This window comes from Lycorma delicatula, chromosome 3 (genome assembly GCF_047948215.1).
Source record: "Lycorma delicatula isolate Av1 chromosome 3, ASM4794821v1, whole genome shotgun sequence".
In the NCBI taxonomy this organism is placed as follows: Eukaryota; Metazoa; Arthropoda; class Insecta; order Hemiptera; family Fulgoridae; genus Lycorma; species Lycorma delicatula.
In genome coordinates this window covers 183824031-183968209 of record NC_134457.1, presented here as the reverse complement: position 1 = coordinate 183968209, position 144179 = coordinate 183824031, and the positions used below count along the sequence as shown (strand labels likewise).

General features: G+C 29.8%; 1 protein-coding gene across 1 annotated transcript; it reads right to left on the bottom strand.

The window, feature by feature from the left end:
• Positions 1-35200: 35200 nt before the first annotated feature.
• LOC142321048 (glutamate receptor ionotropic, delta-2-like) lies at positions 35201-131287 on the bottom strand. The gene is made up of 8 exons (XM_075359056.1): positions 131111-131287; positions 83293-83504; positions 63143-63313; positions 60973-61239; positions 56403-56604; positions 54021-54232; positions 39373-39477; positions 35201-36377 (listed from the first exon to the last, which is right to left on the bottom strand). The coding sequence occupies exons 2-8, from the start codon at positions 83462-83464 to the stop codon at positions 36076-36078; spliced, it is 1431 nt and encodes a 476-aa protein (XP_075215171.1). The 5' UTR covers positions 83465-83504; positions 131111-131287; the 3' UTR covers positions 35201-36075.
• Positions 131288-144179: the final 12892 nt, after the last annotated feature.

The window sequence follows — 144179 nt, the reverse complement described above, 5'->3', positions numbered from 1 at the left end:
CTGTACTGGGGAGTACTGTGAAGATTAAAAAAAAAAAAAAGCCTGGAGGCTGGGGATGAATCGTGGCGACGATTAGGGCCCAGGGAGGTAGCCTTATTGCCTAGGGTGTTCTGGCTCCATGTGATGGAGTCGGGGCTCCCCGATGATGGCATTAAGAACCCTCAGGTATGAGAGGAACGCGTGGGGGTAGCGGTACGCGGAAGGCGTGCCGGCTACGTGTAGGATAGGGACGAGGAGGGTAGCCCCATCGCGGAGGGGGGAGTTAGCTGCCCCTGACTCGGAGTGAGGTGGTTGGCTCACCCCGAAGAGGCTTTGGGGACCCCGGCGGGAGATCCTCCGTAAGGAGGCAGTTAGGGTGGGCAGAGACTGCTGCCGCGGCACTGCAAGGCGACCATGCTAGGTCTTAACAGGCGGAGGCTGGTTTCCTTGGGGTGCTTAACAAGTTAAAAAAAAAAGCTATACTTAGCTAACACATAGTTTCCAGTAAACTATTCTTGTTTAGAACAAATCAAAACGAATGCTTTTTATTGGAAGGTGAGAAGGTGATCGAGACATATGTAATATGTTGATTTTTTTGTTGTTGTGGATTAAGTAAAATAGTGTGTGTATATATATATATATATATATATATATATATATATCTCCATGATTGATTGAACCTTAAGGGGATGAAAAAAAATATTAATCGATGCTAAGAATTTATTATCACTTTAAAATAAATACAACTAAATAATTTTACAGAAAACATTTTTTACAACGTATACATTTAATACTTTTGAAGGATTATTTATAGCGTATAAATTTTCCCTGAGGATAAAGAATAATTTAATTAATTATTTCAACATACGCCCAGTTAGATTTGTTTTAATACTTTTTTAGGAAAGGATTTTTTTCTCTTAAAATGAATAAATGATGATAATATGTCATAATTCCTACAGTATTTTTTCCATTTGGTTCTTAAACCAATTTAAAAAAAAAATCACTGACGTCAAATTGTATGGATTGCAAAAATCCTCTTTATTTCTATTGTTTAAGTTGGATGTTCTCTTATAATTTATTAAAATAAATACATTTACATGACAGAACAAACCCGATTTGTTTTAATTAGTTAATTTTTTATGTTTGTTAAATAAGTACTTTATGACAAGAGATAACGTCCCTCATATTAATTGTTTTCTTTTACAAAATTTTCTATCTACATTACTCGAAATCACTGAAATAATAATTAACTACCAAGACTTTCATCCTCCAAAAACTTTTTACTAGATTAATAACAATATAACTTTTACAATATTTTAGTACCAGAGGCAATACATAAGGGTTATCAAGATCATAATTATAAAGTGATTAAAAGGTTTTCCTCCTTATATGAACATCCACAATATGGGTGATAAAAATCAACTGTTTTTTCTTTTAGAAATCAAATGAAAACGGAAAGAATAACATTAATTCAGATTAGCACAACTCCCTTGTACGCAAATATAATTCAATTAAAATTGATTTAAAAATATTTGGACCACTATTTAGGGAAAATTTAAATTTTATATAATTTTATTTGGAAACATTTTCTTATTGTGAAATATTTTTAAATTAAAATATTAAATAAAGGGCTACAAGCACGTCTTCTAGTAAATATTAAGAAAAAAATTGTATCACTAATAAGAAAAATATTATTAAAAATTGCACGAGTATTTCCTTTTCAAAATTTTTGTTCAAAATTCAGTTAGACTAGGGAGCACGAAAAACACTACATCGTGTGAGGGAGCAAACTCTCCCCACACTGTACGTTAGCTATTGTATGGTAAATTCATTTGATTTTTTTTTGAGATTTATTTTAACTATAATTTATTTATAAATATTGTTTATTTAATTCTATTTTATGAGTTGAATACGAGAGAATTTCTTTATATATTATTTGCTGCTGAAATAAAAGTTAGCAAAAACCTACGCTAACCACATAATGCATAAGAATTAAATTAAAATTGGCCATTGTTGTTTTCTCCGACCAGCTTTGTAGCAACTGCCGGGTCTCTGCGCGTGTATATAAGTAAATGCAATTACTACTACCGCTGAGTTACTCAAGACAGTTAAAGAGACAGTTGCGACGGAGGAAGTAGGTAATGTGCTGTCGGTGAAACAGGAACCTGCAAGAGATTTGCGTATTCGGGTTGAGGGTGCTGATAAGGCGGTTGCGCTGAAGGCGGTTCTTCAGAATAAAGCTAAGAACCTGCATGTCGACATGATGACGAGGGGCGGTCGCAGGTCGGTGGTTCACCTACGGGATATAGAATGTACTACGACTGAAATGGAGATTACTGAGGCCATACGCCGAGTTGGCGAGTCAGCCGAGTTTCGAGTGTCTTCGGTTCGTCCAAATTATGGGGCAACGCAGAATGCCACCGTAGTGACTACGTAGCTGTTGGGAGGAAACTGATTGAACACCGGATTAGGTCGGCTGGGTGAATTGTCAGGCCTCCATTAGAGTTCCTGATGACAAATGTTATCGCTGCTGGGACTGGGACCACATATCCTCGACCTGTCGAATGACTGATCGCTCGACGTTGTATTATAATTGCGGGCAACCGGGTCATCAGCGGGCCACTTGTGGGAACTCTCGGATATGCATTATTTGTGGGAAGTCAGATCACTGGACGGACGAGTGTGCTGCTAGCGAGTGAGTTGATATCCCGGTGTTTACAGGTTTTACGGAAGGTGACTTGCCCGTTGTCTGGTTTTTCAGTTTCTCCTACGTGGGGGCATTCCGTTTATTGCAGTACCGTGAATGGTGGGGTAGCAATGGGGTACTGGTCAGCCCCTTGTGGAGTCGGCGTCTGTCCACGCTTTGATGATGGAACACGGGAACTCTGGTGCCCCGGAGCTGATAAGACCGAGTCCCGGAAGGTGCGACCTGTAGGTCGCGCTTGTAGAGGCAGAAGCTTGAAAGACCGAGTCCTGGTGAAGGTGAGGCTCCGTTTGAGGCAGGCAATGAAATACCGAACCCCGGCTTTCAGGGTGGAGTCACTGGACACGACTTTGTCGGACCTGGTGGCTTTGCACTGCGGTTAGAGGCAGAGCAAGGAAATTAAGATCCTACCGGCGGGCCTGCCTGTCATGCCGGACTTACAGCCGGTAGGCGGGTAGGCTCGTTAGAGTGATGGACACTCCCCCAGGCTGTGTTTATGCTTCACGTTGATTCAGCCTGGGGGAGGAAATGAAAAAAAAAATTACTGCTACCGGCTTGCTAAGTCTGAGATAGCTACAAATGTAGAGCAATGTAAAAATATAAATGTACCGGTAAAAATGTAGTCTGGAACCGACTCAGGTCGACCACTCCTGAGACGTATGATTAATTGAAACCCAAACACCGGAATCACAGTTTATTATTCAAATCCATGTAAAGTTAGAACTCTCCACTTCAAAAATCAGCTGATTTTGCGATGAGTTTTACCACTAGACTAACTCGGTGAGGTTAATAAAATCGGTCCATATTAATTAAATTTTTCGGATAGACGTAAATAGATCTATTTAACTGTCCTGTTTTATTTCTATTAATTACTTAATAAATCTATAATCGATCATAAAATAAAATTAATGCAGTTAAAAGTTTTAGAAATTGAAAATTATATATACTTTAATAAAACCATCACTGCTTCGTTGTGGTAAAAATATCTCATACTTTTTACAGAACCTTATATATAATCTTTTTCACTATTACTGTCAGTTAATATATGTATAAGCTGATGTTATGAAGGTTCCCATATTTTACAAGTAAAGAGTTGGCATTATAGGATACTATTTGTCAATGAAAAATGAAACATGTACACAATACTTTTACCAAGAGGAGAAATTGCTGCAATTTCGTAAAAAACATATTACAATGTTCATGAAGAGTTGTAGCTCTTAGTAACCTTCACTAAAAATATTAATATGTTAAACTCTATTCTAGTCAGTCCTGAATAATTTAAAAATTATCTTTCTTCATTTTTTAAAATTAATTAACTCATGCATGTAGACAGAATTTTAATTTTACTTAATAAATCTTTATATAGCCCAAGAAAATTTTGTATGGAAGAAAACTAAAGTCATTTATGTATACTGTACATATATATTTGTGCAGGTTGCAATAAAGAGAAATAATATACTAAATGAAGATTTATTATTTTAGTTTCGGAGAAATTGAATAAAATGAAAACAGAATTTCTTTGTAGGTTAAAGAAAGCTGATAAAGTTACTTTTAGAGAAACTAGATTGATGTTATAATTTTCATGAGCTTCTTTTAATCTCACAAATACTAAGTCAGAAATATAACATGAGCAGAGGCCGGAGGGTTGCATAAAGTATTATTACTGAGAGAGAATTTGTGAAGAAACTTATAAAGACGTAGACGATATGAATCCTAAAGCATATTTGATGAGTTGCTTGACGTGTTTTATACGCATTACCGATGCGGTTTAAGTATGTAAGTTTATCGGTTAAAATGAAAACTATTTTGATAACATTTAAAATAATATTTTTAAATTATTTAAGTATTACGGGAAGCGTCCCTAATAACGCATCCTTTTCAAATTATTGTTATAAAATACTGTTCTCGTAAAGTAAGAAATAATTAATGTTTAAGTACAAGCAACCTTTCATAAAAAATGTATTTTAAGCCCAAAGGAAGTTTTAAACTTTTTCATAATAAAAGAAAAGTTAAATTCATTTTAGAAAATGAAAACTTATCAAAAAGAAAGTGGTGCATTAGAAAAGCAGACATTCATATTAAAATAACATTCAAAAGACAAATAATAAGTTTTTGATATTATATTAGTTAGCTAAAACGCCGTAAAAAGTATAAATGAAATTTTTTTTATTAACTGAAAATAATAGTTAACAAATCAATATAAAATCCTCTGTCACTATCTCTGTGGCAGGTGGTAGCATATCTGCCTATTACATTGAAGGTCTCAGTTCGATTACCGGTTAGATTGTAAAAAAGGAAAAATGTACAAGCCAATTCTAAGAAAGTCATTCGTTATAATGACCTCCGTAATCAATGCAGTAAAAAGGTTAATTTCTGAAAATGTATTTGAAAGCTTAAAATAAAACAATTTATTAAATTAAATTACGAGTACTATTGGATTATTCAATTAAATTTGAGATTTAAAATACTTTTACAAAGAATTAATCATTACTCACGTTAATCAAATAAAATTGTTTAATTTAAATTTAAAAAAAAAACTATAATTTTTCCTTTTTTGAAATCCCTAATGGTTCAATATTCTGCAAAAAATTTCATCTAGTTTACTTACTTTTTCCTGTTGAGCTTCCGGGAATCACCGTCAGGTATTACTTCAGAGGATGATATATATGGGTGAGTGTAGTCTTGTTCAGTCACAGGTCAACCGTTTCTGAGATGTATGGTTAATTGAAACCCAACCACCAAAGAACACTGGTATCCACGATCTAGAATTCAAATCCGTATAAAACAAACTGCCTTTACTAGGATTTGAACGTTGGTACTCTCGACTTCGAAATCAACTGATTTTCGAAGACGCCTTCACCACTAGACCAATTTCATCTGGTTTACCGAAAAAAAATGTTCATTATATTCAGAATCCTGACTATAGATGTCTTCTATACATACTGCTGAGGAAAACTATTTTCTTAATATTTGAGAACATTTTTACATATTTTTTTCATACTTTCCTTTTAAAGACAATTGTTCCTTTGATTAATTAATTTAATATGCCTGCCCAATAATAATTGAGCGGAATGACTGTACGACCTTTCATTGGGTAATCGTCTGTAATTCTAATAAGTGCGGGTACTAGGGTTACCTTACCTGTTAACAAACCGTCGATGATGAGGGTTATTATAAATTTGTTGCAAAATAGATTGGTTCAGTTATAATTGTGGCTGTAAATAGCCACACTGTATAAGGCTTTATTAGAGTAAAATACGATCACTATAAAAATTATAAAAGCAATAAATAAGGCTTCTGAAATGTGGTGTTAAAAACTAGGTGAGTATAAAATTACGTAAATTAAGTTTGTGACAGAAAGTTTTTAAAGATGAACAAGGTTGGTAGATTATTTATTAACGCATTATAGGTTGAAATTGCTTGTAGATTGAAGCGTGTAGGATAAATCAATAGAAGAAAACCAAAGATTGGATTGTATATGAAATAACAAGAGAAGATTGTATGATGATATGAAAGAGATTCAATCTGTAGGACGTAGAATGTATGGTGAGACTAAAAGACTGGAAAGGTTACATTTAGAAAGGAACAGAAAGGTAAATCAATCAAAGCTAGCTACTTAAAAATAACTCAAAGAAAAAGAAAACTATTTCTAAAAATATTTCCTATAAACATAAATGATTTTGTATAAATTCAAGTTCCACTTGAATACATTTCCAAGTACTTTCGGAGCCGTTATTCCATTATCAGGGATTCCTTATAAGATATTAAATAAAAATTAAAATGTAGAATTATATTTAAATTAAAAATTGTTACGTTCATAACAGTCGGTCGTCAAGAAATAAAAATAATTTGTACGTCAATAAGACTGTAACGTCATGTCCGTAAGATGTTTACGACTATTATAATAGTTACAATCTCCCTGATGACGGAATAACGGCTCCGAAAGCACTTGGAAATACATTTTGAAAACTGTTGGTAAGCGGAACTTTAATTTATACAATTGTATTAATACCAACGGTACTAAATGCTTAGTAAATTAAATATAAATGATTTTAATATCGTACATAAAAGTGCAATACGGGTAGCCGACAGGCAAAGTAGTTGTACCAATTATGGCTTCTAATTACATTAATTGCACGTTTAGTTTTAGAAAATTCAATTTGTAAAAATTAATATGCTTATATGAAATTTTATAAAACATTAAGTGAAAATTACACACGATTTACTTGAAACTGACTATTAACAAGTTCTTTTAGAATTAATATAAATATGTTAGATACCAAAACCATAATGGTTAAAGATGATTGAAAATCACTTCTGGAAGTGACATAAACATCCCCAAGAATAACATGCATCCATTCCATGTTTATTAATAAAAGTGAGAAATGACGTTGTTTCCTATTTGCACTCATCAAGCTGAATAAAGCAAAGTATTGAATATAATACTACATTGCATAAAACACGATATGCAATAGCTTATTCAATCAGTCTACTGCATATCACTTGCATTTTAGTCTACAAAATAACTACACGATAAAAATAACTTATAATGAATATAATTTTTCTCAGAGAAAGTAATTATAAGTAGTGTCATTTATGCTTCAAAAGCTTTACAAATGTTACTGTTATAAGTAAGAATTTGACGGAGTATGAAATAAATAATATTCCTCTATCAACCTAAAGTGAAATAATTTTTATGACCTTAAATTAATATATATATTTAATTCCGTCACGGAGATAAAGTCTTAGTCTTTCATTCGAAAGGTTCCGGATTCAAATCTAAGTTAGGCGTACCATATTCATACGCTAAAAATGTCTATTCCACTGTCAAACCTAAAGCTTATGGAAGTAATTCGTTATCGAAAACGAAAACTCTTTTGGGTAAAAATATATAAATATTGTGTCTGCAGAGTACAGAAAGTATTTTAAGAACTGAGAAATTTTACACTTCCTAGAAACTATGTATATTGGAATACTCATTTGCGCTAACAGATTATTAATTAAACACATTGATTTATGTTATCAGTAACAGATAGGAGCATAATATTGTAAAAATATCAGAGTGTTAAAGATAAGAGAATATGTTAGGCACATTTCCCTACTTACCATAAATAATTTTAAAACTTCTTCATAAATGTGACAATACATAAATAATAGCCTTATGCATTATAATAATTCTATTAATTAGGTAATTTTCCAAAGGCCTTTCTAAAATCTATTAAAATAATAAAACTCATCTACTATCTAAAGAAAGAGCATATAGTTTTTTTTTTTTTAAAAACTATTGAAAAAGAACTTTTTTCCTTTTTTTCAATATTTTCTCTAAACAAAATATTACAGCATAGACGAAACTTCATTGTCCTCAGGGTAGTAGCATGCTATCTAAATGTTTTCTCGTATGACAGGCAGTGCACTATATATATATATATATATAGCTATAACAAGTGGTATATTATATACATCAGTAGCAAACGACCTGCGGCGCGTGTAACGCATGCTATTTCTGCTGTGAAAATGGGGGAAAAAATAATATGAGATGGAACCGTGGATATATATTTTTCAAAATATTAAGCTTACTACAATATCACATTTATTTTTTTATGTAAACTTAAATTACCCATTCAGTATTTTTTGTTTGAATTGATAAATTTTTTACACACAAATATTTTCTTATGTATTAACAAATTCTCATACTTAAGTATATTTTTGTTATCTAAACCGATTATTATTTTTCTTCATTTATAGTATGTTACCTAATTATTTTCCGCTTAATTAAAAAACGAAAAACATGCAACGAATGCAAAGAAATAAAATAAAACAGTGAGTCATACAATTGATTATTGAAATTAAGCCGCAGTAGAACGCTTAAGAACCGTTAAAAAATAAGAAAATCTAACATTGGATGTGAATTTTTATTCCTAATCTATCATCATACAGAGTGATTAGTAAAAGTAACTATTAACAACCCTGAACAAATTAATAATAAATAAAGAAAAAATTACTAATAATTATTATTATTAAAAATAATATTAATAAATTAAAAAATTATTATGAATAATAATATGCTAACATGTACAGGAACCAAACAGCAACAGTAATAATTGAAGAACATAAGAAAGAAGCCGTAATAAGAAAGAGAGTCCGACAAGGACTCCCAACAAAATCAACAATTTAGATTCGGAGTAACAGTACAAGGTGAAAAGATAAAGATGCTACGATTTGCTGATGATATAGTAATTCTAGCCGAAAGTAAAAAGGATTTAGAAGAAACAATGAACGGCATAGATGAAGTCCTACGCAAGAACTATCGCATGAAAATAAACAAGAACAAAACAAAAGTAACGAAATGTAGTAGAAATAACAAAGATGGACCACTGAATGTGAAAATAGGAGGAGAAAAGATTATGGAGGTAGAAGAATTTTGTTATTTGGGAAGTAGAATTACTAAAGATGAACAAAGCAGGAGCGATATAAAATGCCGAATAGCACAAGCGAAACGAGCCTCAGTCAGAAATATAATTTGTTTACATCAAAAATTAATTTAAATGTCAGGAAAAAATTTTTGAAAGTATATGTTTGGAGTGTCGCTTTATATGGAAGTGAAGCTTGGACAATCGGAGTATTTAAGAAAAAATTATTAGAAGCTTTTGAAATGTGGTGCTATAGGAGAATGTTAAAAATCAGATGGGTGGATAAAGTGACAAATGAAGAGGTATCGCGGCAAATAGATGAAAGAAGCATTTTGAAAAATATAGTTAAAAGAAGAGACAGACTTACAGGCCACATACTAAGGCATCCTGGAATAGTCGCTTTAATATTGGAAGAACAGGTAGAAGGAAAAAATTGTGTAGGCAGGCCACATTTGGAATATGTAAAACAAATGGGATGTAGGATGTAGGGGGTATACTGAAATGAAACGACTAGCACTAGATAGGGAATCTTGGAGAGCTGCATCAAACCAGTCAAATGACTGAAGACAAAAAAAAATGAATAATAATAAACAAAATAAACGTTAAAAATAAATATATATAAAATAAAAGAACAAATATTACTTCTAATGCGTTTGTAATAAACAAACAACTAAAAAGCAATAAACTATTCCTTTGAACAGTCCTAGTTGGGATTGAAAGATTAACTTATAATGCAGTACATACATACTATTTAAAATTCACCGTTCAGACTAGACACCACGTATTGACTCACTCCTTTCATTTGAATAGAAATAAGTTAAAATGTTTATCTATATAAATACATTAAATAGGTTTCATCAATTGTCGGAAAATGATCTTTTATATTAAACCAGATTCAACAAATTAAATATTTAATATATGAATAATAAACCTACCTTATCAGAGCTGTTTAATAATTCTAAAATCTAAAATTATATTAAATATTGTTATATTACAGATTTTATGGACAGAATATTCGCAACAAACAGCAGGAATATAATTGGAAAACTAATTTTAAGTGATAACTGAAAATAAAAGTGAGTAAACAAACTTTTTTGTTAAACACTGTTGCCGCAGTTTTTATTTTGATTATAATGCATATAAAAATATCTGAAGCAAATGGAACATCAATTAGGATTGCTTTCTCTCAGAGGAATGATGTTCTATATACAGATAGTAATATACAGAAAAATGTATCTCATATTCAAATGAATATTCTCTATTTTTGGTGAGTTTGACATATTGATAGGCAGCATAATATTAAACTCACTGAAGAAAATTTTGGAAAACTATTTCACTGTTCCCATAATGTAGATATTTGGAAAATTATCGGCATTATTTAAAATATATGATTTTAGAAATGATTTGCGACTCGTATTTTATTTTGTTGGTTTAGACGTGAAAAATTCGGTCAACCGCTACATTTCTCGTTGGCTTGAACAATAATTTAAATTTGTCAGTAAAAAATAAAATTCATTAATAGAAGAATAAGCTTTTAATTTACAGATTTTTTTTTTTTAAACTGGTCTAAAGTCATTAAAAACTGAGAACTACGTAATTGATCTACAATTGAGAATATAATTTTTTTTATTATAACGACACAACAATTTTACAGTCTGTTCATTAAGATAATTGAACAATAAGTAAATAAATCTATATTTGAACTAACATTGCGTATTCACAGACCCAGCGGCTGGTGTCTTAACGATAACAACAAAATGAAATAGAAGAGCACTCCGTACAGCCAGACCATAAAGTCACCTAATTGAAACGGTAAGGCAAACCAAGAATATTTCTCCTTAGCAATCTTAAAAAAAAATCACTGACCATGTTATCCAATAAATTGACCGCCAAGTAATTTGCGTGCCGATCAAAATGATTTTGATAACGTAGGCTGACCAGAGAGACTTGCTGCCGAACGGTTCGCAACTTAAGATTATTATACATAAGGCTATTGCTTATGTACCAACGTATGTGTAGCATTTTTCGCAGTGTTTTTGTTTGGTAGCGTTCAAGTATGTCAATACTAGAATTGCACGCCGTACCGCACAATTCAAACCCGTAAGTCGAAACAGGCTTCAAAACTGATTTATAAATCAATAATTTACTTTTCACTGAAACCCGAGATCTATGGCCTATCAGCACTACGTGTTTTTAAACTTCAGATGCAACTATTTCCGCTTAGATTTGATATGTTTTGCCCAAGTAAGTCATCAGTCAAGATGAAAACCCAAATATTTACACTCCTGAGATCTCAGAATCGGAACATCGAAGATAGAAATAGGACAGTGTTCCCTACGAAGAGTGAATGTGACGTGCTTTGATTTTGTTTCGTTTGTTTCTTTTTTTGGGGGGGGTTTGAGTTTTATTATATTTTTTTGTGACGTGCTTTGATTTTTATCTTCCAATAAGTAAGCTACGATCTGTAAAAATAATCTATAAAAATCTCTAAAATAAGGTTATATTTTTTATTCATCTAAAAGAAAAATTTATTTCGTTTTATTAGGTTGGATAGCCGAATCTCCTTTTTATAAAAATTTTTTTGTATACTTATGTTGTAAAATATTGTGTAAAATGAATCCTCTCTTTCAAAGAGAAAATCAATAAGTAAGACAAACATGTTAGTTCCTAATAAAAATTTCATATAAAATAGAATTCAAAAATTTAGTTCGTATTGAAGTCGGTCTACCTGTTTTTAAACTAAATAAAAATAAACCTTCAAAAATATATAGTATACGTAAAACTAATATTTATTACGTTTTTGTAATATTATCATAAAAAAATTAAAATTCTACAGGAATAATTAAATGATAAAAATTAAACGATGAGAAACTTGCATAAAAATTTATTTTATTATTTTTATTATAGGTGGGCGTTTTTCTTGATTAATATCCTAACCAGCGATAAGTCAAAATAAACTTAGTTACATTTTTTTATATTCTGTTTATAAAAGCTATTTTATAAGTTCGGGTGAAAAGCTAACTCTGGTTCGTGATGATGGTGCGTTAGTTTTAAATGAATCTGCTCAGTTGGTAAGACAACATTGAAACCGGCCATTGAATGAAGTAACTCGGCTTGCTACAGCGGTGGATCATCAATCTTCCTATTCAGGGCTTTTGCAGATAAAGAACTAAAGAAAGTAAGGTTAATTCTCTATCCATCTTTTTCCAGAGCAACATCAGAATATGGTACTATGATCTGACCCGAATACTAATTTTCTTTTTAAAATAAAACTTACTTCTTCTAAGCATATTATAGCAAAACAATAGACGATATATCTTATAAAAAAATACATTTTTTAAATTAATTTCATAAAGAAGTTTCGTATATTAAACGCATATGTTGACCAAATGCTAATATGAATAAAACAAATGAAAGTATTACATTAATTTAACAAATTAAAAATAATTTAATAAACATGATTATTTGATCCTTGACAATAATACATCATTTTCTTCCTAAAAACAATTAAATAAATTTTTTATAATTTTTATTTTATTAGAATAAAATTTATTAGAATTAAATTTATATATTTTTTTTTTTTAGAATGAACAAATAATTTTTATGCTGATCCTATATTAACATTAACTCAAAGAAAAAGGGATCCTTTCTGTCTCTTTAGTATAAGATTAAAAAATCTGATGTGGAGACCACATTACTTCCTTTTACACCTATTAAATTACACATACAACATTTTTTTTTTAATGAAAAGTACATAAAATTCTATTTCATTAAGAAATAAAATATTCCGTTATTTTTTTATTGCTATTATTGAATTATTTATTGTAAAACCTTTTTTACAATGAAAGGTTAATAATTATTAGTAAGTCCATTTTTTTAAATTAAAAAAAGTTAAAAAAGGAGATGAAATCGGATTATTTTATATACCTGAAATAAAAATTCTGATGTAGATATCGAATGAATTACATATACACATTTTGTTTACAATCAGAGGTTAATAATAATTAATAAATCAATATATTTAAGTTAAAAAAAAGGAAATGAAGTCGGATTCGAACCGATGTGCCTTCCCCTTGTAAGATCCAAATATTTCATTAATTAAAATCTTATTTAGCTATAACTCTGGAACCAATGAAAATAAGTACCACTTATTATATATCCTTGAAAATTTCTCAATGAGTGCTTATTACTGCAATTAAGAAAAAGTTCAAAATCCGAATTTTTGGGATTTTCGACTTTTTTGGACACTTTTGGTTCGGTCAATTGCAATCAAAAGAGGAGGTGCACAACTAGATGTTACAGCAGTCCTAAATCTAAAATTTCAACATCCTACGGCTAATCGTTTTTGAGTTATGTGAGATACATACGTACAGATTTCATGCCGAAAAGTCAAAATGGATATTTCGGTTAAAATCTGAAAACCGAAAATTTTCACCTTCACAATATTTCCTTTACTTCGTACAATGAAGTAAAAAAAAAGGTCAACAAAGAAAAAAGGAACAGAAAGGAGAATTCTTTCAATATCGTTCTCGACCTTTTTTAATTAAAATTAAATTACTTTCAAATGCAATTTTTCTCGCAATAATGAATTCATGTTATATTATATTATAAACGTTTTATATATTACTTATATATACTACATTACAGTTAAATTACTTAATGTATTACAGTTAATTCATTCCTAGTTCGCAATAACGAAACGAGTAATTTTGTGAATATTATACCCTTAACCATTCTAAAATCGAAAAAGGGTAAGTTGTTATGAGGTATTTAATAAAACTCATCAAAAAAAAGCTAACACAGTTTATTTAGCGGTGACGGTCGGCACTAACTAATGAAATTTCAAGACTTACATAGAACAAATTTCGCTGGTACAATCGGTCGATAGACTTGTGTAGCCGAGAAGCTTAACGTACCAGGTTCTTAGTCAACCGGGAGATCATGTTCCATACTGAATTACATTTTTACACTTTAAATATTATTAATTTATATAATTTATCGTTCACTTATGACATCACAACACAGCAGTAGGTAAGAGCATTTTTTGAGGTGGGGATGCAATTTTGCGAAAACGTTTTTTGCAAATATTTTAATTTTTGAGATACTTTTAAGGTGACCTTGCTCTACAACTCAACCCCTTGACCTTTTAAGTTGAAATTTTAATGGCATCAATGCCCCATGTATAGAAGTAATGTGACCAAGTTTGGCCAAAATCAGTCGAATAGTTCTGGAGATATAAGGTGATGTAGAGGCCAACACCGAACACACACGTACGTACATTATCAACTGGAAAATTTCCATCAGGTTTTTTTTTGGTTCCTTAGGTGTCAAAACGCTAATATCCGGTGAAAACCGCATACGCCCAAATTGGACCGATTGCAATAACTTCCTTTCTAGAGCTCTGCTACAGCGCTATCTAGACGGAAAATTAAAACCAGTTTATCACACATATTTTATTGACTTATATAGATTTTCCCTTTGTTGAACACTTAGTTAACGACACGTTTCTAAACTAATTAAATTACTGGTGTAACAAAATCAACACTGAAGATTTTCATTTTTATCAAAAATCAGCTACCGATTTTTTATCAAGTGATTAACAATATACGAGTATAGTTTTATGATAGTCAGATACTTAAAATATTTTCACGTGAAACCTCAAGAAAATTACGAGGAACATTTTGCATCAACCTGGCCTAAATGTAAAACGTATACTTAAAAACATTTGTTGTCTTTAATTTTTATGTAAACTTAAGAGTATAAACAAATGTTAACATTATATATAATTGAACGTTTCATAAGTCTTAGCTCATGCTCGTTACGTCGTTACTCTGCGTTAACTTACTTTTTTCATGACGTAGGTTTTAAGCCTTTTACCTAGTAAAAGGTTTTGATTCATTAGTTTTTTTGTAAACGTAACTCATATTACAAGCATAAATAAAGTGCTAAATAAAATAAAATCACAAATCTAGAATTTAAAAACAGACAAATTAAAAATTAAAAACAATATTTGTAAAATTCTTATTTTAATGATGGCATCAAATTAAAAATTTCTTAGTTTTATTTATTTTTGATTGATAATTTCAAAAATTCCATACTTAAAGGTGAATTAAAAATAAAGAAGATATACATACATATATAACACAAAGTTCATCATGAAGTTCTCTGGAACTACCATAACCTATTCTGCTCGTGAAAATAATGGAAAAAGTTGGTAATGAACATATGTCCTAAAATGCTTTGTTTTCCGATTACGGCTATTGAAAGATTTCGCTCGGATTTCAGCTACTCGATGAAATGAGGTCGTACTGGAATTTTTTAGGACGTTAATTAAGGAGCAAGATTTAAGCTTTCTTATGGTTTCTGACATGAAAATTAAATAAAATAGATCCCAGAACCAGTAATTTTTGAGAAATCTGGGGAAAACCAATAAACTGCAGTAAAAAACCCAATTTTTTAAGTTTGACATACAATAACTTTGTTATTGAAAACTTGTAACAAAAACTTTCAAACAAAACTTGTAGAGAATTTAAATCAGAACAAAATGGTGTATTTTTTTTCGGGCGAAAAATACCGTATCTTTGACGTGCCGAAGTTTATTATCCACTACAGCAGTACAGTTACTTTGCCACCTTCGCGAAAGTGTTTGTTTAATGGAATTAATAAAATCGGTAGTAGTAATACGAGTGGTGAAAAACGGTGGTTGGTTACATGCGTCTTCAGCAGTGGAATCCGCACGTTCCGTTACCCAATATTCCCATATAGTTAGGGATCCAACAGATATTAACTTGTATTGTGACGATTTATCTCAGCGATTGTTTTATGAATTTCGGTGACGATAGAATGTCTAGAATAAAATTCTTCTAAGGCTTGAAGCGCACTACTCGAATCGCTGCATGTAAGGATATGACGATGTTTTGACTTAATGATATTCAAAGCCATATTGATGGCGTACAGTTTAGCACTGAAGACACTTGTAATGCCAGGTAACCCAAACCCATAGGTTTTGTCATTTACAACAAAAGCGCATCCAATCATTCTGCTTCAACCCATCTTTGTATGCCACTGCGTCTGGATTTGTCTTGGATAGAAAATTGTAAAATGTTTGCTGAAACATGAGAGAAGTTGCTAATTTCTTATTATATAAGGTTAGGTCAAAATTAAAATTCATGGGGCTTGAGGCTCCACGAAGGATACGAACAGGGAAGGTAAACGGAATGCGTGTCAAAAATTAAAGGGTACAATAAACGCCAGGTACAGGTACTCTTTGGTGCTGTATTGCGTGGATGGTTCTCATATCGTTTGAAATGAGGGTTTGCTAGGACTGTTTCAATTTAGGTTTTATTTGGTTATCCTTTAAGAGGGCAGAGTAAGATGCTAGCATCTAGTCCTGTCTATCCCAAGATGATGGCTCACCACAATCAAGTATGTTTGCAAAAGGGCTTGACCTAAACACAAGCATAGAAATGTTCTAAACCAGTGACAAGACGAAGAAGTGGTGTAGAGCATTCAGCATCTTATGCACGGTATGATGCGCTGAAGACCAGGCGATACAACCGTAATCCAAATGGGACCAAACTAAGAAATAATAAAAACTACTCCGCTCATCACTGAAAATCACTTTAGTATCGATCCGTCTCTCAACTTTCTTACGTTCTTGAGGGAGTTGCTTGAACTTGTTACTACCTTATTAATCAAGAAGGCCGAGACCTTATAAGGGAGCCACCTTCCTGATTATTCTGTAGAACTATAAATCTGACATTAGGACATCGCAGGTTTGATTTGTCACCATTTAAACTGTAATTAACCTCGGGAAAATTATCGTCATCAGACAAAGCTGATCGAAGTGTTTTCAATTCAAATATTGGTAGCTTTTTCAGATGGACTACCAACATCATGGGGTTTTTCTGTGGAATACTAATTTTGGTTCCACGAGTATCGGGGAAAAATAAACTATCTGCAGAGCCCACGCATGCAGAGGCTAGAGCTAAATACAACTCGGAATAAACACTTACACCGACTGTAAGTATAAGAAGAAAAAGTGAAGGATGTTGTGTGAGTGAATTTGTTATAATTTGTGTAATGTTCTTGATGTAGTGTATACGTATAATATAAACTGTTCAGCAGCTCTGTGTGAATTGGGAAGAAAAGCTGCAGAGACTAGGGCCGTCGGGTCGCCAACCCCCAAAGTCTAAAGAGTAAGACTCCCCGTCGGGGAAAATGGAGTAAGATAAGTTGAATAAAACGAAGAAAAATTTTAGAAACAATACATTATGATATTTCTCAGAAAAATAACTTATTTAATGAGAACAAAAATCAAACTCTTTTTTGGTGAATTGAAAAAGTTGTAAAAAACAAAATTTACTGTTAAAAATTGCCGTAAAAAATATAAAAAAATAAAATTACGCAACAATTATAAAATAAAATTACTTAGATAATAAATAATCTTTTTATTACAGAAATAAAATAAATTAGCTAAAGAATTATTATTTCTAAGTTAGCAATAAAATAACAGCTGTGGATTATTACATTAGTGTAGATTTCATAAGGTATATTAATTGCGAACCGTGCTGTCATTAGCGGTTTTCTATGAATTTTAATTTGAATGTAATCGGCTTTGTGGTTGAAGAAATACAGTACTTATTTACAAGAGGAATATGCTGATATGGTATTCATTTTGAGTGTGTGTAATGGTAGTGCTACAGCTGCTGCAGTAGAATATGAAACACGTTTTCCGAATCGCAGGATTCCAGATCTCAAAACAATTAGCGCGTCTTTTCGTTCGGAAAACAGGTTTCTTACCCAATACTCGTACTAGCTACGATCTGTCCACCACGACGCTGTTCTGATGAAATTATTATCGATGCAGATCAGCGCAGTCCAGAGTACACGACAGCTTTCTAAGCGGATTGTAGTTTCGCATTCGATGGTTTGGAGAGCACTTAAACAAAACAAGTTTTATCCTTTTCATGAACAGCCAGTACAACATCTACACCCAGGAGACGGTCCGCGTCGCTTGGAGTTCTGCAACTGATGGAATACAAGTCGACAACTTTACAAGTATGTTTTGCTTTATGGCGACGCAAATTTCACTCGACATGGCGTCAACAATTTACGCAATAAGCATACGTGGGCAGAAGTAAATACTTATGAAACGGTGAAAGGCAATTTTCAGTACCGATTTAGTGCCAATGTTTGGTGCGGCCTTCTTCACAATCAGCTGTTTGGACCGTTCATTTTACCTGGGCGATTAAATGATGTCTACTTGCACTTTCTTCAAGAAGAATTGCCGCAGTTGCTTGAAGATCTTCCTCTAGCACGCAAAGTACATTTCTTGCACGATGGTGCGCCTCCCCACTTCTCTTATGCCGTTTCCACTCACTTAAATCATTTTCCTGAGAAATTTATCGATCGTAAAGGTTCATGTTTCTGGCCACAAAGATCGCGTGATCAAACACCTTTAGGTTTTGCATCTGGAGATGATTAAAAATATTGTATACAGAACAAAAATAAATTCTCGTGAGGAATTAATTGTCCGCATTATGGGTTCGGCTGAACAGCAGGAGGTCAGCCCTGAACTAAAAAGAGGAGCAAAAGCGGGCTACGAAAACATTTATTATAAACTGGTATAATTTTCTTGGAATTAAATTCTCTACAAAGTTAACTACTGATTTTTATTTATTTATTAACAAAATTATTTTATTTAAAACCTAAAACAGTGTATGTTCGACAAAACGTATTCGTGTTTTTCTTAAAACCTAAGTGAAATAAAGGTTTAGGACCACTTTTATTCAATTTCTTATATCAAAGACCATGAGAAAGAACTAAATGTATCTTTCCATTCGTACTCAAATAATTTTAGTACGGTTTAATTTCATTCAAGGAGCAGAAAGTAGGGCTAAATGTTTCGCGAATTTGAACTCGCTAACGAACCGTTTTCTGACCTATGTTTATATGAACTTTTTTCTTATTTTTGTCTGTAGAATTATATCCTGCAGGCCTGCTGTGTAATTTGGAATCACTCTGTATGTGAGGTTCGATGGGAAGAGGAAGGCGACTTTTGGTCAGGTGATTTTAGAGTAATTAACTCAGCGTCAAATAATGGGCAGGCAGGAGTAGGTTTCGTGATGAACATGAAGATAGGGAGGAGAGTGGAGTATTTCAAAATGCATAGCGATAGAATCATTGTAATAAGGATAAAATCAAAACCTAAACCGACAACGATTGTTAACGTTTATATGCCTACAAGCGCCCATGATGATGATGAGGTAAAGTGTGTATACGAAGAGATTGATGAAGCAATTAAACACGTAAAAGGAGATGAAAATTTAATAATAGTTAGAGATTGGAATGCAAGCATTGGAAAAGGCAAGGAAGGAAATATAGTGGGTGAATACGGGCTGGGCAAAAGGAATGAAAGAGGGGACCGACTTATAGAGTTTTGCACAAAGTATAATTTAGTAATTGCCAACACCCAATTTAAAAATCATAATAGAAGAATATACACTTGGAAAAAGCCAGGCGATACTGCAAGGTATCAGATAGATTATATCATGGTTAAGCAAAGATTTAGAAATCAACTCGTTGACTGCAAAACTTACCCTGGAGCAGACATTGATAGCGACCATAATTTGGTGATAATGAAATGTAGATTGGGGTTTAAAAACCTGAAGAAAAGTTGTCAGATGAATCGGTGGAATTTAGAGAAGCTTGAGGAAGAGGAGGTAAAGAAGATTTTCGAGGAGGACATCGCAAGAGGTCTGAGTAAAAAAGATAAGGTAGAAAATGTAGAAGAAGAATGGGAGAATGTTAAAAAGGAAATTCTTAAATCAGCAGAAGCAAACTTAGGCGGAATAAAGAAAACTGGTAGAAAACCTTGGGTTTCAGACGATATATTGCAGCTGATGGATGAACGTAGAAAATATAAGAATGCTAATGATGAAGAAAGTAAAAGGAACTATCGGCAATTAAGAAATGCTATAAATAGGAAGTGCAAACTGGCGAAAGAAGAGTGGATTAAAGAAAAGTGTTCAGAAGTGGAAAGAGAAATGAACATTGGTAAAATAGACGGAGCAGACAGGAAAGTTAAGGAAAATTTTGGGGTACATAAATTAAAATCTAATAATGTGTTAAACAAAGATGGTACACCAATATATAATACGAAAGGTAAAGTCGATAGATGGGTGGAATATATTGAAGAGTTATACGGAGGAAATGAATTAGAAAATGGTGTTATAGAGGAAGAAGAGGAAGTTGAGGAGGATGAAATGGGAGAAACAATACTGAGATCTGAATTTAAGAGAGCATTAAAAGATTTAAATGGCAGAAAGGCTCCTGGAATAGACGGAATACCTGTAGAATTACTGCGCAGTGCAGGTGAGGAAGCGATTGATAGATTATACAAACTGGTGTGTAATATTTATGAAAAAGGGGAATTTCCGTCAGACTTCAAAAAAAGTGTTATAGTTATGATACCAAAGAAAGCAGGGGCAGAAAAATGTGAAGAATATAGAACAATTAGTTTAACTAGTCATGCATCAAAAATCTTAACTAGAATTTTATACAGAAGAATTGAGAGGAGAGTGGAAGAAGTGTTAGGAGAAGACCAATTTGGTTTCAGGAAAAGTATAGGGGACAAGGGAAGCAATTTTAGGCCTCAGATTAATAGTAGAAGAAAGATTAAAGAAAAACAAACCAACATACTTGGCGTTTATAGACCTAGAAAAGGCTTTCGATAACATAGATTGGAATAAAATGTTCAGCATTTTAAAAAAATTAGGGTTCAAATACAGAGATAGAAGAACAATTGCTAACATGTACAGGAACCAAACAGCAACAATAACAATTGAAGAACATAAGAAAGAAGCCCTAATAAGAAAGGGAGTCCGACAAGGATGTTCCCTATCTCCGTTACTTTTTAATCTTTACATGGAACTAGCAGTTAATGATGTTAAAGAACAATTTAGATTCGGAGTAACAGTACAAGGTGAAAAGATAAAGATGCTACGATTTGCTGATGATATAGTAATTCTAGCCGAGAGTAAAAAGGATTTAGAAGAAACAATGAACGGCATAGATGAAGTCCTACGCAAGAACTATTGCATGAAAATAAACAAGAACAAAACAAAAGTAATGAAATGTAGTAGAAATAACAAAGATGGACCACTGAATGTGAAAATAGGAGGAGAAAAGATTATGGAGGTAGAAGAATTTTGTTATTTGGGAAGTAAAATTACTAAAGATGGACGAAGCAGGAGCGATATAAAATGCCGAATAGCACAAGCTAAACGAGCCTTCAGTAAGAAATATAATTTGTTTACATCAAAAATTAATTTAAATCTCAGGAAAAGATTTTTGAAAGTGTATGTTTGGAGTGTCGCTTTATATGGAAGTGAAACTTGGACAATCGGAGTATCCGAGAAGAAAAGATTAGAAGCTTTTGAAATGTGGTGCTATAGGAGAATGTTAAAAATCAGATGGGTGGATAAAGTGACAAATGAAGAGGTATTGCGGCAAATAGATGAAGAAAGAAGCATTTGGAAAAATATAGTTAAAAGAAGAGACAGACTTATAGGCCACATACTAAGGCATCCTGGAATAGTCGCTTTAATATTGGAAGGACAGGTAGAAGGGAAAAATTGTGTAGGCCGGCCACGCTTGGAGTATGTAAAACAAATTGTTAGGGATGTAGGATGTAGAGGGTATACTGAAATGAAACGACTAGCACTAGATAGGGAATCTTGGAGAGCTGCATCAAACCAGTCAAATGACTGAAGACAAAAAAAAAAAAAAAAACTGTATGTGTGAGTCTATACATATATACATTATTACATTTTACGAAGTTGGATTTATTATAAAATTTATTTATATACTAAAATTGTGGTTAGGAAGTCGATCTGACTTTATTTTATTTTTGCCTAATCCTATACTCAGTTCACAATCACCAAATAGTATTAAAAAAAAAAAAAAAAAAAGGTTTAGGAACAAGGAAAAAATTTTATGTACTGTACATCAGTTTCTTTGTTTTTATTCATAAGAGTTAAAAAAGAGAGATGTTGTCTGAATTAATGAATAGTTTAGAAAAGAACCTGTATGCACTTTGGATTTCCTACAATTATCTGATGAAGGCTTCTAAAAATGAGGTTTGAAAAGTTGATCTTATTCTGAGATGGAGATTTAAAGTGTTGACTTTCGAAGTTAAGAGGATGTGGAAGAACTTTACTTATTCAGATTACCAAAAAATAAGGAAAATAATTACAATTTATTAAACCATAAATATGAAGATATTTGTGAATTTATAATAGTTATTAAAAAAAAATTGATTAGTACTATTTTCTTTTTAGCCAAGTAAAAATTATTTTAACATACACATTTAAATATATAAACAATTTGTTAACATTTCATTTAATGTAGTGAAAATTTTAAAATTATACTGTAATATGAATAATTTTAGTTACTTATCTAATAGACAACTAATAGGAATCTACTGTTTTGTTGATTACAAGCTTTTTTTTTCTTTTATAGGTAGATCAATCATTTGGGTTATGGCAGTCAACAACAGGTTATGAACATTTTACAGCCCATCATTTTATTGATTTGGGTTATTTACTTTAGAATTTTGTTTTTTTATAATAATCCATCAAACACTACTGTTCAGAATAAAAAAATATTGAATTATACTATGAAGCACATTCAATTTAAAATTATCAGAGCTCTATACCTTTAAATATCACTACCTCATTCTGTACCAGCTGTACAACTTAATTTATATGGTTGATATAAGAACAAAAAATAATATAGCACTAAACTGATAAGTTTGCATAAAAGGAGGAATTATCAGTCAAAATTATGAAATGTACTCTCCCTAAAAACTATTTAAAATTTTTTAATTTTTATCCTTTTTTTAATTTTAATGAATACAAAATTATAAAAAATTCTCTTCATACTGAAAGAACATACTCGGCCTTATTCTGGAGCTCAGATACATCTGTTGCATCCATCTAAGAGCAAACACAGGTGTAAAAAAAAAGTCGAAGAAAATTCCTTTTTGTTTAAAAGGTTTCCCAGTTCAATAATTACAAGTAACATCTTATGAAAATGCAGTATTGTGACTGGTTAAAATACTCATCCAACTAAATGAATGAAGCAATGGATAATTTTTTTTATGGACAAGGCTATCTGTCTGGATATAAAAAACTCTTGTTTATGGAGAACTGAAAATTTTCACTCTATGAATAACCATTATTTTAGACAAAGCTGGTTTGTATAGTGTGATTTCAAAAAGTCAGTTTGGAATTTATCCTGAATTCTTTAAAACTATAAAAATTTCAAAATTATTCCTCAGAAATTCTGTATCATTAACCAGAAAAATTGAAATAACCAAAATATTGGGTGGCTATTTTCAACAAGATGACCATTTTCATAAGAACTCTTTAAACTTGTATGGCACTGCTTAACAATTTTTTTTTTTAGATGAATGTATATCTTCAGAGGGATTTTAGATTTCATAGTTACTGGATTTAACAACTATTGACCTTTCTTCTGGGAAGTAGTAAAGATGTTTGTAAAAACCAACCAAATTACATATATATATGATATAAACATCAACACAATCAAAAAACTGAATATTGCTATTTATATTATTCACAAAAAAAATTAAGATCCTTAATAGTAGTAGAAAACTATAATTATGACTAACAAAAAAAACATTTTCAACATTTAACATACAGGTAAATTTCATTTGAAGAGCATTTTCTTTTTTAATATCATTCCTGAACATTTAAAATATTTTTAATGAAAAATGACATCACATTCTTTCCATATGTGTTCGAGTAAAGTTATTAGTTATTGTAGAGAGAATATTTTAATGTGGTGTAGATCTTGATTGAAAAAATCATCAATACAAACTATTTTCCCAGAAGGGAAAACATTAAGAAATAGCAGATATTTCAGTCAGGATTAATAAAAATTCATTTAAATGTCAATAAATCAATTTTTAATGATACACAGATAAAGAAAAGGAAAAATCACCTATTTGCTTATTTTTGACTGAAATTCTTAGATATTATCAAATCATGTTAACTTTTCAAATATAAACTACATTCTTATATAAATGAAATAAAACTTGTACCTTATGATAAAATTGTGGTAAATATTATTCCATTACAAACAAACATCTCGTAACTCTTCTTTTTTCTACATATTTTTAAATTAAAATAATATTTTTGGAGAAGTATATTACCATTTTTTTTTCATTTTCTATATTTTTTTATTAATTTATCATTGTTCAGGTAAAAATTAAGAGTAAATTGTGTAGGTATATTCTCTCATCATTCTAGAGAAAAAAATGTCCATTACATAAATTTGTTATTATCTAGTTCACAAATAAAAATAATACTGATCTTTAAAAAAAATAACATTAAATTATAGTTATTAATAATTCTGTATTTAACAATACAGTCACAGAAACAGTCTAAAAGTACATTTGTTAATTATGGATAGAATTAAATGATAAAGTCCCTGAGGAACAAGAATATGCACTTCTGTAACAACACACACTGCTGCAATTGTAATATATTTCAGGTGGAAAATCGTGTTTGTAATTATACGAGTGTATAGGTACCACAATGAATATTGTATGAATAAATGGTTCTATTCCACATGTTCTTTTTTTATTCTACGAATAATTTAATTAACTTACACATTTTTTTATTTTAGTATTTCATTATAATTGCATCATTTACAGATAACTGTAGTAACTTCAAAAACAAAATCCTGTATGACACCAATATTAGTTTCACAATGTAACCAAACAGTATATTCAGTTGTTCAGTTGAATACCGTATTACATGTTCTCATAGTAGTAATAATAATTATTACTAACAAAAACAGTGCATGAAAATTATAAAAGATAATCTATAAGTTTATTTGACTAAATATGTCATATAACAATAAATTCGTAATAAATAGATAGCACTTACAAATTTATCATTAAAACACTGATGGGGGCTTTTGAAATTACAAGTATGTTACATTTATTGTTCCATAGTCTGTTCATCCAGTAACAGTCTGGTATTTTATCTTCTTAAACTAACCTTCAAAATTCATGATAAAATGCCAGTAATAAATAATTCCATTCAAAAAATATAGAAGGCATTCCATTTAATACAATTAATAATAAAAATTAAAATATAAAATAATTCTTCGATGAAAATCAGTTCAATCTCTGAAAATTAAGTATCTACTGAAACACATATATATTATTTTCTCTCACATGAAACTAGAAAAAAGAATAAATTAGTTATGTCATATTTCATCATTATATGCAAAGAACTTGATTCACATTATTGTCAAGGAGATTGCAAGAAAAATTACTATTTAAAATATATATATATATATATATATATATATATACTCAAATTGTAAGATGAACTAAGATCTACTTACTGATCCTTTTAGATGAATTTGATATCTAATTAATGTTTGTGACTTAATTTCTTAGAGAAATATTTTTTCCTTTTTAAAAACCCTTTCTAGTTATTCAAAAGAGAAAAATTATAACAAAAATGATCAAACAGTCTATTTCATAAAGAAAATTGCACTCTTCACAAACATATTTAACAACATTTTTTATTTGTCTGTATAATTTCCTGGTGAATAATGTTTACTAAATGTACTCTATACTAAACATAAAACTTTTTTTGTATAAAAAATTAAAACTGTATTTTTTCAATCAATGGATCATCATGAAGCTCCAGAGGCTTAGTTAAGAGACACATTAAGTGCTCAAATACTGAAAAGGTTTAAATTCAAGAATTAATCATGAGAATTCAAAAGAAGAAAAGTCATTTTCAGTTACATTACTTCTTAACCTTCCTATTTCTCATGTCTTACAACAGAAAATATCTTAAATATTCATTTTTTATACATTTTATATTTTGTTTTTATTTCTCTCTCCTGAACTCATTTTATTCTTTTTCTTTTAATCATACCTTTTGTCTGCTAAAATTTTTCCGCTGTAAAATAATATTTTATTATATTTTTCAAGTCTATTAATGTACCATACAGTTTCACTTTCAAAAAGAAAAATCAAGGCTCTTATTTTTCACTATTTCCAATTTTTTTATTAAATATAGATTTGAATATAAAAATATTAGGGTGCAAAAACTCTGAAACCTATTTTAAAAATGCACTGAAATACATCAAAACTGGTAAAATTAATCTTTTTTTCACTTCTCAACTGTACTCTTAACTATCACAAAGTGATCCAAAAGTAGCAATAGTATGTGGAAGAGAGTAGAATAATACACCTCACTTTAATATACTACCCAAGAAATTTTAACCAAATGAAATTAGAGGATAAAAAAGTATGAAGTATGTAAATATAACATCATTAAAATATGCAGAAATTTTACATCATTCTACCAGAACTCCCCACTGATAGGTAAAAAGGAAGAAAATTACCTATTTTTTTTTTTTTTTTTAATAATTTGTATGCTTTAAAACTTGGATCACTTTACTCATGCAAGAGAAGGCACAGACTACATTCAATTTAATGTAAAATCTTTACTTATCCCAGTTTAATCACTGTTTATCTGAAAAGATAAGGTCTATGGTTCCCCTTGCAAAGTGAATTTGAAATTATGATTCGTTTGGTGGATGAATTGTGTCACGTGCCATGAATAATTTTCTGAGAATAGAAATAATTTGACTGCAAGAAGGAAGTTTTTGATTTTAAAAGGGATGATTAATTTATTATCGGTCTCTAAAAGTAGGTGACTGATCTGCAGTATAAGTCACATACATCTCTGTTTGACAATTATCCAGCGAGTTTTTCTAAGATAAAGAGTCTTATAAATGCATATTCCTTGCTGGAAATTTAGATAAGGAATATCCAGGATGGTTTTTTCACAACATATTAGTTTTATTTTAAAATATGATTTCTTTTTATAATAATTTTAAGAAAAGGAGATTTACTCATGACTTTGCGGCTTTTATGTTGTTGAAGCATGTGAAGAATTTGTTTAAAAGGAATACAAGATAAAACATAAATTAGAAAATCTATTTAAATACATTAATTTATTACTAAAAAAATCAAAATCCTAATTCAGTTGTATTATGGAATGATAACCGACACAAAGGAATTATATTTGTTTCATTCTTCAATCAGTTTATCGATCTCAAGGATCTGATTTTAATTAGTCATGAGGAAGATCATACTGAGGGAATGTTGGAATGCTCATGGTGACACAAAATGATGTTTTGAAGGTGATTAGAATACTTAGATTTACGTCAGCATTCTAAGTAATTAAAGAGTTGATGTACTCGCTGGTCATGTTTTTGGTTGGCATTATAAGAAAGGTTTATGCTAGAGTGTCTTTGTGTTTTTTTTACATTCAGTAATGCCAGCTGCATCTATTGAGTGAAAACTTGCCCAATTTGGCATTAGTGTAATAATATTAAACTGCATAAGGTTTTACTTACGAATTTCATAAGGTTACTTAAGAAACTACTTAAGGTTTCACTCATTCTGAGTGAAAGTGGCTGATAAAACCTCTGAGGAATATATGCTGCTCCATCAGAAGTTTTGCCCAATTTGGACCCACAATTCTTCATATTAATAAATTATATCGATTCAAATATTTTGATATTTGCAAATTATGTTAAATGTACAGCACAGTGAATGAATGTAGAAAATACATTATTCTTAAAAATGTAAATTTATTCTATGATTAAGAACAGGATAGTGCAAACCAAACTAAAACTTTTGATTTTCTGAAAAACCAGATCTAAAGTTTATAGAAAAATGGTAATGGAACTTTTAGCAAAATATTTTTCAATTCTTTTATTGTACTGATACACATGCTGTTGGACTGTGCTCCAGTAAGTAAAATGATGAAATGAGCATTCTGTACATAGATACACCGAGTTACAAGTGTCCATGATTGTGTATAATAAATCTGTTTCATATTTTGTAATAGTTTTAAGTGTATAAGTCATAATAGTCTGAAAGTGATTATGACAATATTATAAATATGTTTCGGACCATTATTTAAATGAGAATTTGTCAATGATCATGTTAAATTTTTCTTGTGTCAAGGTTAAGTAGGGTTTTAGTGATAATAAATGTAGTCATTCACTAGTACAGTGATAATATAGATTTTGACAAGCATTGCAATACATTTCATGCAGTATCCAGTTTTATAACTAGAAAGGAAAATCAAACTACAGAAAAAAAAAATTGTTTTTATTTGTGTGCTAACTGTGATAAGTCTCTTAAATATCTAGGAATGATTAAATAAAGAAACGCTAAAGGGATTAAGAAAGAAACTAAATCTTAAAAAAATCCTAAAAAGTATAACATTGATAGGTCTTTCTCAGTGAAAAAATATTAAAAGAATTCCAAGAACAAAACAGGAGATCCAAAGAATATAATGATCTTGAATGTTGAAGAATCTAGAAGCATTAACAGAAGTGAAAGAATGAGTCAATGAAGATAATTTCAGAAAAAAAATTACATGAGAAACATTATAAGAAACAATCAAATACTAAAAACAAAATCTTTTGAATGCAAAGTAATATTGATAAAATTATAGTACATTACTTCTATAAAATGAGCAATTGAAAATTAGAAAACAGATGATAAGTAAGACTTTGTAATTAGGTATATAAATAGAATTTCAGGTATAATAAAACCAGTTAATAAAGTGTTAAGAATCTAGATTTATATTCAGTCTACTTCATAACCTAGACAATGTGATGATTACATCAAGATATTTAGAATGATATAACACAATGTTTCTGACAGAAACATACATTTTTATCCAGCTTGAAACAATGAACTTTTTATTAGCAATTCTAAGTTGTGTCTTCTTCTTAGATGTGACTTCAGATTCGCATATTGAAGGAATTATAGTATATTTAAGAGATTGTGTAAATTATAAAACAGTTTATTACTTTTCAACTGGTAAATGTTTATAATATGTTAATACTAAATTTAGTAAGGATAATGTAAATGTTACAAAAGCTGTAATCTATTTGTTCCCACAGTACAGGAAGAACAAGTCTTCTTATTAATAAAATATAATGAAATTTGATTCAGTGATTTTGGTTTTTCTTCAAACATTGTATTTATGGAAGGCTTTAGTGTTCATATGTTGACAAATAATAATACAAATACAAAAACGCTTTTCTTTACTTTTAGTTCATGTCAAAGTAAACAGGTAGTCAAGGACTCAACAAAATTTACAAGTACTAAATATTTTACTTGTCATATTGAATTAAAAATAAGCAATCACTAGAATTTCTTGTGTAAGTATCACTAGAGTTTATTGCATAATTTCTTTACATAAGTTTCTTATGTAGTGAGGGAGTTTATGCTTTTTGTTTATTAACTTTTTTGATAAAGAGTACCAGGCTATTTGATTGCTTATGCAAGATAAAACAGAAAAAGAAAAATCAACAAAGTGTATTGTCAAGAAATATTTACTGTATACCTTAATAATACAATTCTCTTTCATTACACAGACCAACAATGAGAAGACGTTTTGAATAAATTTACCTTATTTTTGTGGTTTTTTGTGTGTTGAATATGAATATGACAATAAAAAGCCACATGACCCATAATTTTTTCACATTTCAACCTCAATAATTAAACAAATATTTAAAATTTTAAAAAAATATATGAAATGAAACAAACAGCTGTTTGTTTTGTTATACTAACCTAACCCCACTTTTCTACCTTTTATGGACGTACAACAGCTAGTCGTGGTTGTAAAAACTTTCCTGACAGTGTTTGTTATATTTGTGGTAAAACATCAAAGTAATATTATGGAGTTCATTAAAATAAGTGTACTTCTCCTACTTTGGGTCTAAACTTGGTGATTAGGATAACTTGTGGACACCACACAAGGTAGGCTATGTACATGTTAAAGATTTTATAAAAATGTCAAAAAAGGAAAAACAAGCCTCTGATTTGCTATTCTAGTTATATGGAAGGAGCCAAGAAACCACTCCAATGATTGTTACTTTTTTAGCATTGATGCTACTGATTACAACTCAAAATATAAAAAAGTAATAAAATACCATAACCTTCCATCTGCCATTTGTCCAGTAAGCCATGATCCTTCCTATCCCGAAACTTCCAGAGGTTTTTGATGAAGTTATCCTGGATATGTCTAATGATTCCCAATCTGATGCAAATGAACAAGCTCCTGATGAGTTTCAATGTATTACAAAGGATTTAGTACCTAAATTGTTTATTCAAACCGAGCTAAATGATTTGGTAAGGGATTGGGCTTGATTGAAAGGTAAGGGATTGGGCTTGAAGGAGAAAGCTGAACTGGTTGGCTCCAAACTCAAAGAAAAGAATCTGTTACCAGCTGGAACAAATATTTATGGATTTAGGAGAAGAGACAAACATTTTCTCAATTTTTCAAACAAAAAAGTGATTTAGTGTACTGCTCAGGTATTACCAGTTTGATGAATGAATTTCATTATTGTATAAAAAGGAGGAATGCAGGGTGTTTATAGATTCTTCTAAAACTAGTTTAAAGGTTGTTCTGTTATACAATGGTAACACTTATGCATCATTAACTGTTGCTCATTTTGTGCATATGAAGAAAACTTATGAAAATGTGTTTATTATGATATAATTTTTAAAAAAAATACTCTTTTTATGGTTGGATGATATGTATCAATTTGAAAGTGTCATACACACTACTTGACCAGCAAAGTGGCTTGGTTATTATTTAAGCAGGTTGTTGCCAAGTTCTTGGGCAACAAAAAAGACCCACATTATACTTCTATTATAACCAACATGCTGGAAAAGTTCATAAAGCTAGGACGTTTGGTGAGCCTGAAGATTCACTTTTTGAACAGTTACTTTGATTTTTTCTCCAGACAATTTGGGTGATATCAGCAAGGAGCAAGGTTTTTCATCATTTGAGTGATGGAAAGACGGTATCAGGATGACTGGAATACTAATATGATGGGAGACTACTGTTGGTCACTTCTCTGAGAAGTTCAGCAAGTAAGTCACAGGATAAAAAGCTATATCATAAGCTTTAAGGGGAAGAGGGAAAGGAAATATAAGCCAATAGTTACATAAAGTCTATGCAACAAAGAGGTATTTTCAAGTTCATATTTAAGTAAAAGCTTTGTTGATATTGTAAATTAGTTTATTTTTCATTCCTATCATAAGTTCCACTAATTTTCTAGTTTATAATGAAGTTACAATGTTACAAAACTGTGGGTTACAGAAAAAAACTGAGGTCAAATATGGATTCAACACCAAAAACCCATAAGAATTCGCTATTAATGTTAAAAAATTTTTTTGATGGCCTGTGTTATGTTTTGACCACTTCAGAAACATTCCAGGTATGTTCAATAAGAATTTTGTTGTTATGTTACAGAAAAATTCTAGAAACAATCCAAGAATGATGTAGTAGTTTTTAGGTCATATTATTAGTAATTTACGTCATATTAAAAAAAAAAAATTAGCATTATATAAATAAACAAAAGGATTGTTTTAAATTTTGCAGATATACATCAATGTATCAATTTTTTCATCTGATTAATCAATAAAAACACACGGCAGTAAATCAGTGTGTTCACATTCTATTTCCAACAATCCTTCAGGTAATTTTGGTAATGTTTGATACCATGTATGAATTCACTACTATGTCAGGTTCTGAGATAACCTTATGCAATTTATAACTTATGTAGAATAAATTTTTTAACATATCTTCTAATATTTGAAACTGAATTATTGTTGAAAATATATTCATTCAATTAAGAACTGTAAATATTGTTTTAAATAAAAAGTATTAATTAATAACATAATTATAACAGTTACTTAAACAGGAACCCAAAATAAATTAATGTTATATAAATTTATTTTAATTCTGCTTTTTAATAAGAACAGTAATAGTGAGTATTAACAAAATTTAATTAATTTATATAAATAACAATAATAAAAATGTTTTAATTTGTATAAACATGTGTTTATATTGCAATATTTAGAACCTTAAATTTATTTTACTTCCCTATTTTAAAAGAAAATTGTATTTTTTTATAAACATTCTGTTCATAACTTATGACATAAAAGAAAATGTTGAATAATACAAACTGCTGACAAATGCTTACAGAATGAAGGTATCTCAAAAAAACAATTGCTTGTCATGAATCCAAAAAAAAAAAAATGATATACAAACTGAATACTATTTGCTACTCAAATTTTTCTAAAACAAAATTCTTTGCTTCACACGCAGAGAAAAGATATTTAATAAATAGTCATACAAAAACTTGAAAAAAATGATAAAAACTTACTTGCCAAAAGACCATTTTTTTTCTCTATTTTTATCTGTCAAGGACTATCCTTTCTTGTTAGGAATTCAGTCATTAAGAGCAACATCTTTACAGTAACACTATTTTGCTATTAATTATTTGTAATTGGAATTGCCCTGTGGAAGTGAATTTTTGTAATATTTTCCATTTTTTTTGTATGACTTAATCTACTAAATATTTCTTCTTTGTATTTAAAGCAAAGAATTTTGTTTTAGAGAACTTTTCTTATACCATTCTATTTTTGTTGGTATTCAGGTAAAATAATTGTACTTTAGTCTCTTTTCAAATAAAAATGTTTTTCTTTGGGGGGCAGTTTTTTTTATGTATGTAGTTATAGTGTATGTTGATTATTTCTTTTTCTCTAAGAAAAATATGTAGGTATCTCTCGAATTTCTTGGCCATCTTTATTTATGAATGCTTAAATCATCTACCGAAATCCAATATGTTTTCTCATTTGATATACAAGTGTAATGACCATTCTGCATACTCTGCCCATTATGAAATATTGCTGCAGTTTCTTGATCTAAATTTAAATCTGGATCTAAATTGTTATGTTAAAAGTATACAATGAAAATAATAATAAAAAGGAAAAACAATTAAAAATAATATTAATGAGGAGGTTTTAATTTATAAAAAAATAACGAAATAAAATTCGTATTTTGGGTTAAAAGTACAGACTGTATCATAAAGTTCTCCTGGGAATTTCATAATCGACCCACCGGGTTGGTCTAGTGGTGAACGCGTCTTCCCAAATCAGATGATTTGGAAGTCGAGAGTTCCAGCGTTCAAGTCCTAGTAAAGCCAGTTATTTTTACACGGATTTGAATACTAGATCGTGGATACCGGTGTTCTTTGGTGGTTGGGTTTCAATTAACCACACATCTCAGGAATGGTCAAACTGAGAATGTACAAGACTACACTTCATTTACACTCATACATATCATCCTCTGAAGAATTATCTAAACGGTAGTTACCGGAGGCTAAACAGGAAAAGAAAGAAAGGGAATTTCATAATTTATTCTACTCGTGAAAATAATGCAAAAAGTTCATATAAACATACGTCCTTACATGCTTAATTTGCGACTTACGGCCAATGAAAAACTTTGCTCAGATTTCAGCTACCCCAATGGAATGAAGTCATACTGAAATTTTTAGGACATTAATTAAGGAACAAAATTGGTAACTTTTTGTAGTTTTTGAGCTGAAAAATCGAATAAGATAGTTCCAGAATTATATCTGCAGTAGTTTTTGAGAAATCTGCAGTGAAATAAAATAAATTAGGGTAAAAACCCTGATTTTATGTTTGATGTACAATAACATTGTTAAATGGGTAATAAACACATAACACTTTTAAAGAAAACTTGTAGAGAATTTAATTCTGAAGAAAATGGTGTAAGATTAAGTTAAATAAAATGGAAAGAGTTACCAAAGTTTGAATTTTATATAGTTACTCTTACTTCGTAAGAGTTCTGTTAATATATTTATATTGAAATATGCTTCCATCTGCTTTGAATAAAATTTTTATGTTATATTTGATATTTTTGTATATAAGTCTTCCTTTCAATCAGATGACTTCCAAAAGTTGATTCTGATGTAGTGAATGTTTCTAGAATTTATGTCAGAATGTGGGTCTTGTCTGTCTAATGTAGTATTTAGTGCAATCACAATAGTTTTTTTTTGTGTATCCTTAGTTACAATATCAGTCAGTAAGTTTTGTAAAGATTCTAATGTAATCTAGTATATTTTGTTTGTAGTTTTAAAAGTGGCACTGAAAGCTAAAATGGCAGCTTTATACGACTGTTGGCTGATCTATGTTGTAGTTATGAATTTTCTGTTGTGTGGATAGCTTTTTCTTAATGCTACACTAAGATCTATAAAACCAATATCCAGCAGAGCTTAATAGCTGTTTGATTGTGTGTAATTCTTTAGTAGTTGTTGGCTGACAAAAGTGGTATGTATGTCAGTAAGAAAGTGATATAGTTGTGTTGTGTGGGTGATTAGATGTGTTGTAAATAAGGATGTCAATTGAAATGAGTTTTCTATACATCTTTAAAGTGTTTTTTATTATTTTTTTCTTAATTATTTTCTAATATTATTTTTTGTTTATAGTTCTCAATGAAAAGGAAAATTTGTTATGTTAATTGTGGATGTATATATGAAATATAATGCAGTATGGTCTTATGTTTCCTTTCTCTTGGGGGGTTTGATGTCATCAACATACCAATGAAAGTAAAACATTCTAATATTATGTTCCTCATTACCCACAGTGTTTCTGAAACACTGCAGCAATATTTTTACTGAAAAATAGAAATTGGGAAACCCATTCATAGATATAGCTGACTGTAACATTTGTTCTACGTAATGTAATCTTCTTCCATTATAGCTCATGTTAAGGTTATGATTTCAGGTGTTTATTCTACTGTATGTGTGTATGTGTTGTTTTTTTACTGTTTATGAGATATGTTGATGGTTTTTGCGCAAGTGTGTTAAAGTAGAGGTTAATAATATCAAAGAACACATAAATATGGATCTTTCTGATTTGTAAAAAGGCTTAATTTTTAGAATGTTTTTCTTATATATCAACCATGTTCTTTATATATGAATAATTTCAAAGTTTAAGTATGCTGTTAAACTAATATTCTATTTTTACACGCACCAAAAATATAATCATTTTTTTTAACATATTTTACATAAACTGTCTATAATATGACAATGTTAATAATTACTTATAAGTACATTTTAAAAAACACAGATATTGATTAATAAACAGCATTTATTTATTTTCATGATGAATATAAAAGGAACATTAAATTGATTGGACATTTTTTGCTTACCTGTGAAAAATAGTGATAAAGAATCCAATAAACATTCACAAAGTGACTTGTAAGGAACTCCTGGTTGAATTTGGATATTACAGTAGCACACATTGTTAAGGTCTACTGCACATTATTTTATAAACAAATAAAGCGTGACTAAAAACTCCTCAGTGATGAAAAAAGAGACAAAAATTCAATAGCTTGAATTTCTGTTTGCTGGGATGATTCATCCTATGCTGAAACAGTAAAAATTGGATTCCTTCATCATGACAGCAGCATTAGGCTTTTCAGCTGTCATCCTAAATCTTTTATTTGTTGAACTTTACTCTCTGAAATCTTTTTCTAAGTAACTGAATTGCTTTAGTGTAATGAAATCCCAGCCTACCAACAATTTTTTGAAATCCAACAACCAACAGTTTTTTGGCCAATAATGTGGCTGTTACCCTAAGGCTCTTCCCTGTTTAATTTGACTCCTTGACAGTTTTTCTCTTACCAAAAATGAGATGAAGTGAAAAGAATGTTATTTTGACCCAGCATAAATACCCAGAAGATGTAACTGTTTTCATCACCGTAGATCTCCAGATATTGCTCTGGAAATGCTTCAAGGGCTAATACAGTTAATAATTTACAGGCTAATAATACAGTTCAATTTTTTAAATTTTTATGAAGATTTTTTTGTACCTCACACACCTCTTTCTAAAATAAAATTTAAATTAGAGGAATGCCTAATTATTAGTCAAATTAGTTAAAACATATGTTATAAAACTAGTTTCTACATTCTAAAATAATGATATAAAAACCATTTTTCTTGGTGTAAAATTTAACACAAAGAGTGAACATTGTTTGAATGGTGAGCCTTTTTCCAAACCCAAAACCACTCCAAGAAAAGTGTTACAGCTGCAATGGTGTGCCCAATGGCAAGAAAAATGAGACTGCCCAAAATATGTTTTACTTGTAAACCAGTTGGTTCATGTTCAGTTTCTATTACATTACTTTGGTGTACACCATACTGAATATCAAGAGAAAGATAATGTCTAGCCATTTCTCGTTCCCATAACAACAGTAGACCTGCATTTTGTATCTGACTGATTAATTTATTAATTTTATTCAAGTATGGAGATCCTGGAAAATAAAGTAAAAAACATTTATAATAAATTGACAAAAAATTATAATTATCTTAAAAGTAAAATAATATATGACACCAAAATTATACAAACATAATATGATTTTGCCAAGCCAATAAATTATTTTTTCTATAATTAGTTTTTTTTATGATTTAAGTCATCAGATAAGTTTGAATTTTGTTTTAAGTAATCAAGCCTAACCAGGAGAGTTTAGATAAGATACAAACATAATTGAGAAATATAGGATTATTGAATAATAACTCATAATCAGTCATTTATTAGAACCATGTAACTTTTACTTAAGAAATTGCTTTTAAATACATTACTATTAGGTGTATATAATAATGTGCATATCTTCATATGTAAATATACTGTATACATTATATTAAGTATTATTATTGAATGATGTGAATGATTGAATGATGAATTATTGAATATTGTGAGGTTTTCTGGTCCATCTCATGTAAAATCATTGGATGTTAAAAATATTTCATCAAATTCTACTTGCCCAGTAATACTTTTATTCTTTACATGATAAAAGAACATCTGTGTATTTCATGTTTAGGCACCAATACAGGTCAGAACAACAATGTGATATATTTAAAGTTGTCATTTTTAAACCTTTGTTATAAAGCTACTATGACAGTATAGCGTATAAATATGTATTCCATTCACCAAAAGTACAAGGTTTTCAATATGTAAGTTACTTATAAGAAAAACCATACAAAAATATTTATTGACTCCAACTCTTAAAAATGATGTTATCAAAATAAATGCCGATATACAACAAACATTCCATGAAAATTGCTTGATTTAAGCAAATTATAATGATATATCACTTTTTCTAAGAATATAAGTTCAAAGTAAACTAAAATCAATAAGTTTTCTTTTTTTGTAAGAGATGAAGCAAACATTAGCAGGTACTGTTTCATGTATTCATTGAGATGTAAACTAAACTTGAATTATTTCAAGCTCTGGTAAGAAGGGCACTCAAAAGGTTATCTAACTCTCTTAGAGAGAGTAGAAGGGAGTAGTGTCATTTTTATTTTTCAATATAGGTCCCTTGCATTTTGATACACTTGCTCCATTTAACTTACACAGAGGTTAAGCTAGAGTAAAAAATTTTTATCCTGCTTCTCAAAATACCCTGAAACAGTTGCTTTCAATTCATCATTGTTAAGAAAACATCTGCTCCAAAGGTTTTTCTTGAGGTTTCTGAACAAGAAAAAATCACTGGAGGCCAGGTCTAGACTGTAGGGAGGATGAGAAAGTTCTTGAAATTCACACTTCCTCAAAGTTTGCTTTGCAACGTGTGTTGAGTTGACTGGAGCTTTGTCATTCAAAACCAAGAAACCTTTGGTTAGCTTTCCTCGTCGTTTTTTCTTTATTGCTGCCTATAGCTTCTGAAGATACTAAGTGTAGATATTACCAGTGATAGTCTGCTTGTGCTTCATGTATTCAATTAACAAAATTCCCTCACTATCCCAAAAAATTGTGGCCATGATCTTCCCAGCTGATGATGGCTGGATCTTGAATTTTTTGGGTGTTGGCGATCTTTTGTGTTTTCACTGTATGCACTCTTGTTTGGTCTCAGGATCCCAGTAATGAACCCATGTTTCATAAACAGTCACCAACTGTTAAAAAATCCATAGGATTCCTTTCATGCAGCTGTAAGTTCTCTCAGCACTCAACTGCGCACGACATTGCTTCTGATGTTGTGTTAGGTTTCATGGGACCCATCGGAAACTGGATTTTGTCATGTGTATTTTTATAATGGTTCCTTTGAACACCCCGCATTCTGTAGAAAATATTGCAATCCCAACACGCCTTCCTTCTATAACCAATCTGTCAACTTTCTGGCAGATGTCGGGTGTGGTTGCTTTCACACATTGCCTTCCACTGCAAGGATCATCTTCAATGGACTCCCTGCTCCACTTAAGTTATTTGGACCAAAATTTCACTTGGTACTGTGAAGGCGCATCATTACCATACACATTCACCATCACTCTATGGATGTCCTTTGGACATTTCCCTTTTTTAGTGAGAAACTTAATGACTGATCAATGTTCCAATTTCTGCAAATCCATTGCCATAACCAAGTTACTTACTTCAGAGGACTACTGCATCAACACTTGTAAAAGAACACCCCCCCAACTCTGATAAAGTTCATTTTAAAAAAATTTAGTACTAAAAAAAATCCTCATGAATTACAATAATATTCCGTGCCATCAACCGCATATTGCTGAACTGCACAACCACTGCAATGTTAACTATTAGAGTGGGAGGGGATTTTAAGCAGAAGATGCCATGAAAATAGAGATGAGAAGTAAGCTAGTAATTAGAGATGTAAAGAGATATAAAGTAAGTAGAGATGAGGTTAACATCATTATTTATTTGACGATCCCAATTCAGGCAGACTCAGTTCTAAAAGTAGTTTTGAGAATGAAGGTACTCCAAAATGTGTCAACTATAAATATTAATGACAATGCTAGGAAGGGTAGAAATAACATTAAGTAATTAGTATAATCCTAGCGGAAATGTAAATATTGAGAAAATTTTTAACAGAATATAGAAAATTAAAACAGAAAACAGATGGAAAATTACAGGAAATAACAAAAAGAAATAATCAGAATACACTGATCTCCACTTGTAAACAGAACTGTATCATACTTCACATATTTAACATAAATTATTGTAAAAATCAACAGAATTTACTATCTTACAGTATCACTCAAGCCTTTGTTTTTTACAGAAGATGACATGAGAAACACTGAAGGAATAATTTCAAAATAACTTTAATCAGAACCCAATTTTTTCATATCATTACATGGTAAATAGTAATCAAGAAGTATATTTTACTACCTTCATTCATTAGCCTACCATGTTAACATTATAAAAAAATTATTTGTTAACAACAATAAGAATAAACCTCTACAAAAAAATAACATAATTACGATTAAAAATTACTAAATCTGCATTTTTTCACTAGTTACCTTTTGGAACAACTGTTAGAACATGTTCATAGTAAATATCCTCTTTCATCAGTTGTAAATAAGGAACTGAATCAGAAGTAATGTAATCTCCAACTGCAAAAAATCCTGTAAATAAATATTAAAAAAAAATCAAAGTAATCCCACAAATTCTTTATCTACTATGGGTAAAAAATTAAATGGTTAAAAGATATTTAATGAAGTCACATAAAGTTATCCGTAGAACCTGCACTATTCTTCAGATATTTTCTACATGTTTGTGAATGGTCATCACAAACAGTTTTGGGTTCAACTGTGATATTCATGTCACAAAACTGATTTCTGTACTTGATTACTTTTCAAGTGCATGAAAATAAATTCTAATATTTCAGTTAAGATTTGAATGAAAGGCTATCCTGCTAATTTTTAACATGAAAGAAATAATAAAACTTGAAGGAAATGCAGACGAGAATTTATAATTTGAGTTATTTGTCATGGATTATCCAAATTTAACTCTACTATAATTCAAAGGGATCAGTTGACTGGTTCACATTCATGAAATCTTATATCTGCAAAATATCATGAAAATATCTGTACTGGTACAATTATTATTATTTAAAACAATATGTACTAGTGTTCCTTAGGACAGTTACATCTTAGTTCCTAGGATAATAATTAGTATTTATGAGTATCCAACAAACCCAATGGATTTGTTAGTGTATTTTTAAACTATGACTATCTCTTGAACCTCTCAATATAAAGATAATCTAATCTATTAAGATTTTTACAATCAATAAAAATAACCAAAAATTCTGAACAAACCCTGCTTTCATGTAATGACTATTTTCTAACACTTCAGTTAAACTACTCTGATTTTACTTAAGTTTGGTGCAATTCCATTAGGAAATAATTGTTATTATTCTTTAAATCTTCAATAAATTACTTCAGTTCAATTTATATGTCATCAGTTTTGCATATAAGGTAATAGGAATATTAAACCAAGTTGACAAATGTTTTCATAAGAATTTTCTGCTATTTTATTTTTCTTCTACCACTATCTCATTATTATTCAAATTAATTTCATCATTAATTAAGTCAGTAATGTTTCTCAGCCTGCTCATTCTTTTTATGTAGCAAATTACACAGTATATTGGAAAGCATTTTTTTTCAGGCAACTGTGTTTTTTACAAATAAATAAAGAATGAATGAACCTTTTAAATATCACTTTGTTAATTTCTGAATTTAATATAAATTATTTACATTTTTATATAAAATGTTTATATTTTCATATTTTAATATGGGTGACTCTATTCCTGTTTATATCAAAGTACTTTTTATCTTTCACATTTCAGAAGTCAAAATTATAAATTGGTTTAACAATCATTTTAATATAATTATAATACTTATTTCATAGTATTTTAGATTCAAACTAATCAGTGACAGGAGTCTAATTTTAAAAAAAACTGAAATGTTTTATTATTTAATATAATTTTCATGAAATAAACCTAAGGATGTTTTTGAAACACAAAGAGAATCTCATAAAGTAACATGAAATATTGTAAAACTAAAGCATTTCTTTAAAATTTATAAATTTTGAATTCATATAATATTTTTCACAATTTCAACCCATGATGACAGTGGCAAATCCAGAAATTGACAGGATAATCACTTCCCATATCCATATTGTGTCTGAATGATTTTAATGTACATATAAAATAAAACCAATGTTTTAGTTAATATTATTTGAATAAAAGTCTAGAGATCTATTTTCAATTAACTTACAGAAGATGATGATTTTATAAATGGGTAGTTAAACAAAAATAATCATGGTTTGACTCTCCTATGTCAAGATATTTTTATAGTTAGTGCGTAAACAAGAGCTCAAACTTAAATACTTTTAATTCTACTGGAAACAAATAGCTATTTATAAAAAAATTGTAATACTTATTATTAATTTAAAAATAATAATTAAATAAAATTATTAAAACTACTTTTATAGTGAAATTGTAATTTAGTGTGAAATAGAATTACACTTATTGGCATATAATAAAACAATTATTCAATTTTTTTTTATAGATATCAGAAATGTTTAATGCAAAACACTATAAAGAGAAAAGTTACGTACACAGTTTGTTTTTTTTAACGATATTGGCAGTCATAAAAATTAAAATAAAACTTTGAAAGTTTTATTTTAAATGTTTAACCCAAGAATTTTCTTTTCACTTACTTTTTTTTTAAAAAGAAACTTAAGAAAGAAACAGCAAACTAAGAAGAATGTGATGGGTTTATATACTCTTAACTACTGCCAATTTATCTTTACTAACCAAGCAATCTCCCTTCATCTCTTTTAATTTTCTTCTCATTCATGATATGAATAATATTACAGTTCAAGTGAGTGTAGCCAATTATTTAATTATTATAGAAAAAAGAAAAGGACAAAAATATGGCAGCAATAAGGCTATTTTTTCCACTGCTTCCTTAAGGCATCTAAGCAAATCCTACTAAAAATTAATTTATGATTTTTTTCCATTCTGGTGGCTATGTAAATATTCTCTACATTTTGGATAATATCCCCTTTGTTTGCCCTTTAGTTACATTCTCCTTCATGCAAAATAAGTTCACAGTATATCCCATATCTAGCATGTAATAATCAAAGTCATTGTTTGATTAAATAATTATAAAATGTAAAATTGAATGTTGTTGTCATTTGTAGTATAATTAGATCAACAAGGGATGTGTATTACAATTTAAAAGTAAAATGTTCCTTTAGTATTCAAGTTAATCCTCTATTATTATTATTTTTTTTAATATTTGATGTGCAGTTTTGTATTATCATTAATTTTGCTTAGCTCCTCCCTTCTCATTAACTCTTAATAAAATTATTTATTTATTTTATTAATCACAGTCAAATATGTTATCTATTCTGAAGTCATTATTAAGATCAATCAGTATTATATTCTTGATAAATGTAATTCTACATTTTCTTTGTACAAGTTCTGCATTATTGTTATTTGGTTAAATACTTTTTGTAATCACATCCTTTTCTTTAATGTGATTCATATAGGGGAAAAAATGATTTTTACATAACTCGTAGTTTAATTACATATTTTTTTATTGTAGTAATGCAATTAAAAATTTTTGGTTTAGTGTTTAGGTAAGTGTTATGAATAATAGGGTTTTAATATTTACTATTTATTACTATAGAGTAAAAAAATTTGCCAATCAGTCAGAAAGCTTAAAATGTTGAAGAAGTTATATTAGAAAACATACCCTTTCAAGGAAACCACTCCATTAAAGGTATGCAAGGACATCCCAACTATCAGCAATTAAAATTATGGCAGAAAATGCTTTAGTAAAAGTTTCCGGAATAATAGTCCCCTATTCGGATCTCCAAGAGAGTACAGTAAAAGATCTAACTCTAACAAAGCAGAAACCAAAGAAACAGACAAGTAGTTAATTAGGAACATGGAATGTCCATAGATTACTACAATGTGGAAAGCTTGAAAACCTAAAACTAGAAATGAATATGAAACTAGATTTTCTTGGAATTGCAGAAACAAGATGGCCAATTAAGGGAAATTTCTGGAGTTAAGGGATATGTACAATACAGTGGAAGAACAATACTAGTCAAATTAGATATCAGACCTACTGAAACTGTGATAATACAAATCTGTATGCTAACCTTGGCACACAGTGTTGTAGAAATGTAAATTGCTTATGAAGAGATGAATAAAGGCTTGGAAAGAGCAATTCGAATCACATAATTTTTGGAGAATTTAATGCTGTTTTGGGGAGAGCAGTAGTAGTCGGACTGTTTTGGTACAGAAAATGAATGACCCTGAAGAACGTTTGGTGGAGTTCTGTTCAAGATACAAACTGGTACTAGCTAATGCTTTATTTCAGCATCATCCACATAAATGTTAACTTGGAAAATTCTGGAGACCTAAGGCAATACCAAATAGATTATATTTTGGTCAGAAGTAGGTTTAAGAATCAGGTCAAACACTGCAGGGCATATCCAAGTCCAGATATTAACAGTGACAACATGATTATAAATGAATGTAGTTAAAATTTAAAAGACATGAGAAATAAAGAAGAAAGTAAGTGCAAACTGAGGGCCCTAAGAGGTTCATCTGCAAAGAGAGAGTATGAAAGTATAGTGAATTATCATGAAGGAAATGTGGAGAAGAAATGAGATGCGATCAAAAAGGATTTATCAGAAGCAGCAGAGGTGCTTAGGAAACCAAAAAAATGCATGATTTGAAATGAGTGGATGATGAAAGAACTGATCCAAACGTACATGGGAACTAAAGAGAGCAGAAACAGAGGAAGTTAGAAGGGAATATAGGAAAATAAAAAATGTTATTAATAGGAAAGCAGAAGACCCAGAGAGGCAGCCACCAATAGGAGCGATGCAAAGAAGTTGATGGACTAATTAAAGCTAACAATGTAAAAACAGCTTATACAATAGTAATGAATTAGCCTGCAAAATTTATGAAACTGGCATAGTACCTAATGATTTCAAAAAGTGTATTATCATCCCAATATTAAAAAAAACTCTCAGCAAAGAAATGCAAACAGTACCATACAATAAGCCTGATGCCCCATGCACCAAAAATTCACACAACAATAATCTTACAAGGACTAGTAGGAAACGTGCAGGGTACACATTCAGAAGATCAGTGTGGCTTCAGGAAGGGAAGAGATACACGAGAAGCTAGCCTTGCTTAAGATACATAATAGAGAAGCTAATAAGGAAAATTTTAATAAGAAACACATTCATTGTGTTTATTGATTTTAAAAAAGCATTTGATGGAGTACAATGTGACGTTTTGTTTAATATAATGGTAGGAGTTAATTGCCAGGACCATAGCGTGATGTGGAAAGTATACAAGGATGAGGTAGCAGCTGAGAGATGTGAAATTCACCAACAGGAAGCAAAGATAAAGATAGGTGTCAAGGAAGGTTGCTTACTCTCAGATATGTTGTTCAATGCATATTCACAACTAAGGATATGTGAATTTAGAGAAAATTTAGGCGATAGTAGAGGAGTAAAGATACATGGAGAAAATAGATGTATTACATTTGGTGATGATGTAGCTATACTTATTGAAAATGAAACAGATTGTAAAAGATGATGGGAAGCAGGAATGCCATATTATCCAAATATAAAATGAAAATAAATACGGAAAAAATATAGATACAGGTAGTGAGCAGGCACGATATGAAAGCTGATATAGATATGAATGGACATAAATTAGTGTGTGAAGGAATTCACCTATCTTGGAAGCATAATTACATCAGACGGGTGAAGGTTGAAGGACATTATTATAGAATAAAACAGGCAAAATTAGCATTCAATAAGAAAATTAAGATATTTTTCACAAACAATATAAACATAAAATGGAGAAAGCAACTGATGAAGATATTTGTATGGAATGTTTTTTCTATTTGGCAATGAATCATGGACCATAAGAGCAAAAGGGAAAGGAAGAATAGAACTTTTTTTTGAGCAGTAGTGCTAGTGACAGATGTTGAAGATTTCATGGAAGGGGAAAATAACCAATGAAGAAATGTTACGAAGGATTGATGAAGTGCCATGTCTATGGAGCTTATTAAAGAAGTGTCATGACACATGGATAAGATTAAATGTAATGATTTTAATGGTATATACATCGGTAAAACCAACATATCTTTCAAAAAAAGGTTTGCAACGCATTTTAATACATAGAAGAACAAGAAGAGAGGCATTTCTAACATAGCTGACCATCAGCTAAAACATACACTATTACCAGTTACAAACACAACTTAGAAATTTTAGAAACAAGCAAATACAGTAAAAAAAAAAAAAAATCTTAGAAAAATACTAAATTTATAAATTCAAACAAACACGTAAAACCATCAAACAAGTAACTTTTAAAGACAATATTTTGATTAAAGACAGAATAAATTATAACTATTCACATAACATCATAACGTAATTCACATCCAACTGATGTTTATGCTTATTAATCAAAAAATTATTTATATTCTCATTTGTTCATTTAATTACCAATAATTAATTGACATTACCAATAATGTCATCAACTGATGATGCGAGTCATTCGCGAAAGTACTTTTGGAAGTTTAATAAATCAATTCTATAACTGCGTTTTGGTGTTAATTTAATTTATTCAATATGTAATATTATATCAATTAACACAGCAGTAAATATGTTCGTAAGTATTCAAAAGTATTTGAACTTCCAAAAAATAAAAAAGAAGAATACATATCTGTATAGAGAAGACACATCACATGTCAGCTTAAAGAAATAAACATTCAACATCTTTTCCTAATCTTTTCCTAAAAGCCATCATTTAATATTAGATTTGAATTCTGTATAAGTAAGTTCTTTATTTCATTTGGCATAATGTTGTAAAGTCAAGGAGCTATTTAAAGGTAAAACCTACAAAATGTCTCTTTATTTCTTTATTAGTTTTTTGTGGTATGAAGTTACCGAGTTATCGTAGGTTATGTAATCTCCAACAGTAATTTTGTTGTTTTTGTCCACTTTTGATAAAAAAGATTTTTAAGACCTTGTAAAAATACAGGTATCTTAAGGGTAATAAGTCCCACTGTTGAAAAATTGGTAACAAATATTCAAGATGAGGTTTCTTAGAGATTGTCCTGATTATATATTTTTGTTCCACAATCAAGAATGCATTACACTGTGGTAAGCACCACCCCATAACATTATGCCACATAGCAATCTGCTTTCAATTAAAGCATAGCAGATTTCATTTCAGGGCAATTATTGCAGATGAAAAGTGTTCAACACACTTATACAGGTTCTTTTTTAACTTTTGTATATGAGCTGCCCATCTAACCTCATTATTCCCAAATATTCCACGCGGTCAGTTTCATTGATCCAAATAAAATTAAAACCACAAGCTATACAGCTATTTGTATGCATTTGTAGGGCCAATAGTTCCTCCAAATTTGACCTCAATTTAAAAAAAATTAACTTGGTCTTTTCTGTATTCAGCCACAAAGAGTTGTACTCAAACAACATGCTAAGCCTCCAGAGATTGTCATGGATCATCTTACAAAGCTCACTTCTTCGTTTGCCCTATAACTAAAAGCTGTGTCATCCGCAAATACTGTAATAGTACCATTAAGAACACATCCACATAGATTGTTAATGTATACTAAAAAGAGCTTGCTGAAAGCGCAGAGTACTGAGGGATACCACAGATAATGCAGGATTTGTTACTCAAAGAATTTCCAACTTTAACTTGCTGGGTCCTTCTGACAGAAAGCTAGCAAACCAGTTTTCACAGATTCCTCCAACAACTGTATTTCTTATTTTTTATAAAAGGAATCTGTGAACAACAGAATTGAAGGCCTTTCTTATATCCAGAAATAATGAGCAACCTTGCAGTCACTGTTTATGCTGTTACAAATACCAGAGAAGAGATTTAGCATTGCATCTTCATATCATGGCCTTTCCTAAAACCAAATCAATTATTATTATAGAGATTTGTTTTACTTAAAAAAATATTTAAACGGATCCGCATGAGCTATCCAGTTGCTATCCTAAGAGAAAGACTAGTATATCAGATATTTTATTATTACAGTCTTTATTGAATCTACTCTAATTTAATCAAGTCTACTTTACTAAATTTTCTGTTTCTCTTTTGTTGTAGATGTAAAAAACATTGACAGACTTGCATTTTCAAAACGAATGTTTTATAGCAGTTTTGTAGGGTTTCATTTCTGTTTATTTGTGTACGATGAAAATGGTAGGGCTATATTCAGAAAGTGATTATTAAATTCATTTACAATGCAGAAACTGTCAAACGTTATTCAACCATTGCTATCTTTAATTTGGTTTATTTCGTTGCTTGGTTTATTTTTACTGATAAGTTTATTTATGATATGCCAGCTTTCCTTTGGATAACTCTTCAAACTAGTCAGCATTTCATTGTAGAATCGAGATTTAGCATTAGCTATTTCACACTTTACTTGATTGCATAGTTTTTTTGTATTTGTTTAAAAATTTAAATTTACGTGGTTGATTATTCCACTTTCTGTATAAATTATTTTTCTTTTCCATTTTGGTTAGAAAGTGAAAATTTAACCAAGGTTTTTCATATTTTAATGAGGTGGTTTTTTTTTTATATTTTTCCAATATTTTTTTTACTTTTTATGAATTTTGAATTACCCTTTTAAAAGTTTTTAATAATGCATCAAAAAATGTATTTACATTATATCTTAATAAATATACAAATATGACCAGTTGGTTTTGTCTAATTTGTTTCTAAGGATAGGCACATCAATTTTTGAAAAATCAAATTAACCATTAGTAGTGGGGGAAGCTGTGTCAGGGAGTAATTTAGTGTAATGTAAAGAAATCATTGAGTGGTCAGTTATTCTGAAATGATGAAGAATTGATCTGAAAGCAAAAGGACTGTCCTCTGCCAGTAAGTGATTGGAACGAAAGAATAGATGATCCAGGCATGGGAGAAGAGTATCCACACATATACATAGGTTCTTCTATGCTAGAAGTGAGATCAAAGCTAGACATTACAAATCTGTATTCGTCCACCAAAGAATTTAATTTTAAAATATCAATATTTATATAACCCGTTCTTAAGAGATTAGAGGCACTAATAGAAACTAGATAATCTTTTTTATTTCATTAATAAAGTAGTGGCTAGCTGTATAAAGTAATAAGACAAAATTCAGTATTTGCTACTTTAAAATCAACCTTTATACAATCAACAGACACAAAGATCAGTTTGTTAAATCGTACATCAATATTCTTTAGTATAAACAGCTATTCCACCTGATCTATAGACACTGTTACAATTTGAGTAACAAGTATGATTGTCAATTGGATAGCAGTTATTTCTTCCCTATAAACCCATCTCTCTGTTAAAACTACACAAGCTGATAAATTTTCTAATCTATTAATTTCTATCAAAAACGAATCAAGGTTTTCCCTTATAGTACAAATATTTTGAACTATACATAGTGGTATTTCACTAAATTACTGGTAAAAAACTATTTAAATATATTTACTATTATAATGATGAATAGAAATAAGATACATACACACATGATTTAGGTTAAACAACGAACATCATGAACACTTTCAAGTTTAATTACCAGGTCACCATCAGTTTTTCAAATTAAGATTGAATCATTTCTTTTCTGTAAGTACTTGTAGTCTTTATCGGATTTTGCTTTTCTTGTTAGTGTAAAGACTTTTCTTTGCTTTTGGCAAAAACTTTCATTTAGGTACAGAGAAATATCAGAATTCAAAGCCAAGTGTCGTGTAGAAAAACCATGCTTCACACATCTCTTTTGCAGCAGTTCATCCCTTCGATCCTTCACAAAAATTTGATTATTATTGCTGATGGTCTGTCGTTGTTCCACTTTTGTAGTCTTATGAGAACAGTTGATTTTGTTTTCATCGATCAGATGGTCTAAGGCTAGACTTACTGAGTTGACAGTGTTTATTACATCCTCAATTTTGCCATCGGAAAGTTATGTAGTTCAAGACAATTCACTGTAGAGTACTGCTCTATGGACTCCCTTTTTTGGAGTTCCACATTCTTATTTTTTTTAAAGTTAATTATTTCAACCCCTTGATCTTCAATTTTCTGAAGGCAAATACTTAACTGCTTTTCTTGCAAGTTGAGCTGCTTAAGCATAGTCTCGTTATCATCATGACACCTATCTAACAAGTTTCTGAGATCTCTCTCCATATGCTTATTTTCTTCCCTCATTTGGTTCAGTAATTTCACAATTTCACCACCATTGAAGTGTGGCTTTTGTCTGCTGAATCTTGAAGCATTATGCTTTTATGCTTTTCTTGTTTGTTACACATATCCACTTTTTATTAATTCATTAAAAAACTGGATTTCTTCTTTCTTTAAATTCACGCATACCACGTGGAGAATTTTGTGACAGGAGTAGCACATAATATCGGTGCTAATACTTCCTCTAGTAGATTTGTTGCAGATACCAGATGGCATTTTTGAATTTAATGTAAAATAACCGAGCACTAGTATAAGATTTACCAATGAGGAAAATATCAAAAGTTAATAGACACAGATCAAACGTATTAATAACAGTACTTTTTTAATGATACACAGAGATAACTTTTTTTCTTCATAAAGAATATTATCAGCACAGCACAGGCTTAACGGAACATAATGGTATTCAAAGTTGAAGGTGATCGATCAACTATTATTTCACAAACAATTTCACTTGATTGATGATAGAAGGTAAAAACACTTGCAATAAAAAATGGCAACTGAGTAAAGTTTGACATTGGTATTAAATAAAAATACATTAGTATAAATTATTATAACATATATGAACAATAACTAATAATATAGTAAAATCACTGCCTCACACACAATTTTCTACAAATACCAAACGAGCTGAGTAAACAAAGATAGGCAATGAGTTGGACTGCAACACGACCGTATACTTCGAGTTCTGATTCGATACTGTATATATGTCTGTTTTGCATCACACAACAACCAACCAACTGATTACTTTCAAATTTGCAGGATACATTAATTTTATCACAGGGAAGATTTTAAGCCATCAACTAAGGCCCTAGCTCTCTTGAAAGTTAAAATATTAAAAATATTCATCAATATTTCTTTGCTCCCAAGGAGGGTGAAGTTGTGAATTAAAGATATCACAAGCCTGCAAAAAGTTGGAGTGTGGAATGTTTTCTAACTTTTGATAATTGATTCCTATGTATCTTTTAGCACTAAATTCAAAAACAACCTCCATTTTTTCCATTACTACAAGATTTTCCACAAATCACAAATTTTAAAATTTGTAAAAACTTGAAAAATTGCAAAAACGTGATAGTATAAGCTAGAATAAAAGTTTTCTTTTTTTTAAATAAATTAATATAATATATTCACTTTTTTATCTTATAATGCATCCTTAAAGTAAAACAGTTCAGTGGTCTGAAGGGGGAGGGTCTGAATTAAGTTGACGAGACAATGGGAAGGCTTGGCTGACAGGTTGTGACAAGACTTAACAAGATGTAACATTTTTATTGACAGCTATCTTAGCTACTCATGCCCTATGCAACTACTATCAGTGCTGTTTCAACCATCAGCATGCATAAATCATGTTTTATCCTTCCTCCGTGATCAAACGCAATATTGTTAATGGAAAATACATTTTTTAGGCCACAAAGCAAGTAAACTTTCTGTTTTCAAAATGACTTAAAGAGGCTGCAAAAATTCTGTAGATTCTTTTTGTTACATTTATGGTGAGTTAATGATGGAAAGGCAAAAAAAAATATAACAAGTTTAATTTGAAAAGTTTACTTCACATAATTCAGAGTAAAAATAGGAGATCAAGACAAAACATGGGCACCCCACTATGTTTGCTACACATCTGTTGAAGGACTTAGATGGTAGTCAAAGGGTGAACAAGAAGCATTCAGATTTGGAGTTCCAATGGTGTGGTAAGAACCACAAAATCACACCAGATTGTTACTTCTGTTCAAATGGTGTTCATGGTTTCAATTTGAAAAAGAAAAAGAAAACCATCTATCCAAATATGCCATCTCCTTTACACCCACTTCCTCATGGTCCAAAGTATCAGTGCCAATTCTACCAAAAAATTTATCTGAAACAAACTGTTCCACAAATGATTTAAATGAAGATAACATTGAGGAATATGAAGCCAGAGATAGCTGTGCACCAGAGCTTTATTCACAGTCTTAACTGAACAAATTAGTTACAGAGTTATAGCTGATCAAAGAAAATTCAGAACTGCTTGGTTCGAGGCTTAAAGAGAAGAACGTGCTAGTTGCTGGCACTTTATTTTCCTGGTTCAAGTACAGACAAAAAGGATTTTCATCCACATTTTTCAGAAGGAGAATTGGTTTTCTGCACTAATGGACGTAGGCTTTTGACGTGATTTAACATTCTGTATAAAAGTACAGCTTGCAGACTATTCATAGATTCGTCCAAAAAAAGCCTCAAAGTTGTCCTTCTTCACAATGGGTATACATATCCATCAACACCTATAGAAATTTCTGTCCACTTAAAAGAGGGTAACAATTAATTTGGAATTCGTTCTCGATAAAATTAAATATGACAATCATAAGTGGATTATGTGTAACAATCACAAAATAATATCAATGCTCCTAGAACAGCAAGGAGGGTACACAAAGTTTTCTTGTTTTTTGTGTGAGTGGGATAGCAGAGACAGAGAAAATCATTGGATAATAAAGATTAGCCAAAAAAGAGCTTCATTAGAACCTGGAACCACAAATGTGCTCTGAAAAGTGCTCATAGATCCAAATAAAGTTTTCCTTTCACCTCTGCACATCAATTTAGGCTTGATGAAGCAATTTGTCAAAGCCTTACCTGAAGAAGGTAAATGTTTTAAATACATCTGTGACAAATTTCCAGTCTTATCAACCGCCAAGATAAAAGAGGTTGTCTTTACTGGTCCTGACATTAGAAAACTTCCCAAAGATTGTAATTTTGAGAAACAAATGGAAGTTGCAGAAAAACAAGTCTGGAGGAAAGGCTTTAAAGAAGTAATAAAAATGTTTCTGGGCAGTAAGGATTCAAACTTCAAATCAACCACTGAGAACATCCTGCAGAAGTACAAAAATGTAGGCTGTTCAATGAGCTTGAAGGTTCACTTCCTAAATTCACATGTGGACTATTTTCCTGAAAATCTGGGTGCTGTTAGCGAAGAAATGGGTGAGAGATTTCATCAGGACATGAAAGAAATGGAAAGGAGGTATCAAAGAAAATGGACTACTGTGATAATTGACGATTGCTGGATGTTACACAGAGATGAGCCCTATAGAGAACGTAGAAGGAAAGCGCCAAGCAGAGTATAAGTCATCCAAAGAAACTTTGACACATAGAATAAAACTGTAAGTATTTTACATACTTCATCACTAAGGGTAGGTGAAGCGAGAGAGCGGTTTCCAAAGGTATGATGTACCTCATAAAAGTTAATAAATAAAAATAAATTAATTTAAAAATATACTACAATAGAAATTAGGCTTATTTTATTAAGGGATCAATGACCATCCTTTCTCCTCTTCAGACTATAAGAATGTATAGTATAAGCCAAAAAAGTGAATATAATACATTAATTTATAACCAAAAAATATATATATTTTATATCTATTTTATTGTAGCACATTTTTGTAATTTTTCAACTTTTTACAAATTTTGAAATTTGCAATTTGTGAAAAATCCTGATGTGATGTAAAAAAAATTAGGGTTATTTTCAGATTCAGCAATAAAAAATGCATAAGAATTAATTATCAAAAACTAAAAAACACAACCAGCTTGTGTATTCATTAAGGAAAAAAATAGATTAATCCTTTTACTTCATTATTATATTTCTGCCACCATGTCAAAGAAATAAGTTATGAATTTTTCATCACCAAAAAAGGTGTGTGTACTTTAGTTACATGTTACTATTATTCTATATTTTGTAATTTAGTTTTTTTTTCAAGTTTCTATAAAGCCTGAATACTATAGTTATTATTTATCAGTATCATTATAAAAAACATGAGAATAATGTACAGTGCGGGAGTCCACTGGGTAGATGAGAATGGTGACCAAAGCAAGCTCTGCAGGTCCCCTGGCAAATTGGGAATGGCAAGCAAAGCAAGCTCTGCATCTATGGAGTAGAGTCCTTGGTCCTGTGGAGCCCCTGACTTAGCTCCTGGATTCACCTGGGCTGAACTGAGCTCCAAGAGTCCAGGTTCTGGCTTGACTCGGTGTATAATATACAATGTGTATAAATACACATTTTTATATGCAACTATATTTACACATCAGTAAATGCATTTACATTATTGTATTTATGATATATTAATGCAAAATCAAGAACTTGATTGAATTTAATTCAATATATAACAAGATAACATAAATTATCCACCATCACTACTGCAGATTTATATATATATATATAAAAATGGGAGAGAGGTTTAATTAGTTTCTGCATTACTCCTTAATATGGAATGAACCCTTTATCTTAATTGTTTTACTTTAAATATTGACACACTCACGCCCTTACTTTAACTGACACAGCATTACTTTTAAGTAAGAGTAATTATGAAGTAGTAACAGAAAATCACTATAAGACCTGGTTAGTTCCACTGGCATCAAGGACACAAATTACAGATCTCCTCATCTTCAGCAATAAATTATTAGCTGCCATCTAGACAATTTAGAGAACAACTACAAAGAAAAAGGATAAATATTAAATGTGCCTGATGGGTACCCACATCCAGCACATCTTTATTATGTGCCGGGTGTGATTCACATCTTTATAAAGTGAAATTCCATAGGAATCATACAACAGAGGGTAAAAAGATATTATTAATACAAATTTCTTATGTAAAATGTAATTTCAAAGTTTAATCTATAAAACAAATCAAACTTAATTTTATGATTTGATATTATAATTTATATATTTAAAAAGTACTAAATATCACTGAATGGCCAGAGGTCTTAGAGATGTAGTTAGTATCTCAGCTACATATCAGTTGCACCTTCATTCAATCTCGGCAAAGATTTGATTTTTTTCTTTATCGTCATCAAAAAAAATATTGTCGTATGTTTGAGGCAATAAATAAAAAATCAGTTTTAAAAATAAAAATATACCTCCTTGTAGACGTTCAATACCGAAAGCAAAATCTCCAGTTTTAGTATGTTTTTTAAGATATTCAAAACTTTGATGCTGAAATCTGTTTAACAATATTTTGGTATTAGATTCTTGAGTAAGACGAATTGAAAAAATCCAAGCAGCATGCCTTGCTCCCCAGGGTAAACTACTATCAACTAAGTCTTGAACAGTTTCAATCGGTTTGTCGTATCTGGAAATGAAATAATTGTGTTAAATTTCCGTGTTTTTTGAGCTATATAATCTTAAAAAAATATTTGCCAGTACAACAAAGTGAAATAAAATTAAACACAAACATACAGAAGAATTTGTTTAACCATGTTAAATGGAAATACGTGTCCACTTAAATGTAATAAAAACTCAGAAACAATTAAACATTGATCTTATACAATAAAAGTTTTCTTATAAAGTCTGAAAATACTCAAAATGATTTAACATAAGTAATATAAAAAAAAGCTGATTTGAAATTAGTTCTGGTAAAAATTAAATTAAATAAAAAATGTTTTATGTTCAGTATTATGTACAGGTTTTATATAAATTTATCTATTTACTTTCATTTTTTCTAAGCATACAAAAGCTCCTCAAATAAATTTATTTACTTACAATTAAATACACTATAAGTACAACATTTATAATGTATATTCTTGTATTTTTTTTCTTTTTTTTTTACCAAGCACTTGATTTGCTTGATACTGTTCTCCAACTATTTCTGTTTCTGTTTCGATCCCAAAGTATTTACGACGTCTTACATGTATAGTTGTAATTTCCTTCATATATTTTAATCTTTGTCTTTCTTTACAATTTATACCAGCAACACAAATTCATTTATAAACTTAACTAAATGTAGACGTCAATACATGATCATTGACTTATTTCTTTTTACAAGGTTTTGCCACAAGTTGCTTTCTTTTCTAGGATACCTTAAGTTTCTTCACTGCACTCTTTATCAACACATTTTTTACTTTATCAATGAAAATCACTGCTTTATTGAATTGTAATAAAAAAATTAAAAAAAACAATTAACAAATGTTTAGTTTATTTCAGATAAAATATTTCTATTAACATTATTTATTGCTCTTCTCTTTTTTTTCTAACAAGAAAAATAAAACATTCAATAAAAATTGCTGTAATCCACAAACCAGTATTTAAAGATACACATATCAAGATGAAAATATACTTAAATAAAATAATAAAATCATCCTTTTCTAAATCCTAAGAAATATGTTGGAAAATGTTTTCAATACTATAAATCGGTCTCTTCCTTGCTGATAGTGCAGATGACACTACTGTAAATGCTGTTTGACTTAAAGTGGGTGTGTTATTTAACAGTACAATTGATTTATGTTATGTCTGTTCATTACAAATGTAGTTCATGTTAAATTTTGTACATTCTTAGTATGTTGAGTTCATAACTTTTATATAATATTTGTAAATTATTCTTCTTATGATGAATGATTATCCCATTTTCACATTATCCCATTTTCACAAACTGATTTACAGAGGTTGATACCAATGTTATATGTACAGTTTGTATATCCTTTGTGTCAATGTGTAAATTGGTGGCGCTCGCTTTCTCCAATATAAAATTCAAGTGTAGTCACAGCACTTCATTTTATATATTCCAGCTTTAGATCGCTGTATTTATTGTGTTTATTACATTATGAAATCTTGTATATTTTGTTTATAATTTTGAAAACTGTACAATAATCTTCTTTCTTAAGATTTTGTATCACTGCTTGTTTATGAACAACATTAGCATTATATTTTTTATAATAAATGTGGTTTTGATTTTTTATTTCTTATATTAAATGTTATTTAATGCGTAATTAAATAACAACCTGCATTTTATTATGCTGAGTTCTTGGATATATTGGGTGGTCCATTTAAATTGAGACACATCTATCTCAAAAACTAGACATTTTAAGAAAAAATATTTCCTATTAAAGTTTTCCCATTTTAAGGAGGAAATAGATTCACAACCTATGTTGTCCTTGATAAGGACAAATAAAGGTAATTTCAAAGTCAGCCTGATTTCTTTAAGTAGGAACCTATATTTTTTATTGCAGATTCAAATTCTTTGAAAAAAAAACAAAAATTTCATTTCAGACTTTTTTTTTCTAATATTGATAGTTTTTTAGTTATTCATCTTAAAAAATTCTGTATGCGTATAAATTGATGTCTTTAGTTTCATTAGGTCAGCTGATGGCCCAGCTGATGAGTTACATCAAGCTGATGTTAAATTTTAAATAATTTTGGATTAGCTTTTCTAATTGAACAACCAAAGGTTTTCCAGTTTGTTCTTTTAACAAAAAAAGCAGGTATGAAGAATAATTAGATGATGTTAAACAAGTCTGAATACTAACCTATGCACAGTTAGATTGGATGCAAGCCCGCTATGATAACTAGTAACTATCAGCAAGAACATAACCTCCAGCCACGTTATAATATAGCGCAAAGGTAAAGGAGGCTGTTGAACACCTTTTGCTGTAGGAACTTGCAGTAATAATATACCAATTACTCTTAACACACAATCAGCCATTGTTCGAAATCTTACTCTCCAGTTATCTGAAAAGGCAAACATATTAGAGAAAGTTATTTTTATCATAATTAATGATTATGTGTTCATCTGAAAATGGCTTAAACCTGCAACTTTTTAACCAGACTTTTATTTAAACAAAGATCCTTTAAACTATTCCTATTTAAAAATCCTTTAAACTTACTGTTTAAAGGATTAACAAGTTTACTCCTATATTTATTTGCATCACATCCACCCACACCCTGATTTTTTTATTGTTAAGAAAATTTAATTGATAATAAAAATCAATTTAATTGTAGAGAGTGGATAAAAGCGATCAATTATTTTAAGAAAATTTCTTTTCTTATTTTAAACAAATAACAAAATTAAAAATTTGCCATCTTATATACCTAATCTTTGGTAAGGTAGATATGATTAGCAAAAACATATCATACTGTAAGAAACATTAAAAAAAAAAAAAAAACAACTTGTTTAAAATTTGTATTTTTTAGTCCATATTTAGTAAATTTATACTGGGAATGTCACGTACGTACATTTAATATCATAAATATTAATGGAAAGAATGGAGCAGATTATTTGACCAGATTTCCAATGATTTAATACACCAATATTTAAAACATATTTAACTAGTGGAAGGTTATCAGTATTTAATGGAGGGGAAAATGATTGTTCCGATGATATAGTCCAACTGCTCATCAAATCGGAGAAACTATGTTGAACAGAAACTATATATGTTGAATAGCAGGATTATTCCTGCAATTATAAACAGGTACAATAAAATCTGAACACAGTATACAGTAATTTATCTCTTATTTGATTATATTTATTCCTTACATTTGGGAGAATTTCCTCATTTTTCTCATTTTCTATTTCTTTCTATCAATAATTATTTTATTTATTTCTATTTATATGGAGAGAAGATACTTTAAAAACTATATAACTTTCATTTGTCTTTAATAAATAATTGCGGGTTTTGGAATTTCGAAGTGAAAAATTTTATATCTACATCATTATATTAAAGGCAAAAAGTGGAATAAAGGTAAACATAAAAAATCAAGTAATTCATGAATAATCTCTAAGGTGACTATGAATCACCTCTAAAATTACACAGATCAAGAAGATATAGTAAAAACTCTACATCTTATAAGCAGAATATATATAATTTATTCTTCCAGATTTAAAGCTGATGAGTTATTTATTAATAGAAATTAGAAATTATATGATAAATAATTAAAAATTTTATGTCATAACTTTTAAAGTATTATTATAACTTCACAGTTAATATTTTTTACAATAACCTCGACTAGTTCAGAGACATACTGTCAGCTGAACTGCAATACTTAATAATCATACAAAGGAAGTTAAAATCTGATCAAAGAAATTATAACTTAGCTTGTGTTTGAACTTGAGTCCTATAACAAACACAACAACTGTCATTACATATCAGTCAAATGATGCTGCAGTTAGCTACACCATTTTGATTTATAAAATCTGGACTGGCATCCATATCAACTGGTTTTAGGATTAGTTCCTGAAAAGGATCTGATAATTTTTCATCTATTGTTTCGTCTATCTCATAAAATTTTGTGCAGAATGTCCAAATGCTTAGTACTAAAATAAAATCTGAAATTTTATCATAAATGTAATCATGTAATAAAATATAGGAATAATGATGACGTTCTTTAATAATTAAGCAGGATTTTCAAGTTGATTTAAAACAGATGGCATCTTACAGATCTCAAAACCCAGAAAAATATAATTAAATACAAAAACATCTGAAAAATCATTATATCATGCTTTCAAATTACAAACGACAGTAGTAACGATGCTTAACACGATGTGTTTATGTGAAAATTAGGTAGAGATCACTTAGAGTTTAGAAATACAAATGTATTTAAAAGCAAACAATTACAGCTCCTAGACTGATTAATGAAGGAAGAATAAATAAATAAAAAATAACAATTATAATGAAGCTAAACATATATATATATTTTTAATTTCAAATCTGGGAGATATTGACGACTTTCCTACGCCCTGGAAAGATTCAACTCAGAAATGAAATCAACTGAAATGGAACTAACCTCTCAACTGACAAAAAAATACAGATATAATAAAAAAAACCTTTCCTTTAACCAAAATTCAGACACTATAATACAACCATTAAACGAGAATGTTTATATGCTGCAAAAATGATGACAGTCAAAGGATTAAGACTGGAAAAATAATAAAAATAAGAAAAGAAAATAAAAAAAAAATATTTTATGACCTACATGTAAAATTGTCAAAATATTTTAAGAACAAATGAAGAAATTTTCACCAGTTTAATAAAAAATTATGGACGCTATAAGAAAAAGAAGATTAGGCTTTTAAACGCAATTAAAAAAGAATGGAGAACAACAGATTAACAAAAAAAAAAAGAATTTGTACTTATAAAGCTTAATTTTAGCTAACTGATTAGTTTATGAAGCTAATTAATTAATTAAAGATTTAACCAAGAACTTTAGAACAGGCTGCTATGTCTAACTAGAAAAATATGTAAAGTCTCACCATCTTTATTATTGAACATTTTTAATTTCTTTTTACTTTCAATACCTTAGTTTTTATGAGGTATTGTATTTTTCCTCATTTTAATAAAGTGGTTTACCCATTTCTCTCAGCCGAATATTATAAAATAACCCAAGTCTCATAATTAATGGATATTATACACTCTTTTTTTCAGTTATTACCACACATTCAATCAAAAGAGAAGATTACAACATAAATCTATCTAATCATTTTAGATGCTACTTCCACTGTATACCTCATGTATATATATATATATATATATATATATATATATATATATATATATACACACACACACATACTGTACACAAGGTCTATAATAAAGTAATGAGACTGGTTCAGAAAAATTTTTTTATTTAAAATCCAATTATACATTGACTCTATCACCTTCGAAATAGTTTCCTTGGGAAGCCATGTAATGCTTCAAACGGTTTTCTCACTGTTCATAGCAGTGTTGGAACTCAGAAACTGGTATATCCTTCAGATGGTCAGTAACATAGATTTTTATGTTTTCTACTGTTCCAAAATGGTGTCCTTTGAGGTATTTTTTAAAGTCGAGAACAGGAAAAAGTAGCAGAGACTCAAGTCAGGTGAATAAGGTGGTTGAGGAACTACAGGAATTTTTTTCTTTGCGAAAAACTCATTAATTGAGAGTGCAGTGTGAAAAGGTGGATTGTCATGATGCAACATCCAGTTGTCTTTGATGGCTGATCTGACATGGGCAACGTTTCCGCAGTCTTTAAGAATTTCTTGATAAACATATTGATGTACAGTCTGTTATGTAGGCAAAAACTCCTTATGGACAGTGCCATTACTATCTAGGAAACAAATTACCATTGTTTTGATTTGCTCATTTTGCTTTTTTGGGACGTGATGAGTTTGAAATGCCACTCCTTGCTCTGGCGTTTTGTTTCTGGATCGTACTCAAATACTCATATCCAAGATTCATCACCAGTAATAACAATTTTAGAAAATCAGGATTAGTTTCAATTTACTCTAGAAGATTGTGACACTTCCACCCTATTATTTTTCTGTTCAACAATGAGGTCTTTTGGGACTAATTTTGCACAAGCTTTTTCATGTCCAATTCATTTGTCAAAATTTTATGGGCTGTGGTATGGTTCAAATTCAATTGTTCTGCTATCATTCCGACAGTTAATCGCCAGTCATACCGTATCAAGTCTATGATTCACTCAACATTGTCGTCACTCATCACTTTTTGATGTTAACAGTCTTCCAGAGCTTGGATTATCTGCAACTGATTCCTAGCCATCTGAAAATCCTTTAAACCACCTAAAAACTTGGGCTTGTGACAGAGCGTCATCTCCATACATTCTTTTCAATTTTGAGAAAGTTTCAGTAGCATTCTCACAGAGTTTAACACAAAACTTGATTGCACTATGTTGGTCATAATTCACTTACATCACTCATTTTTGTAATGCATAACAAAAACTAGTTTTACGAAAAGTTTGTTTACGTCTCACGTGGCAACAATAGATTAAAAATATTAATACCTAATACAAATCAGCTACTCATATAATCATATGTTTACTAGTAACTTTACAGTTTTACCACTTTGGCTTCCAAAAATAACTATTCTCATTACTTTATTTACAGAATTCGTGTATATGTATATATATATATATATATACACACACACACACACACACACATAAAACCTGCCCGATTTATATATATATCTATATATATATATATATATATATATAGGGCATAAAAAGGATTTTATCTGCTTCAACAAACAGAAGTTGAAGAACAAAAAAAAGATTGATTACTTAAACATTAAAAATTAAATTACGAAATACTTTACTTACTTGAAAACTGGTTAGCAATTTTAGCTACATAATAAAGAAAGATAGCAGTAATGATGAGAGTTGATAAAACAATTGCCCAGAGTTTACCATCAAATGGTAATAATGGTAACAGCAATGGTGAGACTTGTTGAACTCTTGGTACCAGACATGTAACACCAGTGCGAATGTACACCGCACTATAATCGAGGAACTGATACTCATGGTACCACAGATACAGTGCACCAAAACCAACATCTGCTTTACTTTCATAAACATTTCCCAGAATACCTACAGATAAAGTAAACTAAAAATAGCAATTCAAACATGTGTTAAAAAAGAAAAAGATAAATATGGTTTTATCAGAAATACAATTTATTTATTTATTCTGATAGTTTATTCATAGCAATCAATAACGAAATGGAAAAACCCTTGTGTGATTAGCTATTTCATTGTTACTTCACTACTTATTTTTAGTATAACTAACGTTACTGAAAAATACTTTACAATAAAAATTTTATCTCTACATAACTTTCATTGCATATTTTCTAAGCTTATAAATTCTCTTCATTATGTCAAAGAATACCAAAACAGGTCACTTCAAAAATTTCTTACAATGTTTTAAAATTATGCAAAACTAATTTAATAATTTTTTGAAATCATATCAACAGAAATTTAATCAAAAGAAAATATATCTTGTAAAACTGTAGTTAGTATGAATAGAAATATAAACTTTAAAACTTCTTGACTCATCTAATTCTTCCTATTACTTCTTGTACTTATTATTTTAACATCTTAAAATCTTACTTGTTTATTTCTAGACTTAATTTATTTTATTTGACGATGGTAGGGTGGCTAATTTAAAAAAGCAGTCCCACAGCGACATGCAAACTCTGATCACCAAAAGACTAATCCAAATATAAGTAAGTACATGTACCTATATGAAAACATGATGGTTTAAACCATGGATGACTCATACTCTGCAATTAAAAATACAGTTTGTGAACAAAGTGCAATAAGATACCATATCATTAATACAATTACTTTGTGGGTTTGAGTTTGTCCAATATATATATATATATTTGTCCTCTAGTAACCTCTAAGAATTATATATCTCCTGCTATGTACTATTTGCTTTAAACTATTAAAAGAGCATTACTTAGTTCCTATTACAGTTTCTTAAAAAGAAACATTAATAGGGCAAACTTTAATGTCATGAAAGAAAACAATGATGTTAAAGGTATTTAATAAATTTAATTTTAAATATTCCAATTTATTCCTCATATTATTTTATTAAGGAATATTTTACATAAATAGCAGTTTCATAAAAATAGATAAAAATTGTTAATAGTATGTCAAAAATGATTATTTGATGACTATACAACTATATATAATGTATAATAATCAAATAGTCAACACATATAAATGCACTGATTATTTAATTATGTACATTATTCTGTAACATCAGTTAAATTACAACAAGTCTACTGGGCAATTCTGTTTTATTTTAAAATAACACTTTATTGTAAATATTTTTAAATGCAACATAAATTGTTTAATTAACTTATCAAAAATAACTTTTTAACATTCCAACCCCCTAGGAAAAGACACCCGCCTTGCGATGATTCCAGTCACCACAACCTACCCCATTCCTATCCCTGATGAGCTTTAACAGGAGTTGTCTTTCGCCCTCTAACTTTTTACATCTTATAGTAATAAAGCAGACCTTGTTGGGATGCCACTAATGTAAATGCCTCTGTAGACATTTACACTAGTTTTACATTTACCTAGTTCTATATTTCTAGAGCCAATTTGTGCATAAATGTCTCATAAATTTGAGGCAATTGAATAAATAACATACCACCAAAAATGTTCTTCGCACAAATGAAATTTATTCCTAGTTCCCTTTGTGAACTCAACTTTGAATTCATACCCCTGACTTGGTTTCATTTATGGACTCCAGTCTGGCTACCAGGGTCTACTAACAGTTATTCTTGAATGAAATAATAGCTATCAGTTATTCACTGAAAAATATAGCTGTAAGTTTTTGGATTTCATCCCCACATTTAACAAAGTAAGGCAGCTGGATAAGAACTTTTACCTCACTTACATTCAGTTAGCAATAGACCATATTAATAATAAATAAGACAGCTAATTCACCTGTTATTATATAAACCTAATAAACCTTTCTTACCATTTCCACTTTTGTTTTCAAATATTTCTCCCCACATATTATCATCGGTTTGTAAAGACAATGTACAGTTGTACTTAAGTGAAAATTCCTTAAAAATTCTATACTCCGTACCATCTGCTTGAGGTTCCAAGAAAGAATAAGGAGGATAATGGAAAGTAGCATAACGCAATACTGTAAATAAAAAAGTGTAATTATTGATATATTCAAATATAATATTTTATTATTTACATATTAAAAGGTTTGGTCCTGGCCAATGGCTGATTGATAAATAAATATGTATATCAATGAGTGTTGACTGTATGTAACAAAACATCAAACTTGTTACATTCATATTTTTCCTGTAAGTGAATGAATATGAAATTATTGTTTCTAGTTCTGAAAGGAAAGAAATTGAAGTAAATAATTTTTAAAAGTGTATACCAATAAACAATGCTGACTAAACTAAAATTTATGTGATAAAAATAATAACATCATTGTTATCTGCAAAAGACTACTATTATTTTTAAAGACTATTATTTTTATCATCCTCAGTTAAATATTGTACAATATTTATCTATAATCTGTCCGAGACAATGATTCGTAAAGTCTCAACAATACTTCTTTATCAGAGCCCCAATTTAACTTTGACAGACACCTGATAGCATTTAGGGCTTTCTGACACTTCAGTAGTCCATTTTGTGAGCCATCCATGAAAGGTATCTGTCCAATGTGAGACCTAAGAAACAAACCTTTTCTTTGTATTCCATTATTCTATTATCCATTGTCAAGTCTGGTCTTCTGTAACCCAATTTTTTCCTAGTGAAGTGCACACAACATGTTTTCTCAATTGAGAAATGGAATCCATTCATGTTTGCTACTTTGCCAAGGTTGTTAATTAACATCCGTAGCTTGTGTTTAATCACTGCAGTTTGACTGCTGGTGTAAAAATCACAAGGTCATCCACATATAAACTTCTTCCAATGTCAGATGGTACAGTGGTAATAAGATTGTTTGCTATGATTGTGAACAAATCAGTGACTGCTAATCAGTGATCCTTGAGGTATACCATTTTCCAACTTCCTGAGTGACAAATATTGGTTTGTAATTCTAACACAAACAGTTTTTCATCCAAATAACTTTAATGATACTTGATAGTTTCTTCTTATTCCCCAGTCTTACAACTGTTTTAACATGCCTTATAATGTTAAAGGCTTTTTTTAAATCAAGGATGATAGAAATGCAGTGTTTATTTGTCACGAAAATATTTAAAATTGCATTTTCAATATTAATCATCTAGTCTGTGATAGAATGAAACTTTTGATACCCCATCTATTGGGGTGAAATCCATTCTTTTTCAAGCAACTACATGAATCAATAATTCATCATATATTCAAAATCTTTTCTAGTGCACAAGTAAGCGAATGAGATGAGATGATATGCCCACGGGAGTTTTCATTTTTTTAGAGTAGGGACTATAATCACTGTTATCCATAACCATGGATATATACCAGAAATTCAAATTTTGTTAAAGAGCTGTAATATTTTCTTCCTTGCAAAGACATCTAGCATTCTGATCATTTCATATCAGATGTTGTCTATACAATTGATAGTGTTTGTTCTTTTTCTCAGAGCATAATTGAATTCTTCTTCAGAAAATTATCATTACAAAACAAATAATTCTGAGTATAAAACAATATATCATTTTCAGTTTCAGCTTTGTGCTTTGTAACATAATTTTTCAACACACTGACAGCTTCATAGTGACATACACAGCTCAGCTATGTCTAAAAGTAAGTCAAGAAGCTTTTCTCCATCCTTAATACCTGGCGAAAGGATGATCACTGGAAAACGGTTTTTACTTTATTCATACCTGTACCAAAGTAGTCCATTCTCATGTTGAAAAAACATACATTTGCCAGGTGTTCTTTTTTCAATTAAGATTCTTTTGTCAATAGCCCTGCATTTTTAAAATTTAATTAAATTTTCCCTCCTCTATGAATCATGAGACCTTGCCGTTGGTGAGGGGGCTTGAGTGCTCAGGGATACAGAGTAGCTGGACCGAAGGTGCAACCATATCGGAGAGGTATCTGTTGAGAGCCAGACTAAGGAATGATTCCTGAAAGAGGGCAGCAGCTCTTTCAGTAGTTGTTAGGGGCGTAAGTCACAATGACTTAAACGGCCATATCAACATCACTCAATCCTCTGAGTACTGCGCATCTGAAAGCAATAGAAAACTACAGCTGTCAGCTGTTTTTTTTTTCCAAGAAAATGTGGCTCTCTGCATTTTCACATAACAATAATGGAAGCGCCTTCCTTGGTAAAATATTCCGGAGGTAAAATAGTCCCCACCCGGAGATCCGGTGGAGACTACTAAGGAAGGGGTCACCAGAAAACTAAAAAATAACATTCTATGTGTCGGAGCGTGGAATGTTAGAAGCTTAAAAAAGGTTGGTAGGCTAGAGAATTTAAAAAGGGAAATGGATAGGGTAAACGTGGATATAGTAGGAATTAGTGAGGTTCGGTGGGAAGAGGAAGGCGACTTTTGGTCGGGTGACTTTAGAGTAATTAACTCAGCGTCAAATAATGGGCAGGCAGGAGTAGGTTTCGTGATGAACAAGAAAATAGGGAGGAGAGTGGAGTATTTCAAGACGCATAGCGATAGAGTCATAGTAATAAGGATAAATTCAAAACCTAAACCGACAACGATTGTTAACGTCTATATGCCTACAAGCGCCCATGATGATGATGAGGTAGAATGTGTATACGAAGAGATTGATGAAGCAATTAAACACGTAAAAGGAGATGAAAATTTAATAATAGTTGGAGATTGGAATGCAAGCATTGGAAAAGGCAAGGAAGGAAATATAGTGGGTGAATACGGGCTGGGCAAAAGGAATGAAAGAGGGGACCGACTTATAGAGTTTTGCACGAAGTATAATTTAGTAATTGCCAACACCCAATTTAAAAATCATAATAGAAGAATATACACTTGGAAAAAGCCAGGCGATACTGCAAGGTATCAGATAGATTATATCATGGTTAAGCAAAGATTTAGAAATCAACTCGTTGACTGCAAAACTTACCCTGGAGCAGACATTGATAGCGACCATAATTTGGTGATAATGAAATGTAGATTGAGGTTTAAAAACCTGAAGAAAAGGTGTCAGATGAATCGGTGGAATTTAGAGAAGCTTGAGGAAGAGGAGGTGAAGAAGATTTTTGAGGAGGACATCGCAAGAGGTCTGAGTAAAAAAGATAAGGTAGAAAATGTAGAAGAAGAATGGGAGAATGTTAAAAAGGAAATTCTTAAATCAGCAGAAGCAAACTTAGGCGGAATAAAGAGAACTGGTAGAAAACCTTGGGTTTCAGATGATATATTGCAGCTGATGGATGAACGTAGAAAATATAAGAATGCTAGTGATGAAGAAAGTAAAAGGAACTATCGGCAATTAAGAAATGCTATAAACAGGAAGTGCAAACTGGCGAAAGAAGAGTGGATTAAAGAAAAGTGTTCAGAAGTGGAAAGAGAAATGAATATTGGTAAAACAGACGGAGCATACAGGAAAGTTAAGGAAAATTTTGGGGTACATAAATTAAAATCTAATAATGTGTTAAACAAAGATGGTACACCTATATATAATACGAAAGGTAAAGTCGATAGATGGGTGGAATATATTGAAGAGTTATACGGAGGAAATGAATTAGAAAATGGTTTTATAGAGGAAGAAGAGGAAGTTGAGGAGGATGAAATGGGAGAAACAATACTGAGATCTGAATTTAAGAGAGCATTAAAAGATTTAAATGGCAGAAAGGCTCCTGGAATAGACGGAATACCTGTAGAATTACTGCGCAGTGCAGGGGAGGAGGCGATTGATAGATTATACAAACTGGTGTGTAATATTTATGAAAAAGGGGAATTTCCGTCAGACTTCAAAAAAAGTGTTATAGTAATGATACCAAAGAAATCAGGGGCAGATAAATGTGAAGAATACAGAACAATTAGTTTAACTAGTCATGCATCAAAAATCTTAACTAGAATTCTATACAGAAGAATTGAGAGGAGAGTGGAGGAAGTGTTAGGAGAAGACCAATTTGGTTTCAGGAAAAGTATAGGGACAAGGGAAGCAATTTTAGGCCTCAGATTAATAGTAGAAGGAAGATTAAAGAAAAACAAACCAACATACTTGGCGTTTATAGACCTAGAAAAGGCATTCGATAACGTAGACTGGAATAAAATGTTCAGCATTTTAAAAAAATTAGGGTTCAAATACAGAGATAGAAGAACAATTGCTAACATGTACAGGAACCAAACAGCAACAGTAGCAATTGAAGAACATAAGAAAGAAGCCATAATAAGAAAGGGAGTCCGACAAGGATGTTCTCTATCTCCGTTACTTTTTAATCTTTACATGGAACTAGCAGTTAATGATGTTAAAGAACAATTTAGATTCGGAGTAACAGTACAAGGTGAAAAGATAAAGATGCTACGATTTGCTGATGATATAGTAATTCTAGCCGAGAATAAAAAGGATTTAGAAGAAACAATGAACGGCATAGATGAAGTCCTACGCAAGAACTATCGCATGAAAATAAACAAGAACAAAACAAAAGTAATGAAATGTAGTAGAAATAACAAAGATGGACCACTGAATGTGAAAATAGGAGGAGAAAAGATTATGGAGGTAGAAGAATTTTGTTATTTGGGAAGTAGAATTACTAAAGATGGACGAAGCAGGAGCGATATAAAATGCCGAATAGCACAAGCTAAACGAGCCTTCAGTAAGAAATATAAGTTGTTTACATCAAAAATTAATTTAAATGTCAGGAAAAGATTTTTGAAAGTGTATGTTTGGAGTGTCGCTTTATATGGAAGTGAAACTTGGACAATCGGAGTATCTGAGAAAAAAAGGTTAGAGGCTTTTGAAATGTGGTGCTATAGGAGAATGTTAAAAATCAGATGGGTGGATAAAGTGACAAATGAGGAGGTATTGCGGCAAATAGATGAAGAAAGAAGCATTTGGAAAAATATAGTTAAAAGAAGAGACAGACTTATAGGCCACATACTAAGGCATCCTGGAATAGTCGCTTTAATTTTGGAAGGACAGGTAGAAGGGAAAAATTGTGTAGGCAGGCCACGTTTGGAATATGTAAAACAAATTGTTAGGGATGTAGGATGTAGAGGGTATACTGAAATGAAACGACTAGCACTAGATAGGGAATCTTGGAGAGCTGCATCAAACCAGTCAAATTACTGAAGACAAAAAAAAAATTCTTAGATTTAATACATCATTTACTATGCAAATAAAAATCATAATGTTATTATATCATTTTTTTTCATAATGCACATTTATACTTCGCACTCACACATTTACACTCCAATAAAAGTTATGAATTATTAGAAAGCTACTCGTTGATTTTTTTTCACCATAATATCTAAAACTTCATCAGGATTAACAGTAATATCTTTATGCACCGACAAAGAAAATAACGGACTTAATCTTCCATTCTCTGACTTGTAACATGCAATCGTTTTGACTGACCCTCTTCATTGTGGAGAGTGAGTGTTCATTAGTACATGTTATCGAAAGAGTTGCTAAAACTTGCCAGAGATAATGGATATTTGACAGATATTCTTTATTGCAGTGATCCAATACTTCAATCACTTCTAGAACACATTTTAAATTTAATGACTGTCTCCTTGCACCAAATAAGATACTCCATAGCTGCATCAAACCAGTCAAATGACTGAAGACAAAAAAAAAAATTTTCGTGAATTGTTTTTTTCTTAAAAATGTTAAAAACCCTTTTCTTCTTCTTTATAGGTTCATGCATATCACTGGGAATCACCAGGGAACTGGCAGAGACATCCATGCAAATGAGGTTTGCATCCAAGTCCATACTTGATGCACCCTAATGAAATTTTTGGGTAGCTAAAATGCTCACTCTGTCTTTTGGAGGCTTCTATTCCCTTGGAAGCTCGCAATTACTTTGACTGCATTTTCTTTTCCTGCAGTCATTACCTCACTGTATTTCAATTTCCCTGAATGGAGACTTTCTCTATCTTACGTCAACCTATTTCAAATTAGGTTGAGACTTCTGTATTTTCTCTTCTTTGTTTTTTACCTTATTACCTGCAGAAGGTTTATTCCTGAATTGAGAAGAGATTTTTTCTTTAATGACATCCACAACTCTATGCCAGTTTTGAGCAACATTCCTAGGTTGGTCAAATTTTGAGTTTTTTGTTAATAATTCGTATGACCATACTGCTATGATTGGTACTGGCTCAGATATAAGGTCTTTTGATTTTAAGGAAGTTGCAGGAGCCACTGCAACCTGAACATAAGACACTAACTTAGGCAATCTACTATGAATGATTTTTCTTGCCTCGAAGTAGCTGACTTTTGTATGGTCTTTACTTCCTGGATTCCTACTTCTTCTTTGTACATTAGGCAATTTTGCAACCTTGCCAGATGATGCCCATGACAATTAACACAGATAGGGGATCCCTGCACAGCTAATCTGGATGCATTAGGTCTCCACAAGTGCAGTCCTGCTGCCTTGTACAATGTACCATTGTGTCCTAATCTCTGACATCCAAAGCAACACAATGCACTAAGGAGAAACGGACTTACTCCTGAGTAAGTTAGAAACGGTCAGTATGCAAAAATCAGCTTTTATTTTATTCACAAACTTTGGTTTGTTGAAGGTGAGGACATGTAACATGGAAGAAACAACTTCTCTGTTGCATTGTGTACTTAATCATTAACATATTATAACTCCTTGTTCATACAGTTTTTCTACTGTTTCCACTTCTGTGCGGTTAAATAAGTGTCTGCACATAGCTATTCTCGTTTGAGGCATTTAAAGTATCATGCGATGCAACCTCAAAAACCATAATGCTGATCTTAGCTTTAAGTAGCCGTGAAGACTGTAAATCATTGATGGTTTCAATGAACAGCAGTCTTTCTAACCACCTTCACCAGTCCTCCTGCAGCTTCTGTGATTCCTCGTGATATCAGGAAAGAACTAATCTTTGTAAAGTCCCTTTCACTTCTCTTATTAACCAAATATTTCAGAATTACTGTATTACTCTTTGGATGAAACTTAGTTCAATCTGACTTTCCTTATCATTAAACTCAAAACTCTTCTTCCACTTCTTTTGGAAAATGGTCCATGTTGTCCAGAGAATATTTAAAACTATTGAAATCCTCGATCTGACTAGTATAAAGAATGTTAGGGGTATTTTGAGTCAACTACTGTGTATAGAGATTAGCTTGAATTAAATCTGACAGGGAGTGCTGTTGTTTTGACAACTGGATTCATTTACATTCTGACATAAATTTAGTCCATTTAAATATAATTTACTTGAAATTAAAAATTTCATTTTTATTGTGAAAAATTCTAGCTCAAGTTCAAATGTCACATTAAAATTATTCTAATTGAAATGATTGTCTATGTATAATTAACGTTTTCAGTCAAACATTATTCACAGAAAATATTACATAACAGTTAATGTTATTTACATAATAAAGAAACAGAAGAAGCACTAATTGTTGTCCTTCCAGGTGCAAGGAAAATAATCCTTGCACCTTTCTTTGGTTTGGGTAGGTACCCAAACCAAACAAAGATCATAAAAAATTTGAAAATTATAGGCTGATCAGTCTTACAGTGAAAATATTAAGTTGACTGAAATGTAAATAATAAATCTTTTACGTGGCATCTAATAAAATGAGATTTTTATTTTCTGTTTTGCTTATCTTACAACTATACTATGCAGTAAAATGTGTCTGAATCATCAAAACAGACTTTATAAATTACAAAATTTAAAGGACAATTCTGGATTCATATTTTCAAATGCTAGATCTGAATATATTGATATTTTTTTCTAAAAAAGGTACTTCAAGTAATTATATTAAACTATTCTTTAAAAAGAATATTCTATCGTTATCAAATTTAGGATTTGTTGATGTCTCTTAGGTGAAAAACTCTCTCTTTTTCTGTTTAGCCTCCGGAACCATCGCAAGGTATTACTTCAAAGGATGAATGAGGATGATATGTATGAATGTAAATGAAGTGTAGTCTTGTACAGTCTCAGGACAACCATTCCTGTGATGTGTGGTTCTTCTTAGAATTCATACAATAAAGTTATTTCAAGTAAACTGGTAGCAGACAAACAACCAATTAGCTCTACACACAAATTACTTCTAATCAGATACAAACTAAATAATAGTTCAGTAGTTTAGGATTCAGTAAAAGAAGAAAATTTATTTCTTTAGAATTCTGTTCTATTAGTGAACCGTACAATAACCTTGGGAACTTACAAAACTTGTTCAATGCTCAGTATATTGACTAGCTGGGGAAGAACCACAAAAAATCAGATTAAGTCTTTTTTATGCTACAAAAATATTTACAACTTCTAAAAATCCAATATATGACAGAAAAGTCATTTTTTGCTTTGGTTTTTCTGATTAATTTTCTTGCCCTTCATATCCCAAATACTTGAACCAATGGTTAAATTATTTCTTGGATAAATTAACTAAATTACAAAACAATCATACCGCAGACTGTCAAGAAAGACTAATATAACGGGAGTACAAACATTATAGAAATATCTTATATGAAAAAAATTTAAAATGGAGAAATGTAAAGTGTTCACAGAATTGAAAAAATATTGCAAAATTTTATTTTATTTTTTTAAATTTTTAATTATGTAATACTGTTAAATATTGCTGGATCCTTATCATCTAATTCCTCTTTCCTGCAGAATTTTTAAGTAGTTTAAAATAAATGATCTGTATGATCTTTTAATGAGTTTAATCATTTCTAAATCCATCCCAACACTGACATCATTCTTAAGACTACAATAAATTTAAAATCATAATTACCATCAGCATAAATATATTATTACTAGTGCCACTTATTACATGAAAAGAATAATAATGCACACCTTTTCCTCTAAGCTGTAGAAGTTTGTCAGGAAACAATTGTTTTCCAGATATATTACAGTCTTTTAAATAACATGAGTATAAGGTAATGCTTTTACTTGTTAGCCAGTCCCCAATTTTAAACTCCAGTAAGGCTCCTAAAAAAAATATTAAATTTTAATGTATATATATATATATATATATATATACAAAAAAATCTAAATAATTTATGATTTATGTTATGAAGGATATCCACAAAAGCTATAATTTTTACTGAATATCAATAAAGACAAATGATTTTACAACTGTTAACCCTATTCAAAATAAGGCAAATTAAAGATAATTTAATTAAAATTTCTTTTTTGAATCAGTTTCAAAGCACTATCTTTAAAGTTAATAAAAAAAATATATATAAATTACTCACTTTAAAATAGTTCTTTCGTTGGAAGAACAATACGGAAAAATAATTTTCGTATAGAGTTTACAGTTGTTACAGTTTTTAATTTATCACTTTTTGTTATTGTTAATACAATATTTTTTGTCTGATGTAAACAAAAATTTGAGAAATATAGAAAATATTTTTCTATAAATATTTCTTTAAAAATTTAAGTAAAAGTAATAATCAAGTAACATCAATTAGGCATGATTAATGTACAAGCAAACCAATATATGAAAATAGATGTTTTCATACTATATATATTTAATTTACTTCTTGATGCAGTAATAACAGGCTTACACCCATTTATAGTTATTGTAATGACAATGAATTTTGTAGCATACGAAAAATGCCTTACCTGACCTAGATTTGAATCTGGAACCTCTAACTGAAAGGCCAAGGCACTAGCTACCATTCCACCATGGAGAAGGCAGATATATATTTATACATATAAGTTAATAAATAAAGTTATGAGTAATATTTTTTTTTTTTACTAGTAAAATATTTATATCACATATTTCTCTTTAAATTTAAAAATTTTATAAATTACCAAACAGTTTGTGTTTCATATCTATACTACATTCATTTATTAAAAGTTCTACTTCAATAAATAATTTTTTTGTAGCATACTTGGAACAAACTCTATAAACAAATAACAGGACATATTCAACATTCACTTTTTTTCATTCTGCTGGTGGAATAAGAGCTAACATTTACATTACGCTCGTATCAAACTGACAGTAAGAAAACAGAAAGAGAAATACTAAACATTATTAAATAAGAAACATTAGTAAAAATGAGTAAATAAGAAATCACAAAAAAGCTATAAAACTATTTTATGTTTAATGGTAAACAAGTAAAAAGTGTTTAATAGGAATAAACAGATTTTTTATATATATCACAAATAAAGATATTAACATATTGATTTTTTTAAAATTATGATATGATTTTTATTTCATGATCATGACTGACAAATTTTTTTTTTTTTAGAATTTGCAATAAAGATACATTTGACAGGCACATACTTTACCCATAATTATGATTTCTACCCATGCATTCCAGTATAATTGCTTGGTTAAATCTTTGAAAATTATGCACAGCAGAGTTATTACTATAAAAAAATTGAGAAATGTACATACTAATAAAGTAGAGGCATATTCAGAAATTAACATTCAATGATATGCTGCAAATTAATCTATATCAAATGTGTTATTTTTTCTGAAATAGGGAACATACAATGTTGTAAAGTAACAAAATTTGAAATGAAATGAAATAGTATGATATGTGTGTCTTGTTCACAGTTACATTTACACTCCAACCAGATTTTCTGAAAACAAGGAGTGAAGCTAGAACAAATAGGCAATTTAGCCACCATTTTAATACTGATTTAAACCCTAACAGTTGCACAGTCAGGATGAAAACCCTGACTGAGCTGACCTTAGTGAAGAAACACTTACCTGACCATTGTTAGAGAGCGCCATTATGGTATGATTGGTACCATGTGTGTAGAGCCAAGATGGCAACTGACACAATTCCATGCCATGGTACTTATTTATGAAAGATGAACCATAAGGAAGCAATGAGATGACCGAGTAGTTTATCATTTTCCCTAAGGTCAATCCATTTTGTCTCCAGTTAGATAGTATCATTGAAGAATTGTGTAAAACATTTAAAAAACTTCTCAAAGTTGGGGAATTCAGGTTTTATAATAAAAATTAAATTAACTCTCATTTTGATAAATCAGGAAATAGAATTCCCTTTTTTTAGTTTTAAGAAAAGAATAAATTTTTTTTGATTCTTTGAAAATTAATACTTAGTCACCATTCAGTTTTGTAACTTATACAGTACGTTTGCAAAGTTGCAAAGATTGTTAAAAGAATAAAATTTTTTTTGATTCTTTGAAAATTAATACTTAGTCACCATTCAGTTTTGTAACTTATACAGTACGTTTGCAAAGTTCCAAAGATTGTTCGTGTAATTTATGGAGGGGCTGTTGTTAACCACAGTCATGTATTTTGTGAATTAACTATACTCTTCCAGGTAAAATCAAGCTTCATCTGTAAAAAACCTAATGCTGAAGATACCTACAGAATTTTGGTCAATAAAACATTTAAATCATTGACAATAATTTATTTGGCCTTTTGGCATGAACTGTAAGTTTCAGTTCTTGAACATACATTACTTTGTAGGGGAAAAGTTTCAGTTCTTATCTTACAGTCTTGTGTGCAGTAGCAAGTCTGAAATCTTACTCTTTAACAAACCCACAGGACAAACAACCTAACTCCAAAAAACAGAATGCACCAAATAATTCTAAACCATACTTATAGCCCTTGTCAAAATTGTCAGGCAATGGGGGCTGCAGCCCCCATCACCCGACAATTATTAGATTTTATCATTCAGGGGTTAAGTTAGGTTAGGTAATTTAATAAATTGGTGTCAAAAAATCCATTTTTAGCATTTTACATTTTCATAATGTATAACATCTCAAAAGTATTTTCACAAAATTTGAGATAAATTGGTACACCTCCCTAGTCATTAACCCCCTCCTATATACTATAATTTATCATTTTTTACCGAACCGTTACATTTTAATAAATGCTGTTACTTGACCCTGCAAGAGTAACGCAGTTACTTGATGCGTGAGCACTGTTTTCACTCTGATGCAATACTACTAAAAATAGTTGATTACGGGAGAATTCTTGCAAGCCAGAAATGCGACAATTGCTTATTGCATTCCAAACACATGCATAGGTTCCAAACACAACTAGATGATGTTCCAAGAATCTTCAAAACACTTTTACGTTCTTTTGCCAGGTTCAGCTAGTCCTGGAAAAGTGGATAAACTAAAAATCTTATCGATGTATTATGATAATAAATGTTCTGAATCTGTCCTCCAAGTGGAGTATCTTATTTGGTGCAAGGAGACAGTCATTAAATTTAAAATGTGTTCTAGAAGTGATTGAAGTATTGGATCACTGCAATAAAGAATATCTGTCAAATATCCATTATCTCTGGCAAGTTTTAGCAACTCTTCCGATAACATGTACTAATGAACACAATGAAGAGGGTCAGTCAAAACGATTGCATGTTACAAGTCGGGGAATGGAACATTAAGTTCGTTATTTTCTTTGTCGGTGCATAAAGATATTACTGTTAATCCTGATGAAGTTACCATATTATGGTGAAAAAATCGACGACTAGCTTTCTAATAATTCATAACTTTTATTGGAGTGTAAATGTGTGAGTGTGAAGTATAAATCCTCCTCTATGAATCATGAGACCTTGCCGTTGGTGAGGGGGCTTGAGTGCTCAGGGATACAGAGTAGCTGGACCGAAGGTGCAACCATATCGGAGAGGTATCTGTTGAGAGCCAGACTAAGGAATGATTCCTGAAAGAGGGCAGCAGCTCTTTCAGTAGTTGTTAGGGGCGTAAGTCACAATGACTTAAACGGCCATATCAACATCACTCAATCCTCTGAGTACTGCGCATCTGAAAGCAATAGAAAACTACAGCTGTCAGCTGTTTTTTTTTTCCAAGAAAATGTGGCTCTCTGCATTTTCACATAACAATAATGGAAGCGCCTTCCTTGGTAAAATATTCCGGAGGTAAAATAGTCCCCACCCGGAGATCCGGTGGAGACTACTAAGGAAGGGGTCACCAGAAAACTAAAAAATAACATTCTATGTGTCGGAGCGTGGAATGTTAGAAGCTTAAAAAAGGTTGGTAGGCTAGAGAATTTAAAAAGGGAAATGGATAGGGTAAACGTGGATATAGTAGGAATTAGTGAGGTTCGGTGGGAAGAGGAAGGCGACTTTTGGTCGGGTGACTTTAGAGTAATTAACTCAGCGTCAAATAATGGGCAGGCAGGAGTAGGTTTCGTGATGAACAAGAAAATAGGGAGGAGAGTGGAGTATTTCAAGACGCATAGCGATAGAGTCATAGTAATAAGGATAAATTCAAAACCTAAACCGACAACGATTGTTAACGTCTATATGCCTACAAGCGCCCATGATGATGATGAGGTAGAATGTGTATACGAAGAGATTGATGAAGCAATTAAACACGTAAAAGGAGATGAAAATTTAATAATAGTTGGAGATTGGAATGCAAGCATTGGAAAAGGCAAGGAAGGAAATATAGTGGGTGAATACGGGCTGGGCAAAAGGAATGAAAGAGGGGACCGACTTATAGAGTTTTGCACGAAGTATAATTTAGTAATTGCCAACACCCAATTTAAAAATCATAATAGAAGAATATACACTTGGAAAAAGCCAGGCGATACTGCAAGGTATCAGATAGATTATATCATGGTTAAGCAAAGATTTAGAAATCAACTCGTTGACTGCAAAACTTACCCTGGAGCAGACATTGATAGCGACCATAATTTGGTGATAATGAAATGTAGATTGAGGTTTAAAAACCTGAAGAAAAGGTGTCAGATGAATCGGTGGAATTTAGAGAAGCTTGAGGAAGAGGAGGTGAAGAAGATTTTTGAGGAGGACATCGCAAGAGGTCTGAGTAAAAAAGATAAGGTAGAAAATGTAGAAGAAGAATGGGAGAATGTTAAAAAGGAAATTCTTAAATCAGCAGAAGCAAACTTAGGCGGAATAAAGAGAACTGGTAGAAAACCTTGGGTTTCAGATGATATATTGCAGCTGATGGATGAACGTAGAAAATATAAGAATGCTAGTGATGAAGAAAGTAAAAGGAACTATCGGCAATTAAGAAATGCTATAAACAGGAAGTGCAAACTGGCGAAAGAAGAGTGGATTAAAGAAAAGTGTTCAGAAGTGGAAAGAGAAATGAATATTGGTAAAACAGACGGAGCATACAGGAAAGTTAAGGAAAATTTTGGGGTACATAAATTAAAATCTAATAATGTGTTAAACAAAGATGGTACACCTATATATAATACGAAAGGTAAAGTCGATAGATGGGTGGAATATATTGAAGAGTTATACGGAGGAAATGAATTAGAAAATGGTTTTATAGAGGAAGAAGAGGAAGTTGAGGAGGATGAAATGGGAGAAACAATACTGAGATCTGAATTTAAGAGAGCATTAAAAGATTTAAATGGCAGAAAGGCTCCTGGAATAGACGGAATACCTGTAGAATTACTGCGCAGTGCAGGGGAGGAGGCGATTGATAGATTATACAAACTGGTGTGTAATATTTATGAAAAAGGGGAATTTCCGTCAGACTTCAAAAAAAGTGTTATAGTAATGATACCAAAGAAATCAGGGGCAGATAAATGTGAAGAATACAGAACAATTAGTTTAACTAGTCATGCATCAAAAATCTTAACTAGAATTCTATACAGAAGAATTGAGAGGAGAGTGGAGGAAGTGTTAGGAGAAGACCAATTTGGTTTCAGGAAAAGTATAGGGACAAGGGAAGCAATTTTAGGCCTCAGATTAATAGTAGAAGGAAGATTAAAGAAAAACAAACCAACATACTTGGCGTTTATAGACCTAGAAAAGGCATTCGATAACGTAGACTGGAATAAAATGTTCAGCATTTTAAAAAAATTAGGGTTCAAATACAGAGATAGAAGAACAATTGCTAACATGTACAGGAACCAAACAGCAACAGTAGCAATTGAAGAACATAAGAAAGAAGCCATAATAAGAAAGGGAGTCCGACAAGGATGTTCTCTATCTCCGTTACTTTTTAATCTTTACATGGAACTAGCAGTTAATGATGTTAAAGAACAATTTAGATTCGGAGTAACAGTACAAGGTGAAAAGATAAAGATGCTACGATTTGCTGATGATATAGTAATTCTAGCCGAGAATAAAAAGGATTTAGAAGAAACAATGAACGGCATAGATGAAGTCCTACGCAAGAACTATCGCATGAAAATAAACAAGAACAAAACAAAAGTAATGAAATGTAGTAGAAATAACAAAGATGGACCACTGAATGTGAAAATAGGAGGAGAAAAGATTATGGAGGTAGAAGAATTTTGTTATTTGGGAAGTAGAATTACTAAAGATGGACGAAGCAGGAGCGATATAAAATGCCGAATAGCACAAGCTAAACGAGCCTTCAGTAAGAAATATAAGTTGTTTACATCAAAAATTAATTTAAATGTCAGGAAAAGATTTTTGAAAGTGTATGTTTGGAGTGTCGCTTTATATGGAAGTGAAACTTGGACAATCGGAGTATCTGAGAAAAAAAGGTTAGAGGCTTTTGAAATGTGGTGCTATAGGAGAATGTTAAAAATCAGATGGGTGGATAAAGTGACAAATGAGGAGGTATTGCGGCAAATAGATGAAGAAAGAAGCATTTGGAAAAATATAGTTAAAAGAAGAGACAGACTTATAGGCCACATACTAAGGCATCCTGGAATAGTCGCTTTAATTTTGGAAGGACAGGTAGAAGGGAAAAATTGTGTAGGCAGGCCACGTTTGGAATATGTAAAACAAATTGTTAGGGATGTAGGATGTAGAGGGTATACTGAAATGAAACGACTAGCACTAGATAGGGAATCTTGGAGAGCTGCATCAAACCAGTCAAATGACTGAAGACAAAAAAAAAAAAAAAGAAGTATAAGTGTGCATTATGAAAAAAATGATATAATAACTTTATGATTTTTATTTACATAGTAAATGATGTATTAAATCTAAGAATTTTTTTTTTTGTCTTCAGTAATTTGACTGGTTTGATGCAGCTCTCCAAGATTCCCTATCTAGTGCTAGTCGTTTAATTTCAGTATACCCTCTACATCCTACATCCCTAACAATTTGTATTACATATTCCAAACGTGGCCTGCCTACACAATTTTTCCCTTCTACCTGTCCTTCCAATATTAAAGCGACTATTCCAGGATGCCTTAGTATGTGGCCTATAAGTCTGTCTCTTCTTTTAACTATATTTTTCCAAATGCTTCTTTCTTCATCTATTTGCTGCAATACCTCTTCATTTGTCACTTTATCCACCCATCTGATTTTTAACATTCTCCTATAGCACCACATTTCAAAAGCTTCTAATCTTTTCTTCTCAGATACTCCGATCGTCCAAGTTTCACTTCCATATAAAGCGACACTCCAAACATATACTTTCAAAAATCTTTTCCTGACATTTAAATTAATTTTTGATGTAAACAAATTATATTTCTTACTGAAGGCTCGTTTCGCTTGTGCTATTTGGCATTTTATATCGCTCCTGCTTCGTCCATCTTTAGTAATTCTACTTCCCAAATAACAAAATTCTTCTACCTCCATAATCTATTCTCCTCCTATTTTCACATTCAGTGGTCCATCTTTGTTATTTCTACTACATTTCATTACTTTTGTTTTGTTCTTGTTTATTTTCATGCGATAGTTCTTGCGTAGGACTTCATCTATACCGTTCATTGTTTCTTCTAAATCCTTTTTACTCTCGGCTAGAATTACTATATCATCAGCAAATCGTAGCATCTTTATCTTTTCACCTTGTACTGTTACTACGAATCTAAAATGTTCTTTAACATCATTAACTGCTAGTTCCATGTAAAGATTAAAAAGTAACGGGGATAGGGAACATCCTTGTCAGACTCCCTTTCTTATTACGGCTTCTTTCTTATGTTCTTCAATTGTTACAATTGCTGTTTGGTTCCTGTACATGTTAGCAATTGTTCTTCTATCTCTGTATTTGAACCCTAATTTTTTAAAATGCTGAACATTTTATTCCAGTCTACGTTATCGAATGCCTTTTCTACGTCTACAAACGCCAAGTATGTTGGTTTGTTTTTCTTTAATCTTCCTTCTACTATTAATCTGAGGCCTAAAATTGCTTCCCTTGTCCTATACTTTTCTTGAAACCAAATTGGTCTTCTCCTAACACTTCTTCCACTCTCCTCTCAATTCTTCTCTATAGAATTCTAGTTAAGATTTTTTGATGCATGACTAGTTAAACTAATTGTTCTGTATTCTTCACATTTATATGCCCCTGCTTTCTTTGGTATCATTACTATAACACTTTTTTTGAAGTCTGACGGAAATCTAAGAATATGTTTTGTATTTTGTTTCAATATAAAATTATTATCATTATTATTATATCATCATCATCATCATCATCATCATCAGCCCCCCCCCCCAAAAAAAAATCCTAGCTATGTGCCTGCAGATTTAAATTATATCAATTTTGTAGCCATTTCTTTGTTAAAAATGAGGATCAAAATAGTAAATATTGCATTGTATGAATCAGTAATAGCAAAAAAATAGTAGTTTTCCAAAATACATATATATATATATATATATACTTTTTTTTTTTTTTGTTTAATGATTAATTCACCATATAAGCTGGTAGCTTGCTATGGGAATATGAGTTGAAAATTTTTTAGCATATGAAAAATGCTATGCCTAACCAGGATTTAAACCACTACAATCTTTACATAACCTGAAGTAACAGCAATTCCAAGTACCATATGAACACATTATCTACATTCACTTCTTGAGTTTAATGAATATACTACACCTGAAATTTGATTAAAAAGTGGGCTTAATATTATTTTATGTGAAAAAGTATGTCTTCCTTCAACTATATTCCTTTCAAAGTGTAATTCTCATCAGAGAAATACACATTTACAAATGTTTTTCTATCTTAAAACACTTCCAGAAAGCACTTCCTGGTAATGTTTTCAGTTTTCTCAGTAAACATCTTTATTGAATCTACACCAAACAAAAAATTTATGTAACATCATACTGCCAAAACAATTGCAACTGCCTCATAAAAATTTTACAATAATCAAAGAAAGCAAGTTAACAACTTTAAAATTTAATCAAACTTGGTTTGATTAACTTTTAAAATTAACTTAACTTTTAAGATTAACTTTAAAATTTAATCAAACTTGGTTTGATTAAATTTTAAAGGTTTGATCATTTGGTTTACATGGAAGTAATCGCAGTAATATTGGAAATATTGATAATGAATCATGGTTTATTAAATCAAGATTCATCATCAATTAGAATGTGTTGGCATACTGGATAATTCATTAGTTTATTATTATTTCCTTCCCAATTTTAAGGCAATACAAATTTTGGTCAATATTTAACATCTTCAGAACTAATTTAGTTGTTATTTATTTCATGGCCAAAACATAAATGAAAATTGTTTCAAATGAACTACATGTGATAACAAAATCTTCAGCAACTTTCCCATAAGTGATCTGAAAATTAACTGTGACATTTTCCCTAATGTTTTACACTTTTTCATCAGCTATTGATGTGGTTGTTCCTCCACCAGTAAATCATCTTCAATTATCAACTGCTTCATAACTGTGTTGGAAATGTTGGTATCATTGACAAACCATCATGTTGGTATCATTCTTATCATTCATTTTTCCAAAGTATTTTTCAATATTTCTACCATATTGCAGTATTCAGTATCACTTTATAATTATAAAAACAAATTGATGCAAACACTTTGATCCACCATTATAAATCTTTCCAAAACTTATTTACTTGGTAGTTACATATGAGCTGAGTTCAATATAGTATATATGTAGACAGATATCAACCACAGGTGTATACAATAATATGGTTTTATTTTTTCAAAAAATCAAAATCATGTTCTTAGTTCTGTGCTCCAGGTTCGAATTCCAGTCAGGCATGGAATTTTTCAACAAAATTTCAAATCTGTATTCCTGGTCATGTGTTTCAAGCTTACAATGTGAATTAATTATAACAATACATAAATATATATATATATATATATATATATATATATATATATATATATATATATTTAAATATATATAAATGCAAAAGTCTGTGGCAGGTTCTGTCTGTCTGTCTACGACAGCATCATGCAAGAACCAATCAACTAGGAAGGTTTTAAATCATAGATGGAGGTCCTAGCTCCCTTGCGGATTATGATATTAAAGATATCCATTAAAGAAAAAAACAGTAATCCTTTTACTTCATTACATATCTGTTAATATGGCCACAGGAATATATTAGACAGCTACTTTTTTCTTTAATGAATACCTGTAAAATATTTAATATTCTCATAACTATGAGGATAACAAACACGATGCACGTGCAAGGAGCAAAGCAAGTCCTGACCGGCTAGTAAAAAAATATAAAAAGTCTATATATAACGAACCTCGATATTACAAATTTTTTTACTGCAGCATGACATTTTAATAAAACTACGTATAAATTTACCTGTATTTAACGTATTCATACCTCCATATAATGAAATGATGACAAACTGTATATTAAAGTAATACAATTATGAAGTAAAATACAGTAATTTTTATAAAAATTTTTTTAAAAATAATGACATTAAATTTAGTATTTTATACATCTCTGGGTTTAAGGAAGTTATTCTTTTGATTTCTGTACCTAAATTGTACCTGTATACAAACAAAGTATTGTTGACAGCAATAAAGAATGACAGGTTATTTTTATTGAACTGGTAAAGCAAAAATCCCCAAGATTCTCTTATAACCCATTAACAATAAAATTCTAACAAATGATTTAAACACGTGTTCTGCAGTTACTATCTACCTATACATTAAAATAGCAGAATTTTCTGAAATCCATTAACTAACACAGAGCACTAAAATTACTGTGCAAACTTTTATTCATTTTTCTAAATGAGAAATTTATCACAGTACACAGACATAAATAGAATTCTTAGAAAACATTTAACACATCTCTCTCTACTGCTTAGCAATAACTTTTCTGAAGAACCTCTATTTAATGAATTTTTTCATGGGATTCTCGATTTCATTATATAGAGGTTCAAATATATATATAAATAATACTGATAATTACTATCTAACATATTAAATATAATAATACGTTAAATTATAACCAACCTGAATCATTATGTGTCAATTCAAGAAATAATACATCAGGAATATAATTTGTTGTCCTACTAAAAATTATTTCAGCTTCACTGTACTTTTTTTCTGAGTTATCAATATCAGAAAGAAATAATATTTTTGGATTATCCCGGTGGTTGGCTTTTGCTATTATTTCCTTTAGCATATTGATAAATGCTTCTGACTTGCTTGTTTGAACAATATACCTAAAAGAATTATATGCAAAAGCTAGATTTTTGTAGAAAATTAAACAACAAATGAAGCTTTTTATTTTATTCATTAACTAATAATACAAGAATTGATGAGCTAATACAGGAATTGATGAATTATCAATTTTATCATAGACTTCATAATTTCATGCCAGTTATAAAATAATTAATGAATATACCAAAATCTGCATAAGGATAAATATTAGGAAAATATATATTATGTAATATATTATTATTAATAAATTAATTATAATAATATATATTAATATTATTATAAAATTATATATTATATATCACACTATATTAGAATATTATAATAACATAGCTTTAATATTCCTATAAAAGTGTTCTATATTCTATATTCATATCTGCCTAAGGATTAAAGCACACATGAATATAAATAAAAATATAAGAATGTTCGTTTAAGATATAACACATATATAAATATAATTTTAACAACTTATAATGAATATTTCTCTAGAAAGGCTATTGCAGATGGTATGTTTATTATGAGGTGCAACCCTTACATTTTCTACAATTTTATAACAAAAATATGGTTTATAACACTGAATATATATATAAACCATAATAAATGGCTGATATATTCAATATTCTTTATATCAACTGTAACACTTAACATCTGCTTATTTAAATCTGATACATCAGTAGATGCAATAAAGTATAGTCATGGATAATCACACCAAACATTTTTATTTCTTTTGCAAAGTTTATTCATTTTTAAGATGTACACTATCAAAAATGAGCAATTTATTATAATTAGACTTTAGGTGTTTATTCTCAATTTTAATGAAAATAAGTATATATATATATATATATATATATATATATATATATATATATTTCTCCATCTCAATGAAAAACTTTATTGTGGATAGATAGTCCAAATCTAGAAATCTAATAAATATTATATCAGTTAATGAAAAACATACTGCTTATTTCATTAGAAAATAGGAGATAAAAGATCTAAAGATTAGAAATATGTTCATGTGGAATTCAATTATGGTGATAAACTATAGGGCTTATAATTGTGAAACATGGACAGTAGGAGAAACAGAAAGGAAAAAATCAATGACTAGAAAATATGGTATTACAGAACGATATTGGAAATTAGGTGAGCTGATAAAATATAAAATTAAAAAAATTTAAGATGAGTAGGAGAGGAAAGCAGTTTCTAGCAGAATCTTTAAAGAGGTGGAAACCTAAAAATCATATTGAAAATAATAAACAGTGCCCTGTAACATGGAAGAAGGTTGTTGCAATAAGTGAAGTAATCTTTTGCCATCACATAGAGTTACTCTTAAGAGCCTGTAGACCTCTAACGACATTTACAAATGGTATTGCAAAATGGCTGCTTAAGATTTTCATTCTTTCAACATGCTTAAATTAGAATAATTGTTAATGAGGAAATTTTAGTTGCTACTGTTAATAAAAAATTTTAATACAAAAATGGAAATGTTCTAGCAAAGTGAAAACATTGATAAAAAATATTAAAAGTGGAACTTTAACATCCATCAACCTCACTCCAGTTCTTCAAATTACCTTAGGTTGGTCATAATAGGTAGATAAATCTATAACTATGAATGAAGAAAATTCTGTAAAACAGAATCAAAGTGGATTTTTGATGATTAAAAGTCTGGATACAGTTTACAGATTTGGCTTCACTAGGCCCTTAGATAATCAACAATAATAAAACTCAATGAAAACATATCACATAACTGCTACTTGAAAATGCAAATACAAAAGTAGGATTTTTCTTAGCAGTAGAGTTAAAATGTGTGAAAAATGGTTTTACCATTTTGCATCTGTAAAAAATATTATTCATATTCTGATGGGGACAGGCGGGAACTTCTGTTACATACTGTGGATTGAAAATTAGATTAGTTGCACAATTTGACAACTTTATGTTTAGTATTATGTTTACAAGGGGATTTTATGCATAAAATAATTTATTTTAACCTTAACATAAGAATGTCAGAAATAAAATGGAAAAATTAAAAAACCCATCACAGATAAAATATAAAGGAAAATAAATTTTATTTCATAAAAATCTTACCCATGCTATAAATACGATCAACTAGATGGTTCAAATAAAATCATATCAACCCAAATAAAATGAACAGCCAATTTTATTTTCAATTAAGTCAAACACTGGTATTAATTTCCAGTCCTTGATACCCCCTGTGAATCACATTCTCTCGCATATTCTTTACTGAATGATACTCTCATGTAAATTTCATACAGTAATCAATTATCATGGATGTCATCTGAATCAGTGATAATACCATTTCAATTCTTTTTTAAGTAGAACTTTACATAAAGTTCTGTGAGCACTAAGACTCTGTTAATCCTAAATTTGATTCTTTCTGTAAATAACAAGGTACTAATATTTTTACCTTGCAAGCTATACATTTATGAAATAATAACATAATTTATTTATTGCCTCAAGAACTTTTACAAACATGAGGTATAATCACAAAAAAACTACAAATTAACATTTAGTCAATAAAAAATAAGATGAAAACAACCATAAAATTCTAAATTATAAAACAGTAATAATAAAATTAGATTTAAATAATTAATGCAGAAAATAATGAATGTATATAAAGTAAAAATAAATATATCCCTATCTTGAAGTACATTATTATAGTTGTGAATATTAAGAGATCTATTTAGTAAGATATCTTTGGAAGCAACATGCATCTTATTAAAAACAATTTACACCATGATACTGATATGCTAACCTGCCAAATTAGTCTACTGGTTAAACTTGTCATCTCAAAATCAGCTGATTTTCGAAGTCAGGAGTTCTTATAAAGGTTGTTGCTTTTATATGGATTAAATGGCAGTGGATACTGGTGTTCTTTGGTAGTTGAATTTAAAAAACCACATGTCTCAGGAGGGGTTAACTTGAGTCTGTTCCAGATGACATGTTTACTAGTACATTTACACTTAAACTGTACTACGTGGCAAGCCAGTAGCGGTAACTGCATTTGCCTCTATACACACACGCGCATGCACGCACACACACACATATATATATATACATGCACATAGACCCAGCAGTAGCTGGAAAACTGATTGGAGGAAAACAAACTGATATGCTGTTTTTAAACAAGATCTAAGTTTTACAGTATGCCTGTTTCTGCTACAAAACCAATAAACAGCTTCTTTTAAAAAATAATTATTTTTGTTTCATTAAAAGAACACTAAAACAAACAATTTTTGTAGACCAGATACTAAATATTCCAAACATATAAATAACGGTCTACAAGAATTTTTAATAGCATAATTGTGAATGATTGTTAACAGCTTACTTTTGATAAAATACACATCTCTGGCAGCAGAAATATCCTCAAAGGATAAATCATAATTTAAATGATACTGAAACGAGACTACATAAAGACTGTCTAAATATTCTACTGTAATACACTCTCGCAGTATTTCAAGGATGAATGATTTATTTCTGGATAATTTAAAATATCTACAATATATCAGTGGTCAAGTTTAGAGTTCAAGTAAAATTCAAGTACATTTACTGCAGTCAATTCATATCAAGACAAAAAACCAGTCAATATAAAGATATTAAAGTTGAGATTTATCATTATTTAGTTTTAGGGTTTGAGATTTGAACCATTAATCCTGTTTCCATTTCATGAACTTACAAAAAATTACAATAATAAGATACCATTACAACATTATCAGTGAGTAACTACAACTTGGAGAGAAGGTTGTCAGTCTTTATTAACAAAGATAGGCAAGGGCCCAAAATAACTGTGGAAGCCCAAGTATTATGCTTAATAGTTTTTTTATTTATGTTATGTTACTTAGTGCAAACTATTACTTAAATATAATGACAAAGATTAAATTTCATCTACATTATTGCTAAATATTAAAGTTTAATTAAATATATCACACGACACACAGCAAAAATCTTCATCAGATTACATAGTTATAGAGGAATAATATTGATCCTCATATTTTTAACTCTTTCCATTGTACGTATAGTGGATTTCCTAAGATCACATACCAATGGATCTTATATTATTTTCTTAAAACAATCAACCAGTATAACAGTAAATAAACAAACATTTTGAGAATAACATTTTGAAGGATATCTTCTCAAACAAATGTATAATTTTAGAAATTTTTAAGAGTTCTTGAAATTTTCTGTTCTGTAGAAATGACCAAGTCAAATCAACAGAGTCATATTAATAATTCTCTTATAAAAATAAATCACAAAATTATAGGTATCTATAATACACATTACTGTGTAATGAAATTAGATTAACAGTCACGATAACTTCAGTTTCAGTTACTGTGATACATCAAAACTCATAACTAGTTTGTTAAGTATTGGTATAAATTGCACGACTCTGACACTTTAGGTTTAAGAGAAATAAGTATGCAATAAATGTAGTCAATATATATTTCATTATAATGATTTGGGTAAGTTCAGATATTATTACACAAATAAGTTCCTGTTTCCACTTTTATCTAATTTTAAGCTATTATCTAATAGTTAAGCTATTTATCACTTTTAAGCTATTATCTAATATCTACTAGTAGAATCTAAATTATTCTTACTGAATTATGCTAACAATTTTACCTCAATGACCATTCATTTGTATAATTTATCCTATTACATACAATCTTTTTTCAACAGAATTATAGCATCTAATAATAGTGCAACAAGCAAACTCCTTCAATTTTTAATTTCCCGTCTAGATAGCGCTGTAGTTCTACAAGGGAAAGTATTGAAATTGATCCAACTTGGGCATATGCAGGTTATCACCGGATCTTGATTTTTTGACACCTAAGGAACCCAAAAAACCAGATGGAAATTTTCTGCATGATAATGCTTGTATGTACATGTGTTCAATGTTGGCCTCTAAAATCACCTTATACCTCCAAAACTACTGGACCAATTTTGACCAAACTTGATCAGATTACTTCTGTACATGGAGCATTAATGCCATTAAATTTTCAACTTAAAAGGTCAAAAGAGGAAGACTGTAGAGCAAGGTCATTCTCAGTATCTTTAGATTTTGCCTAATTAAGCTCATATTTTTCTTAGGCATATTTGTTAGCAATTAAAAAGTAATAAAATTTACAAAAAAAGTTTTGCAAAATTGCACTCCCACCCAAAAAAAATGCTTTAAACTAGTGGCTAAGTGGCTATACTGCATCAACAGTACCACCTGTCACTACAAGAAGTGCAAGTGTCGCAATCCGATATCTTGGAATTTCCCGTTTTCCCTGTGGGAGATTCCCTTTACCTCGTCCTCTTGGACCAAAATTTGAAATTCCATAGGGTTGCCATCCAAATTTTTTTACACTTTAAATATTAATTATTTATTTATAGTTATGAAATTACATTAGTTTAGTTAGTGTCAACCGTTGCTACTAGTGCCGCCACACCTGCTCGAATTAAATACGGTATGGACACGTACTTTAGTTAGAATCATTGAATTAAATAAATTAAAAAAATATTATATTTAAATAAAATGATAAATAATTTTAATTAAGTTGTATGTGTAAGCTGTGCATCAGAAACAACCCACAGTTGTAGGACTTTTCCGGAACGCGGATTTAGCCACGTGACAGGAAATTCCTACGACTGTGTTAGCATTTTTGACATAACCACTGTACAATTTAATTCCAAAACCAAAGGCTTATTTATCTTTATTTAGCATGAAAACATTCTTCTTAAAAAATTTCTTTTTTACAACTGATACAATATTGGAATATGTACATGAAATAAAATAAAACCTGACAAAACAAACACCATTTTATCACTCATTATATATAACTTAAAAAGTAGTAATTAAATTTCTTTCAATATTGACATGTTATATGGTCATCTTTATAAATGTGTATTTAGAAGATTAATTTATGTTAATACTTTCACACCAGCTTACAGGTAACAGAACAGACACACTGCAAAAAACAAGCCAGCTTATATGTAATAGAACAGACATACTGCATAAAAACAATCTCAATATTGTATGACATGAACTGATTTATTGTATGACCTTCATGAGAAATACTTAATTAAATAATTAAAAGGGCTTATAGAAAAGTGTAGAAGGTGTGGACAATGAAAATTATTATCTTTTAACAACCAAAAGGACAGGTCAAGTACTGGTTCTGCAGGCTAGGAAGTATAAGTACTGGTGGGGACCAGAGAAGAGATAGTGGTCTTTCAAATTCGAGTTCAGTGCATGTTTAATGAAGAGTATATCATGAGTATTCCATTTTGGGCAGTGTTTGAAAACAAGAAACTGTTTGGTAAATCATTTGTGAACCATATGTCTCAAATCTCTCCTCCAAGCAAAACTTTAAGATTAGGAAACATGAAAAAGTCACTTGGGACCAGATCTGGTGAATACAGTGAATGATCAACCAATTCAAAATGCAATTCGTGAATTTTAGCCATAGCGACCATCCAAGTGTGAGCAGGCGTATTGTCCTAATGGAAAAGCTCTTTCTTCTTCAAACATGATTGTTTTTTTTTACAATTTCTGCCTTCAGCTTGTCAAGTAATGATGCATAATACTGTCCTGTTACTGTTTTACCTTTTTGAAGACAATCAATAAACAAAATTCTCTTGCCATTCCAAAAAACTGTCACCATCATGTTCCCGCCCGATGGAACTGTCTTTGTCTTTTTTGGAGCAGGTTCACCCTTTACAGTCCACTGTTTTGACTGTTGTTTCATCTCAGGAGTGTAGTGGTGGATCCATGTTTCATCTACAGTTATGAATAAAATCTGATTCATTTTGCTTAAACTGCTTCGGCAGGGCCTTGGGAATGTTCATTTGAATGTGTTTTTGATCCAAAATGAGCAAATGCAGCATCCAATGTGCAGATAATTTACGCATATCCAACTCTAGAGTTAATATATGACAAATACATTCTTTCGATATGCTCATTGCCTCTGTTATCTCTCTAGCCTTAATTTGTCGGTCGTCCAGTACCATTTGTTGAACTTTTTTGATGATATCAGTGGTGGTTTCAGTTTTTAGTTGTCATGAATGCTCGTCATCAACCATGCTGAAATTCAGCTGCCCATCTTTTCACGATGGCAAATAATGGGACAGAGGCCATATAAACAGCATCCAACTTGGTTTTAATTTGCGTAGGTGTATTGCTTTCAAATGCAAGTATTTAATCACGACACAATACTCAATTTTTTCCATTTTCACAACAACAATCACAATGACTTACTTATCATCAAACAACAATTGAGCATCCAAAATGGCTGAAATTTTAGCGAGTACCTTTCAACGCATGTGCGAATATATTCCATAACTTTTGTTGAAGAGTGCTGCCATCTTCATGTTAAGGTTGAAAATTTTACAAACAACCCTCATAATTTGGCTGTTATTAAATCAATTACGTTTTTAATTTGAATTACTATTTTATGTAAATTGTACATCATCACTGCCGCCAACATGACTACCACCTTCCCCACAATTATTTTTATTATTATTATTATTAATTTTGTATATTTGAGACTAATAAATTGTTCTTATAAGAAATTTTTACATGTGTTAGTTAACCTCTCAATATCCTTGTCGAACAGTAAACATGTGACAATACAATATTCTAAATATTGATAGTGAACGTTTTTTAGATCAGTAAAATCTGTTAACTTTAATAAAACCATAAAACTATACTACTTTTACTGGTATTCTTCTTATTCTTCACATTATAGAAGATAGTTCATTGATATAAAAAATGAAGTAAATTTAATGATATTTGTTATAATCGATATTAAGTTATAATCGATAAGTTTAATGATTATACCATGGTTATGCAACAAAAACAACGCTCCTGGAATACTAAAAAACTGAACTGTTTTAACTGTATAATATTCTACATTTGATCAAGTAGGTGCAGTTTAAACCATTATATGAACACTTGAAAGGACTCCACAACTACACAGAGTCAATAGTTATCAATATAAACATGCATCATAAATCCACCAAGATTGATGAATATTGATATTCTATATATACTAAAAAACGACCACATCTTAACAGACTTTAACATAATAATATATATATATATATATATATATATATACACACAATAACAACATATTTAATGAACTAACACAATTTAAATGCTGTTATACTTTTCAAAATGATATTTTCAATATCATCTGATTGAAAAAAAATACTGCCTCCAGCAATAATATCAGTGAGTGTGATGGTAAGAACATTGGTACTAGATACTTAAGATAGTCCCAAGGACATTTAAAAATGTGTTTAAGTATGTTATTATAAATGTTTTAATTAAAATAATTGGTTTAGTTAGTCAGTATAAAAAATTACATTTTATGTCAATAAATATCAGACTAAGGAGAGTAGTTACAGACAGTCCGCTATTTATTATATAAGTAAATAAATAATATATTTAATGTTTTTTTTTTTAGTAAAAGCAACAATAAGATAAACATCACACTTACCAGCCACATCCATTTTCAAAGTTATCTAGAAGAAGCTGAAAATTTTTACTTTCATTTTGATCTAACGTTACTAATGATATAGTTGAATTTGTTAGATCAGAAAAATTAATTAAGTACCAGAAATAATTATTTTCAAACTCACTAACCAAAGTAAAACAAGTATGATGAATAAAATATTCTAATACAACGTTGGATAATATTTTAGACAGGAAGTTGGTCACATCAGACCTGTCAGAATACAGTAGTAACTTACTAACTGTGGTTTTATCATAAGTTAACTGTGAAAATGATAACTCAAAAATACCAAATATATAAATTAATATATACTTCTTATAAATTATTTTCATAGTAGATCAGTTTTTTCAGAAAACAGGAACATTGCTTTACGAGATGAATAATTTATGTATAAATATATATATTTTTTTAAATATTTGAATAAATATTGGAAAAATTAAGATTTTTTGTACTGTGGTGATGACTTAAGGAGCAGCAGTAGTAAGGTTATAAATACAAGAGAATAAAGAGTTTGTAATGTTATAACACTAAATGGCCAAATTGTAGAAAGAACCTGATCAAATTATCCAAAACACTATGTTGTCCATTAACTTGCATTAAGTGTTATTTTTAAAAAAGTAATGAATTTATATAATTGTATTTTAACTATAACTCCTGCCTCTATCAAAAGGAAACTTGTAAAATGTAGAATATTAGGCTATTTAAAGTAAATGTACCTGTCATTGATTTCCAGTTTATTGATATATTTTCACAAATACAAAAGTGTTATTTACTGAAGTGTTTAATATTAATAATAAATAATTTTAACCAGAAAGTTATTTTTATACACAATACAAGTAATTTTATAAAAGAATAATAATACATGGGTCTTATTGATCCGAAAATTATATTTATACAGTAAATGCAAACAGAACTATTAATTACTAGAAAACTGAAACTTGTTTGATAAATTATTTAGAAGATCTAAAATATTTAACATCTGATTATAACATTTTTTATTGAATAACTACATTAATAACAGAAATTATTATATTTTCAATTAGTATCTTCAAATATAATTAAATTATTAAACATAATCAAAGGTAATCTATTATGCTGTTTGATAAAATTTTTCATTTTTCAAATAATAGCTATTTCATGTTTTAAAAAAAAAATTATCAATATGAAAAAGAATATTAAACTACATGTAAGTGCATAATATGTGAACCCTATAATTTGACATGCAATCTATATGGATAAAGAATTCATAACAAATATAACAACTATAAAGGCTCAGTTTTACCATGACAATTGTTTGTATCATGTGTATATATATATGTGTGTGTGTGTGTGTGTGTGTGTGTGTGTGTGTGTGTGTGTGTGTGTGTGTGTGTGTGTGTGTGTGTGTGTGTGTGTGTGTGTGTGTGCGCGCGTGTATGTGTGCGCACATGTGAGTTTAATTACCACCGTTAATTTTAACTATAGTTTAACATTTTGTTAACTTGAAAATACAGTAAAAATATAAAAGTAAATACATTGTAATGTTAAAAGGGTTTGACAAAAGAAAAAAGTTATTTAAAAGCTACGACCAATTAAAAGATGAGCCCATAATTTATTCAGAATACCATTTAAAATGTTCACATTGTTGTTAGGATTGTAAAATAATTTTACTTTTTGTTAAATAATTATGAATAAACCTAGGTGAGTAAACCTAGTAAAGCAATGATTTTGATATGTATATTAGTATATTAAAATCATTATAAATAAAATCAGTTTACTCGCCACTTTTTCATAATTTCATAGTATAATTCCTAAATGTAAAGCATTAAAAAATCAATGGTATTACTTGATCTTTTTCATATTTAAAAATTAAATAAAAAATTTTCTCTAATTTGACCTCCCATAACATTATTTATTAATGCTTCCATTTCTAGCTTACAGTTACAATAATCATTAAAATCTTAACTCTTGATACAATTGGCATTTCTAAAATTAGCATATACATTTTGTGGATTCTCTAATGAAACAACCCAATAAAAGTTGGAAACATTTTTTAAAAAGAAGTTTAATCGCTGGCCATTAACATCTATAGCTGAAATATGTTATGTTCATTAACGTCAATCTATTAAAAACAAAGAAAAATGATCTGAAATATAGACTTTTATTTCTGTTTAATTTATTAGAATTACCTTCTAAATTTAAAAATTAAAATCAATAATAGAAGTGAAGTTTATGTAAATCACAGCTAATGTTACCTTTTTGTCTGAAAAGAATATGATGTGAAATGATATAAAGTTTTAAGAAAAGTTGTTCTGGAATATAGGGATAAAACAGTTTATTTTATATTATTTACAATACAAGTAATTAAGAGTTAAAGAAGAAAAATGCAAATACCGATAGAGGAAGAGGATGATACATGACTACATTGACATTTTAGCTTGTTTATACAAGGTACAATAACAAAAAATATTTAAGAAAAGTATATGAGTAAAATCTTCAAGGAGATAAAAGAAAGATATTAAGATTTGCTGATGCTTGAATTTTAAATAAATCATAAGAAATAGTAACAAAGATATGGATACATTGAAATGAGTGGAATTAAATTTGAAAACAGAGAATAAGGTAAACGTTTTGAGACTTATCAGAAAGAAGGAAAAAATGACTTAAACATTAATAGTACTGAATTTAACTTGTAAAAAGGTTATATTACTATTTTTTGACTTTTTTCAAACATTTCTTATTTTGGCAGAATATTTAAAAAATAAATCTTAACATCTATGCTATTGCAAAGAATAGACAAGACATTGGTCACAGTCCTGAGCGAAGATCAATTTGGCTTCAGAAGAGAAAGAGGTGTGCACAAATAGGTATATTAGCACTAAATTATTAATACAAAAGAGCCTAAAAAAAGGACAAGCATCTGTATATCAACTTTATCGACATTGAAAAGGTGTTCAATAATGTGAACTGGGACAAAATGTTCATGATACTCAAAAAGAGACTGATCAGATGGAAGGATTGAAGGATCATCTGGAGGAGGCAATTGTCAGAATGGGAGGAGATCACGAAATAGTAAAAGTGCATAAAGTTATGCGACAGGGTTGTCAATGGTCACCTATTTTGATTAACTCTTATGCCCAGGAGGCATTATATCAAGTGAGAAAAGTCAGAGTGGGCATTAGCATCCAAGGAGAGAAAATTGATATGCTACAATTTGCAGAATGCATTGCCGTGATCATAGATAATGAAAAGTATATGATCGATACAATTGAAAAAGTGTATGCCATATTTACTAAAGATTACAACCCTTAGAATAAACAGAACAAAAACCAAAACAATGATATGTGGTCAGGTATATAGAAGTGCACAAATTAAACTGAATGGCGAGATGTTGCACGAGACTAATGAATTTAAATACTTAGGCAGTACAATTACACCAGACGGGAGAAATTCCAAGGAAATAAAATGAGCATTGCACAAGCAGAATTGCCTTTAACAGGAAGAAACACCTGTTTTGTACTACCAATATAAATTTGGATATCAGGATATCAGCTTCTAAAAACATGCATATGGAATGTAGTTCTGTACAGTAGCGAAAGTTAGACGACCAAACATGTGAAACCTAGATCAAGCTTAAAAGAGGAAGGCTCAGGATAGAGTTGCTGCCAACCAATCATAGAAATAAATACCAAAGAGAGAGATAAAAACAGGCAATGTAAATAAACACAAAGGTAAAACAGCACAAATAAAGAGAACTTTTGTATGAAATGAAATTTGCTTTCAACGGCTGTTTTTTCACTTATGGAGGAGAAACATGGGGAATATGTAAACTAAAATTACACAAAATGCTTCTGCCCGATAATACATTTCAAGAAAGAGAATAAAAGATGTTGACAGGTTAGAAAAAGAGTGCTTAAGACAAACTGAAAAAGACAAAGCCTTTAGAAAAATGGCATTTACATACATTTATGGACTCACCTCTATTTTGATTACAAATTTCATATAACATAAAGAATACATATGTAGATGTGCGTGTAAGAATATATATGTACATTAACTTGACATGTTTCGTAAAATTCACCATCATTAAACACAGGTTTAATGAAATTCAGTTGTTAGAGGCTAAGAAAATCATGTGAAGTTAAATAAAAAAATTTGTTTCATTATTAAACTGTATGTTATAACATTTTTGTATACGATTACTTCTTTTTTTTATAAAAAAAAAAAAAAAAAATTATTCTATTTAAGATTACTGTGAATGAATATTCATTTTTCTAATTAATGGTTGAGTATAAAGAAAATATTGATGCATTAATATTTCCAGATAACTTATAAAATTTAAGTTAAAATAATCATTTCATAATTCCTTTTTTTTTACTTATACAATACATTATTTGAAGTGAAAAAATCTCACCCTCTAGGCTTCCTAAAATGTATATTAAACTTCTAATGGAACTTCAATTTATTCAACAAAAATACGAAAAATTATTGAATATCTGCAAATAACATTACATTATTATTTTGAGGTCAATTTAGCTCATTTTTATATGCAACTAATTACCCTGACGAAACATAATTGTTAGAATTGGTTCCAAAATTGTTTATACTATGAAAGATAATACACCTGTTCAATACATTAATTTGGATATTAAGAAGAGAGAAAATTATTGTTTTCAGTAAAAGCAATGAAACAGACTTTAGATAATTTTATTACAAAGTATTATTTAATTTACATTAACTTCTACTAAAAGTAAGAGACCAGATTATTCTATTGCAGTGCAATTAAAGTAATTTATACAGAAATACAAATTATAACCCATAAAAAATGATAACAATTTAAGTAATGCATTATTAATTCATAAGTTAAATATAATGGGAGTTTAACATTTACCTCACAAATCAATAATGAAAGATTGCAACATCTAATATTTAACAACACAGACTCTAACTGTTCAAGAAAAACATTTTTCATTACAGAACACAACTTAAATAGACATGCCAACAGACTTCTTTTTTCTTTTTTTTTGGTGAGGTGGAGAATACCACTTACGTACACCTTCAAACAGGGCAGTGTCAAATTTGCAACAGTTCTGCAAGATATTATTGGCCCTACTGACTAAACCTAACTACCTCTCCTACCGCCCCACCCAAGGCCAGATCCATAATTAAGCATAAATTCAGCCCCTGAAGGTGCCCTCACTATAAGCCTCCTGCCTTGGTCCTGCGCATCAAACTATGATTTTGTACTTTATTAGTCCATCCAGTCCTTCTCCATGAAACTTCCATCACAAATCCAGACTGGGAGTACTCCAGTCTTCTGGTCATTTCATATTTATGTTTCATAACTCGTCTCAAGACCGCTACTTCACAAAAACAGATCTTCACTTTGATGCTCTGCACTGCATGTGCAGTGCAGTGCAGAAGGCTCTGTGGCCTTCTTGACCACACACTGTACAAGTCGCTGGGATCTCATATTATGCTCTTATGTGATCTTTTTTCTCTGCAGTTGAAACAAATTGGAATCTATCTATTCCAGTACAATTAGGTGACTTGTGGCCCAAGCTCCAACATCTGTAACACCTTTCTTGAAATTCTCTGATCTGGGCTCTACAGAGAACCCAACCAATCCAAATTCTAGCTTCAGTCAGTTTCATCATAGCTCAAGAATTGGTGACAACAGTCACATTTTTAGTATCACCAGATGTTGGAAGGATGGATGTGATTTTGAACTCCTATGGTTTGTGCAATCGGCTGGTATATCTTTTCCTCGGTCGTATCACATGCAATATCTTTGATATTCACTACTGACCTGTGGCCTCTTTGTGTCTTAAATTGACATGGAAGTCTGCCGCCTTATCCCGTAATGATGTTTGTAGTACATCAGCTTGCTCTCTATCTTTAATGCGGATACATAACTCATTTTTATTTCCACTTCTAAGAGATAAGCCAGCCTCTTTCCTCATCACAGTTTCTTTCACTCTTCACAAGTCTGCATACAACTTCCCAGAGTTAACAACAATTGTCTAGGTGTCCTGGACAGCCGGGGTTGATTTAACAATTCCATGCTTCTTACTCTCTGGTTCTGCATTCTTGATTGTATACTTTAACTGTACCCTCTCTCCCTCAACATAAATAACTAGGAATTTTCCTAATTGATTGTCCCAATCTGCCTTCAGGTATAATCACAGTGAATAATTTCACTTCTTGTATTTTCTTAAAGGTTTGTATTACTTTTATCAGCAAATCATCTTCACTTTTGTCAAACTTGTAATATTCGGTATATGTCCTTCTGTTATGGCTCCTTACCCAACACAACTGTTTCCTCTTTCATCACATCACCAGCTTTCAACATGTGCTGCTCTGTCAGTATTTCAGTGGTCGCATCTCTTTCATAAGCACCTTTCTGTTCTAATCCGCTTGCTAGATAGATCACAAAACTGACCCAGGACTCCTTGTCATAAACCTGGTCCACTTGCTGGACTGACTTCATGTTGATCGGCCATCACCTAGATGGGAGTAAACCAAATCTTCATCCTTAAGATGTTCATTGAACAATTTCCTAACCTTCATGCCACTGCTCCTCTCGGTTTGGGTCACCTACGTAATAGACGTAATTGGAGGTGAAGTCCCCTTAACTCCTTAAGGACTTTAAAAACTTCAGTTAAAACCTTCTCATGTTATGCAATATGATCCTGCAGTCCTATTCCTAAGTTTTGCTTAAGCGAGCACAAAATCAGACCCACACAATATCTTATATCACTCAAGCTCCCCAGTGCGGGGTTCTCCTCTGCCGACAACATTTGCAGCAACCTTTTCTTACCCTTGGTTTTGCCCAATGGAGGTTGTATCAACTAATGCAGAGGTACTTGGGTCTGCAATATCCTCAATGGATTGAGAAAGTTGCACTTCGATCGTACTTTAGAATAAGCCACAATATTTTTGTATCACTCTGTAACCTAAATAATAGCAAAAACTGGAATAACACAAAACAACAAACTTACAAAACAGTATACCAATAGACTTACATGCCAATAGACTAACTGGATATCATAACTATTGCACCTTGAATCATAATTCTCACAACCACATTATGAGTGTTTTTCAATAATAAAATAAATTGCATCTAACTGTTACATCTAACAGTTACCAACTAACTGGATCCAGTACCTGTAAACAACCACCACTGTTCCATACCCTACTACATACTTATACATATACCTAGTTGTTATTATTACGAAAACATGATTGTAATTAAAAATGCAGCAATCCGATGTATGTTACTTACAGTTGTGGTTATAGTAAATTCTACTCTTAAGAGTTTTTAATATGTATGAGTATTTTTTTGTATGTTCACTATAAATTTTTTTTGTTATTGCCTTTGACATATATTATTTACTTTTTTTTAAATTTAAAAGCTAGTTTCAATTAAAATATATATATATATATGTGTGTGTGTGTGTGTGTGTGTGTGTGTGTGTGTGTGTGTGTGTGTGTGTGTGTGTGTGTGTGTGTGTGTGTGTGCATGTGTGTGTGTGCATGTGTGTGTTGTAATGAATTAGTTATGAAACACACCTGTACAATAACTAATACAAAATAAATTATGTGTTCATTGGCCTTTTTTTAATTTGTAGACTGTTATACGACAAAAGTGAAAAAATTACCATCCCTGAATTTTTCAATTTTTCACTGTTTTTAGCTCCCTATCAATAATAATAAAATTTTAGTTTTCAAAATATTTTCAAATTGAATTAATTAGAAGATACATGTCTTTGTTTAAAGTATCTTAGTTTGTGTCTATTTTCCTTTACATCTCTAGATCTTTTATGTTAAGAGCATTGATTCTACATTTTAAAAAATGAGGCGGTAGGGATAAGTTAAGGTATATACTAAGGTTTAAATACTGTAACAAATACCTGAACATATGTTAAGGTTAAGGTATTAACCCTAAGTGGATTAAATGTATTGAAAATTGTTTTTGTACTTTATTTCTTAATTTATAAAAACATCAATGAGATTTTTTGAATTAAAATTGTTTTTTCTTTAAACAATGCATTATCAAGTTGAGAATAATACTAACACCACCATTATCATACCAGTGAAGAATTTTAAACTCACGCCACTAAACATATGATTTAATTTTAAGTTCTGATTTATTATTTCAAATTATCAACTCAATATGTACATTTTTACTGTTCATTCTCCTAAAGAGAATTAAAAGAGTGAGAATAACTTTTATTTAACCTTTATCTAATGGTTAATGTATTTTTAAAGAAGTAATTAATTTCAGTAATATTTAAATTAATTCACTAAAAAAATTGTCTACAGAAGAATTTTTATTAACTCTGTTTTTACTAATGAGACACAATGAATCATTTCAGTACATGAAATTGGGCAACTTTTTATAACTGCTTTACTAGTTCAGTAAACTGGCAAAAAAAGATTTCTGCAAAAATAAGGGTGATAAACTAGAATACAAGAATAGGTAAAAGGATCTAATTCATTTTCAATTAATCAATGAAGGGAAAATTAACATTTTAAACTTTAAAAAATACTTGACAAATTCAGTAACTTCGTTGTCAGTTTTCCCCTTAATTTCTCATGAATATTTTTGGGTTTATTTTATAATTAATTAATCATTTTATTTATTTCTTGTTAAATTTATTAATCATTATAGTACTCTGCATCATCTTTAGATGATAAGAAACATATTTTTTCTTTCTTTTAATCTGTCAATACTCAAAGATAACTATTAACAAACACTGATTACTTAACTGATGCTAAATGAAATATAAAATTACATAAAATGAACAATTAAGAATATATAAAATAGAAAAGTAAATATGTGATGCAAAATAAATATTATATTTTAAGTTTAAAATATTATTATGAACTGAAAGGATCGGTAATGAGTAGCAATCAGTCACGTGACTCATAGTAAAAATAGATTAATTAATAATCTAAAAGTGTATTTCACACGTAGTAATTTTGTATGTAAAACCAAAAATAAATACCAAATCCATTTATCATAGTCCAATAAGATTAAGAAAAAAAATAAATAATAATATAGAAAATATTTTTATACAATTCAGAGAATTTACTTGCAGGATGTATATATTTGCTTACAGAGAATTAAAGAACAGAGAAATCGTCATGCTTTGCTAACTGCGGTTAAAATTTTTAACTTGATATTAATAATTTAAATATGTAACCTAAGCTATAAGCTTGATAACTTTCCACAGAACAGAACCAATGATTTAAACAAAGCTTTACACGTTACATACAGTTATTGTTATTTATTACACACAGTTATTGTTATTTAATCGCAAAGAGATAGATTTATACAGGTCTGAATCAGAAATTTAGAACCACAGAGAAATTAGTACAAAGATACGACCTGGTTATGTATTCAGCTAAAGCAAATTGAGTTAACTACTTTTGGAACTAACTTTCAGACTCTATGTTAGACTTTACTGTGATTAAAGTAGAAGTTTACATCTCCATCAATGAATGATATTAATCATATATATATATATAAATATATACATTGGGTATATTTAAATTTTTACTTCATTTTAGTTTTTATTTACAATATCATCTAGATTCAAAAGAGACTTTGGAACTGTTCTGTCACTAAGGATATTTCTGTTAATGAACAAAATAGAAAAATAATAAAATTGGCATTAAAACTGATTATAAACTAAAAAATATTTAAATTTTGAGTTTAATAATTTGTACCAAATTAAATAGAAATAACTTACCCTCTATAATTCGCCAGACTTCAAAAAGTTGAAATTTAAAATACACTTGAATTGAGTAGTATATATTTTTTTGTTTTTAATGCATTCTTTAACTCCCAGATTGTACCCATATTGTTTTGATACATGAACTGTAGTACACAGGGGACCCCATATAGTTCTTCAGTTTTATATACATTTTTACACTAAATTGTTCACTATTCTGAGGAAAATGGGTTTTAATATATATTTTTACTAATATTGTGAAGAAAACTTGAGCATTTAGAATAAAAATATATTGTTTTAAATGGAAACATCAAAAACACAAATTTTTAGGTTAACATATATGAAATTAATTTTTTGAATGTAAGTATTATAATTATAATTTTTTTTCAACATTCAAAAGTAGTCCAAGAGTTCAAAAGTTCAAAAGATTGCATTTGAAATATAATTTTAATCTTTTTATCATAAATCTTGGTAGTTTTTCTTATACCCATTGTTGAAAAGAAAGTCTATGCACACTCTTTAGATTTGCACTTGGTGTTCATCACACATTGCCCTATTACAAGAACCGCACACTAACTTTGTCTTCCTACTATTATTCCTTGGACAGAAATAACATCTCTGTTTTCTTGGAGGAGCTTCTTGTGGTCATGGTTATGGTGTTGAATTAACACCTTATACATCTCCTAACATAACTCGTAAACGTTTTTGTACGGTTGTTTTGTCAAGCCAAGTTTTCAAAAATGGTTTAACCAGGCCCCATACAAGTTCATGAAGGAATGTTCGACAAGGCATTTTCTCGTCAGCATTTGCTAATGTAAGTAATACCAGATTATTTACAGATTTTACACCAGATTGGTCAAGCATCCAAAAAAATATTCTCTTGTTCATCTTCTTGTTGTTCAAGCTGTTGTGTAGTTATTACATAGTAGGTTAAAGGTGTCACCACCAGCTTTTGTTTTGTTATAATCTAACATCAATTCAGGTTTTTTTTCTATATCAACATTGAGTAAGGGCATGTCATACATACTTGACAACACAAGAACAATTTTCTTCTTTTGGGGTGTGTAGGACAGAAGACATATTTTTGTCAAAAGCAAACTTATTTTCATTGACTGTTTTTCCAGCTAAGAATGATAGTGATATCTTCACTTTGGTTTTCATAATGTTCCAAGAATTATTAATTTATATTCTTGAAGCATGGTCTCAAACAATGGTATTGAGGAAAACCAATTGTCCACAGTAATATTCCTGCTTGTCCCATGAATTGGTTCTGACAATCGTTTTACATAAAAATATGGAATTGCATTTAAAATATAAAACATTTTAGAATCATTTAGTATCAAGTACTTTGATTCCATGTTTTCCTTTTTTTTGATGCCAAATACAAAACAGACAATTACCTCTGTAATTAAGTAGCCGCTCATCAATGGTGCAATATTTGTAAGAAGTTTAAAATGACTTAAGAGTTTTTAACAAAAATTTCCCAGATGTCCCTCTTTTTTCTGTTTAGAACCAAGATAAGGTATTACTTCAGAGGAAGTGAGGACGATATCTATGAATCTAAATGAAGCATAATCTTCTATCTCAGGTTGACCATTCCTGTGGTTAATTAAAACCAAATCAGCAAAGAACATCATCGGTATCTAAAATCTAGTATTCAAATCCATATAAAAGTAATTGCCTCACTAGATTTGAACCTTACAACCCTCAACTTCAAAATCAGCTGATTTGCAATGACGAGTTTAGCCACTAGACCAAACCGGTAGGTTTCCCAGATGTCCCTGATTAATGCAAACTCATCGTTCTCATTTCTATTGACATGAGTATTCTTGTCATCAAATTAAAGACATGCTGCCAGCAACTGAAATTGTCATAATGACATAGTATAACTGTATCTGTGCAAAGAATCACCAAACTCATTTGACCATATCTCTTCAAGATTAACTTTGATGATTTCTTGACACCAATGTAATATAACAAACCTTTGATTTCTAGAAGACTTGAAAACAAATGAAAACTTGGTAATTTTTATATTTTCACGTCACAGATTTCTTCATTTGTATATTTTACAATACTGTCAAGAATTGCAGTGTCTATTAGCAAATACCAACATTCCAGAGGTGTTTTAACTAGTTTTGCAGGACCTACTGGACCAAGAAAATGCGTAAAAGATTCTTAGCTGAACTTCTTCCAGTTGATTTATGAGGAATATTACTTCAAATGAATCCATTTTTACCTTTTAGAATTTCTTTCTTTTCAAAGTTCAAACTGAATCTTGGTTTACATCATCGATTTCTTCATTGCTTAGTCCCATATCAATAGCATCTTGAGCATCTACGTGCTCCTATTCACTATCAGAACATTCACTATCAACGTAATTTTCATTAACTTCATCATTTCTGTCGCACAATAAATCATGAACAACATTACTAATTGTTTCTTCAGTAGTCAATCATTTAGATGATGAAGCCATTATAAAAAATTAACAAAAAGTTTATGCAATTAAAAACGTAACATAAAAAAGACACACACAAGAAAACACTATTAGAATAATTGCAGAAATCACTAAAAATAATAATAACAATAAAAGAATTGCAAAACATCAGTAACACAAACTGTACACTGTACCCATGTACTGCTTATGATCTCACAAGAATAATAAGCCTTCAAAGGCCTTGAAAATAGTAGGTACAAGCTCACAGAGATGGCAACCGACAATACCAGATAGAATAATTACTGTATGCATAACAAGAAAAATGTTACAAACATTTTAAAATTGCATAGAGTCCCCTAGACTCCAGCACTATACTGTCAGAGGGTTAAGACAGTTTTATGATTTAAAAAAAAATGTAATATTTTATATAAAATTTTTTAGTTAATCTTTTTTTCTAAAGATGTGCAAACACAGGAAACTTGCAATTTGATAAAAATAGCAATAAAAATAGCGAAAAAAGAAATAAAGAATGAAACATTCCGTTTTAAATGTAAGTTAGAAACGATATGCAATCAAAGGCTCCAGTTAACTGAGCGTAAGCTAAGAACTTTATGGAATGTGGTAATATGTAATTATTTATTTAAATTAAAATTTTCCTATTAATTTTCTTGAATTTTAAAATGCATTAAATTATTTTGAAAGAATAACATCTTTAAATAATCTTTGAAGACAACATATTTTGTTTAAAAAAATGTTCCATATTATGCTGATGTCAACATAAGGGTTCTCAACATATCAACATGAGTCCATCAATTATTCAACCTAAAATGGAATTTAGAGATGTTACCTTTTAAAGATGTATGAAGATTGTAAGGAAAATTATATTGATCTCAGGAGATACCAAGATGACAGAAAATTTTAGATGTACTTATGCCAATCTTCACTAACTAGCAGCTTGTATAGAAGGAAGAAAGTTCTTTTACTTTTCTTTAGTTTTTTAAATGTTTTAAAACATGCACACACAACATAAAAAGGCTGTTTGACTTCTGTTTTCTTTTCCTCCTACATTTAAACCAAAAAAATATACTATTCAATTCAAGTCTACTTAAAATTTCAAATTTTTTTAAGTCTAAATACATTTAATTCAGTAGACTTAAAAAAAGTTTTTTTTTTCAATTTGTTACAACATATGAAACTTAAAATTTAATTATTATTCTTAAGTTTATAATCAGTTTTTAAAGTCAATTTTATTATTTTTGTATTTTTATTCATTAACAGAAATATCCTTATTGACAGAAGAGTTCTAAAATTTTTCCTGAATCTGGATAACAACAGCTGTTCGAATAAGTAACTGCTTCAGTGTAGTACCTCAGTTAGGTGTATTTATTCTATAAATTAACTTTGCTGGTTCATAAGCTGATAAGTAAAAGTCACTGTTCGATTAACTGTTAGTTGTAATTTTAATGAGTAATAATGTTCATCACATGTAAACATTTAAATATAATTTTTACATTACATTGTTGAAAGATATATGTTAATGAATGTGTATGTTGACAATAAGAGCTCTAAATTTAGACTGGGATAATGCATTAATAATAATAATAATGAATTACTAATATAAAATATCAGCTGATACGTAGGCCAGCTGTATTTAAACAAATTTATTTACTTTTATAAATGAAAAAGAAGAACAAGACAGATTATGATGTATTTTATTAATTAACAAGAAGAAAAAGAGAGTGAGTTTTAACAACAGCTGCATTAATTTTTTGTAAAATTTAAGTAAGATATCAGAAGAAATGTAATAAAAAAAATTACTTAAGATTCTGAGCTTAATAACAGTACTCTAGCAATGTAAATCATAAAAATAGTAGATTCTGAGTACTGAAACAGTAGACTCCAGTAACTGATCTGTGCTGTTAACCCTTTACACTTTTTTATCAAATACTGTCGACATAATAATTTACCAGTACTGCTTCTTTGTCGAGAATATAACTCAACAATGAAATTTACACGTAGCACTTCTTTGTCCAGTATGGCTTGACATTTTTAAACTCTCTGTAGCTATGCACAGAAAGTAAAAAACGAACTGATATCTGCTTTTAAGATTGTAAAACCACGTAATATCGATATTCATTATTGATAAAATTGAAACTAGATCGTTTCATGCTTAACTACGTTCTCGAAGTAAGGTTGTGTATTCCATGAGTCAGCACAGCAACTATGAGTCATTGTAGTAGTTTTTTAACTGGTTCTGATATTGAAAATGAGTTTAATGATAATAGTGATGAAGGTCCACATTATAATTTTGAAGAATGTGATCAAGAAATTGCTATTTTGGACAATTATAGTGAAAGTGAAGGTAGTACTGATGAAGTAGTTGAACCCTACGGTAGGAGTAGGCCTACTCCTAACGTTCCAGAAATCTGGGTTAACATCCAAAAAATTGTTTCAAGAAATGTCACAGTGAAAAAAATTATCGTAATTGAATTGTAAGGCCTACTTTTTGATTACATGAGGATTTTTGTAAAAAAATTGTAATTCTTTTTATATAATCAATTTTACCATATGCAAATGGTAAACCAATTACATTTACTTAACAGCTGACAGGGAACTAAGTGATCAAAAAATTGGAGACTCAATGACACTACTTTATTTCATAATTGGAGGGTTAAAGGTTAACATATCTTTAATTGTACATGTCTACTTATTGGAACAGTAATACAGTAATTCTGTGATCATAATTCATCAGTAGAACTTATGAGTATGTTAATGTACACTACATGTTAATACAATTTTCCTGAGGATGGAGATTCAGCCAATTTGATTTTAACATCCTCTACCTTCATTTTTTTTCTAGAACTGAGAAAATTGGTTTGTCTACATAACCATACCTGATCTCTCAATGATAGAAATTATTACTAACGTCAATTTAGAAGTACCAACCAACTTTATTCTGAAAACAACCAGTAAACTAAGGAATAGTAATTAATTAAAGTGTTTATGGATAATGATGCTCAGAACAAAATTGAAATGAGGTTTAATCATTATAACGTCACTTCAGAATTGATAACTGAAGGAATATAATTGTCAACTAGTTATGCATCAGAATATTCAATGAAATTAAAATTCACAGGTCTTTTTGTCATATCAGTACTGATTTGATATAAATGAAAAGACTTGCGAGATAAAATAAAAAAGGCTAAGGACAACATCATTTCTGCTGTTTTATTAGCAATACTATAATTTTTGACCACCTAGAAATGAAAATACAATAGCTCTTTATAAAAAAACTTATTATAAACTGGTATCTAAATTCCATACTTTAAAAAATTATCTGGGATCTTTATCTAAGAAAAAAAAAGTTACTTCAAAGAGAAATGTTAAGTCCTCATCTAAATTCAGTCGATTTAATTACTCAAAATTAAAGATTTCACTTCTATGTTGAAAAATTCTAGCTCAAGTTCAGATGTCACATTAAAATTATTGTAATTGAAAATAATAGTATTATCAATATTAAATATTTTCAATCATAAATTATTCACAGAAACTGTTCATAATAAAGAAACCAAAGAAGCAATAATTATCGTCCTTGTACCTAACCAAGCCAAACAAGATCACAAAAAATTTTAAAATCACAGGCTGATCACTCTTACAATGAAAATATTAAGCTGACTGAAAAAGTAAATAATAAATGTATTATGTGGCACTTTAATAAAATGAGATTTTTATTTTCTGCTTTACTGATAACTACATGTATGACTTTGTACATTGTATAACTAGATATCTACAAGACACACTTTATAAATTACAAAATTGAATGTACATATCTGGATTCATATTTTCAAATACTACGTTTGAATAAATAATATTGGTATTTTTTTCTAAAAAAAAAAATGTATTTCAAGTAATCACATTCAACTATTCTTTGGAATGAATATTCTATCATGTTCTCAAATTTAGATTTTTTGATGTCTCTTCAGTGAATAACTGTCATAGACACATCTCCCAGTGAATTTAAAGCCAACTATCTTGTAAGAATTCATTCAATAAAGTTATTACCTGTAAGTAAATGGAAGCAGAAAGTTACCCAATTACCTCTAATCAGATCCAAACTAAATTATACTTAATCTACTTTAATCTTTAGAATTCTGTTCTACCAGTGAACCTTAGAACAGCCTTGAGAACTTACAAAACTTGTTCAATACTCAGCATATTGACTAGCTGGGGAAGAACCATAAGAATCAGTTTAAGAAGACTTTTCATGCAGAAAAAATATTTAAAACTTCCAGAAATCAAAAATATGCCGAAAAAGACACTTCTTGCATTAGTTTTTTTTATTAATTTTCTTGTCCTTCATACCCCAAATACTTGAATTTAAAATCATTTGTGTATCACATTTGCTGATGACAGAAAATGTTTTACAAATAGTTTCAAATATGAAAAATATTCTGCCTGTGTAATTAATTATCTTTTCAAAAGAGACCCATTCTGATGAAATTATTATTTAATTCCTCTTTACTATAAAATTTTAAAATAGTTTAAAATAAATGAATTGTATGATATTTTAATTAGTTTAATAATCTCTATACATCCCTACATTGATATCTTTCTCAAGCTTTAAATAGATTTAAAATCAAAACTATCATCAGCATAAATATATTATTTACTACCGTCACTTATTATATGAAAAAAATAATTAAGCACACTTTTTCCTGTAAGGAAAAATGGTAAGAATTTATTTTTTGAATGGATATCAAAACAACATTTTTAAAATTGTACGAAAATAATAAAATACAAATTATTACTCGCTTAAAAATTGTTCTTTCTTTGGAAGAACAATACAAAAGAATAATTTTCATATAGTGAATTTGTTGTTTGCACTTTATAGTTAATACTTAGTTATCACTTAGTTACTAGTTATCACTTTTTCTTGTTAATACAATTTTTTTTTTTGTTGTAAGTAAACAAAAGTTTTTAGAAATATATAAAAGAAAACACGTTTTTAAAAATATTTCATTAAAAATTCAAAGTGAAAGTAATAATGAAGTAAAATTAATTAGGCATGATTAATGAATGAACAATGGAATGTATGAACACAAATGTTTTTACTATATATATATATATATATATATATTGTTTTTACTATATAAGAATGTTTTATTATATATATTTATTTGTTGATACAGTAACAACAGTCTTACACCCACTTGCAGTTACTGATGGTTGTTAAGAAATTTTGTAGCATGCAAAAAATGCCTTACCTGACCTAGATTCAAACCCGGGACCTCCAGATGAAAAGCTGAGACGCTACCACTCCCCACTCCACCTTGGCAAAGTATATAAATAAATAAATATATATATATGATATTAAACAAGTTACATGTAATGTGTTTTTTTTACTAGTAAAATATTTATGACATCAGATACCTCTTCTTTAAATTTAAAAATTTTATGAAATCCCAAACAGTTTGTGTTTCCTTTCTGTACTGTTTTAATTTTATAAATAATTTTTTTGTAGCTTAATGTTGAGAACAAACACTATACAGTAGCATGCAAATTAATCCAAACAGAGAATTTTTTGTTTATTTCTATTTTTTGTTTATTTATGTTGTGGCTACACTACTTGACCACACCCATTCTTTAAGTTGTTGGTATGAGGTTATTGTTCTTTGGTTATTTTGCAATTCTCATGTTATAATTAGCGTTTCATAGAAATCTATTTCATTTTTTATTGCAAATTCATATTATTTTTTTTTCTTTATGTCCTGAATATATAATAGTGGACATAATTCCAACAATGTGTTTGAAAATTGTTTCTCTTTTTGGACATACTAGTATGATAAATAGCTTCTGAATGTGGTGTTGGAATAGGAACAGTGAATGATATTTTTAAAGAAACCAGTTTCTTTCATTTCAATGGAAACGAAAATGTGGCCACAAATGAAACACTACTCAAACATAGGATCGGTTATTAGTGAGAAAAAGTAAACTTGATTTACGGAACAGATTTACACATAACAACTGTTAGATGCCGACTCCTTGCAGCTGGACTGAAAGCTCGTCGACGAGCAAAACAGCAGTAATGTGCAAAAAAAACAGGCTTTTGTGAGAAAATCACATGCTAACTGACCTAAGAAGACTGGAAAAATGTTATGTTTTTTGACGAGTCACATTTTATGTTCAGGGACAAAGGGTTCCGTATGTTAGAAAAACATCAGATAGAAAATGCATCATCAGATAGAAAATGCAACATCAGCTCATATTCAACAATCAGTTAAACATCTCCAAAAACTGTTCATTACTTTCCTTATCTTGGTCATGGTATGTTGTAAAGTGATAGATATATCAAGATTCTGTAGGAAAAGGTTGTGACCTCAACTTCAGAAAATATTCGTACAAGACAACAGAACGTTCCAACTAGATTTGGTGCCATGCCAAACCACCAAAAAAGTGGAAAAAATCTTTTGAAAAACGAAACATTAAAGTGCTCCTGTGGCCAGGCAACTCTCCAGACCTAAACCCAATTGAAAATCATTAAGCAATAGTTAAAAAACAACTCTCAAAAATGAATTGTACCACAAAAATTGATCTCATAAAAGCATAGTATTGGTATGGATTTATGGTGAAGCAATCAACAAAATGTGTAGTACACTTGTAGAATCAATACCAAATCATGTACATGAAGTGATTAAGAATATTAATTACTAGATATTCACAAATTGTACAACTAGTTTTTTTTCTAAATAAAGTTACTTTTTATTAAACAATATCTGTGTTCAGAATAATTTCCACGCCATCGTAAATAAGTGATGGGATGGATATATTCAGCATTTACTTTCTTCCAAAGGTACAATCAACCAGATGGAATATAAGCTAACATTTATATTATCCTCCTATCAAACTAATAGTAAGCAAATACAAACAGAAATAATAAACATTATTGAAATAAATATAAAAGCACAACAAAGCTATAAAACTATTTACTATTCTATGTTTAATGGTAAACCAGTAAAAACTGTTTAGCAGAAATAAACAGATAAATTAAAAAATTAGGTAGATTTTATTGTAAATATAAAAAATTAAGATATTAACATATTGAATTTTTTTAAATTATGATATCAACAAGATTTTTTTATTTCATGATCGTGACTGACCGACTTTTTTTTTTAGAATCAGCATAAAAAAAAGATTAGAGAGCTCAGACAATACCCATAATTATGCCTATGATTTCTACCCATACATTCTAATATAACTGCTTGGTCAAATCCTTAAAAATATGCACAGTATAGTTATTGTAAAAAATGAAAAACACGTACTAATAGAACAGAATCATTCATATTCAGAAATTAACATTCAACAATATGCTGCAAATTAATCTATATCTGATGTGTTTTTTTTTACTTTCTTGTAAAAAGTAAATGAAGTATTGTGATCAAAAAATTTGGGTGTTCAGATTTCAACAGAAATATCCATTTTGACTAGTTTCGACGTGACATCTATATGTATGTATCTCGCACAATTAAAAAATGATTAACCGCAGGATGTTGAAATTTTGGATTTAGGACTATTGTAACATTAATTGTGCACCTCCTCTTTTGATTGCAATTGACTGAACCAAAAAAAACTTGATTCCAAAAAAAAAGATTTTGGACTTTTTCTTAACTGCAGTAAGCCCAAATTGAGAGCATTTAAACGATTTATCATAAGTGGCACTTATTTTCATTGGTTCCAGAATTATAGCCAAATAAAATTTTAATTAATGAAATAAATGGATCATACAAGGCGGTGGCACATCGGTTCGAATCAGACTTCATCTCCTTTTTTTAACTTTTCTTTTAATTTAAATATATTGATTTATTAATGATTAATTATTAATCTCTGATATTAAAAAAAAAATTACAATAAATAATAATTCAACAATAACAAAAAGAAAAAAAAATATGAAAAAGTATCAGAAGTTATTAATGAAATAAAATTTGTTATACGTTTCATTTTAAAGCAATGTGTATATGTAATTTAATAGGCATACAAGGAAGTCATCTGTGGTCTACATCAGATATTTTTGAAATAGGAAACGTTCAATGTTGTTAAAATCAAACTTTGATATGAAATTAGATTGTATATATGTATGTCTTGTTCACAATTAGATTTACACACCAACAAAATTTTCTGAAAATTAGAAGCCCAGCTTGACCGAGTAGGCAATTTGGTCACCAGTTTAACCCTAACAATTGCACAGGATGACAACCCTGATTGTGCTGACCATAATGAAGAAACACTTCCCTGATCATTGTTAGGTAGTGCCATTATGGTACCATGTGTAGAGCCAAGATGGTAAAAACACACTTCCATGTCATCGTTCCTATGATGACGCGTAAGGAAACGATATGATGACTGGGTAATTTATCATCTTGCCTAAGGTCAATGCATTTTGTCTACAGTTAGATAGAATGATTTAAGAATTGAGTATAACATTTTTAAAAAAAACTAAAAGTTCAGGAATTCAGGTTGTATAATGAAAGTAAAATCAATTACTAATTTTGAAACTTTGGGAAACAGTATTTCCTTTTATCAGTTCTACGAATAAAAGAATTTCATTTTTTTTTGATTGTTTGAAAATTAATACTTAGTCACCATTCAGTTTTGTATACATAGTCACCATTCAGTTTTGTATACATAGTCACCATTCAGTTTTGTAACATACAAAACTTTACATACTTGATTTAAATAATAAAAATGTTTTGGCATTTCTTCATTAAATATGAAGATCAAAATAGTAAATACTGGATTACATGAATCATGTATTGTAAAAAGACTACACCTTAAGTTTGATAAAAAAAATGCATTAAATATTAATGTATTTGAAAAAATAAGCTCTCTTTCATCTACATCACTTTCAAAGTAATCCTGATCAGATAAAAGATACATTTACAAACTTTTCTCTATCTTTAAAACATTTCCAGAATGCACTTTCTGTTAATGTTTTCAGTTTTCTCAGTAAACCTCTTTACTGACTCTGTCACCTAACTAAAAATGTAAGTAACATCAAATTGCCATAACTGCAACTGCCTCATAAATATTCTATAATAATCAAAGAAAGCAAGTTAACAACTTTAAAGTTTAATCAAACTTGGTACACCATTTGGTTTACATGGAAGTATATACTGAAATGAGATTTATCAGTATAAACTGCTGTAAATCAAAGTAATATTGAAAAAAATTGATAATGAATCATAGTTTCAATCAAGATTCAAAGCCAATTAAAATGTGTTGGCATACTGGATAACTCATTAGTTTATTATTTTTTTTTATTTCTTTCCCAATTTTAAGGCGATACAAATTTTGGTCAATATTTAACATATTTAGAACTAATTTAGTTGTTATTAATTTCATGTCCAAAACATAAATGAAAATTGTTTCACTTGAACTATATGCGATAACAAATATCTTCAGCAACTTTTCCAATCATAATGTGATGATTAACTGTGACATTTTCCCTAATTTTTTATACTTTTTCATCAGCCATAAATATGGTTGGTCTTCCATCAGTACATCATCTGTAAATGTCCAATACTTCATATCTTGGAAGTGCTTGTATCATTAACAAACTTCTCATTCTTGTATAATACATTTTTGCTAAAGGCTTTTACAACATTTCTACTGCATTGTAGTATTTATTATCATTTTATAATTATAAAAAAACATTATGCAAACACTTTGATCCACATCATAAAACTTCCCAAATTTATTCACTTTAGTTAAATCTGAGTTGTGAGTTTAATATAATTACATATATAGTCATATATCATCAACTGTAGGTGTATTAATGTTATGCAAAAATATGGTTTTTTTTCAAAAGAATCAAAATTGTGTTTTTAGTTTTGTGACTTCTCTGTCTTGGGTTTGAATTCTGCTCAGGAACAGGATTTTTCATAAGTAACAAAATTTCCAGTATATATTCCTAATCATAGGCTTCAAGCTTACAAGGTGAATTAATTATAACAATAAATAAATAACCTCCAGTAATAAAATCAGTAATTGACACAATATTTTAAATAAAATAATTGATTTAGTTAGTCATTAAAAAAAATTATACTTTTAAAATACTGAAATTGTTTGAATGTCAATAAAAATCAGATTAAGGAATAGTTTATAGTCTACTATTATATAAGTAAATAAATAATATAATTATTAAACTGTTTTTTGTTTTCTTTTTATAGTAAAAGCAACAATAACAATAACACTGCACTTACCAGTCACATCCACTTTCAAAGTTATCTAGAAAAACCTGAAGATTTTTACTTTCATTTCCTTGGTACAACTGAACTAATGTGTTGTTGAATTTTTTAGATCAATAAAATTAATTGAATACCAGAAATAATTATTTTCAAATTCGCTAACCACAGTAAAACAAGTATTATGAATAAAATATTTTAATACAACATTAGACAATATTTTAGACAAGAAGTTGTTCACATCAGTCCAGTCAGAAGATGGTAGCTTACTAACTGTGGTTTTATTATAATTTAGTTATGAAAATAATTACTCAAAAATTCCAAATGTATAAATTAATAGATACTTCTTATGAATTATTTTCATAGCTGATCAGTTTTTTTTTCAGAAAAAAGAATGTTACTTTATGAGATGAATAATTTAAGATAAATATTTTAATAAATAAGGGAAAAAATTTAAAAATTCTTGTACTGTGGGACAAGGAGCAGCAGTAGTAAAATTGTAAACAATTGTAAATTGTAACATATAGAGTTGGTAATGTTTGTTAACACTAAATGGCCAAATTACATAAAAAAAAACATGATCATAGTATCCAAATAATCACTAGTCTAACTTGCATGCATTAGTATATGTTATTTTTAAAAAAAGTAATGAATTTATATTATACTTCACTTTTCTATTAAAAACCTGTCACTTTAAAAAAGGAATATACACGTTTACTTTGTAACAGATTGTAGAAAACTGAAACTTGGTTTGATTTAATTATTTCAAAGATCTGAAATATTTAACATCTTATTACAACATTTTTTTATTGAATTACAAAATTAATAACAGAAATTATTATATTTTAAATAAGTATCTTCAAGTACAATTAAATTATTATACATAAATCAAACTCATTCTGTTATGTTGTTTGACAAAATTTCTCATTTTTCAAATAATAGCTATTTAATCTTTCAAAAAAATGATTATCAATATGAAACAGAATATTAAACTGCATGTAAGTGCATAATATGGGCATCATAATTTGACATGCAATCTCTATGGATAAATAATTCCAAACAAATATAATAACTGTAAAGTTTGCATTTTCACAACTTTTATATAATACACAACTTATGTATATATATAGAATGTGCCACAAATTTCTCTTGGGACATTCATAAACCAATGCTACTTGTGAAAATAATGGAAAAAGTTCACATAAATATATGTTCTAAAATGCTTTGTATGCGAGTTACGGCTAGTGAAAATATTTGCTTGGATTTTAACTACCCTGGAAAAAGAGTTGTACTGAAATTTTCAGGACGTTAATTAAGGGGCAGAGTTAGTGATTTTTTTTTTTTGTTTTGACCTAAAAATCAAATTAAATAGGTCCCAGAATCGTATCTGCAGTAGTTTTTGAGAAATATATGGTAAAAATCAATAATGTGGGCCAAAAAAACATTTTTTTTTTTTTTTTTTATATTTCACATACAATAATGTTTTTTAAATGGGTAATAAACACATAGAACTTTTAAACAAAACTTGTAGAAAATTTCAATATTTCTGAGCAAAATAGCATAAGATAAGTTGAATGAAACAAAGAAAAGTTAGACAAATTTGTATTTTATTTAGAACAGTGCATTACTACTTATGTCAGAAAAGTACTTATTTAATGTAAACAAAAACCAAATCTTTTTTGGTGATGTGAAAATATGTAAAACAAAATTTACTGTTAAATATTGCTGTTCAAAAATTAAAAAAAAAAAGAAATTATAAAATTATAAAATAAAAATACAAAAATTAAAATTACCTACATAATTTTTTTATTGATAGTAAAAATACAATAAATTAGTTGAAAAATAGTTATTTCAAAGTTGGCAATAAAATAACAGCAGCTGATCAACAATGCATAATACTCTATTATGTTTAAATTACTTTGTAAGGTACCGTACTGGTATATCGGGTACTGTGAACTATCCTGTCACTAGCGAAGGTTTTCTGTGAATTTTAGTTTGAACATGATCGGTTTGCCAAGTAATGCTGTACTTATTTACAACAGAGGAATACACTGATATGGTATTCATTTTGGGTGTGCGTAATGGTAATGCTACAGCTGCTGCAGTAGAATATGAAATAAATTTTGTGAATTGCAGGATTCCAGATCCCAATGCAATTAGCATTAATTTTCACAATCTTTGGGAAACAGGTTCACTACCATGCATTTGTACCACCCACAAAGAATCTGTCCAAATGATGTTGTTATTGACAAAATTATTATTGATGCAGTTCAGCACAGTCCAGACGACAATAAACAATGTCTTTCTAAGTGAACCGGAGTTTTGCTTCATGGTTTGGAGGACAATTAAACAAAACAATTTTATCGTTATCATAAACAGTCAGTTCAGCATCTACACCCATCTACGGTCCACTTGGCATGGAGTTCTACAACTGGTGGAATGAAAACCAACAACTTTGCACGTATGTTTTTTTTTTTTTTAGCAATAAGGCAAATTTCACTAGAGGTGGCATCAACAACTTACGCAATGAGCACACATGGCCAAAAGTAAGTCCTCATGAAACGATACAAAGCAATTTTCAACACCGTTTTAGTGTCAATTTATAATGCGGCCTTCTTCACAATCAGCTGTTTGGACCGTTCATATGAACTGGCTGCTTAAATGTTGAGGACTACTTGCAATTTCTTCCAACAATATTGCCACAGCTGCTTGAAATGTTCCTCTAGCGCTGAGACGCCAAATATACTTCAAGCACAATGGCGTGCCTCCCCACTATTCTTGTGCTGTTTCTACTCACTTAAATCACCATTTCCCTGAGAAACTGTTCAGTCAGCCACATTCCTAGCCACCAACATCGCCTGATCTAATACCTTTAGATTTTTGGATCTGGAGAGAAATAGAAGATACTGTGTACAAAACAAAAGTACATTCTTGTGAGGAATTAATTTTCTACATTGTGCATGTGGCTGAGCAACTTAAGGACAAGCATGAAGAACTAAAAAGAACAACAGAAGCAGTACTGAAGTGTGCCAAGAAATGTGTTGAAAATGGTTGGCTTATTTTTGAACATTTATTGTAAAATGGTACACGTAATGCACTTTCATTTAGTGTACTGTTTCTAAATAAAATTTATTTTTTCTAACTTTTCTTTGTTTTATTAAACTTATTTTATACTCTTTTGTTAGGAATAAAATTCTCTACTTTTCTTTTTTTTAATTTTTATGTGTTTATTACCATTTGACAAAGTTATTGTACGTCAAACATAAAAAAAAAAACAGGGTGTTTTACCCCAGATTTCATGAAAAATACTTAAGATACAGTTCTGGAGCCTATTTTATTCAATTTTTTAGGCCAAAAACCATAAGAAGTCACTAATTCTGCTCCTAATTAAAGTCCTAAAAATTTCAGTATGACCTCATTTCACTGGAATAGGGAAAATTTTACAGAGTGAAATATCTTTCAATCTTTTAAATAGAGAAATCTCAACGAAACATTTTAGAACAATTGTTTATATGAACTAATTTTATTATTTTCATGTACAGAAAAATTTATGAAAGTCCTGGGAGAACTTCATGATACACATTGTATGTATACGCATGCATGCATGCACACGTGTGTGTGTGATAAATTACCACTGATAATTTTTACTATAATTCAGTGTTTTGTTATCTTGAAAATACACTGAAAATGTAAAAGTAAAAATATATTGTATTTTGAAAGGGGTTTGAAAAAGAAAAATGATTATTTGAAAGTGAAAGCCAAAACACAATTAAAAGACGAACCCATAATTTATTTAGAATACAATTTAAAATGTTCACATTGTTGTCAAGATTGTAAAAGAATTTTACCTCCGAGAAGAAAAAAGAAAAAGAAATGCCTGATTTATATGCAGAGGTTGCCAAGTTGCCCAAAACATTTTCAACCCATTTACTCTAAGAATAGCTTGTTTCCTTAAAAGAAGCAACATTTTAAATATTTAAAATAAATTTATACAATATGTTAAATCACGTGTACCCTTAAGTTCATTATTTATTTTATTATGAATTATATATTTTTATACATTATAAAATATAATATACTTTAAAATATAGTACTGGTATGTATTTCTTTAAAGCAATATCATTATGTTTTTATGTTAACTGTAACTAATAATTTAATATAATTTTAATATTACCTAATCATCAAAGAATCAAAAACATTGAATTAATAAAAAAATACACCTCATTTATTATTTTTTTATAAACTTAACTGTAAAATGATTTTTATTTTAATTATTTTGTAAAATAGTATCATCAGTAACAATAAAATTTTATTTTCAGTTTTAGACAACACACACGCACGCACACACACACGCGCACGCACACGCACACACACACACACACACACACACACACACACACACACACACACACACACACACATGCACAACTAAAAAAAGTTCTTCACTTGTTTTTTTCTTTCCAAGTTACTATATTAAATGGTTTTAATTATTACACCAATTTATGGTTCCTGGTTTATCACCAGGAATTGAGTTTGTACATTATATACATTGTCTACTGTAGTGACATGATAAAATCTAAGCTTTTCACTAGAAGTTTCAAATCCTGGTCAAGCATTGTATTTTTCATATGCTGTAAGCATATGTAAACCTTTCTTTTTTTTGTTTAACCTCCAGGACCGCTGTTAGGTAATGATTCAGGGGATGAGATGAATGATTTGTAGCACGTATGAAAATGCCATGCCTGACCAGGATTCGAACCCGGGACCTCCGGATGAAAGGTCGAAATGCTACCACTTGCACCACGGAGGCCAGCAAGCATATGTAAATCTGTTTTAACAATTTCCACCATATATTATCGGTAAGTTAACCAACTTTAATATATAATGTATTTCATTCACAATAAAATGCTTGCATAATCTTTTACCTAATAAAACATAATCCAGTGAAAATAGTATCTATAGTGCTATTAATGAATCTAGAGGAATGAATTCTTCAGTTTTATTTAGTATTACCTCCAATAAAATGTTTACAATTACAAAAAAAAAAAATCCCTTTCGGCACGCTGCAAGACGGAGGTAGATTTCACTGATGCTAAGTAGGGGATAAAAAAGACTGCCACTTTAAAATTAAGAAAAACTTCAAATATATTCAATACAACAATGGTTGCATGTGAAAAAAGTTTCACATGTTTAGCATACGACAAGCCCCATATTACAATTGCAGCAACATTTTGTCCATCCCTTGCCATAAGAGTTGGTCATAGCAGAAATTGTTACAGACAAAAGTTTAAGGTAATGTTGAGAGAACCAATGACCACTTTAAACTAATTCAATACTGTGCCTATTACAGGAGATATGATGTTTTTGGTCTTCAAGGCCCCATTTTTTTCACCCCCTGGGCCGATGGTTGGTGATATCAAAAAACTTTACTGAAATAAGTTTTAGATCCTTATCATAATAATAGTAGGAACTATAAACAAATTCGATATTTTACTTAATACGAAAATTATAGCGATATTTTGTTTTTTCGAGAAAGCCACCCCACTTCCACCACCATGGTCCGATTTTGCCTATTAACGAACTCGAACGAGATTTTGGGTCGTCATATTTTATGTATGAATTTGAAAGTGACTGGCGCAAAATTACGGCAGTTATCGTGTCCACAAGAAAGTGAATTTTATATATATATAAACTTTTGAACTGACGGTAGTTTTGGGACTTGGGGTTGTGAAATGTAGGATATATCTAAATTTTCCGGAAGTCGAATCATGGTACCTATTACAGGTAGATTTCTTATGAAATCTACCTAAAACATTAGATTGTCCAAAAATATAAAGAAATAAACTATTTTGTAATTTGGGGGGTTTTACCCATTTACAACCCCTTAAAATTGGATAATTCATTCGGTTTAAAAAATAGATATTTTACATAAAAATAAAAATAATTTATTTTTAATTATTAAAGATCTTTTACTGATTCTGGATAAAAGTCCATTTAAAACCATGACCTCGTTTATATTAAACATAGGACCTTTAATTATTAAATACCATGTCATTATTTTCAAGTAATTTAAATAAAAAGTGACACGTTGATATTAAAGTGTAAGCTGCCGTAACCTATCTCTATGGTATTATAATATAATATAATATAACATTAAATTTAAATTGTTTTTAATATTATAATGTATTACGAGTATAAGCTTGTCATTACAAGTATATTATTCGTATTTTTTTATAAATTTTGTTTTTAAAAGATAGGCATTTTTAATATTATTATGTTCTATTAAATAATATCTCTTTAATTTTTAAACAGATAATTTAATTTTTAAATAGCAAATTTAATATATTGTTTTTATTACTTAGACCGAAACACTCGTTATAATTTCTATTTTGTAGTATGTCGAAATTAAAATATAAACAACATATATATTAAATATATATATATATAATTATATTATATAATTAAATATATATAAATATATAATATATATATATATATATATATATATATATATATATATATATATATATATATATATGTAACCTATTACTTCTGGGTTATAATCTTTTTTCTCTTTAGCCTACGGAACTTCCGTAAGGTATTACTTCAGAGGATGATATGTATGAACGTAAATGAAGTGTACCTGTTCCTGAGATGTGTGATTATTTGAATCCCAACCACCAAAGAACACTGGTACCCACTATCTCGTATTCAAATTCGTATAAAAGTAGACTATCTTTACTAGGATTTGAACCTTAGAACTCTCGCCTTCGAAATCAGCTGATTTGCGATGACGACTAGACCAACCCGGTGGGTTTACAAAGTAAGTCTACTACTCTTCAAGATCTACGATATCGAATTGTTACAGCAATGAATTCAATAACCAGGGACCAGTTACCAATAAAAATAATTTGAGACCAATTAAAATAATTAACTGCTATTCACAAATATCGATTTTTACGTCCTTGTACGAAGTAAAGGAAGTATTGTGATCGCGAAAATTTTCTGTTTTCAGATTTCAACTGAAATTCCATTTTGACCATCCCAGAATTCATTTGTCTATTTTCGGCGTGGTCTGTACGTACGTATGTGCGTATGTATCTTGCATAACTCAAAAACGATTAGGTCCTTATCCAAAGAATCGTAGAGACTTTAAACGAATTCGATTTTTTATTTAATAAAAACATTATAGCTATATTTTGTTTTTCAAAAAAGCCACCCCATTTCCACCACTATGGTCTAATTTTGGTCGTTAACGAACTCGACCGAAATTTTGGGTCAAATTTCTTTTTAGGGAACAATTTGAAATTGATTGGCGCAAAATTAAGGCAGTTATCATGTTCACAAGAAAGTTAAATATATATATATATAATTTATTTATTTATATTTATGTAAATGTATAAACGTTTGAGCTGACTGTGATTTTAGGGTCTGGGGATGTGAAACGCGAAGATATGTCGAAATTTTCCGGAAGTCGAATCACGGTATCGATTACTACAAGTAGGTATTTCTTATGAAATCTACCTAAAAAAATTAATTAAACAATCTGAAATCTTTGCAACTGTACTTTCACTCAAATCGTTCAGTTTTGTATAATATGATTATTTCTGCATTAAATGCAACCACAGATCTGGAATATAATAAGAAAATGATATATCAAAGAAAAGAAATAATGTTTAAAGTAATACTGTTTTATTATTGTTAAATGAGTAAAAATTATCTTGCAGTATAGAAAATTTTTTTTCTTTTTTGCTTGATGATATCGCCAGATAAGCTTGAAGCTTGAGTGTAGGATATGGAAATGTAGCGTATGAAAAATGCCGTGCCTGACCAGGATTCGAACCCAGGACCTCCAGATGAAAAGCCGCTACCACTCGCGCCACGGAGGCCGGCTTACTTTTAGATTTGTATTTGTTCTAAGAAGTTTTTAATATTTTATTATATAAAATTGTTTTTTTTCTTCTTATAGTAATACTATTAAGTAAAACAGTTCTAAAATTTGAAGGTTGATTGTTTTTTAATTAAAATTTCATTTATTTTTTGTAAAATTAATGTATTTTACAGTTAGCCCTTTGTGTATGTATTTATGTCAGTAATACATTTTGTTACTTAGGTAAAAATGCTTCATATGTTAATAATAGCTGGTTACTTAAGTAGTAACAATTACTTATGTTAATAATGAGACCTTTTTAATACTTATAGTAAACAATTTATTCTAATGTAATTACAGAATAAACTTGAAAATTATTTTTTAATATTAAAATATAATAAATATATTATTCTTTTAACAGTGTAATGAACATTATTTATCACACTATATGACTTCTTTCTGTTTTAGTTCTTTATTTTGTATTTATTTCTTCAGGCTTTGTACAAGAAACGAGTCTCAAGAATTTTTTTTTTTTTATTATGAACAATTCTACCAATAAAATTTCAAATAATTATTTTACGTTTAAACCACATTTTATTTTTATTACTATTTTTTTATAACAATTTCTGAAAATTTATTATTACGCCAAAATATAAATGATAGAAAATTAGTTAAGTAGAAAGGAGAGTGTCGCTAACCTATTAATCAAATTTTGACACAATTTTTTTAAAAAAATGGGATTAATGATTAATTTTTGTACCAAAAGTTACTATTAGGGTAAATATCAAAATTATTAAGCAGTAAATTGATCGATAAAAAAAAGGAATGAAATTTTATGAGTTATATAGAGCTTATATAACTTAGAAATATAGAGTTATATTTCAATAATTTGTACTGATAAAATTACATTTGTAAAATTGGCCCTCATAGCACCAAGCCACAACATAGAATTAAAATAAATATTTACTTTTTAAAAACAAATTATAAAAATGATTCTCTTTCTAACTAATGGAAATGTGTTTTGAGAAGACACATCCAACTCCAACCATAAGCTGTTTGGAGTTCTCTTGTTAACGGTGTTTTGGGCTGAGTGGTTTTTAAATTATTTTTAATGTCAAATCAAATAAAATTTTAATTTGCATACTTTTTTTTAATGTACTTAATATTGACTGAATGTTCCACATTTTGATGGAAATGAAATTTAACTTTTTATAACTAATGTCTGGTAAATGATTGAAAAACAAGAATAGTTTTGTTTAATTTTTAGGCGATCAATACGAACATAAAAAAAATATATAAAAATTAAAAACACAACTGCCAAAAAACAACAAAATTTAAAAAAATAAATATATTGAACTAAAAAAAACAACAATAAAACGAATTAAAAAATAAAGAAAACAATTTACGGACATATACAACTAAACATTGTTTAAATTAAATAGAATCAATTAAAAGTAGTATTTAATTAAATAAAATAATTGGTCATCAATCAACTTTCAGACAATTTCAATTTGTTTAAATATATTTTTCATGTTGTAGAAATAACATCTGTCTAATGATTAAGTTCTCACCAGGTCTTACGCTGATAAGAAACTTTTTTCCAATGAAAATATTTAAATGAGGCCAGGGGATTCTGAATAATAATTGTCCTATATTAGAGAGCTCTGAATAGTAATTATTCTATATTAAAGAGCCCTCGACTGCATTTAAATATTTTTGTTGAAAGACAAAATTTTCTTACTGATGTAAGACCTGTGAGAACTTAAATCATTAAACAACCTTAAATGCCTATTTCTACAACATGAAAAATATATTTAAACAAATTAAAATTGTCTGAAAATTGATTAGTCACCCATTATTTTATTTAATTAAATACTAAAAAACAATGATTAGTTTTTTTTTGTTTTTTTTTAGTTTGATTTATTGTCATTTTTTTGTACAATTTTTTTTAATATTTTGGCAGTCGTGTCTTTAAATTTTTATAAATTTTCTATTATTTAATAATTTTTTAGTGATCAGCGAGAAAAATTCATGATTCGAAAACTTATGGTTATAACATATTTAACATACTGGCCCAAATGAGAAAACTAAACATTGTAATTTATCTATTCAATCAGTGTATACCATGAGAAAACTAAACATTGTAATTTATCTATTCAATCAGTGTATACCAATCTAAACTTACAATTTTCTCAAGTGATAAAGTTCCTTGAGGGAACTTTTTATCATGCAGATCACACAGCAATTTTCTGGGATCAAAACAACTAACGGCTAAACTCGCCAATTGTCTTACTCCTCAGTGCTACATAGGCCTAGCCCTTGGCATAAACATGAGTGCTCTATCTAAAGTAGTCCCTTGTAGTTTATGAACCATTACAGTCCAGTACAATATTACTGACAGCATACACTATTCCACTTTGCCCTAACCTTCTAAAGCATCAAATTCAACAATAGTGGGCGGCTCAATTCTCAAACCGATGCCAACAGCATTACCTGCAACCATGCTGCCACCAAACTCTACAAAGACCGTTTGTGTGAACTCACCGGGCTCAAGCTAGTCTGGGGATAGTGCAGGCCACTCGATTTTTCTGAGTATATCAGTTAATTTTTTTTTCTAGTACAGATCGGATTTGTCCTGTGGTCAACTCGTCATATCAAATCAGCTGATTTCGTAGTTGAAATTTCTAAGGTTCAAATCCTAGTAAAGGGAGTTACTTTTATATAGATCATGGATATCGGTGTTCTTTGGTAGTTGGGTTTCAATTAATCACACATCTCAGGAATGGTTGACCTAAGAGTGTACAAGATTACACTTCATATACATTCATATCAACCTCAATCATCCTCTGAAGTAACACCTTACGGTGGTTCCGGAGGCAACTGCAACCTCATATGCAGTTACCATGCCAAGCCCATTATTATTATACAGAAATTTTTTAAATCTGTTTAATATTATTTTATTTTATTTAAAGTAAATTTAATTCTTTTATTTTTTTTAATATTATTCATTCTATGGATTTGATCATTTAGTTCAAACCCAGCTGGTAATGTAAGGATTACAATGTGGGATCATACATCTAAATCAGTTCAGCCATTGAGCTGCTATAATGGAATGAACATACATACACACATACATCCTAAATACATTACACTACTTTTTAGGCAGTCATGTAAAACAGACAAATTTCAATTGAATTCCATCTTTATGAGTTGGGATCATGTTTAAAAATATGAAATTAAAATTGATTCATTAAGTTATGGTTGAATACCAATATGAACAAATTTAATGCCAGCAAGTGGAATTTTAATAGCAAAATTTAATTTCATCGTTTAAAAAACCTTATGCTCTCTAATGTGAGTATTTTAAATAAAAAAATAAAAATAAAAAATTATTATGCATTAATGGGGCCATTTTCACTATATGAAATAACACATTTTACATACTTCATAACACATCTTATGTAAATTCAGTCTTTTACCTCATCTTTGTCAGGGTTGCTTTTGAGACTGAATTAATATTGTTTTATTCAGTTTGTATAAATTTTGCCATGCATTTAATTGCTTGGCTAACGCATTGTATTGATTCCAGTCGTCTAAACGAATGTAAATGATTTAAAGGTTAAGTTATACTTATTTTCACAAGCACACATTTGAACAGAATGATTAAAAAGCATGTGCCATGTACCTTTTCTTACAATTAAATTAGAACAAATAGTTTAAATTAGAACAAACATTGCATCACTTAAAAAATTAGATTATTAATTTATCTGAATGATTGTTCTATTGAATTCCTAAGTGCAAATACTTTCCCTTTTGTTTAGCGAGACGTTGAAATTACTGTTTAATGAATATATGCTTTATATTATGAGATATAAACAGGTTTTAACATGGAAGTGACAGATTCTGAAATTAAATTGGATACTAATTCCAAATGTACAGCTGTAATAGCACGACATAAGAATAAGCATACATAATACTTTGACAAGGCATTTGATCCCTGCCCTCGATGCTGAATCATTATAGAACTGCCATAATCAACGGTGTAATAAGAGAATGGTTTAGATGGAGTAACTGGAGTAGATGGTTACTGACCATGTTGAATTAGCCTTTTAGCACTGAAATTAAGGTATTTTATACACCTTTGAATGATGTATAAAGAGCTTACCATTGATAATCCAAAATTTTTCAAGAAAAGAACTGTGAATTAACAGAATGCCACCACATAATAGGTATAAATGTTCACTTTCAATAATTAATCTTGTTATCTGTATGTCAGAATGTAGAATAAATTGATGTTTGTTATATGGAATTCTGATGATGACCACTTGCAACGAAGCTTTAACGTCTAAAAATGGATTAAGAGAAAATAATTGACTCTGTTTTTAAATCTGTCATCCAGATTGAATATCATTAATTTCTGAACCAAAATAAGTTAACTGTGATAACTGAATTAAAAGATTGAGAATATCATTTAATTCTTTAATGGATAACATATCAGTGTTCCTTTCAGAATATTTTGATTTAACATTATGAATGAACCTGAAGCAATAGCTAAAAGAATGAATTCGTCTGGACAAAAATGAAAAATCTTCTTCAGTAATATTTATGAATGATGTAGAAACAAACAAAAATTGAATCCTTTTACACTCTTCAATATCAACTCGGGTGAAGGAATGAATTCATTTGGAGGCAAAATTGTTATTTCACCAAAATGATGAATCTTGTAAGAACAAAGAGGGCCAAGCCATCAAATGTCAAAATTTCAAAGTAAGTTAAAAGAAGAATCACAAGGTAGAATATCTGCAGGATTGTCAAATGAATTGATGTGGTGCCAATTGACATTAGAGGAAGACTCTGACACCCTATTAACAATAAATACTTTCCACTTACATGATTCACCATGAATTCAGTGTAATGCAATCATGGAGTCAGAGACTAAATGAATTTCATTAATTGTAGTATTTAAAGATACTGGTATTAAAAGATGTATTCAAAGATAGCTGGTGAGTCAAACAACCTAGAAGTAAATGAGCACATAAGTTGAGCCTTGGTAGAGAAATTTGTTTCAATGGTGCAAGTCTAGACTTTGAACAGAATAGATTGGATGAAACTTTTCTATTAGAATATATCATTCTGAAATAAATACAACTCACATAACCTATGATGATGTATCAACAAATCCATGAATTTGAAAATAATTAATATTATTCTTTTACTTAATTGACTAACCTGAACTGACTGTGTAGATCTTGCCATTGTGAAAGTAAATGTCATCCCTATTAGATTTATTTTGCCATAACTTCTTCATAAAATGTTTTCCTAAAAATACTAATGCCCAAATAATGCCTAGTGGGTCATAAATTCCAGCAGTAATATACACCATAGAATGTTTCTTTCAGTAAATGTTTAATTTCCTTTTTATTAAATTAGATTATTAATTTATTTGAATGATTGTCTTACTGAATTCCTAATATGCGAACATTTTCCCTTTTGTTTAGTGAGATGTTGAAATTATTGTTTAATAAAATTATACTTTGATCGTTAGTAAACCATTTATAAAATGGAATGTTGCTTCAATAAAAAAGTTACATCAAATTTTAACTTTTTTAACATATTTAGAACATCACATCTTGAGATGAAATCATTGACATATAAATTGTTCATGGCCAAAAAGGAGCCACTAGCTGTACCACTTCTTAATGTGTAATGTTTTAGTTGTTGGTCAGGGGGAATCCCACCTTAAAATTCTTTGTAGATTGCTATCTTTAGGTGTGATTAGAATCTGCCTGTATATTTTTGTTATATCAGCAGTAATAATATAAGTATATGTCCTAAATCTAAGGATTATTAAAAAAAATCTTGTTTGTCAGTAAGACCCAGTAATAGACTATGTCACCGAGTGATAAATTATTTGTTGATTTAACTGAAACATCAAGTAAAATTCAAAGTTTAGTTATTAGGCTTGATTCCTTCAACACAGCATGATGCAGTAAGTAAAATACATTTGAATCTGAAGTGGACAAATCATAAGAATTGAATTCAGATGTATGACCTACAATTATGTATACATGAATAAAATCAGAATAATTAGTTTGAAGAGTAGGATTACAATTAAGCTTACTCTCTAGACTTAGACTTTATTTGGCATTGCCAAGAGAATAACCAAGTTTCATGTTGCCTCATTTGCATGGGAGTGTGACACCAATCTTCCACGTTTGTTTCTATAAGTAATTTTTTTAAGAAGTACAGCATTTTATAGTAATTTGAGAAATATAGTATATTTTTCACAAACGAGATATTCCTGTGATTGTCACCTACAAATCCCTAAGTCCATGAGGGATGGATTTTTCTGAGGGATAAGAGATTAAGATTGTAATTTCATACAAGGAATACTGAAATTGGCTTATTAAGTTGATTGTTGATGGGTATATTTCTAGCATAAATTCTGGAAATTTGTACTGTGAATGAATTTATTTGGTTAGACACTAAAAAAAAATTCAGCACCAAGAAGAATATCAATTTTAGATGAAATGTTAAAGTTTGGGTCAGCACAAAATAAATCTTCAGGCAAATAAAAATGAGATATGTCAAAAGACTCTGATGGCAGATTCATCAGTTAAATTTTGGCACTGAACCTTGAAACCAAAAAATTTTTATAACAGGAGTTCAAATTGAGCTTGACACTACATTTGGTCTGATAAGAAGAATTGTTAATGCCTGCAATCATGAGAGTATTATTTACGAGATGTGGTCCTAATTGCGGTGCAAATTTAGCTGTAGAAAAATTTACCTGACTAAAGTATTATGCAATTAATGTTATTGTTATATCTGTCGGTTGTTTTACATAAAGCAGTAGTCAAGAAAATGTTTCTGCTTGTCTGTACTTCAAGGCACAATGAACATTAGAACCATTCTTTTGATTAAATGCTTCATGGATAAAGAGTGGTCTTTTTATATATATATATTTTACAGACATGTTTACTGTGAGAATCTTTAAGAAAATGTCCAGGATGAAAACAGTTCACACAACATTTGTTTTTCGTCAAAAATACTCTTCATTCATTAATACTAAATTCTAAAAATTTCTTAATCTATATAAATAATAAATTGATTCACAATTAAGTCAGAAAATATCCTTTGCATTTACATAATTAAATAGCTTATTTTTATGATGAGCTTATTTGAATACAGATGTGAATTGTTTTTATTACCTTTTGATATGGCACTTAACATATGTGAAGTGCTAGTTGATGAATAAGATGTGGTATTAAGATCTGTTTTATCAGTCTCATTCGACAATAATTGTCTTCTAGTTTCAAGATAATTAACTAATTTCTGAAAATTAGGAATTACAGAACAATCTTTCTTTACAAATTTTTTTTCATAAGAGGGTCTAGCTTAGAAATTAAAAATTGTGTAACAATAATCTCAAATCGATTAACTGGTAAATTCATGGCTTTAAGTGAATTTATAATAGAATTGATTATATTAATAAAATGAGAAACATTAAACCAGGTTTCCCTTTTCAGTGAGTTAATCTTAAGAATATTTTCAATCTGATGAGCTGCTATGTATTTGCTATCAAATTTATTTTTAAATATATCAATAACTGCTAAATAATTTTCAGTTGTGAGAGGTAACACTTTCAATCATATCAAATGCTGTCTCTTTAAGTAAGGAACACTAATAATGTAATTTTTTAATATCTGACATATCACTCTTTGAATGTACTAAACTATTAAACATGCTAAAAATAATATGACCATTCAAAAATGTTTCCATCGAACAATGATAAATTGATGGACGGTAGTTTAATAGGATTGATTGGTGGTAAACACATATTTTAATTTGAGTCAAAATTATCAGGCCTAAAAACACTATTAATTAGTGTATTTAATTTGCATTCTAAAGTGCATAAATTATCTTCAACTTGAATCCTGTCATATGAAACATTTTCATTACAATCTAGTTCCTCAATTTCAAACTGAATACTACAATATTTTTGAGCCAACTCCCTTAAATTACTTAATTTAATTTTTTGAGAATAGCTATCATGGATTTGTTGGTTAAAATTATTAATGTATTATCATTATAATAGTATAAATGTTTGAATCCTAATAAGGGAATATTTTGATAACAGTATATTTGACCATTAAAGGTGGCTAAAGTCCATTCTAAATCTTCTACGGTAATTGACAAATAATGTAATAACAAGAACATCAATAAAAAATCAATTAAGTAATTGATTCCTTAACTAATTGATTGATGAATAATTACATTATCTGGATGATGCTACTTGTAGAGATGTACTTGGAGTTAATAAACATAATAATGCATAATACATAACCCAAAACTTATACGACCCTGAAATAATACTTATTTAGCCACAATTATCCACATCCGCACCGGAGAACCATTTTTTGGAGAACCAATTACCAGTTCCTACATGAATGTAGACGATTTAAAGGTTAAGTAATATTTATTTTCAAAAACACAAATTTAATTAGAACGATGAAAGAGGCTGGCCCCTGTACCTTTTCTTACAATTAATTTAGAACAAAGTTAAAATTGTAGAACTTAAATTTTAAATCGAACGAAAAGAATACTAAGCCATGATGATTATCTTCTGCTGTTTAAAAGAAAGTTATTAAATGTCTGTAAAACAATTCATTGAAGGAAATGAAAAAAAATCAGTAATTATTGAAACATAATTACGGTCAAATATAAAATATACTGATTAAGTGTATTAATTAGAGTTAGGAGAATAACATTTTACTATCAGTGATAAGTAATATGTGAAAGGAATCAATATTTTCTTGTAGTTCAGTACTTACTGCTAAAATGCTTCATTCTCGCGGTCCTATCTGAACACGTTTATCAATTAAGTTGTTACGTTATCACGTTTGCTGTTAATTCCTAGTTTGTTCTTGGACTTGATCTTTCTTGACATACAGCTGTATTGACATAGAAATTTGATACTAGAGATTTCTACTCACAACGAAAGTGAAACGCAATTTGACGGATCATTAACAAAACCAGAATGGAATAAAGTTGCATTTGTTAATACGCTCAATAAGAATACAATTATTTTGAACAGATCGTTATGGGCGAAATAGTTCAAGACAAAGGAAAAGCTTGGAATGAAATAAAAAGTGATTATGATAAAAATATTGGAGAAACTATTCCCATAGAAAAAATAAAAAGGATCTTAAACAACCTAAAGGAATAGGATAAAAGCATAGGAAAAAGATTTTATTGAGACAGAAAAATATTAAAACCCTACTGTAAATAAAATAACAAACGTACTATTTTTAATAGTACGAAACTGAAGAGTCCGTTGCTTTATCCACAACTGAGTTAACAGCAACTGGTTCTAATCGAACAACTGGAATTGATCATAACGCAGAAGAAACATGAAGAATTAAAAATGCACTTTTACAAAGCGAAATTAGAAATCGGAAAGAAATAACCCACTCCCAAACCAAACAGAGAAACGAAAATTTTTCATTATTAGATTACATTGTCTTGAATTAATTTTACTGTTTCGTATTAAATAATAATAATATAATATAATAATAATATTATTATAATTATAATTATTATATAATAATAATATTAATTAATAATAAAAAAGTTTTCCTTTAACACCTTTCCTGAAATTAAAAACATACAAAAAAACAAATAAATATAGAAAATCACAAAAAACAGAGAAGATTTATGAGTTAGTCAACAACCATTTGGTTGATGGGGAACGACCCATCCATTGTGGTCAATCCACAAGATCGGCTAGATCGACCAGATTAAAAAGATTGTTGAACTTACCTACTTGCTTATTTTGTTTTTTCTTATTTTGTGTTTATTGATATCTTTATTATTCCTTTTACTTTTATTAAATAAACATTAATATTACATAAAATTAAATAATAATTACATAAAAATACCTGACAAACAAAAGTTACTATTACTTTAAGTTCAACAATTATATGAAATTATTTATAGTAATTTTTAAATTATTTGTAGCAAAATAGCCATAACTTCATTTCGTTCTACTTATCTTCTTCTCGGAACTCTGTATTTGATTTCGATATCGTCTTCAACTACAGCTTCATCCTCTCGTTTGTATTTCTTGTTTAGCCTCCAGGAATTATCATTCAGGTATTACTTCAGAGCATGAATAAGGATGATATGAGTGCAAATGAAGTGTAGTCATGTACAGTCTTAATTCGACCATTCCTGAGATGTGTGGTTAATTGAAACCCAACCACCAAAGAACACCGGTATCCACGATCTAGTATTTAAATCCGTATAAAAGTAACTGCCTTCACTAGGACTTGAAAGCTGGAACTCTCGACTTCCAAATCAGCTAATTTGGGAAGACGCGTTTGATCTAGTGTGACCAACCCGGTGGGTTAATCCTCACGTTCTTGACTTCCTCTTCATTTACATGAAATCAATCGTTAAGGGTTTTCCTATATTATGCAACATTGCACAAGCAATAATTACCTTCGGCACTTTTTCCAGTTTCACTCTAATTAAATTGGTTAATAGTGGAAATAACATTTTCATATGACCGAACACTCTTACCACTGTCACTCTTTCTTAGAATGCTGTTTGTTAAAAGTCGTTTCTCCTATAGACTTAATGGTGGTCGACTAAATGGGGTTAGGAGGGTGGTGTTAAGAGCCAAGTACCATATTCCCTATCTGCCAACAGACAAACGGCACCATTTAATTTGAATATTTCTTTACACACCGCTCCGCCTCCAAATGCGGCTGTCGTGAGAGCTACCGGGCCGCTCAGCTTCGATGCTTGTTATTTTCTCCTCTGCATTGCACGTGACCTGCACATTAATGTTTGCATAAGCATTTCTATTAATGAAAGAATACCAAAACGTTTTGGTTTTTTTATCTCTAAATGACTGCAGTCAACTGCCCCAATTACGCTCGGTATTTTGAACTAGTTACTCCGTTTTTCTCCAGCTTCTGTAATTTCATCTGTGATTTTGGGAGAATTAATACTATCAGCAGCTTTGGAAGTAGCTTTCTCTGGAACATCACTTAATATTTTATTGACTGCAGTTCTGTGAATTACAAAATTTTGGTGACACCATTTTGGTACCCTGGATCAGACAAGTATCTTAAAAATATTTTCATTTTATGCTGGACACTTACTTTTGTTTCATTAGTTTCTTGTAAAAATAAATTACTTAAGTATTCCATTGTGCCTTGTCAAAATGAACTGGTTCCTTGTACCTATCCTCACTTATAGATTTATGCTCCCTAAAGTTTTTAAGTTTACCTACTCTCATGAAAATAGCCATCTCTCTTGCTCAGTAGAAGTTTTCAGTCTTAGATTATTGAAAAAACCTACAGTAATTACTGATGATTTTAAGTAATTGAAAACTTTTATCGACTCCTTTTAAAGTATTTACTGGAAAGAATCAATAATTTAAGTAAATACTGATAAGTAAAAAGAATTCTACTGGAAGTTAAAATGTTGCAAAATTACTTCTTCATTCACTTAAACTTCAGTATTTACTGAAAAAAAATCCAGCAAACGTAATTACTGATTTTCATTCACTTCCCTCATTAACTGATAAAGAAGATTACTGGGTCACAAGGCTCTTAGAAAAATAAAGAAGAAATTAAATCAATATTATGTTTCTACACAAATTTTCAGCTGAATAATATTTATTAAATTAAGCTGGATTGGTGCAAAAATATTTTATTCATTAAACTGAATCAATGTAATCTGATTATATGTATAGGTACGACTAGGAAGTAACTGTAGACTGTTTAAAAAAGAATCACTTGTCAGATAATTATTTATAATAAGCAAAAAATTACTGAGCAATTAAATATATATAGAGCAGGGAAATAGTAGGAAAAAATTATTTATATATTTAAAAATTATTGAGCAATGCAATATATATGTTGTATGTTAGACTAAACTGATCAAATTTCTACTAAACACATAAAATGGAGTAAGATAAAAAAATATTTCCACTGTTTTACCAATAGTTAGTATAAATTTAAAATATTTACAATATTTATTATTTTTTTTCTAATATTTTACCTCATTATTAATACTGCTTTTGAACTCCAAGATTCAGTCAAGTTACTAGTTGATAAAATATCTAGAAAAAAGCTGACAACACAGTTGTAGGACTTTTCTGTCACAAAGCTTTTTTTTGATGCATGGTTTACACATACAACTTAATTAAAAATATTTATCCTTTCATTTAAATACAATACTTTTTGTTTATTTAATTCAATGATTCTAACTAAAACGTGTGCGCTTATATTTTATTCGCACGGCTGTGGTGGTATCACCACAGCCTTATTAGTCCAGCCACTAAGTGGGTGTGTAAGGAGAGTGTCTGAGTTAAGACTCTACTTTGATGGGAAACAAATTTGAGGTTCCAACGAGATGCTAACAGAAAAAACTGCAATGAAAAAGTCCCACTGTACTGCCTTCTACAACATTTCAAAATTATTACTATTTTTGGATTGGGGGAGCAATTTAGCAAGAAATTTCTTTTTCAAAAGTTGTTTACTTTATTAATATTCACAAAATTATAAAAAAATAACCTTAGTTATGCAAAATCTGCAGATAATTTCATTTATTTCCCTGTAAAGACCTAGAGATGTCTTAATATGTGATCCACTACCTAATCCACCTCTTTACAAGCATCTATCAGAAACTTCTCTCCTTTCCTATTTATCTTAACAGCTTTTCAGTTTGTATTCTCCTGCAACGTCACATTTCAAAAACCTCTATTCTGTTTCTTTCTGTTTTTCTTGTTGCCTTCATTTAGTAAAAATAAGGTGATAATTCTAACAATCAGTCCACAAATATTTTACAGGAAATCTTTCAAATAGCTTATCTATGTTAAATAAAAACATACTTATTTTCCAGACAAAAGTTGTTTTATGCTTGTCTGTTTATTTTTCTTTCTATTTTACTTTGTTCACCCTTTACCATTTTATTCCTTAAATAGCAAAATTCTATAACTTCTGGTATTATATATTATATTAATCTACCTTAAAATTTAATTGCTTATTGTTTTCCTCTTGTTACATTTCATTATCTTTTTTTATCCTTCTTTGTTTTCAAACTGAAGTTACTTCCAAGAAATAAATCCATGTATGTTATTTCTTCAAAATAATTTTTGGTTTCTGCTAACTGTCATAGGCAGATCTTAACATCTTTAGTTTTTACATAACAGTTACCCAACTTTCAAATTTATCTTTAAATTTCTGTACTGACTTTTCTATGTACAAGTTGAAAAAACAGGAATAAACTAAATCCATCTTTGCCTCACTCCTTTTTGAATCAGAGTTCATTTTTCTTCATCTTCTATTCTTATCAGTTACCTTGTTCTTATACAGATTATATTCCTCTTTTCAAAGTCGGAGAGCCTCTCTTATATCCATGTACTTTTTAAAACTAACTGATTTTCATCTAGTACTAAAGAAAGGAAATAGAAAACTACTTCACTCCTGACTTTCCCTAATAGGCATGGCTTGAGATGCATCATTATTCTTAAAAATGGCTACGTCATTTTTAGGAGTGACTAGTGGCTCATACTAGATCACTTTTAACAGATATGATGGGTAAAGAATTTAATATTCATCCAGAAAAACTATTAAGGTCAGCAAATATGTAGATTTTTCCATATAAAAACTTCATTCATTTAAAATGAAGGTTTCTGTGTAGTGAAACTTCTTATATGAGAGGTTATATCTAAAGTAAAGACAGTTTCATTGTAAAAAAATTTATTCTGAGAACTTTATAAATATTTTTTATTTCTCTTAAACTACATACCTTATACTACTTCTCTATATAATCGTCACATGAATTAAGACACTTATCGTAGCCATACACCAGCTTTAATACACCCTCGTTGTAATCTTCTGCCGCCAGTCCATTTAGCAACTGATTAACAGCATTTTAAGTTCACCATCACCCACAAATTGCTTACCACTCAAAAGTTTTTTCAATTTCCCCAACAAATGGTAATCAGAAGAGGCTAAGTCTGAACAATATGATGGGTGATCGTAAATTTCCCATCCAAATGTTCCCATAAATGTCGGACCTGCAACATGTGAACGTGCATTATTGTGCAGCAGGACGACGCCGTCGGTCAGCCGCCCACGTCACCAATTTTGAATGGCGCGCCGTGACTTACGTAGAGTTTCGCAGTAGGCTTCTGCATTTTTAGTCATTTCACGTGGCATAAAATCAATCAGAGTATGCCAAACCGCCAAAAGACTGTGGCCACCAGTTTGTGTCCAAATAGCTGTGGCTTGACCTTTGTTGATCTGGTTGGTGATTAAGGATGATGCCATTCACTTGACTGCTGTTTTCTCTCTGGCGTGTAATACAAAATCCATGTTGCATCGCTGCTAACAATTGAATTAAGGAACTCATCACCTTTTTCTGTGTAGAGCATAAAAAATTATAAAGCAGATCCCAATTGAATTTTTTTGTGACATTCTGTTAAGACGTGCGTTCCATTGTACCTCGTAAAATGGAAAAAGCAGAAAGTTTGAAATTACAGAAAAAAAATTGGTTTCAAGAAAATAATCTGACTTGGATATTCAATCCCAGTCATACTCTTCTTATGTTTATAATGCAATAATATTAATTTTTATAGCTATTTATGACTTGGATATTCAATCCCAGTCATACTCTTCTTATGTTTATAATGCAATAATATTAATTTTTATAGCTATTTATAACTATCAGAATAAGTCATTTAATTTAAAATCATGTGAATTTTTTTCTTGTTATTATGATTTGTATAAATTTAGGCAAATGATTAGAAGTAAGTATGTGGTATTCCAAATCTGGAGATTAAGCAAGTTATTTATTTTTTAAGTATATTTAGTTAATAATTTTTCTAATATAATCAAGCTATCATTGTGTACAGTTTTATAAAACTGGTTTAATATACAAACTTGGAAATGGTTAAGTATAAAATAAAAGTTATGAAGAAAATTATTTTGTATCGACATCGATAATAAAAAACCGTATCTTCAATACCTATACATTTTTTAATTAACATAAAGGTGTTGTTTGTATTGATATTAAATTTATTATGACAAGATGATAATAGACTGATTCCACTATTCTGAAATACTCTATGACAATATGGTAGCATAGTTATGATTTCTATACAAATATTAAAAACCATAAAAAACAGTTTGATGTAACAAATGTTATGAAAAATTTGATTTGCCAAAGAATAGTAAGAAATGAATAGCTTTTACATGAAATCACTTAAAATTAATTTTAACAAAAAGTTAAAATATTTTAATTGCATTATATTTCTTTATCATAATTACAATTGCAAATGTATTTATTTGTTCAATCTTATGGTAAAGTTGTTAGTAAAATAACTATACTCTTTAAGTATTCAGTAATAAGTCTATCTATTTATGATCACTTTTTTTAAGAAATTACTGTTCTATTATCAAATAGAATTCATACCTGAAATATACACAATACACTTTACTATTCCATAATTTTTGTTATTTTTCATTTTTTTTCAACTCATTTAATGTAGATAATAAAATTAAGTAAAAAACTGTGCGAAGTCATTACAGTGTTGCACTAAGTTTCAAGTTAGTTTGTAATGCATGAAAATCAATCATCAACATGATATACTAGCAGACCCAGCAATGCTTCGCTATTGCTAGATTTGAATATATATATATATATATATATATATATATAGATTAAATGAACACAATTGAAAGTCTGATAAAACATTAACAAAATGAACTTTACCGAGCTTCACAAAATTTATCCTTTCCCTTTTACACTTTATCCTTTTCCCTTCCCCCTTTCCCAGTTTTCCTTTTCCCAATTGCATTTTTACCATATTACCTTTCCCTTTCTCCATTTCCCTCTTTTTATCCCCCTTCCATTTCCATCCCCTATTTATCTTACCTTTTTACATTTCCCACTTCATCTTTCATCCCTTCTTCCGTTCCCTTTTCTTTGTTTTACTTTCCCCCTTTTCCCCTTCTTCCCTTTTATTTTTTTCTATTTTTCTCTTATTTGATTTTTTCCTCTTTCCTTTTTCTGATTTTTCCCTTTATCCCTTTTTCCCTGCGCATAAATCACTCCAGTAGTTTTTTGTTTGTAGTAAACACACATATTGGAAACATTGGAATGGAATCGTAAAATATTTAGTAAAGCGTGTGTTGCTTTTATGTCCAACAGACAGCGCTGTTTTTAAAAAAAGCATGTTTTTACCTGTCGCAGGTGTGACATCTTAGATGTATAAATAGTAGGGATATAAAAACACGTGTGTATTCAAATACAACGTTGTGTCAAAATTTCAAAGCAATCGGTGAACAACTTTCGGAGATTTAAGATTTTGAACAAACGAACATTTACATTTTCATTTATATGGGTAGGTGTTACTGTTTGAATGAAAACAGTTATTACCCTTACTGTCCTTAATCTATTATAATTAATACTTGTTATACACATTTTTTACAATGATGAATTAAAGGGCCGATTTTAAAAACAATTTTTTGTTTAATTAAAAAGAAAAAAATTATGCGTATAAAAATATTCAATTGTTTGGAATTGATTGGTTTTATGGTAATTTTAATTGTTAACTGGTTTTATGGGTATGACATACGACATACGTATGTCATACGACATACGTATGACATACGTATATTGTATAATTATTTCAAAATTTTGACCTGAACTTTTGTTACCTATCTCTAGTAAAAATAAATGAGTGAATATTTTTTTTTTATAAATCCAGCAGAATGTTTTCATTTAGGCTAGGTTTAAGCTGTAGGCTGGGCTTTAAGATATGATTTTTCTTGCATAAGCTGGTCCTCTCCTAAAAAAAACGTTTTCAGTTAAAAAAAAAAACCACTAAAAAGATTTAAGTTGAATAAGCTTTATTAACTTATAAATTTTTTTAATAATTTTTTGCCAGGGCTTCAAACATATTTAATTACATTTTTTTACACATGTTGTTTTACTTTTAGTGTTTGTAGTAAAAAATCTGGGATGAAATTAACAAATCTAATAAGATTTTCAACATCTCTTATCTAAAATGTAATTTGTTGTGTTCTGCTCAGATCAGAAGATCCAGAGCAAACTCCATTTCTTTTAGACTCTTTCTGTGTTCTAAACCACTTAAGTACCCTGAATCGCTCAAGAAATTCATGTCTCTGTTCCACTGAGGTTAATTTGTTATACTTAATATTTTATGCCTTATTTTACATTGTTTTAAGTAATTTCGATGTTTAGTAAAAGCAGCAGAATATGATACAAAAATTAAAAATGTAAAATGTAATAGGTCGTAGCAAGAGAATATTTTTTTAAGTTAATGATAAAAATTAAATTTGTTAGGGCAAATCAATATTAATTGTTGAACTCACCAGCTTACCTTTGGTGAGATTGCTTGTTTGTATTGACCTTGCTTGAAGTTTCTAATGACCTCTCCTTACTTTATTTCCAGGAAGTTAGGTTTTAAGGTCTAAGGTTTATGTGGAGACCTCATGTTTGTCTATAAATGTGTCTACATAACCACTTGTAAAAAATTTTTTTTAGGTTAAATTGATGCTTCATTATTTTTTTTTTATTGACTGTAAAAAAAATATTGCATCAATTTAAAGTTTTTCTGAGAATACTTAAAAATATCACCTGAGCATTGAGAAATGTTCAAGAACTGCTGGAAAAAATTAAAATTAAGCATTTTGGTTTAAAAAAGAAAACTTAAAAACTACATTCAAATACAAAAGCAGAACATAAAGCATTGTTTGAACGTCAGCCTTGGTTTATTATCTTGGTTTGGATTAACTATTCTAAACATCTAATTATTTGCTGATTCAATAAAATAAATAACATTTCTTATTTAGTTTATATTTCATAATATTTTATTATAATCTTTAAATTTCTATTTTATACTTATGACATTGTATGTTAATTAGTAACACATTAGTATTATAAAACATGCTGAGTCTCTGACGGCTGGTTCTGGACTGAACAATAAAGATTAGATGCATTGTTACAATATTCATAAAAAATATCAGCTGTTAACAGAGCCACCTGAATATAGACAAATTCAATTAAATTATAATGAGTAAGAATAACTAGTTATAATTTTATTTTATTTTTACAACATAAAAGGAGGAAAGGAAGTATGAATCTTAACAGCATTTAATTGGTAGAGAACTACTATAAATGTTCAAATTTAACAGTTCTTATTTTACTGATGAAAAATACATTGATGATATAAAAAATTACTGCACAAAAGATATATGTTTATCATTTTTGTGATATGTTGAATGTTCAAATTACTCTTAACTTGTTAATGATTGAAGTTGAAAAATTAACATTATTATAGTAGTTAATGATCAAATGAACTGTTTACCATCATCCAACTTCCCAAATTTTTGTGAGTTACAGAGAGGAGAGGACTAAAAAATTGTCAGTGTTAAGTTAGGGCATGAGGAACATTTTTTTTAAGCTTAAAAAGAGTTGGTGATTTGCATTGAGACTGTTCAAGCATACTGAGATTGTGTTACTTGGAATTAATGTTTGCCATAAATTTCCTGTTTCTACAAGGTGGTTAGACTAATCCACTTTGTTCCATGTAAAAGTAATAGATGCAGACAATATACGATGGTAGATCAATAAGTACTCGTGTTAGGAATGAAAATGGAAGATTTTCAGAGATTTTTTTTTCATTTTCAACATATCTCCTTTTAGGAGGATACACTTTTCCCAACGTCCATGCCATTTTTTAAACCTTCTAAAAAATACGATTTGTCAAATTCTTCAAAAGAAGCTTCTGTCTCGACGATGACTTCTTCATTTGAGCCGAATTTTTTCCTGCTAGCCACGTTTTTATGTTGGGGAACATAAAGAAGTCGCAGGGAGCCAGATCGGGCGAGTAAGGTGGATGCGGCAGCAATTCGTAGCGCAGTTCATGTTATTTGGCGGCGATGAATCCGGATGAGTGAGCTGATACGTTGTCGGGATGGAACAGCAGTTTTTTCTTTGCCAAGTGGAACCGTGTCTGTTTTAATCTCTCATTGAATCGGTCCAATAATCACTGCAATACTACCTCTGTGATTGTGCTTCCAGAAAGTCTGTGAAGATTATTCACTTCGCATCCCAAAAAATCGGTAGCCATGACCTTTCCGGTTGACGGGATCTCGGCCGTCTTTGGAGCAGATTTGCTTGAAAAAACACATTGTTTTGATTGTCGTTTGATCTCTGTCGTATAGTAATGGATCCAGGTTTCATCAACAGTGACGACTCGATGTACGAACTACAGATTTTGTTTAAAGAGGTCCAAATATAGCTTCGAAGTTGACAGCCGTATCCGCATGTTGTCCAAAGTGAGCAATTACGGCATCCATTGGGCCCACAACTTTCTCATTCTTAACTTATCATGTAAAATGTTTATTGCCGTTCCATACGACACAACTACGGCCTCTGCTACTTCGCGGACGTTCGTTCTGCGATCAGCAAGAATCATGTCATGTCTTTTCAACAATTTCCTTAGTAACCACGTCTGCTGGACGACCTGGACGCTTCTCATTAAAAACAGATGTACGGTCACGTTTAAATTCGTTAAACCAATATCTCACAGTTGTCATAAATAGTGAAGTGTCTCTATATACAGAATCCAACTTCGTTTTTATTTTTTCGCACTTTTTCCATCCAAAAATAATTAGCGAATTACGGATCGTAATTGTTCTTTTTCCATTGTATCAAAAAACACCAAATACGTTTAACGCAATTGGCTGTTAAATAAAAACTAACCTATGAATCAGTCTGAAATTTTGTATGGCATCGTTTGATAGATAGTAGTAGACTCTAGGAATGCCAACTTTGCTCAGCAACACCACCTGTATTCAAACAGGGCTACTTATTGATCCACCCTCGTACATATCAACAGAATCAGATTTTGAAAATTATTTGCTAAATAACATCATTATTCTACCAAAAGACCTTTCAAAATTTAACTGTAATTTGAAGCGAGCTATTTATAATTTTAAAGTGTAATTTCTGAGATTTCTATGCTGTTGAACAAAAATAAATCTCTATCCCAAGTAGATTAAAAAAAAAACAATATTTCAGAAGAGAATTTTATTACACAATAACAAAAGAGAAAGGAAACATGTTCACAATGTACAGACATTACATTTGCTTTATAGAAGTATATAACAAAGTATATCAACATTCACTTTTGACAAACCCAATAAAATATTTAGAATTCTTAATATCACAGTAGTTTAAAAGTAAAAGTTGTTTGTGTACATGTTGTTTTTAAAGTGAACATAAATTTCTTTTTAATGCCATGAAAAATATTCTGTAAACAAAATAAGAAATTAATTGATTTTGGGTTTTTAGAGGGTGAAAAAATTAATAAAATATTATCAGTTTTTCTTTTAATTTATCCAGCTGTAGTTTTTCTATTATATAAAAGTTTGCTCTGAATGATGAAGGTTTTTTATCTGTGTACTGAAGGGTAGAAAGATGGGGTTGAATGAAGCAGCAGCGGATTAAATTGAACGGTGAGGGGGTTTGGTTAGACCTCTGGAGAGTGATAATCCAGGACTGGGGCAGCTGCTTCTGATAAGGTTAATGACTTTAACTGAGTCATCCCATCTATACACTGCCAAACAAGATATTGGTTCAGAAACTTTCTCTCTATCTCTAACACAACATAATAAAGCGTCACAATTTTTATCTACTGTATATTTTTATAAATAAGATATTACTATTATTTTTTAATTAAAATTATTTTTTTTATTAATTTTAACAAAAACAGTTGTTTATGTCATATCATACAGAGAATTACTTATATAAATTTATATAGTACTAATTGATGCTTATGAAAAAATTACTAAATGACTAATAATGAATAATGTAGATAGACATATTTGGGAAGGTAGTTTTCCTAGAAGTGAAAAATTAATGGTTAATAATAAAAAAAAAAATAGTAAATAGGTAAAAATATGAATTTTTTATGATAGCGTGCAGATATAAATGAAAATATATATGTAACTATGATCTAAATTGGTGATTGTTAATGGGTTCACCAATGTAATTAAAAAAAAAAAGAAAAAAGAATCTATATAAGGACTAATTAAAGTAATTTACAGAATGATTTTTCATTTCAAATAAATGAAAATGAAAACACATTATCCATTTTTTTAAAAAAGGGACCCTTCAATAATAGTAACAGACAATATTAAGAATTCATTAGAGAACAAGATTTTCATTCCTAAAATCTTAGCTTACTTCAGTCAGATGTGTTTAGAGCTTGAATAATATAATTTTTTTCCTGTTTCTTGTGATACAGGTTAACATGAATGAACATAATTGTTGAAAAAAGGCTTAACAGTGTATCAAAGGCCTTCTAAATTACCTTTTATAAATCTTATTTATCTTCTAAATTGACATAATTTAACATTCAGAAGCACTTAGACCTTAAAAATATTTAAGTTCAGAAACTTTTTACTCAATCCTACCAAAAGTAAATGACTTAATAACTTTAGTCTCTAAATGTTTTAACCATGTTCAGTTATGGGCACAACTATTTGATTAATCATTTTCAATAAATGATGGATAAGATGCATTTAAGAAGTAAAGAAATTTACTCAAAATTATACCTTTACTTACTTTTAGAGGGATGCCAAATGATGTCGAAAACCAAAATTAAACGTAAAAACATAACATACAAATTTCATTACAGCCATCTTTAACATTACTTTTCAAAAATTTCATATTATATATACTTTGTCCATTGTTGAAACAAATATAAAAAACAAAATTCTAATCCATTGCATTATTAGCCTGTTTATTATGATTATAAGCTTGAAGGCTGGATGAAGGAACGCTGGT

Coding starts and splice junctions, on each gene's coding strand:
- LOC142321048 (XM_075359056.1), bottom strand. CDS start 83,464: ATGCTAAAGGAAATAATAGCAAAAGCCAACCACCGGGATAATCCAAAA. Junction 54,233..56,402: donor TCCAATCTAACTGTGCATAG/GTTAGTATTCAG, acceptor TTTCATTTCCAG/ATACGACAAACCGATTGAAA. Junction 36,378..39,372: donor TCTAACAGTTGTTCCAAAAG/GTAACTAGTGAA, acceptor TTTATTTTCCAG/GATCTCCATACTTGAATAAA.